Source organism: Vicugna pacos, chromosome 20 (genome assembly GCF_048564905.1).
Source record: "Vicugna pacos chromosome 20, VicPac4, whole genome shotgun sequence".
Classification (NCBI taxonomy): Eukaryota; Metazoa; Chordata; class Mammalia; order Artiodactyla; family Camelidae; genus Vicugna; species Vicugna pacos.
In genome coordinates, this window is record NC_133006.1 from 35,255,048 (window position 1) to 35,399,226 (window position 144,179).

Below are 144,179 nucleotides of genomic sequence, written 5' to 3' on the forward strand. Positions count from 1 at the left end.
AACATTTTGTTGTGCCAGAAAGTAAGACAGTGCTCAAAGAATGATGGAGACATGTCAAAAGGAGATAGAAGCCAGCTTGAAAGGGCTCCCGCAAGTCAAATCAGGGATAATTTGAACCTCAAAGTGAGGTTCAAGGTGAATGATCACAGCCGTGGATTATGCACCTCTAGAATGAAATAGGAAGCCATGAGTCCACAGAGATCTAAGTAAACAGTCAAATGAATAAATTGAAAGTTTGATAAGAAATGAGACGTTTAGATCATTTCGAACACAATTCCCCACAAAATATTTATTAATTACAAAGAGGAAGAGAGTAACTTTATAGCAGAGAAGCCTAACAGATACCACCTTTTATGAAATGATCAAAGTGAACACCATCATTAACCGGAGAGACTGACACCATGGGACCTGATCAGATGCTCTGAGAAGAACACACTTACATGCTATTCCTGCCCAAGATGCATAACTTGAATCTACTCAGGAGGAAATATCAGACAAATCCAAATTGGGGGATGCTGCGAAAATAACTGGCCTGCGATCTTCAAAAGGGTCAGGGTCGTGAAAGTCAAGGAGAGACTAGGAGCTCTTCCATGGTGAGGGGACATGACCAGTCAATGCACTGTATGATTCTGAACTGGGTTCTTTGGCTCTAAATAATATTACTGGGGCACTTCGCAAAGTTTGCCTGACATGTGAAAATTAGATGGTAGCAAGGCACCTGTCTGCCTTCCTTTCCTGATCACGATGGTCATATTTAGGTTATGCAGAAGAATATCTTTGTAGAAATTCCACACTAAAGTATTAGAAAGTGATGGGGCTATGATGTCATCAACTTATTTTCAAATAGCTCAGTAAAAAATTTTTTTTGTAGTGTATTTACAGTTTTTCTGTAACTTTGTTATTGTTTCAAAATTTTAAAAAAATACATTAATAAAAGAAGAAGTTCCAGCCCAGTGATTCTCAGAGCATGGTCCCCAGGCTAGAAGCAGCAGCACGACCTGGGAACTTGTTGGAAATGCAGAGTCTTGGGCCTCCTCTGGCTCCATCTTTTAGGTGATTCTGAAGCACTCTTCAAGTTTGAGGACCACCGTACTAGTCCATTGATTCAAAACAACATTCAAAAAGCCGTTTTTTTAGCTGAGTATAACTTGAACTCTAGAACACAAGAAAGATTGGGCTTTTTGAATTCCTCTCTTTCCATCCATGATCCTTTACAGTGCTGACAAAGTTGATACTAAGTAAAAATGGAATAATATATTTTACAACTGTTTTGAGAGAAGAAGAAAAGAACTGCTCTTTATTGAGTGTGTGTTGCATGTCAGGGTTCATGTGAGTTTTTTTTCCCATAGGGAAGAAAAATCCACAGATTTTCAGGACAGCCTCCAGAAAATTAGAAAATTAAGTTGACCAGAATCCCTCACGCTAATTTACTGAATATTCTAGGTTTTTAGACATCTATTCAACATTCATTCAAGAGATATCTACTGACCACCTACCATGTACCGCACAGTGAGCAAAGCACTGAAAGTTTCACTGTAGTAGATTTGCATACACAGTACTTGGTGGCTAGGACCCAAATCTTCATAACACATACAATCTCTTTTTCAAAAACAACTTTATTGAGATGTATTGCACATACCACATAATTCATCTACTCAAAGTGAACAATTCAGTGGTTTGTAGCATATCCAAAACTCGTGCAACCGTCACCATAATCAATTTTAGACCATTTCATCACCTCAAAAAGAAACCCTGTATTATTAGCAGTCACTCCCCATTCCCACCTCCCCTCAGCTTCTGGCAACCACTAATCTACTCTGTCTCTACGGACATTTTGGACATTTCATATAAATGGAATCACCAAATATATATGTGGTCTTTTGGGACTGGCTTCCTTCAGTTAGCATAGTGGTTTCAAGGTTCACCCATGTTGTGGGATGCCTCAGAGCGTTGGTACTTTTTGCTGCTGAATGCTGTTCCATTGTACGGACATGCTACATTTTATTTACCCATTCATCCACTGGGTGGACATTTGGATTGTTTGCACCTTTTGACTGTTACGAATAATGCTGCTGTGAATATTTGTGTACAAGTTTTTACGTGGACGTATGTTTTCATCCGTCTTGGGAATGTACCTAGGAGAAGAATTGCTGGGTCATATAACTATGTTTAACTTTTTGAGGAACCACTGTACTCTTTCACAGTGACTGCTCAGTTCTGCATCACCACCAGCAGTGTAGGAGGGTTCCCATTTCTCCACATCCTCACCAACACACTATCTGTAGGTGAAATCTTTGCATCGCAATCAAACTGTGAAAACCTTCATTCTTAGATGAAAGCTGTGGGGTGGATTATAAAGACCTGGAATCAAGTATTGAGAAACTAGCTTGTTCATAACATCAGGAAGTTTTTAAGGGGTGCCTACTAGATGTAACAGGCACTGTAATACGGAATAGGCCCTTTGAAGGTGATTCTCGTGGTTGTGTTACGTAAATGGGTCACCTATGACTCAGATTTCCCTGGCAAGCCAGGAAGTATCTTAAGATCTCTACATCTGGTTCTACCAGCAGAGAGGCGTGGCTGAGAAAACTGGTGCTTCCAATCATCCACGGTGGGCAGTAGACAGAGGCAAATAATAATAGGGTTTTTTCTAAATTTTCTATTTTTACACAAGTTTTGAAGGTTACCTTCCATTTATAGTTATTACAAAGTATTGGCTGTATCCTCCGTGTTGCACAATACATCCCTGAGCCTGCCTTATACCCAATAGCTTGTGCCTCCTGCTCTCCCACCCCTAAATTGTCCCTCCCCACCCCACTGGTAAACATTAGTTTGTTTTCTAGATCTGTAAGTCTGCTGCTTTTATGTTATATTCACTATTTTGTTATATTTTTTAGATTCCTTATGTAAGTGATATCACACAGTATTTATCTTTCTCTGACTAATTTCACTTAGCAGAACGCCCTCCAAGTCCATCTATGTTGCTGCAAATGGCAAAATTTTGTTCTTTTTTAATGGCTGAGTAGTATTCATTTGGATATATTTCCCACAGCTTCTTTATCCATTCATCTGTTGATGGACGTTTAGGTTGTTTTCATGTCTTGGCTACTGTAAATAATGCTGCTATAAACATTGGGGTGCATGTATCTTGTTTTTGTTTTTGTTTTTTTGGGTATATACCCAGGAGTGGAATTTCTGGGTCATATGGTGGTTCTATTTTTAGTTTTCTGAGAAACCTCCATACTGTTATCCATGGTGGCTACACCAATTTACATTCCCACCAACAGTGTCCTAGGGTTCCCTTTTCTCCACATCCTTGCCAACATTTGCGATTTGTAGACTTTTTTGATGATAGCCATTCTGACAGGTGTGAAGTCCTATCTCACTGTGGTTTTGAAATAGTAACAGTTTTTGGCTCCTCGGGGATTTAGACAGATGTAAGACAGCAGAGCACATTCAGGACATCTGTACTTGGCCTGGATTTCTGGTTTTGAGTTCAGATCAGCCTTTAGGCCACTAACTGGTGACCCATTAGCCAGATCTGATCCACAGAAGTGTTTTGTTTGGCCCGTGTCATGTTTCAAGCCTTCTGATTTGAATTCCCTAACAGCCCCTGGTCTGTTACAGCTCCCAGTGATCTCTGCTGTTTTACACCTAATCTAGTTCACTCTTACATTTTCGATCTGGCTCTGGGCGAACTGGATGTGTACATCCTGCTTAGGACGATGTCTTAGTCAGATGGTTAAAGCTGGGGCAATTATCAAAGCAGAGCATCACTGCCCTCATCCCAAAGCAGACAGTCACATACCTACACCGCATCACCAACAAGAAGCAGTTATTAAGCAGACAATTGTGCAACATGCTACGTGGAGAACAATAAATAGACGTGACCTGTACCTACTAGGACCTTCCAGACTAAAATAAACCACACTGACCCAGACATTCATGTGGCTAACAGAGAGTGGAAAAAGACATACAGGCCATGAAAATAAACACAATGGAGGTCAGCACTGGGCCAAACCTATGACGGCTTCTGCTTACACACGCATTCTAAACAGGGATTTCTTTACGAAAGACGCTCTTCCAAGATTATTCCCATTAAGATTTCAAAGTATTTGCTGATTATCTCTCCATAAGATGGCTTGCAAGACTTGTGACATTCCAACACTGCAGTAATGCAATGTGTTTCTTCCTTCCAGAGTGTTCTCTTGTGGCAGATGTAGCCACTAAGATGATCCACTGTGTGATTAGAAACGCAACTTGAAGCAAAATCCATGTACTCTTAGATGCTACTGGTGCCCTGACCAGTTCCCCTCATCTGCCAGTGGGCCCACCTCAGGCTGCCCCGAGTGCTGGTTACCAATGGCTCATGCCACAGCCTTCCCCAGAGAACTGCTCTTGCCTGAAGGGAGCCTCCTTGCCCAGAGATGCCCAGGACGTCGTGCTCCCCCTGGGAGGAAGGTGGTCTGCAGCTAAGGAGTGATTAACACAGGTTATTACAGTCCTGGACTCCTAAGGCGGGGGGAGGGCAATTCTGCAGTGCGGCATGCTCCAGCCTCCCGTGGGGGCAGGCTGAAGCCAGATCTCGCTGAACCGTCACCTTTGCCTGGCTTCTTCCCCTGCACCACCCTGCTTCCCTCATCCCCTAACAGATCTCACTGGAGAGCCCTCTCCCCCAAAAGTCACTTGCATCGGAAACCCCTGCTCAGGGTCTATTTCTAGGAAACCTGATGTAAGACGCCTGACCTACCCTACAACGTTATCCTTATGGAGTCAGATTTTTTAAGTGGCCATTCAAGTAAAATACGAATGGCATTCGGCATGTAATGGTTAAAAAGGAACAGCCCCGAGCTGTGGCAGCCAAGGGCACCCTCTAATAGTGTCCTTAAGGCAGTTTTGTGGAGTCTATGCTTCTGCTCAGTGGAAGAGCCATTTCAGTTCATACCTTAATCATAAAATGACTTCTCTATCAAACCAGAGTGCTTGTAACCCCTTCCTTTACTGAAGTGTGGTCAGAACCCAGAAAGAGAGAGCACAAGTGAGAAACTATAGTAGCTATAAAATTATGAAGACAAGTAATAAATCTAGATTTGCCTTATTGATGTACGATTTACCTAACAGATGCGCTCTGCTTCTTAGGGAAATGTACATTTAAGCAAAAGGCATTGCAATTTTGATGAGGGAGATGTGTTAATGTGTTACTCTAGCTTCCACAATCCACAGTATACTTCATCTTCCTAACAACCTTGTACGACTCTTTTTTCCCAGAACCTAACAAATTTGAATTGTACGTGCTTATCAGTTTCCTAGGGCTGCTGTAACACGTGACCACAAACCTGGTGGCTTAAAACAGCAGAAGTCTGTTCTGGAAGCCAGAAGTCCGAGGTCAAGTTGTTGATAGGGCTGCATTCCCCTCAGTTCTGTTGAGGTAAATCCATTCTCTGCCTCTTCCAACTTCTAGGGGCTGTTGGCATTCCTTGGCTTGTGGTGGCATCTCTCTGCTCTGTCTTCTCACGGCCTTCTCCTCCATGTGTGTCTCCTCATCTTTCTGTCTCAAATCCCCCTCTGCCTCTCTTCATAAGGACACCTGCCATTTAGGGCACACCGGGATGATCAGGGATGATCTCACTTCGAGATGCTTGAGCACATTTGCAAAGATGCTCTTTCCAAATAAGGTCACGTGCACAGGTTCATGGGTGGATATCTTTTGGATCCACCACATGGGGGACCACTTTTGGGTCGACCACAGTGTGTACATGTCTGTGCACACATAGCCACACCAAGGTAAAGAGGGACACGCACATCTGAAGCATCTGATCGGGGCAGTGCTTGCACACTTATACTCATGTTGAACACCCACAGTCCCAAATCTTTAGAGGCAGTCCGGAAGGTTCTTGATGTAATTTTGGTTCCTAGTTTTGCCAAGCACAAACTGCATCACATGTGTGATGAGGTTAGTGCGTGACATAGAAATATACACTTGGTCATTGAGTGGCCTGGCCAAACACCCAGCATCCACATATCAGTGTGATCTTGTATTTTCTGATCATGTCGATTATTCTTATTGTACTTATTAAATTTTATGGGGTGGCATAATATGCTATGGTAGAATTTGTCTAAGGATTTAGAAAGATCTTGGGCCTCTTAAGAATGCCAAAGATCAATGACCAATGGGAAGTTTTCAAATGGATAGTGGCATAAGTCACATATGAGGGGCTGGCACTGTTGGTGACATTAGGAGACATATCAGTCATTCTACAGCGTGTGCCATTCCTCTTTAAATAATTGATATCTATTTCTAAGTTAAATATTCTTGGGATAAGCTCACTGCAACTGAAGCAGAAAAATACTAAAGAAGTCTTTGAAACAGTTTTTCAGATACAGATGCTTTTTAAGATACAGATGTTCTGACAGCTTTGAAGTCTTAACAATTTAAAAAGCCTCATATATTGCTGGGCATATTTTTCCTTGCATAACTTTAAAAAGGTACTTAAGGAAAAAAACAAAAGTGCTTAAAAAATTAGTTATCAAGCATAAAATGATATAGAGCCATATTGAAAGAAGTAGGGAATTGTGAAGTAAGTCACTCTACTAAATTACTTTCTTCTTGTGTTTACTTAGATTGCAAATTAGGCCTTGCATCTATAATCTCTATGCTGTAACCTAGGTACAAAGAAACTTACGTTGAAAAATTTATTTTAATGATAACAATGGGTTAGGCTGGAGAATTACTTTTCCTGGGATATTAGAAAAATAGCCCTGGTGCTTTTAGTCTCTATTGTAGCGCTTTTCATAGTCTATCCTGAAAAATTGGTGACGTAAGTAATGTTCTTTCCCAACTTAGGGACGTTAAGTTCTGTCTGTCTGTCTCTCTCTCTCTTTTAAAATTTCCACAGGCTTCCTACCACTGTGTATTGCAGATAGTAGGTACTCAATAAGTGATGACTGAAGTGTAGCCCACGCGTCAGGAAAAACTCATCGAACTCACCGACGGTAGGCAAGTGACAGCCCTCAGTGCTGTCTGGCGCTTTGGGGAACTGTTTATCATTATCCTTTAAGGACAGATATTTTTTGTCTCTCACTCTTTTTTTCTTTTCCCTCTATTTTTGTCTTGAATTTTCCTTTTACTTGTCCCTTCGCTCCTAACTATCTGATATAGACTGAATATTTGTGTCCCCTCCCAAATTCGTGTTGAGACCTAATCCCCAATGTGATGGTACTAGAAGGTGGGGGCCTTTGGGAGGTGATTAGATCAGGAGGGTGATGCTCTCATGAATGGGACTAGGGCCCTTATTAAAAAGATCCCAGAGAGCTCCCTTGCCCCTTCTGCTCTGTGAGGACACAGGGAGAAGATGGCTGTCCATGAACCAGGAAGTAGGCTCCTGCCAGACACCAGATCTCCTGGAACCTTGATATTGGACTTCCCAGCCACCAGAACTGTGATAAATAAATGTTGGTTGTTTAAAAGGCACGCAGTCTATGACATTTTATTATAACAGCCCAAGTGGACTAAAATGGGACTATGCCTTTGGCTGTCTGCCTGCTATGGAATCCACTGAACCCATAGGCATTTCCTAGGTTGGTAGGTGGCATTGCCTGGAACTCAGGGAATTTCTGGGGCAGCCTTCCCATTCCATGATTCCAACACCTACCTAACAGCCCTGAAGAAGCTCCCTTCCTCTCTAATTCCCTGCTATTACTCCATTTTGAATGTTCTTTCTTTTTTTTTTTAAAAGGAGGTAGTGGGGATTGAACCCAGAACCTCATGTATGCTAGGCATGTGCTCAACACTGAGCTATATACCCTCTCTTCCCTTGAATGTACTTTTCATGTCACTATAAGGAAATGAGAAAAAGGGCACATAGAAATCAATAAGGAAGAACGAATGTGAAAACGAAGGGATGTCAATTCTGTGATTAGGTTACAAAAGGCTGACTTCTGGCCCGCTGCTAACGCTTTCTGAGCCTGCACACTTTGATGAAGCAAGCTGCCATGTTGGAGAGGCCTGAGTGTCAAAGAAACGAGGGTCTCTTCTGACCAATAGCCTGCAAGGAACTGAGGCCCTTAGACCAATGGTCTCCAGAAGCAGAATCCTGCCAACAACCACGTGGGTAAGCTTGGAAGCAGATAATTCCCCAGTCGAGTCTTGAGATGACCGCAGCCCCAGCTGACACCTTGAATGCCGATGAGGTTCCCGCCCCACGGAAACTGTATGATAATAAATGCTGTTATTTTAAACCCCTTAGTTTGGATGTAATTTGTTCAGCAGCAGTGGATAACTAATGCAGACCCTGAAGCTGTATAGAAGTTGGCCCACTCTGCCATCACATTTTCCAGTACCTAGAAGGATGCTGTCAAGGACATTTACTGAAACTGATGGGCCAGTGTCTGAGCTTCTTTCCTGGTACTGGAAAATCCTCGATCTTGGGCATCAGTGGCCCTTTCCTATTAGGATGGCGTGTCATTTCAAGCATAGAAAATGAATGAGGTGTGTGAAGTACTCTGTGAATGCATGAGCTGCTCGCTGCTGGAAGGGACTAGCTCCACAGACTCTAGCCACTCCACCCTGAACTGGAGGTGTCAATAACTCAGCACCTCTGTAAGCTGGGATTCTATGCTCCCTGGCAGCCCCAGGTATGAACATGCCACCTAGACTTGGCCAACTTTGAACCTCGAGTAAGAGAAGAAAAGATTAGGGGTCAGAAAAGTGACAGTCTAGGTGGTGGAGATGGCATCTGATGGTGGCTGATGTGACCAGTGGTGGGGCCCTGGCCAGTCTGTTTATGCTGCCTGACCTCTTTTGGTCTTTGCTTTTAGGCCTGGTTGTCCAACCTTCTAGTCAATTCTGAAACCAATATCTTTCCAATAAGTTCCTTCTGCTTAAGAGAGCCAGAATTGGCTTCTAATTATTTGCTACTGAGAACCTCAGATGATAGATATATGTGTATCAATATTATAGCAATATACAGGAAAGATTGAAAATATAGGTGCAACAAGATTGTGGACAAGTTCAAGGCTAATGGATTTTTACCATTTATATCTCTATGTAAATGTCTAATTTAATTTTCACAATAAAAATTTACTTTTAATTATATATTATAGTTGCCCATTATGGAAACATTTTGCAATTTTCCTTCGTGTCTTTTTGGTAACAATTTTGGCCATATGTAATTATTGCATAGCCTTTTTTCTAGTTAGAACATCATAATCATTTTTCCATGTCTTCATTGTTTAAAAATTATTTTTATTTGTTTATTTATTTATTGAAGTATAATTGATTTACAATGTTGTGCTAGTTTCTGGTATACAGCATAGTGATTCAATTATACATATATACATTCTTTTTCATTATAGGTTATTACAAGGTATTGAATGCAGTTGCCTATGCTACACATTAGGACCTTGTTTTTTTTTTTCTATCTATTTTGTATATTAACATGTTTTTAACCATGTCGTCATTTTTAAGAGGTTAGATAAAACTGATTTCAGACTGTGCCTATGTAAGAGGCCTGGAAGGAGTGGGTATGAAATTGGGCCCAATATTCACTAAGTCAAGAGGAAGGAGTGCCTTTTCCTAATTAGTTGGCCCCCTTCTTTTGGCAATTCCACTGCCCAGAGAGGATGCATTGAAATTTTTTTGAACCAACTTGCTGTATGTGCTTCTATAGTCTTGATTCCACTGAGTAGGGTATATGGTCATTTTTCCAAGTAGTCCCTTCATGTTGGGCATCTAGTTTGCTACCATATTTCATATGTTAATAATTCCAGTTGAACATTTTTTTGGCTTGAATTTCTTCTATATTTTAGATTTTTTTTCTTGGTTTTGATTTTTTGGTAGGAATTAGTAAAAAGGCATAAACACCTTTATGTCTCTTTGTAAGTATACCACATACGTGGCTTTTAAAAATGATGTTGATGTTCTCTGCTACCTTCAGTGTGAGGAAGTGTCTGTTTTACAGAGTCCTCCCCACAACTGATATCATCAATTTCTCGAGGTTGCTTGTTTGGAGAGCAAGCAGTCACTCCTATAAAAAGCTTCCAACAAAGTATCACATTTTCTCAGCCGTTTTAGGATATGTGAAGTTCTAAATGCTGTCAGAAAAAAGTACACCTTCATAAATAAAATCTTGATGACTGTTTCAAGAAAGTTTGATGAGGCATTGAGCTCATTTATTCTACCTTGGCTAGCTAACATTTAAACAGAGCTTGGCTTACATGTAACTCGTTACTGTAATATAAATGCCAGTCTTAGAACAATTTAAATACAATGACATCATGTAATTTAAAGTGCAGTGGCTTGAAAAAAGTCATCAAACAGTAGGTTAGAATTATCGGATATTTTTATTAAAGAAGGACAGGGCATCTAGTTGCTGGGTAATTGAGGGAGAAATTAGACTGATGACTATTAGTTCTGGCCAGCCGTTGAGGGCCTTCAATTAAATCACCATTTACCTACCCTCTTCAAGACAAAACTAATTCTCTAATCAGCAAAATACACCTTCCTTGTTTATTTGGCCAATTACCATCATAGTATCTTTGGAAGGAAACAAAATACCGAAATTTATACAGTGTAGTTTACAAGTGTAAAGCTCGATGTGGCCAGCTAAGGAAAGGCTAATCTAAACAAAAGGAAATGGTGAAACAAAGTAGTAATGCTAGGACGGGTCAGAGAGCAACCTCTGGCCAGTTGTGCCAAATTAGTCGACCAAGCAAAGCACTACTGGGAACTGCAAAGTAGGAAGTCCTATTTTTGACTCTGCTGACCTCAGTGAATATTTCCTTGTTTTAAAAATGGGCATAATTCTTTGTTACCTAACAAAGAGGCCTCTTATGAAAATTAATGAGTCTATAAAGTGTTTTGCCGTCTCCAGAAGCCCTTCCTAAATACACCTGGTATTCGTACAGTTCGTGTTCCTGCTCTTTGAAGAGATATCAGTCTTTATTAGTATTTCTACTAAATAAGTGACCCCTTCTGTCACTCTTAAGTTCACTAGAAGTCATCATAAAATTACTTAATAAAATGCTCCCTGTTTTAAGAGGGAGACTTTCCCTTTACAAGTGGTTATGTTAAGGTATTAAACGTTGTGAAGCGCGAAGAGCAGTTGGTTCACAAAGAGGGAAACGGCAAACAGGGACCCGTACAGGGGCACGAACTGGAGCAGAGCCCGAGCAGCCCGCGGACGCCCCCCGGACGGCTCTCTTCGGGGACCCGATTTGGGCTCCGAGAGCCCGAGCGGCTCCGCTCGTCCCGGGGCGCCCGGGGTCCGGGCACGCAGGGACCCCAGCGGGCTCGATTACTCTCGTCTGGGCGAGAAGCAGCCCCGCCGCTGCAGCGGGAACCCTACGGTGGGGAGGTGGGGCGAAGACAACAAAAAGAAGTAAAGTAGGAGGAGATTCTCCCGGGGAGGGCGGGGGGGAGCGGCGAGCTCCAGGGGAAGGCGGGGACCTCTGGAGGGGCCCCGCGCTGAGACCCCCGGCTCCCCGCCCGCGAGATGCCCGCATGCCCGCATGGAGGCGCTCAGCTCCGGGCCGCGCGCCTCCCCCACGCCGCCTCGGCCCGGCGCCCGGACCCCCGCGGGCCCGCCCCTCGCGCCGCGCTCGCGCCTCCGGCCCCGCCCCCTCGCCCAGCGCCGCCCGCGCGCAGCGTCTCGCGCCGGCCCGACCAGCCCACGGGGAAACAGCCGCGAGAGCAGCGGCTACAGCGGTCGCCACCGCGCCTTCTCCTCCCGCGCTGCCGCCTCGCCCCCGCCCTCAGCGCCTGGTTCCGGGCCCGCGCCCGCCCTCCAGCCAACGATCTCTCGGGGCCTCCCCGGGCCCGCCGCCCACTCCCCCGGCTTCGAGCCCCCCAACCGTCGCGCTCTCTCCCCCTCGGCGCGCGGCCCGCCGCCTGCTTCCGGGGCGGGCGGACTGGGCGCCTGGTGCCGGCGGCCGCAGCGACAGCGCCCCCGGGAAGCGGAGGAGGAAGGAGAAAAGAGGTGGAGGTGGCCGTAGGCTGAGTCGCGGCCGGGATGTCCGGGCAGCCGCCGCCGCCGCCGCCGCCGCCGCCGCAGCAGCAACAACAACAGCAGCAGCTGCCGCCGCCACCGCCGGCGGCTGTGGCCCCGGTGCCCGGAGTTGTACTGCCGGCGCCCCCGGCCGTCAGCGCCAGCTCCTCTCCGGCCGGCTCGCCCGGCGGCGGCGCGGGCGGCGGCGGCGCCTTGGGGGCCGCGGCGGCCGCCCTGCTCCTCCACCCGCCGCCGCCGCCACCGCCCCCGGCCACCGCGGCCCCGCCGCCGCCGCCGCCGCCCCCGCCGCCCGCCTCGGCGGCCACCCCCGCCAGCGCGCCCCCCGCGCCCCCGGGCCTCGCCGCGGGCCCCGGCCCGGCCGGAGGCGCCCCGGCCACGGCCCTGGCGGCGGGCAGCAGCGCTGCGGCGCCCTTCCCGCACGGGGACTCGGCCCTGAACGAGCAGGAGAAGGAGCTGCAGCGGCGGCTCAAGCGCCTCTACCCGGCCGTGGACGAGCAGGAGACGCCGCTGCCTCGATCCTGGAGCCCGAAGGACAAGTTCAGCTACATCGGCCTGTCTCAGAACAACCTGCGGGTGCACTACAAAGGTACTGGGCGTGTGTCCTGCGGTGGGAATGGAGCCACTGACCCGGCGGGTCCCGCCGCCACCTAGGCCGACCCTCCGCCCGCCCCCCGCCCTCCCGGGGCCCGGTGCCCTCGGCGGCCCGCTGGCTCTGCTGCTCTGAGGGTGGCACTGGGGTCACGGGAAGAGCTGCGATGGGAAAGGGGCGATTCTGGGAGGGGGAGGTGAGTATAATGCTCCTTGGTGACATGGAGCTGGTAATCCCTGGCTGTGAGCAGGACACCTTGGGGGAATCCAGGATGACAGGACATAACTCGCTTTCTGATTTCCCTTTGAGATAAATCCCGGGGCTTGGATGGAGGAATCTATATGGGCTTGGAGTTGGGTTACATTGTTCTCCAGGTGGTGGTGGGTCAGGCGGTCTTTTCTTACGTGGGGGTAAGAGAGGCACGAATCCGAGGAATAATTTCTAATTAAGGGAGAGCAGGGATATACAGGGGGAGGAGTAGCCAGAGAAGGATTTTGCCCCAAATGAGGCCAGAGATTGTCTAGGGAGACAGAAGGACTGGGGCCCCAAGTTTGCCGTCAGTGTATCTTGCTAAAAGCTGCTAGGCAGAGGTGAAACGTCAGGGGTACGTGTTTTCTTAGGCGAGCAGAAACCTACCACTGCCGATTGGAAATACCCTGTATTTATGTGTTGGCATTATATGAAGTACGTTGAAAACAAGGCTTTGTTAAATATGCTGTTTAGTATTTTAGAGAGAATTGACTTACGTTTTCCACCTAAATTTAAAAAAAGAAAACATCCTTAGACTAGTGCTTGTTCCCCTTCCTCCCTCACCTACCTCTCCTGTGTTAAAACAAAGCTTTAAGCAGATCAGTTGTATATAAAATTATAAATTACTATGGAATTTTTGAATTGTAGCCCAAGTTAATAGCATGCTTCAAGTTTACTTGTCTGGGGGAGAAAATCAATATATCGGTCTATCTGGAGACAAATCCAGATTTTTAGGCCCCAAACCTGCTGCTTTTACATTTAAAGCAGCCTCATTTTGATTGGCTTCAAAAGGAGGGTCTTAATCAGAGCCTAGTGACATGGATATAGACGGTATAAACAACCATTGTGGTGAAATTCTTAAAGTTTACAGGACTGAAATTTGAGAAGAATCTTGATAAATAAGTTACTATTTAATCAGAAAGGAGATGGCCACAGAAATCTTCCAAGTGATTTGGCTGCAAAGAATCATGGCCAAAAATAGGCCTTATTGAATATTCCTTCCTTTTATCCATAGATCCGGAGAAGTACTTTCAATTTTAAATGTTATGCTTCTTAATCTAAATGGCTGAAAATTCCAGAATATTTACCTTTTTTTTTAGGTTAGGACATTTTGTTAATACCCTATTGAAGGCTATAATTTAATTTCGTGTTTTAATTTGTGTGAATGGTGCTGTTATGAAGTGTTTACTTCTCATCTGGCTACCAGAATGCTTTTTTGTTAGACTCCACAAAACTTTAAATTTATGGTTGATGGTTAATAATTAGCTTATAAAAATCAGAAGCAGAAGATAGAGAAGATTATTGAACAAAGAATTCTAGGTTTCTGAGCCCTGCCATCATTTGTGATTTTAGGCATGTTACTAGACAGGGCCTCAGTTTCTTCTTCTGAGAGGTGAGGGAATTGAGCTGGATGGTTGGTAAGGAAATTTCCAGCTCTGAATTTCCATGTATCTAAGATTTGTGATTACAGCTTAGTTAGCACTGTAACGTGCCTTGATTAATTTTACTAACTCCTTTTACGTAAAATTGATGATTTGGGTCAGGGAAAAGTGCAGCTTATGTGAAATTGGTTGGAGTTGGAATATTTATGACACTGCTGTCTCAATTATTTTTTTTTTGTTGGCCTCTTTATTTCTTTCTGTTGTGTAATACTAAGATTCACTTTCTGGAAAGTTCACTCTTTTATAAACACGAACCATTATTTGTGGGAAAACAGATTTTGTTGTTTGTCATCCTTTTTCTTTTCTCTCCCCTTTGTCTCTCCCTCCCCCCTTGTCACAAACACAGGACCTTTTCCCCCCTTCTACTGCCTCTTCCTCTTGTCTTGTTATTTTAGAGTGTTTGTGTGTGTGTGTGTGTGTGTGTGTGTGTGTGTGTGTTGTTTTTCTGTGTGCTTTCTAAGTGGACCACACCAGAAGTACCAGGCATCTGAGCAAAGGGAAGGTGTCATAGGTAGTGGTAATTAAACTTGAAGTCAATCAAACAAAATAACATGAGAAACTACTGTTCACAAGGTATTTTTGTGTAGTATAGAATTTCGCAAGATTGATGATAATTGTTTTCCAGAATAATGAGGATGTTCCTTACCTTCAAAATAGACATTTCTTTTGCTCAGGACATACTGTTTTGAAGATGTTATTCTAAGCTGCAGTTACTCTTTTTGGAAGCAGTAGGGTTCCTTAAATGATTTGAAGGGATTAGTGTTGAACAATGCCAGACATGCAGACAAAGTTGATTGGATTGCAGAGGAATTGGGTGTGTTTATTATATGTTAAATTAAAAAAAAAATCCTTGCACTTAGCAGCCACACACCAACTGTTGAAACCCTCAAATACGGCCTCCTTTATTTTTAAAGTTCTCATCAGCTTTGAATAAATACAAATATGACAAGTTTAGACAGTTAACAATGATGACTTTATTCCAACTTAAAACATTTCAATGAACATGACAATGGATTTGATTAGTCTAAATGTTTCAGTTACAGGTTGTATTTTTATATTTGTGAAGTTCCTACTTTTTGGATACTTTGCAAGGCATTTTGTTACATACACTCAGGATTTGTTCAAGATGGTGGAATTAGCATTTTGGATGTGAGAAAGTGGGAGGGCCTGGAGGTTAGAATTTCCCAGCCACAAGTAAGCCAGGATTGGAAACTAGTTTTCACCGATTCTAAATTTAGTGTTCCTTCTATTATACCGTATTGCCTGCTTCAGTTTGTATGGGACTTAATTGTCTCAAGTAGGTAAAATCCAGTGAACACATTTATAACTTCTTGAAGAATAGTTGATGTTAAAAGTATTTCCTCTGGTGAAAAGTGCTACCTGAAGCACACTAATGCCATGGAAAAGTCCAGACACCTTGATTATACTAATTTAGGGCAGCTTAGAAGAAATGTAAGGTAAGTGAAAGTTGGGAATGATAGGAAGCCGTGAATAGTGAATTGCACCTTCTCACTGAATCATCGTTAATAGTATCTAACCAAATAAGTTGAGCTTTTAGTATGCCTAATTCCCCTCTCTCTCAGTATCACCAGTCGTTAGGCCTTTAACACGTCCTAAATTTAATTTCTGATCTAATTTCTTGCATTTCTTTATGTAGAACAAATATCTTAACAGTATTTACTTGTTTACCAATGTCTTGAGATTTATGGGTGATGATATAAAAATGTTCTTTAAAATCAAGGAATTAAAAAACTGAGCTTTTCCCAAGGATCCCTTTGCCAGAATTTAGCTTTAAAAATTCTAGTGGATAACTGCAAGAATTGAGTCTGATAATTATACTGAACAGAAAAGCATACAATGGTATTGATGATTTATTGAGCACTTGCTATAGGGCAGATATTCTGCTAGGCCATTTGTATATATGCCTTACTTTCTATTTATTTATTCTTTTATGTTTACTTTGTGCCAGGTTCTGGGGCATGTAGAGGTGAGTAAGATAATGTCTTTGAATTCAGAGCGCTCAAAGGACATGAAACAGTGTGTGTAGCAAGGGAAGTGTTATGAAGAGTTCTGTGGAAGATAGGGTTAGGGTTAGCTCCAGCTGACACTGGAAGGGTTGAAGTTGGTGGGTGGGTCAGGGACAGCTTTTTGGAGAGGATGCAGCCAGTGGTCAGTCTTAAAAGATGAGTATGATATAGGGATAGAGGAGAGGCTGGCCATTACAAGGGAAAAGTGTAAACAAATCATAGAGGAGAGAGTTATTCTTTATGTTTGTACCTACAAGCAGTATGGGGTTATTGGAATTTAAGCGTGTGGCAAGGAGCCGCTGGGAAAAGATTGTGTGAGCCCTTACAGAGTATTTTATTGAGCTTAGATCTTATTTCTGTGGGAGATGAAGAATCGTCCGAGGATTTAAATAGGAAGTGACTGGCTCATTGTCGTCTTTGTCAGAATACACAACAAATTAGAAGATGAATTCAGGGGGCACAAGACTGGAAATAGCAGACTCATTTAGAGGACTGTTGCAGACCGTGTCAGAAATAAGGACCTGAATTTGGTCAGTGGTCGGGGTGGAGAAGAGCAGACATATCTGTGACCTGTACTGAAGTAAACCTGACAGGATGTGATGGAAAGATAGAGAAATGAAGGATGATGCTGGATTTCTAGCCCTCTTAGGTTTTTGCAGTGAACCATGAATCAAATAATGATCACAAGGAAGTATTACGATATGTTTGGAGATGAGTAAAAATGGGAGTATTAGCCATGTGATCTGACCTTGTGTAAACCAGAAGACATCAAAGAAACAGCCTTAGAGAAAGAACAGATAAAGGTGTTCTGGAGTTAGGGTGGCTCTGTGTAATCACCACAGCTGGAGTTCATGACTTTTCACTTTATTCTAATGTTGAAATGACTCAGCCACAGTCTCTGGGTTCTGGCTATTTTCTTCTCTTTTCCCTTCTGAGTGGTTTATTTTTTTCCTTCCTATTTTAAATTCCCAAGAGACTTATCAGACTGGCCTCGCTACTTGCTGTCATCCTTAGTTGGGCAGAGCTTTTCATTATATGCTGCAGAGTGAATTGAGGGCCCTCTCCTAGATGCTCCCCTGTGCTGAGTCAGCTGTAGGGGTGTGAGCGTCATTAAGAAATGCAAAACGTCCTCCTGGCACAAGGATAGTCTGGGCCTCACTTCTTTCTGCAGGGACAGTGTAGGGGGCAGTTTCTCCTCAGAGAGGCTGCCACATACCATCATGGACCTGAACTTGGGAGAGAGGTCGAGGTCATGAATGATTTGGGAGTTGCCTCTAGCTAGTAGTTGAAACTCAGTGTATGAGAGAGAGTTAAGTAAACTAAGAAGATCAGTGGGCCAAAGATGGTACCTTGAGTAACACCAGCATTAGAAGACTAGTTGGAGCCCAAGAAGGAATAGACATCTGGACAGAGGGGAGTGTGGTGTCACAGAATCTGAGCAGAGCAAACGAGGAAGTGAACTTTGGTGTCAAATGCAACAGATGGGTTTAGTGAGATAGGTACAGAAAAATTTCCACTGGGTTTGGAATTGGATCGTTGTGACCTTAGGGAGAACAGTTTAAATTGAATGATGGGGGCAGAAATCAGAGTAAATAGAAGGGACTAAGCAGAAAGTATAATGAATATAAGTTATTCTTGAGAAATATAGATGAGGAAAGAGATTAGGCAGTACCTGGAGGAGAATGGAGATTTGAAGTGTAGAAGTGGATTCTTCAGAAAGGGGAGAGGATAGAAGGTGTGTCCCAGGGGAAGATGTCTGTATTTCCCCTATATGCCAAAGCTGTGTTGCTGGAAAAACCTCACGTTTTCCACAGAATTGCACACTAAAAATGACAGGGCTTATGGGAAAAATAGGGCTGGTGGAGACCCATTAAAACCTATGGAACTTTGTAACCAGAGTACTAAAGAGTAATAGCCCTAGTAAAATACAAGCCAGGTTAAATTTCCACTGCGTTTGTTTCGGTATCACAGGCTGCTGATCCTTCACAGCCTTCGGCCCTGGGATTTGGTCTTCCTGTTAGAGATGTTCCTTGTAAATTCTTGTTAGCTGTTAAATCAAAAATAAAAATCTGATTCAGGGTTTAACCCTTTTCACCACTTTTTTTAAGCAAAGAAGAAATGCTTACCTTTCGCTACCAGGATGACTAAAACCCGAAGAAAACCTGACCTGACAATTGCTGGGGAGGATACAGACAGCAGCAGGAACTCTCCTACACTACTGGTGGGAGCGCAGGATGATACACTTTGGAAGGTGGTTTGGCAGTGTCTAACAAAGCTACACTTAATTTTACCATATCATCCAGCAGTTGAGCTCCTAGGTATTTACCCAGCTGATTTGAAAATTTATGCCCATATAAAAACCTGCACATGAATGTTCATAGCAACTTTTCTCGTAATCACCAAAACCAAGAAACAACCAAGATGTCTTTCAGTAGGTGGATGGGTAAATGATGCTACATCCTTAGAGTGGAATATTACTCAGTGATGAAAAGAGCTGTCCATCCCACGAAGACACATATGGATCTTAAATGCACGTTACTAAGTGAAAGAAGCCAATCTGAAAAGATTACATACTGTATGATTTCAATTATATGACAGTTCTGGAAAAGGGAAAACTGTAGAGCTAGTAAAAAAGATGAGTGTTTGTTAGGGGTTGAGGGGAGGGAGAGAGGGTAAGTGAGGCAGAGAACGGGATTTTGTAGGTCAGTGAAAGATTCTGTATGGTACTGTAACTGGCTATGTGACATATGTGTTTATAGAACCCATAGAACTTCAGAGCATAAAGAGTGAACCTTAATGTGTGCACATTAAAAAATCACTTAGGAGGGAGGGGGAAAATCCCAGGATAGAATATAGAATGTGCCAAAACAGACTATCTTACATAGGTATGAAGCGAGAGGAGGGGAAAGGCGTTGACCTAAGTAACCTTAGAAATAAATGAAGTCTATAAAACTTAAGGTAAAAGAAACTATATAAGCACTGAATTCTTACTGATGGTAAGTTGTGTCCCATGGGGATATTGGTTGACAGTTCTGATACTACTATCCATAGGTACTGGAATTTAGCATTTAAATATGGGTGGTGGATGGTGGGAGTTAGGTTTCTCACCATTGGAGTAGAATTTTACAGATAAGCAAAGGGAGGCAGTTAGAATGATCCATGAGTTAGAGTTGGAGACAATAGTGTGCACTCATGTTTAGTTTAATATGTACGTAGATGATTACATGCAAAAGTATAGACCTGTGTATATACAGGGGTTTAGCCTACACACATATTTCCTTGCTCTTGTCGATAAGGAGGCCTAAAAGCAATGACACCCCAGTAACAACAAGCATGCCTAGTACCTAGATCTCGGATTCTAATGCCATTTGTCCGTAAAAGGAGCTAGGGCTCCTTGGAGAAATGGCTGATTCTAGGACTGGGGCAGGAAATACACAAGATGAGCTTCTAGCATCTTGTAGTGCCAGAAAGTAACAAGCAAAAACACAAAACACACAATGGAGGTATGTCAGAGTGCCAGAGGAGCCAACTGAAAAAGCTCCCAGTGGCTAAACAGGGAACAGTTTGAGCAACAAAAGAAATTAAGTAGTGTTGAATTATAACACAAAGTATAAACTAAATATGCATGAGATGCATGAGTCCATACTGATATAAACAAAGAGGCAGTATCTTAGCACTTTTGATCTGTACTGCACTTGAATTCTTCCCAGATGGTTTCACATAGTGGCAACTGTAGCAGTTCCTGAAGCCACCAGAAATCAGGTACAATAGGAATGCACTTCTGTAGGAATCCCAGCTTTTTTGACATAGGGCCTTTTGTTATATTGCTAAATTTTTCTCTTTAATTCATTAATGTACTGGGAAAAGCTGTGTTAGGACTGGAATGACTTCTTTATTATGCTGACATCATTCCTGTGTTTATCAAGTGCATGTGAGCTAATTTGTATTCAAGAAATGTGTTTTGTAGCAAAACAGACTTTATTAGAATTTAATAGTTACGAGGTAAAATAGTTTCAGGTGATATCAGAATCCAGAGTGTGGCTCCAGGAGAGATGCTGAAATTAGAGGGGAAGTCAGTGGGAAAAAAGAGGTCCAAGAATTAAAATGTAGAAATAATAAAATAATCGCAAATAAGTGTTATGTGTGTTAATGTTGTATGGAGAGGTTATAAAGAGGAGGTTAGACCAACTCAGAGCGTTTAGAGAAGGAATAGTTGAGGAAGTAAAGCTTGCACTGAGATGGAGCAGTCAGACCTGACCAGTCTGGGAGGGAAGGGGAGAGTGTCCAGGTAGAGGGAGAAGACTGGGCCAAGCCCGCCTGGCCAGGGTGGCTGGAGCAGAAAGGAGGAGGTGGAAGTGCCAGGGGAGAGCGAGATCAAACAAGGTTTTCAGGAAGTTTATCTTTTTCCAGGCTGAATGGGAGGCTTTAAAGAGAGAATATTCGTTGTATTGAGGGCTGGTGGTACAAGGAAGTCTGATTTATATTTCCAGAAATGCACTTGGCTGGATGTTGGAGAGTGGAGGGGGCTGAGGGAGGGGTTTATTCAAACCCTTTCTGTTTTGGTTATATGCAGTCAACAGATTGTTTGAATAGGAAAGCTTTGGAGTCTGAAGCAGTACATGTATTTTCTTCTTGAACCATCTAGAAAACACTTGACATTGAAGACTCTGGTTTTAGAAATTTACACTTTGGTGTAGTGTGAGGTTGTACCTTGGTCACTGCAGAATTTAAGGTGATAATCCTTAAATGTTCCTGCTGATGAACATTTTTAGAAATAGGCCCTTTGCTCTATTACTGGTCTCACCTAAAAATAATATGAGTCTTTTTAATCTTACACCTCAATTTTTTCCTGGGTCTTTACATTTTAAAGTTAATTTAAAAATGAAACAAAGCCTTTTAACATTTACAGAATTTTTCTGTTGTGTCTTAGCAGGGCATAATGAATATAACAGAACCTCGAAGATTTATGATTGTGTAGTTCTTTACAGTTATTTATGCATAATGGAAAAGTGTAGGGTACTTTAATTCAGGCATGGATTTAATGCATAATTCTACCAATTTAGGGCAAGTTATATAGCCTCTAAGAATTTCTCCATTTTAAAAAATGAGGTTACATAATATCTATTTCACAGATACTGAATGAGAAAAATCTGTACAAAAGCACCTTTGAGAGACTGTTTACCCTCAAATTGTTTTCTTCCTCTTTTCCCATTGAAGTAGCAGGAATAGGAGATGGGAGTACCTGTGAAGTGATCCCAGAATGCTCCTGGTAACTCAGTCCTTCCTATGGATTCAGAGCTCGCGTTTGGTCAGGCTTCTTGACTTTAAATCCCAGCACAAATCCTGGTTTGGGATTCTCACTCAGCAGTACGACCTGGGACGAGTTTCTTTAGCTTCCTCAACTATGAAATGATAAATAGTACTTACTTTGTAAGTTGTTTTGAATGTGAAATGAGTTAATAAATACAGTGCTTTTAGAATGGTGCCTTTCACATGGTATTAAATTTATGTCAACTGTTATCACTTATTATTATGTATACCTTGAGATTCCCTTATCCCTAAGCATTTTGGTCACTTCTCTGCCAAAAAAAACCCCAAAACCAAAAATAAAGGGTAGTTGATTTAGTACTCCAGGGTTAATCAGAGTTTTCCCTAGATTTATTTTTAAGTGTCTAAATTTTAAAAATGTGTTTAATTTACATGACCTTTTCCCAGGCAGCTCAATTATTTGAATATAAATTTACTGTAAAAAATATTTTGCTGAAACCATAATTTATTAAATGTCTGATTTTAAAAAGTAACTAGTGTATCATTCTGAAGATTTGTGGTTATTTTTTTCTGCTGCTTAGCTCAGTATAAATACTACCTACATATGTTAAAGCAGTTTTATTGGCATCTGTATATTGCTGCTTCCACTTTAATCTTCCTAGCTAGGTTTATCACCTCTCAGTGGTCACTGGGCTGAGAAGTTCTGCCTATAACACATTTACTTAGGGCATCTGTGAATGGTGATAGAAGAGTGGGTGAGTTCAGTCAGTTTCTTTTAGGCCATATGAACATGTGCTAATTTGCATCACAAGTGTAAACTTAACTTTAGTGAGAGCATAGGCATTGGTAATTTGATAAAGTGTATGGTGAGGGAGAATAGGATCTCATTGGTGTGTGATAGGTATTATATAGCTAAGATAGAAATTTTGACTTTAAAGAGGTGTTTAGTTTTGACACCATCAAGGTATATTTGAGAAGGGGAATTCTGCTACCCATGAAGATAATGTTACAGCCTGTGTGAAAGATTAAGGACATAAGCTGGTCTTGGGTGAAGCGTATCTAACACCCGAGTGATGGTCAGAGTGTTGTTTCTCATACAGCTCTCATCCAGGGCTCATGGAGCCTGTCTCGCTCACTTTCAGTACTTCCTGACATGCTGCTTCAGCTTCTGGCTTTATTCTTCTGGTGATTTTATGGGCATATTTTCTTTTGCTCACATGGTTTTGTTCATGTGCTAGCTTTCAAGGTAATTTGTGTCTTGGAATGGACAGGGGAGTTGATACCAGTGAAGATACCCTGTGGGATTAGAATTGAGGAATAGCTAATTAAAAAAGTTTAAGAGCCTTTATCTAACAGATTTCCTAAAGATGTCAGTAATGGTATGTTGTTATATTCCTTTCTTCAAAAAGAAAGAAAAGACAACTGGAGATTAGAGATGTTCCTCAGTAGGCTGTAATGGACCAAAGAAACTTTATGGATCAGCCTTTGTATAGAATTAATAAGAGTATGTCAGAGAACAGAATTGTAAATTCTTAACATAAGAGAGCTGTTTTGCCAATTTAATCTAATTGCATGAAATTCCAGTTAAAAATATAGTCCATGATGCTTCTGGTTTAAAAAGTAGGCCATTTGGCAAAAAAGTGTTTAGAAATGTTATAAATTGTGTGCAAATTTAGGTCTAATAAGATTAATCATGTTCTTCAGGAACAGCCTTTTTTCTCTTAAAAATATAGTCTACACTGAAATACTTTATTTAATTTGCATAAAGGACTGCTAGCTTCAACATATTTAGGTTCCAAAATTTCATCAAAACTAGTTAGTGTGAAGAGTTCTAAGACTAACTTGTGCTATTTTGCATGTTGGATTAATTTTGAATAAATGTTTCATTAATTCTTTAATTATTTGTGTTTATGGGAGCAGAAATGTATATATCATTCAAAAACCACATTTGTTTCTGAATTATTTGTTAAGATTTTCATGTGAATCTCTCTCTCTTTTTTTCCTTCCTGTTCCTTATGCAGGTCATGGCAAAACCCCAAAAGATGCAGCTTCAGTTCGTGCCACGCATCCAATACCAGCAGCCTGTGGGATTTATTATTTTGAAGTAAAAATTGTCAGTAAGGGGAGAGATGGGTAAGTGTAAATTTTGGTGGGAAAAATCATTTACTTACAGATAATTATTTTGTTTTGATTTATAACCATTCATGATGTAATTGGAAAATTGGAACTTTTTGGAAATTTCAGTAATTGGAGAAGTCAAATCTGAATATTCCAGTATACCAGGTTGGATCTGGTTCTGCTCAAAAGCTTGTGGAAGTTAAGCTTGAGTTGGTGAAATTACCAAGTTTTTCTGTTAAGATTTGTCATTAAAACGGAGAATTGGAATAAAACAATTAACAGATAATGACCCATTTTCCATGCTTTTCTAATGTTGCCGTTTTCACCATCATTTTTGAATTCTGCTGAGGAGCTAAATCTTCTCAAAGGTAGTTAACGAAAACCAAAAGGTGATTTGTTCATAGGTATTTTACAGGCTGGGGGCTCAGAATTTTAGACTTAGATCAGGGAAATGTATGTACACTCCCAGTTGGAGGCAATTCTCAGAGATGAGGGTGTGCTTTAGAACCTTAGAAATGAAAACTCCATGTAGATGCTGGAACCCCCTTTTATATCATTGCTTTTCAACTTGGGATTGGTGGTGTGTGTGTGTGTGTACATCAGAATCTGAAATAATCATTATGTACACACACGTCAGACTAGTAAAAATACAATACTTTGGGTCTTACCCCAAAAGTTCCTTAATCAGTATTTTCAGAGTAAGAGCTTGGGCAAGATAGGCATTGTGAGAAAGCTCCACAGGGAGTTTCAGTGCCTGTTTCTAATTGAGAACTAATTACCTAGAATCATTGGATCTATCTTATGGTAATTGCTAAATAACTTCATTTTGGTATCAGAGATCCTGTAAAGCATTTGTAGGGTCATTTGACCAGCTACCAAGATGAAGTCACTGGGCTGTGTGAGTAAGTTGACCTGTATTGAAGTGAGTCATTTCACCCCTTTTAGTGCTTCTTCTATGTTTAATTGACAAAATAAGTGTATTCAATAGATTATTCCTCTTACTTTATTTGCTGAATATTTTCAACATCAGCAATATGGAAGGTACAAAGTGAAACCTTAGATTCAGCGATAACTTTTTATTGAACTACCTTAGTTTTCCCAGGGCGATCGAGCCAAAGATAAAACCAGAGAAGCCAAGGGTAAAGTGGTTGAGAGACCCCAGACTGAAATAGACATGATTGTAACCATTTCTAACTCAACTGCTGCCTACTCAGTAAGCCAATTCTTTTTATACTTCAAATTATATCATCACCCGCACACTGCTAGAGTTGCTCAGGGTAATTCCCAGGGTTCTCTTTACCTTTCACTCTGCATGTTCTGTCTTTACATGCGCTTGACCTTATGTTTTCATGGCTGAAATACGCTGACCAGTCTCAAAGCTAAAGCTGCGTCAGGTTATTCCCTTGAGCTCTAGACCAGGATATCTAACCAAATGTTTGCATTTGAATGTCCCACAGGCATTTACATTTAGCTTGTTTAAAATCTTTTTTCTCAACCCTAGCTTACTTAATGGTTTCACTGTTGCTAGAAACTTGAGAATTTCCTGCCTTTAACTTTCGCTGTCCATTTCTACAGTTTCTGCCTTAGTCAGGTCTTGGTAACTTGTCCCCTAAATTACTGACATGGTTGGTTCATTGGTCTCCCAGTTGCTCCCTGTTTTGCTGTCAGTCCAGTCTCTAACTGTTGTCCATCTTCTTTTAATACAGAATTGAATTGTGTCTGTCCCTTTCTTGAGATCATTTGGCCATATCTATTGGATAAAATCTAAAACTTCTTAGCAGGGTCCTTAGTGATGTGACTGATGCCTTTTTCAGTCTCATCTGTTACCAGGATCCCTCATTATTTTTTTCCTTCATTTTTGAAATTGGCTATATTATACATATAATAAAACTTACTATTTTTAGTGTGCAGGCCTGTGAGTTTTGACAGATGTGTACAGTCATATAACCATCCTCACAATCAATATGTAAGACAGTTCCATCACCCCCAAAATTCCTCCATACCCCTCTTTAGACAACCCTATCCCATCTCCAGGGCCTGGCAACCACTGGTTGGTTTTCTTTCTTTATAGTTTTGCCATTTCTAGGGTGGTATATAATGGAATCATATATAGTGTGTGTGTGTGTGTGTGTGTGTGTATGTAGGTATGTATATGTATGTTATTATGTAGCCTTTTAAGTCTGGCATCTTTTGCTTAGTGTAACACATTTGAGGTTCATCCCTGTTGTTGTACGTATTGGTAGATTAGTCCTTGCTATTGCTGATTGTATGGATGAACCGACCATAGTTTGCTTATTCACTCTTCAGTTGAAGGACCTCAGGATTGTTTCCAGTTTTTGGCAATTAAGAATATAGCCACTATAAACATTTATGTACAGGGTTTTGTGTAAACATGAATTTTCATTTAACTTGGGTAAATACATAGGAATGGGATTGCTGGATCGTTTGTTAAGTGTGTTTTTAACTTTATAAGAAACCGCCACATTGTTTTGCGAAGTGGCTGTACGAGTTTGCATTCCCACCAGCAGTATATGAGGGTTCTGGCGGCTCTGCCTCCTCAGTGGAGCTTGGTATTGTCAGGGGGGTTTGTTGTTTTTTTTAAGTTGCAGCCCTTGTTGGGTATCCGGTGGTTTCTTCTTGTGGGTTTTTTTTTTTAATTGAAGTATAGTCAATTACAATGTGTCAATTTCTGGTGTACAGCACAATGTCCCAGTCATGCATATACATATATACATTCGTTTTCATGTTTTTTTTTTCCTCTTAAGGTTATTACAGGATAATGAACATAGTTCCCTGTGCTATACAAAAGAAACTTACTTTCAAAATGTATTTTTATATATAGTGGCCAACATTTGCAAATCTCAAACTCCCAAATTTATCTATTCCCACCCTCTTTCCTGGTAACCATAAGATTTGTTGTGGTTTTTATTTAATTTCCCTAATGACTAATGCTGAAGAAGCCTTAATTCTTGTTTGTCCTGTTTTGTTTTGGTTTTTTTTGAACAAACTCAATAATTGCTTTATTTTGATTTTAAAGTTGCCAGCAACTGTGAAAGTGGTTAAGAAATGACTTAATAGATATACTAAAAAATCCTGAGTTGACAGCTCCATTGAACAGAAAGTTTCTTAAGGCAGTTCTCATTTTGTTGTTCACCCTGATTAAATTTAAGGTCTTTATACCTCATCTCTTTTCTGAGCTGTGGAAGCTCTAACTGGGGCATCCTGTTAATCTCCATTTCCACTTCTCTGCCAGTTTAGGCTTGGAGAAACAAGACCAGAAAATAGAAAGTAGGATGTTAAACAGAGTTGAATCAACATAAAGGGACCCCAAAGGACAGGGATGGAACAAACTTTTCAGGTTAGGAAATGCTACCTAACCAAACTGGGGTCCACTTGCCCAGCATCCAGCAAAGCCAGTCTACTGATCTGGGGCTATGGTGAAGGAAAGTACAGTGTTTATTGCAGGGCACCAAGCAGAGAGGATGGGCAGCTCACGTACAAAAGACCCGAACTCCCTGATGGCTTTCAGCGAAGGGTTTTTAAAGGTAAAAGGGGTGAGGGTGCGCAGGGTGTGTGATTAGCATGTGGACTTTCTTTTGATTGGTTGTAGTGAGGTAACAGGGTGATGTTTTGGGACTCTTAGTCATCAACCTTCTGGTTCCGAACTGGAATCTACGTTCTTGTGGTCAGCATGTAGTCACCATCCTCCACTTTGGACAGGTGGGTCTTAGTTTCTACAGAACAACTCAAAGATATGCATCAAGTTATGTATGTCCCTTGAGGAGGAACTAGGGCTCTGTTTTGTTTTTGAACTATTCTTTAAAGCTATCATTACTTTTCTTGCTTGACTGCTTTTCCCTTGTGTCTGCATTCTCTCACTTTCTTTTTTGCATTCTTGAACTTTCCTAATTAGTAAATGCTTTAGTCTGCTCTTTGGAGCTCAGGGAAGGCCTACAGAAAGAAACGAGGGACACGGGCTTTTATATCCAATAAGGTCCCGCAAGGTCCTGCTTGGTTTTAATCCCCCCTTTTCTTTGATACTCCTCTATTCTGAGGGGAATAGGGGTGGGACAAGAAGAGGAAATAAAGTTTTGGATAGAGAGGTTAGTTCATAAACCTGGCAAGGGAACATGGCTTTAAGGAGGGGCTCAGTTTAAAGAATATTCCCAAGGACCTTTTTCTAAGCAGCCCTGGTATCTGTGGAGATGCAGTGGGTAGATGGCAGCTGTGTTATCCCGTAAGGTACTATCCATGGGTCTCCGATGGTACTTGCTGGCTCATGTTTCCAATTTTGATACAGGTTCTTCCCTTCCTCCTTATATTCACCTTCTCTAGTCCTTTTCCCTACTTGACAAACTTAACTAATTACTCTTCAGGTCCTAAAAGGTACTTTTTTGGGTGGCACTCTCTCCTCCCCAAAATAGAGTTGTGCCTTTATTATGCTTCCTTTGCCTTTTGGGCAGACTGTAATTGTGATGTCTATACTGCTTAAACTGTCTGCTTTTTGAGGGATGTAACTCTGCAGAGTCCAGGGTAATGGGCTATTTTATATTTCTGGTAACTCCAGTACTTAATTTTCAGCTGACATTCATATGAATGAACAAGTGAATGATGAGAATCAGTACCTACCTCATATATATTCTTGGAGAAAACTGTTGTGTTTCTTTGGTCAGATTTTATTTATCTCTGGTAAACTTTTTGAACACAGTTTTAGGCCCAATCCCAATGCTTTTGGAAGGCGAGAAGAAACGATTCATTTATGGAAGGAAAGCAAGTCATTTTGCTAATTTTGGCCAAATATTGTCTCCCTGGAGATGTATTGAACTGTATCAAGAGATAAAAAAATTCCTTCCTAAAATCCTAACATCGTTGTAAAGACTTGACCAGAAAGAGCAGCTGTTAATCACCTTTTGTTTGCAGTAATATATGCTCATCTGAGAGTTTATTATACCTAATTTAAAATAGAATTTTCTTTTAAGCAGTATGTTTATCTAAGATTAGGACAGGTAAATATATGATTTGGATCCAAGATGTCAGTTTTCTTAAGAGAAATTGTCATTGCATCAAGTTTTCTCATGAAATGGCAAGCGCTGGGTAAGAAACGCTTCTCAGTTTATTTGTGAAATGCACGTTTTCTAGGCCTGCCTTAGAAAATTAGGGACCATCAGTGTGATGATTGTTACTTGTATTTCTTCATTGCCTAAGAAGTAAGACTTGAAGGAAATTCCTTTTATTGAGTGAAACAAATAAATATATTTTGTTTTCTGCCTTGGATTTTCATTTATACTAAACATACTTTTTGTGTATATTCAGCAAATTAAGCTTAATTTGTTAGGACAGAATAACCTGTCTAAATTTTTGATTAATTTAAAAATCACGTTTTGCGAGCAAAAATTTTATCACTTTATCTGCGTAAAAATATTTATTTAAGGAGACATTTAAAAGATATATGTTTACTTTGTGTTCTTGCTAATCCTTGTGGACTGTCAGGACGAATTTCTTAGACTGTCTCACAAATGTACTTTCAGTTCAGGAATTTCATTCAGGTTTTAAATAATGCATACTAATAGAGGCAGTGGAGATACAGTTAATTATAAATGTGAGAGATAATTAATTTTTTATTTGGAAATTTTTAGAATTGAAATCTGTTATGTGTGTGATATTTTTAGCTCTTCAAACAAAATATCAATGCCACTCTGCCAGTGTGATTCAGGAGAAACCAGCAAGTAATCTGGTCTCTCTGTTCTGTTCCTAAATTCTGCTGATAATAGAATTCAGCCTTCAGAATGTTCCTTCTGTGCTTCCTGACTTTCTGGATTATTTCTTGGGGGAGTGAAAAAGAAATAAAGGCCTTTCTTCCCATGTAGCTTTGTAAGGCTTTTAAAGGTCTTTTCTTCTAGTTTCTGTTGGCAATAAGCAGCATATTGAAACAGATGGAAAACGTGAACAAAGACATCAAATAAGCAATGTATTTATTTATCAACAAATATATATCGAACATGTATGGTATATCAAGCATTGTTAGAAGCTGAGTATAAATAAATTATTTTATCTATCTTTGTCTTATCCATAGTTTCTACGAAGGACCTGACACTTAGTAGAAACTCAGGAAATGCATTGAGTGAACTGAATGTGGGTTCTTGTTCTCAAGGAGTATTGAACTCAGTACTTGGAGGGTACAGTGAGGCAGGGTGGGGAGCAGACATATGCAAATAACTGTAGGTTAAGACGTAATATGCCAAGTGCTTAAAGAGTATATGGGAGAACTGAGGAGGTGATGATTAATTTTAGCTGAAAGAAACAGATTTATAGAGGAAGTAGTATTTGATAGGCTTTAGGAAATGAGTGAGAATTTGAGACACTTTGTTGGGGAAAAATACTCCAGACTGATAATTGGTCTAGTCTCATGGGAGGAATGGAACTGTGCGGTGTCATTGGCTGAGGTATATGGCTCAATATTATTGGAGACTTGAGAGCTAATAGTGAAGAGTTTGCAGGAGTAACGGAATTAAAATCTGATATTAGAAAGCCTTGATAACAGTTCTAAGGGGGAATACTCTGCAGGTAGTAGGGAGCCTTCAGTCTTTTTGAGTAAGGCAGTGATATGGTATCTGTTTTAGAAAAGCAGTAGTGGGTGGGTTGGGGGAGTATACAGCGTGTGCTGGCGGAGTGAAAGATGGTTGGAGATGGGAGTTAGGCTGTGAGGCTGGGGATGCCTGGTGGTGAAGTGTGATAGAGATTTAAAAAAATGGAAATGGGGAAGAGGTAGTTTAGTTTGTTGGATACCTGTTATGTACCAGATACTGTGCTAGGAACCTAGGATTTACAAGAATGGGATGGCAGAGACAGGATCCTTGCCCTCCAGAAGTTTGTAGGTAAGAAGAGAAAGGAACATGTCAATAAATAATGAAATATAGGACAAAATAGATGTATTAATAGCTGTATGAACGAAGTAGAGAAGAAGCATGGAGGTGGGGTGACCAACTCTGTTGGAAGATGGGGTGGCAATCAGGGAAGCCTCTAGAAAGCTTGCACACAGTTATGGAAGAGAAAGGAAGTTAAATATAAGTCTCTCTTACTTCCTTGTTCTTCAACCACCCACTTACCCTCCTGGAGCTAATTTCCTAGGAATCCTCCAGAGATTCTCTATGAACAGAATTTTAAAAGATGAATAGCTGTTTGAGAAGCTGATTTAATTACTTTTGCTGAGAAATGCAGTGAAGTACCTTGGAATTAGAAAGATGGACACCAGAAACTAATACAACGTTGTAAGTCAACTATACTTCAGTTTAAAAAAAAAGTTTAAAAAAAAGATTTGAATATGGGTTCTGTCACTTACTAGTTCTGTGGCCTTATACTTTCTGACAGACTCTTTGTTTCCTTTTCTGTAAAATGGATTAGATTCAATGATTCATTTAAAGCACTCATTAGAGTGCTTGGCACACACTTGATGCTGCTGCTGGTGGAGAAGGAGCAGCCCCGAGTTCTGTGGTAGGAGTGTGTCTAGAGATGACCATGAAGGACTTCTGGTGTATTATCTTTATCTTCTAGGTTCCAGTTTTAAAAGGGAATGATAACCACTGGATTTGCATTTTAGGGGGGTTACTCTGATGGTAATGCAGAAAAGAGAGGTCTTGAGAGACACATGAGGACCAGTTGGGCAATTATGATTTTAAGTTGGCTTAATCTGTGTGGTAGAGTTAGTGAGGAAAGTAGATGGAATGGCTAGCTATTTAGGACTTTAAAGAAAAAAAAACTTGATTAAGATGGGAGGGTGAGGGTAGCTGTTGAAAGAATTAAATGAAGTTTAGGAGAAAGAAAAGCTGTAGGTGGATTTTGGAGTCAATCAGAATATAAGTTGTTGAAGCCTTGAGGATTGATGTGATCCCCCAAGTATGTGATGTAAAAAAAGAAGAGCGCCTAGGATGGACATCTGAAACACCATATTTGTAAGATATACAGGAGAGGGGAATCTAGTTGAAGATTCTGAGGAGGAGTGGTCAGGGTTAGGAGGGAGATCCTAGGTAGTATTGTGTGTTAGAAGCAAGGATGTCAATTAAAAAGGGAACTGAAGAGTCGGCTGGCTTGTCACTTTGGAGGTTGTTGTTTCCTTAAAGTTGGGACAGAAGCGGGTGCAGTGTGTCAGAGTCAGAGGGAAGGAATGGAGGTGATGGAGCCAGTGCACGGCCCAGCTGCACTGTTCTTGTGGAAAGCAGTCGTTCTCCATCCATTCAGAAAACTGTGAGGAAGAAAATTATCATCTTGTATATTGCTGTTAATAATTCAGCTTGCTTCCTTGCAGTGTTTATATATACACCTTTTTATTGCACAGCAGTACTCTCCTTACACATCTGTACATTCTGCCTTTATTATTGATTTACTTACCCGTATTTATTACTATGTATTCCTTAACATAGTTACAGGTATAAGCATTTGACTGTAAGATTAAGAGCTCTGACCATTTCTCTTCTTTTGGCTTTGTTGCTGCAGCATATAGTCTATTGTGCGCGTATTAAGGCACATCTGTAACTATTCTCCGGTTGTTATTTAAGTTGCTTCTAACTCTTTTCACTATTTCAAATAATTTTTATGCTTTAAATTTACCTTTATTTCTTTGGGAAAGATTTCTTGAAGTAGAATTATTGCACTGATAGGGAGAGTATGCATATTTTTAAGATGCATGATGCAGTGGCCAGATTACTTTCTAGAAAGATAAGTCCAGCTTCTGTTTGGGTGGGAGACACTTGGTCATATGTGTACACTGAGGAGAGGGAATCATAGGGAATCCAAAGAAAAGTTGAAGAGGCTAGTTCCTTTGCTAAGGGGGTGGAGTTGAGGGGTTAAATATAAATTAGGAATGTGGGCTGGAATACAGAATTGATTAGAACAGAAGCCTGTCTTGACAACCTTTCCACCTCCAAACTAGGTTAGACGCCTCTGTTATCTGCTTTCATAGCACCTTGCCCTCCCGCTTTATAGCATTGTGTCAGATTCATAATTATTTATGTAAGATCTGTCTTCTTTAATGTTAGAGTGCCAGCCCAGCTCCACGAGAGCACAGGCTTTCGTCTTTTTTGCAGCTTAATCTGTGTTGTCCCACACTTAGTTACTTAGTAAATATTCATCGATCAAAGAAGTAAAAATATGGTGGAACTATGAGATTTAAAATCATGAATTTGTTTTGACAGCAGTTTATATACATAACAACATTTTTCTCTCGGTACTCAGCTGGTTAGCTGGTTAGGGAGGAAAGTTGAATTGTATGATTGATGCAGGGTGGGAAGTGATAGGTCAGTTGGAAGAACAGCTGTAGCTGAGGTTACTGGTGAGGGAATGTTTAAACGGACAGTTTCAGTTCAGGCTGGGTAAGGAAGAAATGAAATCAGTAAAAAGCTGATAAAAGCAGACAAAACGGAGAATTTTGTATGTTGCTGTTTCTTGTGAGGTTTAAGAAGAGATGTGGTGGGATTTCTGAGATGGAGTTGTTGGAGATGCCAGGTAGGAGGTAGCAATGAGAGACGACTCACATGAAGAGAAGTAGAAGGGACTTTGGGTCCATTTTGTCTGCTCCTGTATCCTCAGCGCGTAGAACGCTGCCAGGCACCAAATGGGTGCCGGGTACATACGCTGACTGCAAGGAGGTAGGTGGGGACGACGTCTTTTCTTCTGCGCGTCCCCAGTTCTGCACCTTGTATGGAGTACAGGTGTTTGGTGTTTATGGAATGAACAAAATGAGTCTTGGATTTTGAATACTTTTTTATCTATGTTTTGAAACCACCAAAGAAGATTGGGAGCTGCATTTTTGGTGGTGAAGAAAATGTCATTTAACAGAATATCCAGTGAATGTGGGAAAAGTACCCTAGAGATATATAGTCATCATGTTTCTTAAATTATTCTTGAGTTGGTTATCTGTTTTCAGGGTAGTTGAAATCCCACATCACCTTTACTCCATCCGTTATTTAATACCCAGCAAATGCATATGGACTTTTTAAAGAACCTTTTTTTCCAGTTGTAAGGTAGTATATTCTTACTGCAAAAGGGAAAATCAAACAAATACTATGAAATAGAAAAAAGCATAGCTATTTTTAAAAGCGTCTGCAGTCCTGATACCCATACTAAACTACGTTGACATTTCGGGGTATATTCTCTCAGCCTTTTTTTTTTCTGTATTCAAATGAATTTTAATGTTAGTCTAAGAAAGAAGAATTGGTTTAAGGTATATTTGAATCACATAAAAGAGATTTTAGAAGTATATTATTCTCAAATGTACCACTTCTTATACTTAATATTAGCTTAATTAAAAATTCAGAGAGAAAATTCCATTTTAATAATGTTTTGAAGATGCCCATAATCTTTCAATGTAAAATTCAGGTTGTATAGCTTTGTTGTAATTAATATATTACTTGAAATCATATTTTAGTTTTTCAGAACCAGACAGACAGTTTGTAACCAATCTATTCATGTTTATCTCAGATATATTTAGTGCTTGCTGTTTGCCCACTGCTGGAAGCACTTAGGTTCCAAAATAAAGAGACATGGTCTGTTAGTCCTGGACCTTTTGATTTTTTTGTGGATGATTTGGCAGATGAGTAAGATTTTCAGGAAGAGTTGTTAAGATGTTTAAGGGGGGAGGGTATAGCTCAATGGAGAGCACATTCTTAGCGTGCAGGAGGTCATGGGTTCAATCCCCAGAGCCTCCATCAAATAAATAAATAAATAATATAATTAATTAATTAATTAACCTAGTTATCTCTCCCTCCAAAAAAAAAAAAAAAATGGAAAAAAAAAAGGTGTTTAAAATGGTTCCAGAGTAGTAACTGTGGGGATGGAAGCACAGCCCAGTGAAGAGTTGTCTTCATCCCAGTGCTGCTCTCTCTGTGACTTAGCGTGGAATCTCAGCAGTTTTCCTCCCCAGCGTTTTCTAACATAAAGAAGAGTTAATACAGTGAACACCCATCTACTGCCTTGATTTTAGAGTTAGGATTTTGCTGTATTTGCTTTATCACAAATCTGTCCATCTGAACCCATCATATTTTTTAATGCATCTCAAAGTTAAAGTTTCCAGATCAGTTTTACCTAAATTCTCTAATTTTACACTTGTATCTTTTTTCTTACTCCGGAAATCTTTGTTTCTAGTGTTACTGACACAATTTTTTATTTGCTTTGTCCTTGAACACAACTATATATTTCTCAATTAACATACTAATATTATGACTGAAAAGAATATTCACTACTGTATGATTTTTTAATGTGTTTTTATGTATTTAGTTTTATGTATTTTTATCTTTAGAATGTATCCCACTAGGGATAGGTATTCAAAATATTGTGCTTTAAAAGTCATTTGAAGTAATTCTTTTCTCTGTTTCTGCCATCAACTTGACATACCATTAGTTTCACTTACTTAAATTTATCTTCTGTTTATGGAGGTTATTTTTTTTTCTTTTTGATTTTTGTTTTCTTAAATTATGTAAAACATTTGAACATTTACATTGTTCCCAAATTAGAACTGTACAAGAGGGCACTTCACAGAAGGCTCACTTCATCCTGGTCTTCTTTCCCCATAGGTATCCATTTTTACTAGTTCTTGTTTTTTCTTTCCATTATTTCCTTTTGAAAATATAAGCAAATATGCCATAGAAAAGTTTTAACAGATCTCACGAGTAACTGGTGACACTGGTTGCTTCTCAGTGGGGGAAGTGGTTAGCTGCAGAGAGGAGTGAAAGGAAACTTAAACATTTTTGTCACTTTTGAATTTGGGGTTTTTTTTTAATGATACAGTTAGTCTATTTGGTTTTTTTTAGTGGGGGAGTTAGTGTATTTTTACATTTAGGAATTGTAATAGTACCTGTGGTCCCCTCTTTTATATTCTCTTTTATGAGCAATGATGGAATTAGCTACTAACCTCTTCTTGACCTTTCCTTCTCTCTTCCCTAGAATCTTTCCTTCTTTCTTTCTTTTTTTTTTTCTGGCATTTAAAAATTTATTATTGATTCACATGCAGTAAAATTCACTTTTGGGGGTGGTGGTGTCGGTCTGTGGGTTTTGACAGATGCATAGAATCGTAAAACAGCCACCATAATCAAGATCAAGAACAATTCCCTCACGTCCCAAAATTCCCTCGGCCCCTGACTCCTGCCAGCAACTGATCTGTTCTCTGTTTCTGTAGTTTTTCCTTTTGAAATCAGAATGTCATATGTCATATAAATGGAAATGTCATATAAACGTAACCTTTTTATTTTTCCACTTAGCACAACGCATTTGAGATTCATCTAGGTAGTCTAGTGTGTCAATAAATCATTCCATTTTTAGTAAACTCTCCCCTACTCCATTTTGTTAATACACACATACACACACATATGGCACAAACATTTGCGTACACAACTCTGTTACCTTATTGTTTAGTGTTAGTTCTAAATTCAGTATATATCACCACCAGATCTTATCCCAAAGCTTCTCTTAGAGTTTTTTGATTGTTTGAAGCTCATTCTTTTTTTTTTTTCTCCTTGGAGGGGAGGTAATTAGGTTTGCTTATTTATTTATTTTTGGAGGAGGTACTGGGGATTGAACTCCGGACCTTGGGTGTGCTAAGCATGCACTCTACCACTTGAACTGCACCCTCCCCCTTGAAACTCATTCTTTACTAAAGAGCTCAGGGAGAGCTCATGGGAATGGTATTAAATTCTCTCTGGTTCTTAACATTTGCTTCTGACCGTTATACCCATTATATCTGAAGGTTTGATTGGATGTAAAATCCCTGGTTTATATTTTCTTGAGCCCCATGGACCTGGATATGAAGTATTGTCAAAGTCTTAAACCATTTTCTTTTTTCTCTTACAGAGACTTGGAAGCCCAAAAGATTTTTCTTTACAGAACCAATATTTTAATATGTCTTGGTGGGGTTTTTTTTGCATTTTTTGTTGTTGTTGACAATTACATGATTTATTTAGTAGTAGGAACTTGGGTAAATAGATCTTTAGTGTGAGGTGTTATAATTATCTGGCTAGTAGTTAGGCTGTGTTTAATGTTTGCTACTTGTTTATATTGTCTGTAGATGTCAGAGCTTCATTTACCTCTAGTTTCCTTGTTTTTGTTTTCCCTGCTGTTTGGGGCTTCCCTAGAAGCTCCTTAAATAGTGTGTCTTTCAGCTCTCTCAGTTGTAATTTGTTTTTATACTGGAGCCTTGTTGATGTGGTGATATGGGTACTGGGAACAGAAGTGTTCTGTAACTTACGATTAAATATCAGTGGTTGAAGTGGACCAGAGTCCCTTTGAAAGAGTTCAGTCTTTTCCCCTCTCCCCTTACTTCGGTCAGGAAGGCTAGCTGTGACTGGAGTTGTCTAACTGCCCTTCCTCTAGGTCAAAAAGGCAGGTCTTAGTTAAAGAGAACAGATTGTTCTGGGTATATCTCAAAATGGTTACTTTAACTCTCCCTGAGCACAAAACTGGAAGGGATTTTTTTTTAATGATAACCTGGTAGAGTTCATGAATATATGGAGGCTTCTCTAAGACCAGAACCTAAGAGTTCTACAGCTCCAGCTGGTTTACAATCAGCCTCCAGCAATTCATCAGTTACCTTTAAAGTATTTCTCTAAACTGTCTTCAGAGGCTCCTGCTCAGCTCTCATTCTCCATATTCACTTGTCTTTTCCATTTTCCTGAAGGCATTTTGCACTGTGAACTCAGTTTTCTGATGAATCTAGGGAGAGCTGTTGCTTTACATTTGTTCATCTTCTTTTCTTGTGAGAATGGGAGTAACAGATTTCAGTCTTTTTACATATCAGAGCTGAAGCCAGAAGTCCTCTTGTTAATGTTTTAGTCAGGGTTTTATGGAGACATAATTCACATACCCTTAAAAATTCACCCTTAAAAGCATCTTTGGTAGTTTTTAGTATCTTTACAGAATTGTGTAACCTTTACCACTGTCTAATTTTAGAACATTTTCATCACCTGACAGAGAAATCCTGTTATATCTAGGACTCCTAGTCCTAGGCAACCACTTGTCTATTTTGTTTCTGTGGATTTGCCTATAATGAACATTTTATATAAGTGGCGTCATATAATATGTGACCTTTTGTTTCTGGCTTGTCTTAGTGTAATGTTTTCAAGGTTTGTTCATGCTGTAGTGTTTATCAGTGCTCCATTTCTTTTTGTTGCCAAGTAATATTCCATTGCAAAGCTATATTACATTTTGTTTATCTATTCATCGATAGGTAGAAACACTTTTTGGCTGTTATGAAAAATGCTGTTAGGAACATTTGTGTAACATTTTTGAGTGGATATGTTTTCATTTTTCCTGGATAGATACCTAGGAGTTGAATTAATGGTTTATAGGGAAACTATGATTACCATTTTGAGGAACTGCCAGACTGTTTTCCAAAGTGGGTATGCTATTTTACATTGCCACCAGCTGAGAAAGTTTTAAGTTCTCCACATCCTAGCAAAATGTCTTCTTGATTCTAGCCATCCTAGTGTGTACAAAGTAAAACCTTATAGTAGTTTTGATTTGCATTTCCTAGTGATTAATGATGTTGAGCATCTTTTCATGTGCTTATTGGTCACTTGTATATCGTCTTTGGAGAAATGTCTATTCAGATCCCTTGCCCACTTTTTGGTTAGGTTTTCTTTTCATAGTTGAGTTCTAAGAGTTGTTTATATGTTCTGGATAGAAATAACCTGTCACCTATATGATTTGCATATACTTTCTCCTATTCTTTGGGTTGTCTTTTTACCTCCTTGATGGTGTCCTTTGAAGGACAAAATTTTAAATTTTTATGAAGTCTAGTTTATCTTTTTCTTTCCTTGCTTGTGTTTTTGGTGTCATATCTAAGAAACCATTGCCTAATTGAAGGTCATGAATATTTAGTCCAATATTTTTGTCTAAGAGTTTACGGTTTTGGCCTTTCCTCTTAGCTCTTGATTCCATTTTTGAGTTAATTTTTGAATATGTTGTGAGGTATTGATTCACCTTTGTTGTTTTGCATAGATATATCCAGTTGTCCCCAAACCATTTATTGAAAAAACTATTCTTTCCCCTTTTGAATTGTCAAAATCAATTTATCATAAATGTCAGTGTTAATTTCTGTTTGGGGGATGGATTAGGTTTATTTATTTATTTAGTTATTTTAATGGAGGTAGTGGGTATTGAACCCAGGACCTTGTGCATGCCAAGCACACTCTACCACTGAGCTATATCCCCACATTAATTTCTAGATTCTAAATTTTATTGCATTAGTATATATGTCTGTGCTTAAGCCAATAATACACTCTCTTGATTACTATAACTTTATAGTGAGTTTTAAAATTGGGTTGTGTGAGTCCTCTAATTTTGTTCTTCCTTTTCAAAATTGTTTTGGCTCTTCTGGGCCCCATTGCAATATGAGTTTCAGGATCAGTTTGTCAGTTCCTGAAGAAAAATGAGTTAGACTTTTGATAGATATTGCCTTGAATCTCTAGATTAATTAGAGGAATATTGCTGTCTTAACAATATTAACTAATATTAATTCTTCCAATCCATGGACATGGTTGCCTATCCATTTACTTGGCTAGCTGTGCTTTCATTTCTTTCAATGTTTTGTAGTTTTTAGTATTCAAGTCTTGTACTGTTTTATTAAGCTTATTTATAGATTTTTTTTATTCTATTGTAAATGGAATTGTTTTCTTAAATTTCAAATTGTTCATTGCTAGTGTATAGAAATAAAATTGATTTTTTCATATTGAACTTATATCCTGCAATCTTGCTGAACTTGTATATCGATTTTAATAGTATTTTGGTAAGGATTTTTTTGAATTTTTATATACAAAATAATGTTATATGTGAATAGAGGATATTTACTCTTTCCTTAACAATCTGGTGCTTTTAATTTATTTTTCATGCTTTATTGCCCAGGCTGGAACCTCCAGTACCATGTTGAATAGAAGTAATAAAAGAGGATATCTTTTTCTTGTTCATGATTTTAAGGGAAGAGCAGTCTCTTACCATTAAATATGATGTTTATCAGGTTGGGAGATTCCCTTTTATTTCTGATTAATTGAGTATCTTTATCAGGAAAGGGTGATGGATTTTGTCTTAATTCTTTTTTTTAATGTCTGTTGAGATGATCATGTGGATTTTATCCTTTATTCTGTTTAAATATAGTGTATTACATTGATTCTGTTTCTAAACCGTCCTTTTATTCCTGGCATTAATTCCTCTTGGTCATGGTGTATAATCCTTTTTATGTGTTGCTGGGTTTGGTTTGTTAGTAATTTGTTGAGGATTTGTGCATCTGTGTTCACAAAGGATATTTTTCTGTTGTTTTCTTATGATATTTTTATCTAATTTTGGCAAGAGGGTACCACTGGCCTTGTAGAATTAGTTAGTGTTTCTAACTTTTGGGGTAAGAAGAGTCTGAGAAGGATTGGTGATCATTTTTCTTCCTATGTTTAGTAGAATTCACCAGTGAAGCCATCTCTGAACATGGGCTTTTCTTTGTGGGAAGTTTTAAGATTGCTAATCAGTTTTGATAGTTTGTGACTTTCTAGGAGTTTGTTCATTTAAAATTACATATTTGTTGCTATATAGTATTTTCTTATCATCTTTTTTTATTTCCTAATAGTCTTTTTTAGTTTGGCAGTAATATTTCTACTTTTATTCCTGATTTTTAGTAATTAGAGTCTTTTTTTTTTTCTTGCTTAGTGGAACCAATTTTTTTGTTAATTGATTCTGTTATTTTTCTGGTCTCTATTTTATTGCTGCTCTACTCTTTATGGTTTCCTTCCTGTTGCCTGTTTCAGGTTTAATAGTTTATTCTTCTAGTTTCTCAAGGTTGAGGGTTGGATTATTCATTAAAGATCTTTCTTTTTTTATTACAGGCAATTGCAGCTATAAATTTCCTTCTAAGAACTACTTTAGCTACATCTTACAAATTTTGGTCTGTTGTGTTTTCATTCTCATTCATTACTAAATATTTTAAAATTTTCTTTGCGATTTCTTTGTTGTATATTTTTTTTTAGGAGTGTGTTGTTTAGTACCCACACATTTGTGTACATTCCAAAAATCCTTCTGTTTGTGATTTCTAATTTAATTTTCTTGTGGTTGGAGAATATATTATGTATGATTTCAATTTTTTTTTTAATGTATTGAGGCTTGTTTTATGGCCTAATACATCCTGGAAGATCTGTGTGCACTTGAGCATGTGTATTCTACTGTGGTTGGCAGCAAGTTCTGTAACTGTTAGTTCTGGTTCTTTCCAGTTATATTGAAGTTTTACATTTCTATTTGATCTTCTGTTTGGTTGTTTTATCCATTATTGGAAGTAGGTATTGAAGTCTCCAACCATTACGATAAATTGTGTGTTTCTCCCTAATTCTTGAGTTTTAGCTTTAATATTTTAGGGGTCTGTTATTAGGTTTGAATTTGTGTTTAATTTTTATGTCTTCTTGATATGTTAACCATTTTATCATGATAAATATATTGTTTTATTTCTAGTAACAACTTCTGTCTTAAAGTCTGTTTTATCTGGTATTAGTTCAGCTCTCATTTGATTCCTATTTGCATGGTATTTATTTTTCTTTCCTTTTAATTTCAACCTATTTGTGTGTTCAAATCTAAAATGTCTCCACAGACAACATCTCATCGGATCTTTAGAAAAAGAAAAATCTGTTCTGTGAAACTCTACCATTTGATTGGATGAATTTACCTATTTGCATTAATTGTGATTACTGATAAGGTAGAACTTATGCCTGCCATTTTGGTCTTACGTCACTTTTTTCTTATGTTATTTTCTTTTGTTTGAAGTAGACTTTTTGGTGTACCTTTTAATTTCATTGGGGTTTCTTTTCTGTAGTTTTTGAGTTATTTTCTTAGTGGTTGCTCCAGAGGATTCCTCAGATAACATCCTAACTCAAAACAATATAATTTGGATTAATATCAACTTAATTCCAATAATATATTAAACCTAGCTCCATAATACCTGTATTTTCTCCCTTCTTTTTCTTCTTATTGACATAAAATTGTATGTTTAAATAGTTTAAGCCCAGAGAGTTATAATTATTGCTTTGTGTCATTTTAAGTTAGATAGGAGAGAGCAGAGTTACAAAAAACATATATTTATGCTGCCTTGTATATTTACCTATGCAGTCATCTTTACTGATGTCCTTTATTCCTTTGTACGTGTTTGTGTAACTGTCTAGTTTCCTCTCTTTTCCACCGTATTATTTTGTATAGTGTAGGACTGCTAGTGACAGATTCTTTGTTTTTGTTGTTTAGGAATGTCTTAATTTCTTCATTTTTGAAGTATAGTTTTACTGGATACAGGATTGTTGGTTTATAGTTTTTTCTTTCAGCAATTGCAGTATGTCATCCTACTGCCTTTGGGCTTCCATGTTTTCTGATGAGAAGTTTGTTGGTCTAATTGGGTTAATAATACAACATGATTCTGTTTAGTTTGTGACATATAAAGAGGTAAATTATGACCATAGTATCAAAACATATAGGAAGAGATAAACAGGTTTTGAAAAGTTATGTGTTGCATTGTCAGCATTTGATAAATATACTAATGCAGTCAAGGATGTAATATATTAAAGGTGCAGCTTTTAAAAACTTATGATGATACTCACTTATACAATACCAAAATATATGGCAAAAAGTAAGAAAGATCATAAAATAGAAAAATACAAAGATCACAGAAAAGGATGATGGAGAGAACAGATCAGACAAACAATATAGTAAAACTTAAATCTGTCTGTAATAGGAATTAAACCAAACTAATCCTCTTAGTCTCTGTTATTTGCTCTTTGGCACAACTGTTACTTACTTAGAAGTGCTAATAATGTATAATTTAAAATTATTTGTACTGATAAATTGATCTAAAAAATCTTCATGTCCATTTCCACTTCTAAACACATAGCATCACAATAATAAATTTCTTGTCCATGTACTCAAATAAATCTTTCCATTCCCTCACTGCTGTTGAATTTGAGCTTGTTTTTATATGTCATGCAACACCTCCAACATCTGCCAGTATCTTGGTTCACTTTTTTGTTATGAGCCGCACCCATCTACATCTGGTGTTGCAAATTTCCCGTCACATAACTCCTTCCACCACTTCACAGTAACTCACAGGCTGCAGTCCTACGTCATCCACTTCCCCAAGTAAACTTTGGGTCTTTTTCAGTGTAAAGTGCTATATTTATTGCGCTATTTGTGTATTTCTTGACAATTCAGCATGTGTAAAATCGTTTTTATTGAATTTTAGTGGTTTTATTTGGGTCTTATCTTTTTTTAAAAATATGATACTGATGAAGTTTTTGAATGTTTTGCTCTTAACCCCAGTTCCTCCATAAGCTTTGTGGTTTTTTATTGCATGATGTATAGTGCAGTGATTTTAAGAAACTCAAATGTCACATAATACCAGAACTGACTGTAATTGCTCTATCCCATATCTGTCCATTCATTGATCCATCTTTTTTTTGATGCATTTCAAAGTAAGTAGAGTTAACTTTTAACTTCTACAGCATGCATATCGTTAATTAAAATTTGATACTTGTTTATTGCTCTTTTTTTCATCATTGTAAAATTTACACGTAGTGAAATGCACTTATCTTTTAAGTGTGCCATTTGATGAGTTTTGCAGATGTTTACACACTTGGGTAGTGCAAGCTCCTGGTGAAAAGCAGAGCTATACCATCATCCTTGGAAATGTCCTTTCATACTTGTTCCCATTTAGGCCTTGTTCTCACCCTCTCAGAGGTGACTATTATTTTCACTTCGCCTGTTCCAGAACTTTTTATACAGGCACACCTCAGAGGTATTGCAGGTTCTGTTTTAGACCACCACAATGAAGCAAAGTGAGTCACATGAAATTTTTGGTTTCCCAGTGCATGTAAGTTATGTTTACATTATACTGTAGTCTATTAAGTGTGCAGTAGCATGATATCATAGTAAGTCTACTACACCTTAATTTAGAAATACTTTATTGCTTAAAAATGCTAATAATAATGAAAAAGTTTGAAATATTACAGGAATTAACAGTGTGACACAGACATGAAGTGAGCACATGCTGTTAGAGAATCAGTGCTGATAGACTTGCTCGATGCATGGTTACCACAGACCTGCAATGTGTTAAAGAAAAAAAAAAACCCAAAAAACTTCAGTATCTGTGAAACACAGTAAAATGAGGTATGCCTGTAAAAGGAATCATATAGCAATACTCTTGTAAGGCTTCCTTGATTCAGTACGACATTTTTTAGATCATCTGTGTTATGTATATCAGTAATTCATTTTCCTTTTTATTTCTGAGTAAGACATACCACAATTTGTATATCCATTTATTTGTTGATAGATACCCAGGCTATTTCAGATTGATCTCATTGTGAAGAAAGCTCTCATGAACATATGTATGAGTCTTTAGGTACACGTGTGGCTTCATTTCTCTTATGAGTGGGTTTGCTGGGTCTTGGGGTAAGTACACGTTCAGTCTTATGAGAAACTGCCTGCCATTGTTCCGAAGAGGTTGTACCATTTTACATTTCCACCAGCAGTGTATTGAAGTTCTTATTGTGCCATATCCTTGGCAGTATCAGTCTTGTCAGTCTTAGATTTTGACCATGTATGGTACTATCTCAGTGTGGTTTTAATTTGCGTTTCCCTAATGACTAATAGTGTGTAGCAGTTTCGTGTGCTTCTTGGTTATTTGCAGTATCCTATTTTGTCAAGTGTCTATTCAGATCTTTTGTCTATTTAGAAAAATTGGATTGTCTTAGGTCTTTTTAGCAGCTTTTAATTTTGCTGAAGTCTAATTTATGAGTTTATTATTTTATGGTTCTTGCTTCCTTTGTCCTAATGAATATTTGCTTGATCCCCAAGTCACTAAGATATTTTAACATGTTTTCTTTTAGAAGCTTTATAGTTTTAACTTACTGTTTAGGACTATAAGCCATGTTCAGTTGAGTTTTATATGTTGTGTGAGACAGAGATTAATGTTCCCTTTTTGCAAATGTTTGTCAGTTCTACCACTTTTTGTTAGAAAAACTTTCCTTACCCTTTTGGATTGTTTCGGCACCCCTGTAAAATATTACATGACTGTGTAAGTGTGGATCTCTTTTTGGGCTCACTCTTAATCCATTCCATTGATTTATTTGTTTATCCTTAGTGCCAGTGCCATGTACTGTCTTGATTACTCAGGTTTATAGTAAATCTTGGGGTCAGATAGTGGAGTCCTACAACTGTATTCTTTTTCAAACTTTCTTTGGATATTTTTAGATCCTGTGCATTTCTGTATAAAGGTGAGAATCATTTTGTCAGTTTTTACAGAAACCACCTAGTGTGAGTATAATTTGGATTGCATTGATTCTAGAGATCAATTTGGAGAGAATTGCAGCCCAATAATACTGAGTCTTCCAGACCATACAGATGGCATGTCTCTCCATTAATTTATGTCTTCTTTAATTCCCCTCATCAGTGTTCAGTAGTTTTCAGCAGAGAAATCTTACTGCCTTTTGCTCAATTTTCAAATATTTTGTTTTTCTGGTGCTGTTGTAGATGTAATTGTTTTTAAAATTTTACTTTCTTAGTGTTTGCTACCAGTATATACAAATAACAGTAGGTTTTTTATATAGTAACTTTGTATCCTGCAACCCTGTTAAATTCACGTATTAATTCTGATTATTTTGTGTGTTTTAAGATTTTCTTTTGTTAAAGTCATGTCATCTACAAATAAAGTAAGATTTCTTTCTTTTTCATTTATGCCTTTTATTTCTCTGTCTTGGCATATTGAAATGCCTAGGGTTTTAGTACTACGTTGAATAGAAATGATGAGAGCTGTTACTCTTACCTTGTTCTTGATCGTACAGAAATAGCTTTCAGTATTTAACTATTAAGTATGCTAGCTGTAGGTTTTTTGTAAATGTAGATTGATGAACTTCCCCTGTATTTCTAGTTGGCTTAGAGTTTTTATTGTGAATGGGTGTTGAATTTTGTCAAATGTTTTTCCTACCACTATTTAAATGATCACTTGGGTTTTCTCCTAATTTGGTAAAGTACATTGATTCGTGTTTTGAATATAAACCAATGTTGTGTTCCTGGATTAACTACTACTTGGTAGGTGTATCATCCTTTTGGTATACTACTAGAATTCCATTTTAATTTACCGACTGACTTTTTAATATCTCTTCACAGTTTTTTAGTGATTACTCTAAAGGTTTTAGTATACATCCCCTATTTTACAATTTACTGAGAATTAATGTTTTACTATTTCACATAAAACACAGAAACTTGGAATCATACAGGTTCCCCTCTTCCTGTCCTTCTTGCTGAGGTTGCCATAGATACTACATCTATATATCTTATGAACTGCACAATACATGTTATTTTTGCTTTAAGGAGTCATACATGTTTTAAGAAAATTAAGAATGAAAGTGATCTTTTATTATGTATACATGCTGGCGCCATTTTCAGTGCTTTTCATTCCTTGAAAATCCAGGTATCTATCTGATATACCTTCGTATATGATATAGATACATGGTATATCTATCTGATGCCTTTCAGTTTGCCAGATTTTCTTTAGCATTTTTCTTAGTGTAGGACTGCCGGTAATACATTCTTTTCCTTTTATCTGAGAATTTTTATTTCGCTTTCATTCTTGAAGGATATTTCCCTGAATATAACACCCTGTGTTGGCATGGATTTCCCTCCCCCTTTACTGTTCTTTGAAATATTTTGTTCCACTGTCTTATGGCCTTCATACTTTCTTGTGAGAAGTCAGTAAAAATTCAGCTTAGTGTTTCCATGGAAGTAATGTATCATTCTTTTTCTGACTGCATTTAATCCTTTCTCTTCATTTTTAGTTTCCAGCCGTGTGGCTGTGATTTGCACCTCGGTGTTCCTTTCTTTGTACTTAACCTGCTGAGGTTTGCCATGCTTTTTGACTCTGTAAATTTTTTTCTTTTACCCAATTTGGGAAACTTTTCTCTATTTTTTTTGTTCCGTTGTCTTTTTTTCTTCTTGTGGGACTTTGGTTACATGTATTTTAGACTTTTTTTGATACTGCCCCAGGGACTCACTTTTTATTCCATCAGTATTTTTTCCTCTGTTCTTCGTATTAGTTTTGTCTTCATATTTACTTACTCATTTTGCCATTTCCAGTGTGCCATTAGGTACATTAGTAAATGCTTATTTGAAATATATTTCAGCTCCAAAATTTCCATTTTAAAAAATTGTTTCTTGTTTGTAAAATTTCATTTCATTCAGTACAAGTATATTTCCATTTCCATCCTTGAGCATTGTAACAACAACTGCTTTAACTATTTTAGCTGCTAATTCCAATTACTTGATAGTCTCAGTCATTCTCTTTTGTTTGTCTTTTCTTGTGAATATGAGTCATGTTTTGCTGTGTCTTTGCATGTCAAGTAATTTTGAATTGTATTCTAGCATATTATGACTGGATTACAGATTTTTAAAATTCTTTATAGTATTTTTTTCAGCAAGTAATTTTAGAAAATGCCATCATTTTCTTTGCTACTTATTGTTTCTCTGTCTTATGCATTTCTTCTGTTTTTCACTTGTTTTTCTGCTAAACTCTATCCCAAATAGTCCTTTAGTGAACATTTGTGGATAGTAAAGCATTAGCTTTATAATGCCTTAAAATATCTTAGTTGCTCTCCTTCTTGAGTAATACTTTACCTGGGAATTAAGTTCCAGATTGGCAGTCTTTCCCTTCAGTACTCTGTGCCATTGTTTACACTCATCAGCTGTTGCTGGGGAGAAGTCAGCTGTCAGTCTAATTGTCATTCCTTCAGAGGTAATCTGCCTTTTTCTTTGGAAACTTTGAGGATATTGTTTGTATTGATAGTCTATAATGTACTTATGTGTGAATTTGTTTTTACCTTTCTCTGTATGTGATACGCACTTTCAACTTAACATATTTTTCACTTGTGGAATTAGCTAAATCATCTCAGTAAATATTTATGCTCCATTTTATTTCTTTAGGGATAGTGTATCCTTTTTTCTTTTACATAATCCTAAATGTATTTAAAAATTTTTTCTTGTCATGCTATCCGTTGATTGATGGAATCTAGAATGAATTCATGTTTGTTGGCCTCATATGTATTTCTCAAATAGATCTAGTATATATTTTAGAGTTTTGTTTTTGCAGCCTCATTTTAGTTGGAAAGTTTAACATTTGTCTTCATTTTGTTTCTCTGTCTAGCCCTGTACTTACTGTCTTTTTATTACAGTTTATAGTTGCTTTCTAACTTCTGGGCCCCCAATCTAAAACCAGTTCTGCATTAGAGTTTCCAGGTTCTGTCTTCAAGGCAATAGTGGGAGTATTGCAGATTCAGTCATGGATCCATTCAACAATGTTATCCAGACCCTAGTCAAGAGGCTGCTACTTTCCCCTTCCCCAGCTAGGCCAAAGTGTCATATAAGCTTTAGCCAAGGCAGCAGGTGGTGTCGGTGTTTTCTTATCCTCCTTCCAGGAGGGGAAGCCTATTCCAGGTGTTGGCTTTAAGCAGTGAGTGTGGCACCTGATCTGCTTGTGGAGCCATTTTGTTCTTTGTTTCCTCAGAAGGAGAAACTCTACCCAGTAGTGAGCGCTCACAGGCCCAGAGTTGTATCCCTGCTCATAGCTTTGTGTTTCTTCTCAAGATTATCTTGTGACTTACTACTTTTTTTTCAAATAAACGATTACATTGTTATATTATACTTGGACCAAAGAGGCGGAATGAGAATACCGACTTAAAAACTTTTTTTAATGACTCTTGACTAGACACACAAAATGTTGTTTCTTAATGTTTGTCGTTCTTGTGTCATATGACACATACTCTTACTAGTAATATTGCTCTTGTAAATTCCATTGCCTGTGAGTTTTATTGTGTAGTAGGACAAACACTAAGTTGTTTTTCTCTTTAAAAATTTCCTCGTAATCAAAATTCTCTATTTTTCCATATGAACTTTAAAATCACCTTTTCTAGTTGAAAAAATTTATTTGGAGTCTATCTTGAACTTCATTACATGTATATATCAATTTTAGAAAGATTGCTATTTGTATGCTGTCCAGTTATCAGGATACCTAAAAGACACATTGACTTGCTGCTTTTAGAATACCGTTTTTGAGCCTTACTTGAACTCTTTATTCCCACTTAAAAAGTTTCTGTAGTTAGTATGCTTGGTCTGTCTACACATACCACTTCATTTCTCTAGCTGCTTATTCTCTAGAAGAGAAATAAAAGTGTTTTTCTTACATTCAGTCATTTTGTCAAAATACATAATTCTAGAAGCTTTTAGTAGGTTCCATAGTTTCCTACCTACATAATCATAGCAACAACAAATTAAGATAATTTTATATCTTCTAAAATTTATACTGGTTATTTAGCTTTCTTATTAAAAACTAAAACCTTCAAAATGGTGGTGTTTAACAGTTGTATGCATCTCCGTGTTGTTGATTCTAGTGGAAATGCCTTCAGTGTTACACTGTTGAATACCTTACTTGCTATATTAGATTTGGAAAAAAAGATACCATGTTTAAATAGTGCCTTTCATTCTTATTTGAGTTTTTATTAGGAGTGGTAGCTGAAATTTGTCAAATGCCATTTTAATCTTGATACAGTCACAGTCAACTAACCTTTTAACAGATTGGATCAGTTTGCTTTTTTATTGTTTTTCTTTTTTCAACTGTTATTTATAAGTATATTTCTTTATACTTCCCTGTCTTTGAACTGTCTTTAGCAAGTTTTATTAATATTTTATAAACTTTAAAAAATGAATTGCATACCTTAATAATGACCTTTTCTTTTGTAGAGATAATTTTATTCTAGTGTTTCATAAATTAATAATTAAGAGTCCCATGTTTAGGTCCATTTTGTCAATTTGTCAAAACATTTTTGGAAAACCAATATATAGATTCTGCATGGCACACATTTTTCATGTAATTCTGTTAAGTATTTCATATATTTTTATATGAACTGGACATTTTTTTCCAATAGGTCTCCATGTTCTTGTGTGTGGAGACTAGATTTTTACTGTGTCCTTTTGGAACACATTTGTTTCTTAACATTTCTTTTTTCTTCCACAAGTTCCTCTATACTTTTTGTTAGAAGTATTAATTCTAAATATTCATATGTAGATAGGTAGATATAATCCTAAATATTTATAGATGACGATAAGTTGGAAAGATTTCTATAGTTGTTAGAGTGCAGAAGTGTTAGTAAGACTTTGGGTATATTTATGGATGATTGCTATAGGAGTTTACTGTGAACTTGGGTTTTGTTATCGCTTAATAATGCCCTCTTTGCTATTTCATGAATCCTAATAACGTTTTTGTAGCTACCCTGTGAGTTTCATTTGGGCTTGGTTCTGAAAATGTTTTGAGAGTGTTTGGTAATTTATACATATGTGACTCTAATAACCTGCTTTGCTTTCTTTTTTTTTTTTGAACAGTTACATGGGAATTGGTCTTTCTGCTCAAGGAGTGAACATGAACAGACTACCAGGTACATTGTGACTGAATGCAGTACAGTCTTATGGCCAACTCTGGCTAAAAATTTCGAGTAGTAATTTGAAATAGTTAAGTACATTAATCTTCTGTATTTTTAATCACTTATGAGTTCAAAGTGGCAGCTGAGTGGTTTTAATAAATTTCATGCTATTTAGCAAAACATAACATATATGCCATGCTTTGTTTTGTTTTGCTTGTTTTTGTTTTGTTTTTTGGTATTTTCAGCTTCCAGTACATGGTCATACCAAAGACTTCAAATATTTTAATGTGGGTTGGTTCTGTTTCTTACCCAACATATTCCTGGCTTTTAACCCATTTTTGCTTGTTTAATATTCTGGGAATGTAGACTGATACTAAAAGTAAACTAAGGACAGTGTGAATGGCAGAACTGTTTCCCCGAACTGTTAATCATATGCAAGTGATTCTTAGATTATATTTTCTGTATTTTGTTCACTAATGTTAAAAATTAACCGTGGGGAAAAGTTTTTGAAAATTGAAAGAAAAATGTCCTATTTTATATTTAACTCTGTGTGTGTGTGTGTGTGTGTGTGTGTGTGTTAAAACCAAATCAAAGCAAAATTCCTTTGGTCTGTTAGCAAAGGAAGTATGTGTGGAAAAATGTCTTGCCATGTTTTTTTTTCTTTTTTTTTCCCCTGGTAGTAGTCCTCTCTGTTTAAGACATGCTTTAGCATTCTGTGTGGCAAATTTACTTTCGTTAACGTTGTAAGCAGTATTTTAATATGGAAGTAATGTTGTGTAATTGTTGAAAATTTACATGTCCTTTTGGGAATTTTATCTTTGTACTATCTGTTGTAGTACTGTTCTTGCTTATCTTGTTATACTCTTGGTGACTAACTGTAGTATAGAGGAACCTTACTTTTCACTGTAAATATACTGGAACTTTCTCTTTAGGCTGGGATAAACATTCATATGGTTATCATGGTGATGATGGACATTCATTTTGTTCTTCTGGAACGGGACAACCTTATGGACCAACTTTTACAACTGGTGATGTCATTGGCTGTTGTGTTAACCTTATCAACAATACCTGCTTCTACACCAAGAATGGACATAGTTTAGGTACTAAGATAATGAATTGCATGTAAAATAACCAGATGTTGTGATTATTGTACTTACAGCATGGTAATCGTACTTATTGTGTGATTCTCCTTTATGAATAGATGCCCCTGGAAATGAGTACTTTGTTCCTTCTAGGTGGGAGTTGAGGAAATGGTCAATATTTAAATCTAAAGTATGATGGGCCCACATTCAACTAAAAACCCTTATTTTTTTTTTTAACAGTGAAGGCCACATTGTATCACATATTTAGGACTAACTAGAAATAATCTTCATGCTCAGATATTTATTCTAGTAATAGAAATGCTGAGTGTTTTCTACTTTGCTTTGGATAAAGTCCTTCACAGTCTGATCCAGTGCTCTAGGTAACAGGTGGTAAGAAAAAAGGGCTGTCAGTTTTTAGTAGAGTGTGGGGGTAATAACAAAGCTAGGAAAAGCTTGGTGCTCCCAACCAAATGAAGAGTGTTGACACATGGACGAATCAGGCCTATAACAGATTGATAAGGGATGGTGACTACAAGTTAGTTCTGCAAAAGGGAGCAGAATTCAAATAAGCAAGTAACAGCAAAACTTGTAAAAGACAAGTGGCAAATAAATAGATTAATAAAAACATGAGCAAATCTATTCGTTGTAAGACTGACAAGAAATAAGGCATTCTGTTTGAATAATACCCATGATACTTCAGATTTAAAATTATGTGTGGTTGTTAGGCTCCCTTTTCTTAGAAGTTTTTTGTTTTTCGTTTTTGTATTACAGAAAGTATAAAGGGTAGCAAGACTAATGCTTTAAAAATAAAAAGGTTTCACATTGTTTTACTGTTTGAAACATCCTTGATTCAGAATAGCAAATTATTTCTGATGAGGTGAAGTGAAAGAAGGCAAAAACTAAGTAACCCCAGAAGGCAAACATTTCAGGTTGCATATAAATCATATTTAAAAATTAAGCTGAAAATAGTATGCTTAGACATATAATAAATGTTCTTTAATATAACACAAAAAACTATTCTGGAATTTCATAGTATAAAATCCTAACTCTTTGGCTACATTAGTAATAGTTATTCTTTTTTTAAAGTATCTCAACGTACTCCTTATATAAAGTTGTTATTTATATTCAGTTTAAAATTTTTCCTTCTGATTTTTAATACTGATTCTAAAGTCCTGTGCTATCTGACTTAAAGGTTGTAGCAAGTGCACAGAGATTCTTAGGTTCACTTCGGAACAAGAAAATGATAAAGAATGCATGCAGATTATGTGTATCTATGATTTGATTGTTGTGGCCAGCTGGTTCCCAGGAGGATACAGCCCTTCTAGTTTATTTGTTACTATTCCAGCCCTGACTTATCAAAGCAAACTGGGATGGTCCTAGTTGGCTTGGCTGCTTAAGATAATTTAAAATCTTAAACCAGGAGAAATGACCTTTGGTTCAAAGGTGCAAAAGAAGACATTTTTAAAACCAAAATTTATCTTTTTAGTTATAAACTTTATTCCAGAGGAGAAGTGTTAGGAGATTAAATCATAGATGATGTGCTATTATTTTTTTCTTACTAGATTTTCCCAGGCATTTACATTGAAATTTTCTCTTGAGTAAGAAAGCTATTTTAAAAATGTAAGGTGTTATTTAAGAAAAGGGTACCTAATGATGGAATCACAGGCTAATATTAAGTAACTTTGAAACATTTGTCATTATTCATTCATAAATTTAATTAACGTGTATTAAGCATGTAAAGAGGCAGTAAAACAGCAGTCGGTGTGGTTCTTCAGTTGCCTGGGATTTATCCTGGTGTGGCCATATAACCTTATGCAAGTTTCTTTTCTGTGCCTCAGATCATAAAGTAGGATCACTAAAATGCTGACCTTATTAAGGTTGTTAGAGCAAACTGAAATGATGCATGTGAAATTCTTAAGTGATTGCCTAGCGCATAGTGAGTACTCACTAAATGTTGTCTACTGTTATTTGCCAGACACTGGGCCAGGTGCTGGGGATGCAGTGAGAAAACATTGGTGAACAAAAATTATTCCTCTAGAGCAGAGGTCAGCAAGCTATAGCCCATGGGCTAAATCAGTCTCCTGTCGGTTTTTTAAATAAAGTTTCATTGCAACACAGCCACACCCATTTATTTATGCACTGTATATGGCTGATTTCCTGCTACGATAGCAGAATCGGGTAGTTGAAACAGAGATCACACGGCCTGGAGAGCAGAAAGCATTACTCTCTGGCCCTCTACCGGAGCAGTGTGGAGCAGTGTGCTTACCTCTGGTCCAGATTCTAGCATCTAGAAGATACAGTATTATTCAGGTACTTTTCTCTTGTATTTCCTGAAGTGGATAATTTCTACCCAAAAGCTGATATACCTTTAATTTCTGTTTCATGAAAATTTTCAAAATTTGTATTTACTTACCGTGTAAAGAGAAATGGAAAGTTTTTGAGAAAATAATTAAAGGAGAAACATTTCAGCACGCAAGTTAACCTATTTGAAATTTTTGACTTTGTTTTGTTGATTGTCATTCATCAGTTGAAGATCACTTTTCAGAAAGCCTCTTGACAGATTGGGAAACTAGGAAGAAAACTGTCTTCTGTGTAAAATGTAAATAATTGTACAACTTGTTAAAATGGCAACTTTGTGGTCTGAATCTGTGTGTAGGTTGTGCTGCTGTAGGTGGCAGTGTTCAGAGGTGTGAGTCTGTGGAACCAGGCTGAATTTTTCATTAGAGTTTTTGGTAAAGTAAGGATTTCAGTAATTACTGACAAAAGGAAATTTTGCTAAAACAGTATAAATTTAGACCGTGTTTGTTACCAATAGATATTTTTGAGCAAAATAACTGATTAGGCTTCTGTTTTATAAAAAATGATTTTATACAGTGTATGATAGTATTTTACTTATTCTCTTGTTTTCTGTATCCTTTTTCGTTTTCTGAATTTTTTTAGAATAACTTTTCGTATTTGTTTGGCCCTCAAGTCATTTTGCGTTCCATTTATTAATGAAGCTCAAGGTAATCAGAATGTTTTAAGGAGGATGGGGAGAACTCCAGCATTGCTTTTCCTTTCGACAGGCCAACATGAATTACTAGTTTTTAAAAGTCATGAAATCAGTACTTTTTAATTACAAAGCACTATTTTTATACATTTTACACATTTGTTTAAAAGCATATATAATAGGGATTTAATAGGCAGTTTGCCTTCTGACTTACTTTCTTTAGTAAGTGGAGTCCAATAGTTGTGTTTTTCTGGTTACAGCACGATTGCAGAGCCACAGAATCCCAAGTGGGAAGAGACCTTAACGATAACTTGACAGAAGGGCCCCCATTTTTTAGATGGTGCTCAACACCATAGAGGTAGTGGTGCTGGCCTAGTTTTGTTTTAATGTGTGTTCAGACTGAAAGGATTGTGGTTAACTAAGTCACCAACACCACCCTTCTCGTTATTCTAGAGCTCAGTCTTTTTAAATATATGAATGAGGTCCTACAGAGATACTTAGTTTGTTTATTATCTTATTTTTTGCCTAAGTAATGTATCTAAATATTTGAAGGGAGATTATTACACCATCACTTGGGGACGTCAGTAGATTTATTCCAGTCTATTGCCGATATTCAAATGTATTTGGTACACAACTGTGGAAACTACTATCAAAGGACATTCCAGAGAAATTCTCGACTATATAAATCTGTGCCCTTTGAAAGAGGAATTAGTTCTTTTTTCAGAGTAGTCAAAAGTTATTTGCAAGTATACTTTTATAAGTTTTGTTTTTTTTTTTTTAAAGAAACAGGTGCTGTATTTTCTGTTTATGTTTCTTTTCTTGTTTTGGGTAACAGAAAACCTTTTCCCCTCAAAATTACTTAAAAGCTAAGTCGAAGTAAGGAAGATTAAATAATAAGGCTGGGTGAAGCAGCTTAGGTGTAGGGCAGAAATTAAATGACTGTTTTGCAACCAGTTTTCTTATGTGGTTCTTAACATAGCTCTGAAGATATATTCTGAAACCTTTTCAGAAATCCTGGAGGCAGCAGCAGCCCCCAGAGATAAGACTGGTGTGTAACTAACAAGAAAGATGAGCTTGGAAGGGGCCAGCATTCACTCAGACCTGCTAAGCATTACTGAGAAAAAAATTTGTCTTGTTATTTTATATTTAGGTTTTTAGTTTTTCCTTCTTTTGCTATTCTTTCCCTTCTTTTTTAGCTAGAAATTCAGCTTGTCAGCATATTCTGCCCTTGAAAAACAGCTTCTAATGCCACTTTTTTTTTTCTTTTTCCTTTTCAGGTATTGCTTTCACTGACTTACCGGTAAGACATAATTTCTTATAAAAGTAGTTTTACATTTTTAATTGAAAGAAGTATAAAGAAACTAGTGCTAATCATGTTTAAAACACAGTCTTACTGATAATTACTCGGTTTATATGTGGTGCCATGCACAGACTGAAGCTCCTTTCTCGAGCCACCGTTGGTGTAGTCCTTCAGAACTCAGGCTCCAAAGTGCGCTGGACACCATTGCCCAGGGGAACTGAGTTGCAGCTAAAAACTACGTTGGAAATGATCATTTAAAACACGCTTTTTAGTATCACTGGATTCATTCAAAATGTTTCTTTGATCTTGCTGGACTTTTCAGCAAGTGTCTGTACAATTCTAGTCCTTTACAAATTGAGTGTGTGCTGAGTGCCACTGTGTGGCGGGTTCTGGGCCTGGGATACAGAGGTCTCTGTCCTCTTGGAGTATTCAGGCTGAGGAAGTCAGAGAATAAACTGATCGTTAAAAATATTTTAAAAGGTTTTAAGTACTTTTTAAAGAAGGAGAAAAAACAGAGCTTGGGAATACTGAAGACAACATGGGTTGTACAAGTTGTTCCCTTTGCTCAAGGTAAGACTTGAGCAGAAACTTCTGGGGACGCGAGGGAGCTGACTAATAGATATGTAGAGCGAGAATGTTCCAGGCGGAGAGAATGATTAGGGAATGGTACTAAAGCCGGAGCTCATCTGGCGTGTTTGAAGAATAGCGTGAAGTGGGTACGGAGACATGGGAGGAGGCAGTGGGATGAGTCAGAGATGATGGAGGGGAGGACCAGTAGATTCTCTAGACCTTGGGGGCCATTGTAAGGCCTGGGCCATTCGCTCTGATAACCTGTAGGGGGAGTAGAGGTGGAAGCATGCTGCCCTGTGAGGGGCTGTTGCAGAAATTCAGGCAAGAAATGATGGTGACTTGGCATAACTAGGAGTGTAAGGCGTGGTTTGATTCCAGATGCCTTAGTTACCAAATCTAAGACGCTTGTCAGTTGTAATATGCGTCGTATCTGCCCTAAGGTGGGAGGGGAAACCAACAAACTAATAAACTTGTGAGACAGTGCTCTCTTGTCATTTAGAATGTATATTTTACATTCACTGAATGATCTCTTCAGGTATTTAAATGTGTATTTTTAGTCAGCATCACTTCCTACACACCTAAAAATGATGCAGTAAGCAATATAAATTAAGGTACTCCCCAGACTTCGTCACGTTCAGAATCCAACCTTTTATGGCACTTGCGTAGATTTAAGTCCCTGGTTGTCTGCGTGATACTGTCTTCTCTGCCTTCAAGAACATTTCTTCAGAGTTCTCCACTATGTCTCTGACATTTGCTTTCAAGCTCCTGATCACATGGTGCCAGTTTTTACACCCTCACTTTCTTCATACGACCAGAAGGTATTAAAAGGTTTCCCGACCCAACCAGGACTCTGACATTCCTTTCTCAGTGGGTCGATAGTGGCTTGTTGACTAAAGTGTCTTAGGAGTTGCACTCATCCAGCCGTTTGAGGGAGAAAAATCAAGACCCAGAGTTTCGGTGAACTCGTTCCTCAGCAGGTTCCCACCAGTGCAGACGGCGACCGCTGCTGCATCATGACAGCTGCCCCACCGGCGGCCGTGCGGTGCCACTGACTGTAGATGATTCCAGCCTCAAGTATAGACCCCCAATCTGTAGATTATTAATCTCCCTGAAGCAAATGCTAGAAAAAAACAGAAGAAATCAAAGTTATAATAGAACGAAACAACTTTGCTAAGCTAGAGAAAGTTTGGAGTCTACAGATCAAAATTGCTCATCAAGAAGCATTATTTGATGAGCAGTGATGGAGAACACATGTTTATCTTTTAGAAAAAATACATAATCTTAGGATTTTGTCTGTATTTATACTAAAGCAGGTTTCAGATGAAGAGTTAAATGAGTGATAAATACTAAATAAATAAACAAGATGTTTTAAAAATCTGAGAGCCAAGAGAATTTTCTGATGGATTGCATGTGAAAATGTGAGAGAGGAGATTTGACTTCAAGATTGTTGGCCTGAAGAAAGAGTGGAGATGCCATTTACTGATACGGAGAAGGCTGTATTTTAGGTGGAGGAGGTTTTGAGGAGGGAATCAGGGTTCAATTTTGGGTAAGTTAAATGGACTTGTCAGGCATGCAGTCCAGGCTATACAAGCCTGGAATTAAAAAAGACTGATCTGTTCTGAAGATGAAAATTTGGGAGCCATTGGCATTTCGATGTTTAAATTTAAAGTCATGAGACTGGATGAGATCAACAAGGGAGCATGTGTAGGCTGAGGAATGGAGCAAGGGCTGAGTCCTGGGGCGTACCGCAGTGGGGAGAAGGAACCAGCAGAGTGAAATTGAGGAGTAACAAGCAGTCGGTGAGGTAGGAGAAAGACTGAGAACTGGGTGTCTTCAAAGCCAAGTGAAGAAAATATATCCAGAAGGAAGGAGAAATCAACTGTGTCCAGTGCCACTATAATACATCACATAAGACCAGGATTGAGGTTCGACTAGTGGATTTCGCAGAGTGGCAGTCACTGGTGACCTTGCCAAGAGAGTTTTAGCAGAGTGATGGAGAAGTCCTGATTGGAAAGGTTTTAAGAAAGAGTAGGAATATAGAGTATGGACAGTGTTGGAGGATTCTGATCACAGTGGGAAGTAAAGAAATGGGATGTGGTGGCTGTAGGAGACGTTTTGTAGATTTAGCAGGGTGTTTGCTGATGAGAAGGACTCAGCAGCAGGAAGAACAGTTAGTGTTGTATACAGAAAGGAAAAGTAACAGCGACCATGTCCTTGAGCGGACAAGGGAAGTGACAGCGAGTAAGTGGGAAGAGGGGCTTCAGAGAAGAGCATCTGTGGTGGGGGTGGGGGGCTGTAGGTGCAGATGCTGGTAGGTGGGTTCGTGTGGCTCAGAACTGTTGTAGAGGTTTTGCTAAGACCCTGCGTTTCATTTGGAGTTGGTTAGAGTAGCTGGTTCGGGTGTTTTTCCTTCCCCCTCTTTTTGTGGCACTAAGCAAGTAAAACCAGCTTGCCGGAGTTAGGAGGGTTTGTTCCTCATTGTTGGTGGTGGACATTTGGAAAGGGCTCAGCTAGTTGTAGACGTAGTGACTGCTTTTGTGTTGCCTTTGCATTGCTTTCTGTCCCACTTTAGAATCACCAGTTATGTTTTTTGCCTCGTCTGTAATTAACCAAGGATGATATTCAGCTCTGTCGCAGTGGGTAAAGTGGTGGTTTATGGTGGTGGTTGTAAGCTTTCTTTTAATGTAGTGGTTCTGAGAGCTCTTTCTTTTTATGACTGTGAGATCTTCTGGGACTTGCACATGCAACATATCATTCTTCTTAAAAAGGAAGGAAAAAGTTAGTCTTCTCTTAAAGGTACAACCAGACAAGTATTTATGTTTTGTACCTGAGATCTCTCACTAGCAAGTCATAGCACTCAGTCCTGGTGGAGAACAGAGTTATAAAAACACAGTTCAGCTATCATGGGGCGTAGGGTGTTTTACATCTCTGAAAACCTTAGATGCTTTTCAGAGTAATCTTTCTTCCCCAGCTCACCTCACCAGTTTGAGAAACATCCATCTATAAACTAATTCAGTTTGGAATTAGAGAAATTCCTTTTGTTCTGGAAGCTATTCACGTTTAAAATGAGGCCACTTTCCAGTTCCCGTAGGCTCATTTGAAATCTGCTTTTTATAGATACATTTACTTTCATTTTCATTAGGAAAAAATCTTTTAAATATAAAAGAACAAAACTCTGATATTGAGAATATGACTTTTACTGTGTATACTGGCTTTTAAATAGTACTTTTAGTAACTTCATCTTCCATGGGATAATAGAAATGAGACCTACGTATTTTTCTATTCTCTTGATAGAGACTTTATTTTCACTTTTGTCTAATTCTACATAGGCAAGAGTGATTTTTTTTTTAATTTAGAAACAGTTTCTGAGAAGACATTGTTTTACATAAATCCACAGTGTGGATACATGCTGTAGCATGGATGAACCTTGAGAACATTATACTAAACGAAAGAAGCCAGTCACGAAAGACCACGTTTCATTATTCTGTTGATCTGAAGTATCCAGAATAGGCAAATCAGTAGAGTCAAAAAGTAGGTTAGTGGTTGTCAGGGGTTAGGGGATGTGGGTCATAGGGAGTGACTGCTACTGAGTATGGGGTTATTTCTTGGAGTGATGAGAATGTAAAAGTAGACAGTGGTGATGGCTGCACAGCTCGGTGACTGTACTAAAAACCATTGCATTGTTATTTTATTCTGTCTTTAGATATCTATAATCTAGCAAGGTAAAAAAGTCTGTTGTATTTTTTAAAAATTATAGTTTAGCCAGTTACAAGCTATGTCCTCAATAATCTCTTCCCTTCAGATTCTTCAGTTTTAAGGTTGAGTAAGTGGTATAAAAGTTACAGGTATTTTCATTGAGCCCAAGCTAACTTTGTCATTTTTAGTTCTTTACCACTTTCTGATTACAGGAACTTCATAGATAGTGTTATATATTCAAATAATAAAAGAAATGTTTATACATACAGTAATGTAAACAAGAGAAATTCCTTATAATCCCAGGTTCTTTAGACAGAATGATTGTGTTGAGGGTCTGTCCTTCTAGGCCTGTTTGAACTTACATTAGCCAGTGCGTCCATTATATCTGCATACAAATCTTTTACTCTTCTTTTTGCTTGTCTTTATAATATCTTACTGTATGATGTACTACCACAATTCTAAGATACATATTTTTCATATTTTAATGTTCATGAAATAGGATGCAATTTAGAATCTGTGGCCTGTCAGAGTTTAATGACTAGTGTTTTTTTCTTAGACATGATGTTGGTTAAGTCCTGTAGTTACTGGAGTCTGAGGTTCAGTGACATGTGGTATATAATGTCACCTATGACTGGACCTTTTTAGTTTTTTATTTGCTGTTACAACTAATGCTACAGGACATATATCTTTGCACATGTTTGTTTTTCTGTGAGATTAAATTCTTACAAGTGAAATTGCTTTGTCAGCTTTATATTGGCTCACGTTTCTGTATACAGTGGCTGAGGGGGCTTATTTTCTCAGTCTTCATCCACACTGGGTATGTCTCAGTCTTTTAAATCTTATGTGCAAAAAAATCTTATTTTAATTTGCTTTTTTAAAAATTGGGTTTGTGTCTCTTCATATTTTTATTGTCATTTTATATTTCTTCTTAAAATTGCCCATGTATTGCCAGTTTAAAAATTTTGAACTAGTAATCTTTGTCCTCCAGTATTGTGAGAATATTTTTTGTATTTGGAATATTGATCTTTTATTATATATGTGGCAGGTTCTTTTCTATAAAGTCCATTTGTCTTGACATAAGAGTGTTTGGCTTTATATATTATTGTTTTAAAGTATGTCATAATTTTGTAATGGGCTTTAATGGAAAGAGTCCTATGCTTGGAGTAGGGAACCATGAACAAGCTGCGTGCTTTTGGATAAATCCTTAAGCTCTTGAGGTCTCGGTTTTCTCACTGGTGAACTGAGAAGGTTGTAATAAGCATCTCACTTGTCTTAGCTTAAAATTCTGTTAACTTGCTAGTTTTGTTGATTATGAAAAATCAGTACATTTGTGTACATTGCAGTATCATTTATTTCCCTAATCCAGTGTGACTATATTTCTCAGTATTTTGGAACAGTGCATGCCTTCTGTTTTTGATTTGGTTGCTTGGTCGGTCAGTTAATTTAAAAAACACTGTCTTAGCTTTTTGCAGTAAAATCTAAGCATCTTATATTTATACACAGATTATCCTCTTAATCTTTACCTGAATTTGTACTGAGAATACTTGTGATAACCATTAAAACAAATAAGGCATAAATACAGAGAATGAAGATGAAGTAGGACTTGGAGTAATAGAAAGAAAAATTGAACTTAGATTTGGTATCAGATAAACCTGTGTTCCAATTCCACGTCTGCCATACTGTAGAATGACCACAAACAAGTTAATTTACTCCTAGTCCTCAATTTCTGTATCTTTGTAATGCAAATAATAATAATGACTTAACAGAATTATAATGATTGCACCCTGTCATTTAGTAGACATTCAGTAACTTATTCCCCCCTTTAGATTAATAGCTAGTGATAGAGCCAAAAGAAGGACTCCTGTCTTTTTTGAACACATACTTGAAGCTACTAAACTTGATTGTTTAGCCTTGAAATCTTGGAGTGTATCTTGGGGTAAATGCATTTCTTATGAATTTGAATGTTTAAATCCATCCTTTCCCTTTCTTGAAATAAGTGGATTTGAGTCTTTTATTTTTATATGAAGGACCTCTACCCCCAATGGTACTGTTTTGCTTATAATTCTTATCACCATCCCTTTATAAAGGCATAGCAGATGTACAGATATGTGAAATTAGTAAACTTAAAATAGTGCGTGCCCTGTTAGGATGTACTTCTGTGGTAACTAGCTTTCACATGCAGTTTCTAGAAATGCATCACATAGATCATCTATAAAAGGGTAAACCTGGATTATATGTTTATACTTGAACCTCTGTAATTACTATATGACATATTCTTAAGAGCAAGAATGTTGTCTTCATTTATTAGAAGTATAATGCCATATGGTCTCTGAATAAGTAAGTGGCTTAGGCAGCTACATATTTTTCTTGATGATTAGATTACAGGAAGTGATATTTTTCAGCCAGCATATAATGTGTGTTAGATCATTTGCTTTAGTCTTCTTCTTCTAGTTTTTGACTGAGATTTTTAAATATTCATCAAGTAAATTTGTAGTTCTGTTATTTTGAAGATAGCATTTGAAAGAATTGAATGAGTTTTTAACATAAAAAGGATAGATGTTCAGTGAAATGTGTTCTCTTACAGCCAAATTTATATCCTACTGTGGGGCTCCAGACACCAGGAGAAGTTGTCGATGCTAATTTTGGGCAACATCCTTTCGTGTTTGATATAGAAGATTACATGCGAGAGTGGAGAACCAAAATACAGGCACAGATAGACCGGTTTCCTATTGGAGACCGCGAAGGAGAGTGGCAGACCATGATACAAAAGTGAGTGAAGAAATGTGAATTGGCATATTCACAAGTACCGTTTTTATAAAACGTTTCTCCTTTAGGTATGAAAGACTGTTCATTGAAGCTTTTTAATCTATTAATGTATATCCTAGTAATTTTAGTGTAGTAGTAATGTTTGATTGGCTGACACACATGCATAATTGTATTTTAGTCTGACTTATTAGTATTTTGCTGGAGGAAATAAAGTGACACTAGATCTCTTAGGTTAGGCTTATTCATTTGCTATCCTGAGAAACAGGATTTAATGATTTAATGATTTCCATGGGTTGCATGGTGCAACTATTAATAGTGCCAATGCAAAAGTAATTTCAGAAAGCTAATTTAGATTGTGTAATTCAGCAGTATGGTTTTTGGACATGAAGTTGGCTGTGCTGTTCAGCAGTAATTTAAATATTCATGAGGAAAAAGAACTGTTGCTCAGTAAGAATAAGCATCAGAATAATGGTGTAGTTTACATTCTGGGAGAGAGACTTGATAGGTGCATTTCACGTTTCGGGATTTGGCTAAATTTTTCCCGTCAGCGGGTTGCTCTGCAAGAGTGAGACCAGTTATTTTTGTTTACTAGGACCCCTTCTTTGACCAAAAGCCTCCAGCTTAAGGAATTTTTAAAACTCCGTTTACGTGTTGTGTGTGCTATTGCTAGACATTTAAGAGGAGGTGAAGGGAATCTGGAGTGTGGATTCCTCGGTGCCGGTTAAACACTCAGGAGCCAGTAAAGACAGTGGTAGAGGAGGGCAGCAGCAGGGCAAAAGTGGGTGTCGGTCAAAGTGCCATGAAACGAATACCCTTTATCACAACGCGTTCTTTACGGAAAATTTTCACCGTGTTTTATTAGGGAGCTTTTTATGAAAAAGTAGAATTTCGTTATGGTTGTCAGCAAGAAAATATAACTCCTATGACAGTCAACGTTTTAGACTATGCCTTTGCTTAGAAGGCTAGAGATAACCCCTGAATGTCAGTAGTACTGAATGGTAGCTCTTAAAACTCAAAATAGTAGAGACTTTAAATAAATACCATTGAGTTTAAATAGTCATTGTCACTATTGTAATCTAACGCAAAAAAATAGCAAAGCTTAAAGATACCGTCAGTCTGAAACAGTTCATCTTAACTGTCTGTATAATTGCTTTGAACCGTCTTAAATTTATAAATCTAATAAACCTTTGCATATTTTTTGGAAGAGATGATGATTCTGAAAATAAGCTGCCTCCCTAGGGCTGTTAGCGTCTGGTATGACAGAGGTCGACACTAGCGTCTTGCTCGGCAGGGCTGAAAGAACACTGGAGCCAACTCAGAATCCCATGGTCGCCAGGAGGTGGGGCTGAGATACGCTGCGCTCTGAGGGTCACGCCCCTTGGTGCTTTGCGAGCCTTACCACTGAGCGTCGTGGCCGCAGAGACCTAGAGGGGGCGTTACTTATCTTAATCCTGCAGCCAGGGTTCAGTGAGGGCACCCAGGCCTGCCCCATGCTTCATAAAATGACATTGACTGTGACCTCCTGGGAAGTCCATTTTAAAAGGTTCTCCCCTACCCTCTTAAATTAATTTGAACAGTTAGATGAAATAAAATGAAAAATCTGTTTCTTAGAGCTCTCCCCCGACCCCCCTCAGTCCCCTTTTCCTGAGCCACTGCTTCCTGTCGTTCTCTAATGGGCCCTTAGTAGTTAGTGCCAGGTGGAGGCAGGTTAGTGTTGAGTATTTACATATCGAATACATGAGTTAATACTGCTTAGTCAACAGTTTTCCTAGCATTTTGTGCTTAGATGTAAGCGTCATACTTGTAAATACACTTAGTGGCTTTTTGAAAAATAAAGTTGCTCTCTGAAAGTGTGTCGCTTACACATAAATCATATTTGAGTAATTCATCTCCTGTGCACGACCATACTGACTGATTTGACTAAGAAGGCTGCTCCTCATTGATGAGTGTTATCCCCCTCATAGACTTTGTTCTGGAAGAGTCTCTCTCTTGGTTCGCCTTAGTATTTTTTGTGTTCACATCTTGAGATTCCATCGTATATAACTGGTGGATAAAGAAAGTGGTTCAGCTCCTGAACACAAAGAGTTAATTAATCTATTGTTTTATTTTACAAAATGCCAACACGTTACTGGGATAAATCATATGATAAAGGTAAAACAGAAATGATGGTTAATATGATTGAATAGGGATGGGAAGGAGAGGGCCTGGGGATTCTGAAATGCTAAGAGTCAAAGTCATTTCATGTCCCTGATTCTCTTGTAGTATTTATTTTTAGGGAGAGTAGTCTCAACATAGCATTTGCAGTTATCTTTTTGGACATACCACGTGAATAAAACAAAATGCTTTTTTGAACTTACTTTAAAGTTGAGCATGAAAGCCTTAATTGTTTCAAGGGAATAAGCTGGTTTTGTAACACCAGAGTAGACCTTGTTTATATAAATTACAGTATGAAGGTTGTATTCTCTTGACTAAAAGATGTGTGTTTCTTCTTTTAATTTTAAGAATGGTTTCATCTTACTTAGTCCACCACGGCTACTGTGCTACGGCAGAGGCCTTTGCCAGATCTACAGACCAGACCGTTCTAGAAGAATTAGCTTCCATTAAGAATAGACAAAGTAAGGACCTTGTGGTGCATGGCTAATACTTGTTTGCAGATTGTAGATTTGGTTACATTGATTTTTAGAAATTTTATTTTTTTAATTAAATTTTTCCAAATATATTAATATAAAATTGATGCCTCTGAGATTTATTTTTATAATATGTTTGAAGATCAGCTTTAAAAAAATTCACAGGATTGTATTAACATTCTGGATATAGAAAGATATAATTTTGGAGAAATTTTTGTAAGAAATGTTTACCATTTTTTTCTTAAAAAATGTTTCACGCTTTCAGAAAGTAGACATTTAATAAGAAGTGTTTTTTTAACTGGTGAAGTAGTCCCATGGTTAGATGTTAGTGGAGATAATGTGTGAAATAAATTTAAATAGCTTTTCATTAAAATTGCTATCTAAATCTAAGACAGTATTGATCTTAAGTACTTATTGCTTAGGTCCTGGCGCTTTCGGCCAGAGCTGTGGGGCCTGCTTTAACAAGGGCAAGTCAGCGTAACTGTTCCACAGCTAGCCATCCTGAAACTGGTATGCTCAGTCCGTCAGGGAGGGTGTGACTTGATGAGAATTTAGAGATAAAAACAAGACATTATGGGTGAAAACAGAATGTTTACAGGTCACACTGCTGTAATAGCACTGACCACATTGTGCTGTATGTGGCTAATCGTGTGCGTGTCCGTCTGTAAGCCTGGCAGACAGATGATCACGTCCCCTTGTAGCCTTGTCACCTGACACTCAGGGCAGGCTCACTGGGTGGCTGTTGAATTCAGGTCTTACTCAAAGGCTATCATTCTTTTAGTACCAGGTTCAAAAGGTTATAATATTTGATAAGACATTTTGAATATTAATTCTTAAATGTTTCCTATGGCCTTTTTTTAAAAAAACCACTTGAGGTGTGACTGACACAGTAAAAGCTGTACATATTTGGTATATACAGCTTGATGAGTTTGGAGATAAGTGTCTGTCCATGAAACCATCACCACAGTGTATGCTGTAACAAACCCATCCTTTTTAAATCATAATATTTAATGCATCAATATTGCTTAACAGCTATTTTTCCTATATTACTTATATGTTAGTTTGATTTTTTTTTGTAGTTTATGAAAGTACTTGTTTTTCTAATTTTTTAATTTGTCTGAAAATTTTCCTTGTAATGGAAACTGTAAGTTAAAGAAAGAAATAGAAATTAATCACAATAATTAGAGACTTTGTACTAACTTTTTTTTTTGATGGTCCACCAAGTTTCTATTTCTACTCTTAAAAAATTGATCTTTTGCTTTCTTTTTCTAAATAGGAATTCAGAAATTGGTTTTAGCAGGAAGAATGGGAGAAGCCATTGAAACAACACAACAGTTATACCCAAGTTTACTTGAAAGAAATCCCAATCTCCTTTTCACATTAAAGTGAGTTTAATAAATGGTATATTGATTATATGTATATTATATAACCAAAATTATTTTCATGTTTTTATAGTTTTAATTTTTGTTTTACCTTGTTTCAAATATTTAGATGTGATTTTATAGTGTAGCACATTTAAGTGACACGTTATCCAATACGCTTTTGTGTTGAGGACTGTAAGCAGAAGGCACTTTTTCATTTTGTGTTTGCCCTTCTGTCACTCTGTTCCTGTGTTTAAAAATGTTATTTAGAAGGTGGGTATCTATTTTTCCTCCTGTAAATTGCCTTATAGTAAGTCTGTGGCATTTTTTAAAAATCACAGTAAAAATAAACATAAAATTTGCCATTTTTACATGTACAGTTTTGTTAAGTACATTCACATTGTTCTTTAGCCACTACCAGCCATCCATTTCCAGAACTTTTCTCATTATCCCAAACTGAAACTTGGTGCCCGTTCAACACCAACTCCCCGTTTCTCTCTGCCCCTCAGCTCCTGGCAACTACTGCGTTACTTTCTGTTCCTATAAATTTGAATTTGACTACTCTAGGTACCTCATATAAATGGAATCATAGAATATTTGTCCTTTGTAACTACCTTATTTCACTTAGCATAATGTCCTCAGAGTTCCTTCATGTTGTAGCAGGTGTCAGAATCTCCTTCCTTTTATAGGGTGAATAATAATTCTGTTATACGTATATAGCACATTGTATTTACTCTATTCATCTTTCAGTGGACATTGTGTGGCCCCCACTCTTGGTGGTTGTGGGTAACGCTGCAGTGGGCACGGGCATACAAGTAGTTCTTCTGGGTCTGCACTCAGAAGTGGAATTATTGACCATGTGGTAATTCTGTTTAATTTTTTGTAAATTAGTCCTCACAATTCCACAGCCCAGCACTATTTTACATTCCTACCAACAGGGTACAAGAGTTCCAGTTCCTCCATATCCTTGCCAACACTTATTATTTTGTTTCTTTTGTTTGTGTTGTTTTTTAAATAATAGCCATCCTAATTGGCACTTTTTATTGGTTGTATGAATCTTTGTTATTTTAAAATCAGGTGTAATTAAGCGTAAGATTTCAACCCTTTGAGAACCAGAAACTCTTTCTAAGCCAAATGTCGGAATTGTTTTGATTTAGAATAAAAGTTTAAATATGGCCTGTTTTGGTTAAGAGGCTGCAGATTAGGGACGAAGTTGCAAACTAGGGATGAAGGAAAGCGGGGCGTTAGGCTTTTACTTTGTTTGCAGATAGCTGTGTACATAGAAGTACATCATATTCTTACATACTATTTGATTTGCTTCCAAGTGTAAATATTATTTTTTAAATGTGAATATTGTTTTGATTAAATCATTTTAACTAAAAAAATGAGGTCCATTTTGGTTTGTTATAGCTACGGATAGATTTTCATTTTCTTACTAAATCTTGATTAGAGGAGGTACACCATCTTTTGCATTATACTCTCGTTTTTCTGGAAAATTTTAAATGTATTCTAAGCAGTACAGGATATGAAACCATATTTAGTATTTCTAGCATACTATCTAAAGGCCATACTGTACAAGTTCTTAGAATATGTTTTTTTAGAAATCTGTTGCTGTTAAGTAAATAAACGGGTGTTTGAAGATTATCTAAGTAAATTTTTCTTTTCTTCTTTTAGAGTACGTCAGTTTATAGAAATGGTGAATGGTACAGATAGTGAAGTACGATGTTTGGGAGGCCGAAGTCCAAAATCTCAAGACAGTTATCCTGTTAGTCCTCGACCCTTTAGTAGTCCAAGCATGAGCCCCAGCCACGGAATGAACATCCACAATTTAGCATCAGGCAAAGGAAGCACTGCACACTTTTCTGGTGAGACTCGGGCTTGTGACATTATCTTTAAATGTTTACCCTTCATGGCTTTGAACCAAATAAAAACTTGAAAAAGATCTAGATACTTCTGCTAGCTGTTTTGCACGTGTGTATACTGGATCTCGGGATGTTTGGGAAGAAGACTTGTGGGCAGGTCAGATTTGTGTTTTCAGTATCAGGAAGTAACTTAAAGATGAGCTGTTTCTTCTAGGAACAGGTTATTGACAGATCTCCATAAACAAAGGTCAGCGTTCGAGTTGTCTCTGGAAATTAAATCAGAGATATTTGGTAATGAGACAGTAATTGTGTGATTTGATAAAAGTACAAATGTGAAGGCGGTGACGTGGCTGTGGGTCTGAAGCCACCCGTCACCGCGCCCAGCGGCGAGCTCTCTCACTCTCTCCCAGCCCGAGCCATTGGCAGGAGTCGTGGCTGCCTGTTCATTCCCTCCTCCCCCTTTCTGGACTCACTAGTTTTTCTCTAAGGCTTTTGATGTTCTCTTATTTAAAACTCTCTCCTTTCTTGGCTTTTATGACATCACTTCTACAGGTTTATTTCTGACACTTCTCAGTCTTTTTTTCTTTGCTTGTCTCTTTAATTCTGTTTTTCCCAAGGTATTATCTTCCCTCTGTACATTTAATTCTCTAAGCAGAAGTCAGATGCTGTTTCCTTTCCTTTCACAGAGTAATACTTCACTTTTTCTCAGCCAGCATAGACTTCTCTATGGTGCTGCCTCTCAGCTTATTTATATCACCATCCTATATAATGAGTGTGACTCTCATGTTTGTGTCCTTAGCCACACCCCCTCTGACAGCGAACAGCACTTCAGGCTCAAAGGCACAAAGCCTTAGCCTTGATGCATTCGTGTGTAAAATGGGGCTATGATAACTCTGGGCTTCACGGTGAGGGGTTGTGAGGATTAAAGGAGACCCATAATTAAGCCTTCAGTAAATATAGGAGATGCTAATTACAGCTCACAATGAAGTATCCTGTGTTCTTTCAAAGAAGTTATCCATTTGTTTTCTATTAAAGTAGTCCGTTGACTTTCCTATATTATAAAAATTTTAAATACTTAATCAGCATATGGTACATTTGTTACAACCTTACTGTGTTTATTTCTATTTTTATGAAGTATCTCTTCTTTTTTCCCCAGGTTTTGAAAGTTGTAGTAATGGTGTAATATCAAATAAAGCACATCAGTCATATTGCCATAGTAAACACCAGTCATCCAGTTTGAATGTACCAGAACTGAACAGTATAAACATGTCAAGATCACAGCAAGTCAATAACTTCACCAGGTAAGGGATTTCTGTAGCCTTTGCATTACTGTAAGCAGCCTTAATTACAGGCATCATCATTTCTGACAATTCGGAAAAATTGAGTTGGATGGCCCGTGGGAGGCACCCGAGAGCTCCCAAACCCCGGAGACTGAACGGGTGGGGAGTACGTCCCCCAGAGCTGTCCACTCCCCTGGTGTGCACGCAGGCTCCTCCTCCTGTCCTTCCTCTTCCCTCTAGTGGGGTGACGGGGACACATCCCGGGCTGTGCGGTGTCATCTTCCTGCCCCAGCAGACCCGTACAGATGGCCACATCATTGCCATTTGTTACCTTTCCAGGTTAAGTCACTAGAGTATATTTCACGTCTGCGGTTAACATGATACGTTTACAACTTTTTTTTCTGTGTGGGCTTATTTTGGTGTAAATGTGTAGTGTTTCCTGAGATCCAAATAACTAACTTTGCAGAAATCTTTGTTGAAGAGAGCCTGTTTTTAAGTACCTTGTGCCTAGCAGATGTTTGAGTCATTTAGTAAGCATATAACATGAGGATAGTATTGAGGACCTGTTGGATGTCAAACACTCCGCTAGGCATGGTCTCCACTCGAAGAGCTTTGAGAGAAGAGATGTCTCTGTCAGCATACTATGACATCCTCAGGCTTACTATTCATGAAACCTAAAGGTTCATGAAATGTGATCATTTGAATTGAATGCTGGCGTGTGAGAGCAAGCTGTTACGAACTCAGCCTGCCCAGATCATCCAACATCTGGATCTCAGTTCGGTTCAGGACTAGTGGAATGATCATTTTCTTTTTCACTGAAACAGTGGATAGATTTTATCTATTTGATGTTAATTTGGTCTTGGAACATGAATTGGTCACACTGCATTGTGGTGAAATGTTCATCAGTGCAAAATCCTCTCACTGAAGGAGAAGGAACCTCATTTATACCATGCATCTTCATGGAAATATTCTGGAGAAAGGAATATGTGTAAAAATCTGTATTTGCAAATTTGGAGATTAATCAGAATTTCCAAGGTATCTGTCACAAATGACAAAAATTTACTGAAGTAATGGTGTTGTGTGATACAAGTGATAGTGAAGTCCCCAAAAATGGCAGGAGAAGAACAGTAGGAAAAGGTACTGTCTTTTGCTGAGGGCAGGGGAAGCGGCATACTAGAAGACATAAAATTAGAATATCATAGTAAAAACTTTGCAGGAAATTTAAAAGATTAAACCTTTAATATTTCATCGTACCTTACAGTGTTAGTTCTGGACCACTGATACAGGGTCCTGCCATAGTTTGAGGATAGGATTGCAGTCACTTCGTGAGTTTTTCTCTTGAATACTGTCCTCAGGCAGGAAGTTGCTAAAGAAACCAGTTGTCACCTGAGTTGTGGGAAGCAAGCTTAGCGGAAGGGGTGATGACACAGCACCCTCTTTGTGTTCAGTACAGAGGAGGAGAAAGTGAGCTTTTAAACTACTTTAAACTGTTGAACAGTAATAGTTATTTTATAGTTGGTAATGGCTTTCCTTACAACCACATTGTGAAGTAGGCAAAGATTGTATTAACTGTGAAAACCATTTTACAGATGTAGAGCTGAGTACCAGAGAAGTAAATGACTTTTTTTTTTAAGGTCGACAATCAGTGACTAGCAAGTTGCAGAACTGAGGCTCCTTCCCAGGACGCCTGATTCCAGACTTGTGCTTCTTCCGTCATACCCCGATCTACAACACTCTTCTCCCTCCCTCCCATCCTACCTTCTGTTCAGGCTGTAAAAGTCAAGTTCAGTTGTTACCTCTTCCAGGATATTTTCCTTGATTTATATCCCTACCAGACGTTGTGTCACTCGTGATGATGTAGTACTGATTCTCTGTAATAGGCTCACTTTATTAGCTTTTTATGGTTCTTCATTCCTGGAGGGCAGGGCTGTTTCATTACATCCTTAGTGTCTAACATGGAACATGGCTCAAAGCCTCTTAAATGTGTGTTGAATGAAAGTATCCCTCTCAAACATTATATTAAATTGTCAAAAACATATTTTATTAATAAGATCACTGAAAGCTACGATCTTAAGGATAGCACTTTAAAAGTTTTCCTTATCAATTCTCAAATTTCATCAAGATACCAAACAGGCTTCTCTGACTGATGAAGATGCCCGACGGTCATTGCCCCCTTCTTCCCAGATCTGTGTCTTTTTACCCATAGAAGCTTGTGTGCGCCGCGCACCCACGCACACACACTTAAACTCACACATCACCCACACTGGTAACCAGTGGTTACTTTGGCTGGCATTATGCACACAGTGCTTTTTGCTTATCTGCAGTCAGTGATTTCTTTTTCTACAAATGAATATACACTGCTTCTTTAATGAGAAAGGGTCATTTTTATTTAAATATTTCCTGAATTTTCATTAAGTGTTTCCTTCTAGGCTGTATAATCATTACCTAGATCTTCAGAGGAGAAATCTTGAAAGTTAGATATTCATTATTGCTTGGGTTGTGGATGGACTTGAAGGGCGTACACTGACAACTTTAGCATGTTAGTGGTTCAGTCAGTGTGAGATGAGTGAAAATTGGAAATGCCCAAAGTATCTCCAAAACAGCACCTTAAAAATTAGGATTCAGCAATATTTTAGAATCTTGAGCTGTAAGAAAGCCTGTGCGAGAAGAATCGTGCTGGGTGCTGGAAAGGTATGAGGGGATGAGACTGCGTGGTTTTTCAGGTTATTGTCTACCTTTGAGAGAGAGTATATCTTTAAGTAGTGAGGACAAATGCCAAAATGTCAAGACTAGTAGAGAAAAAGTAGTCTAGAAGCGAGCTGAGTATGAGGGCGGGGGAAGAAATGAAGTGGGCGGGCTCCAGAAGAAGTCTGTTTTGAGAGGGAGGCTTTTTCCCTTACATGGTGGCATTGAATGCTGGGGTGAGAACGGGCAGTTCTGGGGCAGGAGTTGATTAACAAAGAATGAAGTGCAGATCTGAATTTGAAAAACAGTGGAAAGTATGTGTTGAAATACAATTTCTCCCTATTGATAAAAAAAATCACAAAACCACTGCATTTTAGTACATAAGCTTTTTCCTCCCTTATCTCTAGGAGTATAAATTTGTTGAAAGTCAGCTACATGTTTGACTTTGAATATATTCACAATTTTAACTAAATACCTTTTTTACAGATTGCTGTTGCCTTATGAAGTCAGTTGATAAGTAGGCTATGTAGTTGAGTAGTCATTTATTTTAAACTGAGCTGCAAGTATGCTATTTCTAAAATTAGGTTTGTTTTTTCATTTTCAGTAATGATGTAGACATGGAAACAGATCACTACTCCAATGGAGTTGGAGAAACTTCATCCAATGGTTTCCTAAATGGTAGCTCTAAACATGACCACGAAATGGAAGATTGTGACACCGAAATGGGTCTGCAGTGATATTTCTTACATTTTTAATAAAAATGATGACTACAAGGTTATGTTTTTACTTGTACTGATTCACAGCTGATGTGCATAAATCAAATTTAAAGATGTATGTGCCATTGGATTTGATAGCAATACGTATTACTTCCCTTAAACTTCCCTGTGAGAGTGGGCTGCTGGAGAGAGCAACCTTTCAGTGTCTGCTGCAGTCTCTCCGCGGAGCCGTCTGCTTCTGCACCCGTAGCGCTGTCGTGAAGCAGCGGCGCTAGCTTGGCGGTGTGAAGCGCCCTTTCAGTATAGCCCATAAAGGCCAGATGGGTAGAGGTGATTTTATAAATTCTAACCAAAGTTTCTTAAAGTCGTTTAATGTTAATTTATGTGACTCTGCGTAGTTCGGTGTCTGGCAGATAGGAGGTGCTTAAGTACGGACCCCCCACCACCCCACCCAGTTACGTGGCCGAAAGAGAAATCAGTGTGTGCGATTTTGCTTTGCTGGCAACTTGTGTGGTAAATTGTACCATGAAGTTAAACCATCAGCAAACTTCCCCGTTAATTGGAGAGTGAAAATTATTGAAGCTTGTAAATTATTTGTCCGAATTCTAAGATATTAGATTTCTTGGTATTTTGAGGTTAAAAGATACTTATTCAAATTGTTAGGAAAGAAAGTGGTTTATAAGTGCAAAGTTGCTCTGCTGTTACACACAGCCACCTTGCTGTGGAGGATTATGTGTTTCAGTGTATGATTCACTCTTTCAGGCAAGGAGTATGATTGCAAAGGCAGCGTGGTTCTGCTCTATTAGACATCAGTAAGCAACCAACATTGAAAGAGTAATCTGAGCATAGTGATTAAGAGCAGGAGGTTTAGAGCCAGATTACCTGGATTTGAATTCTGCAACTGCCACTTATTAGCTGTGTAACCTTGGATGAATTACTTCAGAGCTCTCTTCCTCAGTTTCTCCATCTGTAAAATGGGTGTAATAATAACTGCCTCATAGCTATTCTGTGAAAAGCCAGTAGCACAGAGTACTTAGTAAATGTTAACTATTATCATTAGTGATTTATATGTTGTTATTAGTGATTTATACTGTTATATTATTAATCAGTGATTACTATCAATCAAGATATACACTAAAAATTTTTTCTGAAAGTAGTATTTTTCTAAAAGTAGTGTAATTAACCCTTTTGATTAGTGTAATATGGTGTCTTCTGTGTTTTTATCAGAGTCATTTAGTCTCTTCTATCTCTGTTCTGTGTCAGTTATAAGTAGCCTGAGAAGCAGTTACTTTTTTTTTTTAATGTTGCTTTAGGTTTAGAAAATTGTGCTTAACTTTTCATAAAATTTTCCCTGAAGCATTGTACATCCTAACGCTGAAAGAGTGTCACCTGACTTTCAACTGCAAGGTAGATACTGGATCTTAGACTCTTGAGGCCTAAACAAAGTATACCTTTTAGCTGCAAAGTTCCATATTAAATTAAAAATAAATCTGAACATATAGGTAAAATATTAGGAAGTAGTTACTAAATGAGACGTCCAAAATGTTGTGAGCAATTTATGTTGATTTCTTCATTGTCCACTCAGTACAGTAGTAAAATACCTGTTTGTCTTGCTTACAGAAGTTGATTCAAGTCAGTTAAGACGCCAGTTGTGTGGAGGAAGTCAAGCCGCCATAGAAAGAATGATTCACTTTGGAAGAGAACTGCAGGCAATGAGTGAACAGCTGAGGAGAGAATGCGGCAAGAACACAGCAAACAAAAAGATGCTGAAGGTAAATTTGTTTTCTCTTGAAAAGGTATAAATTCGTCAGAGGAACTAAAACGTAGTTTTGTAAAACACGGAGCAGCACTGGAATTCTAGTTGGGATCCTTGGATGGGAACTCCTCCCTGGCTTCCTGCCCAGGTGAGAGTGGAAGCGTCTGGCAGGGTTGGGCAGCTCTGCTTCGCCAGAGAGCACACTGGACTCCGAGTGAAAAATGTGGGTTAAACCTCAGTTCTGCCACTTACCAATCTGTGTGCCTTGGTCAGCTTGCTTTCTTCGTTTTATCTTCTCAGCTGTAAAACTGGCAAAGTTACTAGGATAAATGTGAGTGTGCTGATTATAAATTTGAGGGTTTTTTATTTTAGTAAGCATTATTCAGAGTTGCAGCACATTGGATGTATAATATGTGGCCTTTACTTTGATGGTGATTAGTGAAGGTTGGGTCGTCTTTCACTGAGTAGGTAAAATACGTTTTCTAGTCTCTTCTGGATTGCTGCCTGTGCTGGTCAGTGAGGTAGGTAAAACAAACAGTTCAGTGAGTTAGCCACAGTTCTGTGTCTCAGCTGAAGACTTGAGTTTTCCCCTCCCTTAAATCAGCACTGCAGCTGGTTGTAGAGATGACATTTTCCATAATCACAGAAGTCCCACCAGTGCTGTAAGCCTGTGAAGCTCTAACCTAGCCATTGTTTTTGTTGCTGTTCTGTTTTGTTTGTCCTGCATTAGGTTAGGCTCAGAGATGATTCGTTAGGAAGATTTTCTCCTGAGTGTTTTGAGGGAAGTCCAAAACAAAATCAAAGCGGAGATGCACGTAGTGGCCCAGGACACATAGTGGCCCAGGATCGATGCTTGGATACAGAAGGAGAAGGCAGGACTCCTGCGCTCCCTTCCTGACCTGGACAGAGAGAGGGCCAGTGAGCAACACCTAGTAGCACTAAATATGGCATAAATTCAGAAAAAATGAAACAGCTACCTGCACCACGGCCTCAGCCCAGTGCCTCTGGGCAGAGGGGGCCTGTCTAGTCTAGGATGGGTTAAGGGGCCACTTATACACACCTCAAGATAAAGGCACGCATAACTTGATTCTTCCAGATTGGGAATTTTCATTGTTATGCATCCTTGTAGACTCGTTTCTGGTATCAAGAGTGCTAAGAAGTTTAATTCTCAGGCTCTTATTACTGTTTCAGCTATCGAAAGCCATTCATTTGGGAAACTTCTTTGCTAAGTACTGAGGTGGTTTTAGGGCAGTGGTTGGCAACTTTTTTGGTATCTAAACACTGTAAAAACTATTGAAGATTCCCAAAGGGCTTTTGTTTGTATGAGTTACATTTATTGATTTTACTCTACTAGAAAGAATACTAAAATTATTAATTTTTAAAATAACAAAAGTCATTACATAGTTATTTTCATAAAAATATTTTATATTCCTAAAATAAACAAAAAAAGAGTAGCATTGCTTTACATTTTTGTGAATATCTTTCATGCTAGGTTTAACAGAAGATAAGGGGGAGGGTATAGCTCAAGTGGTAGAGCGCATGCTTAGCATGCGTGCAGGAAGGAGGTCCTGAGTTCAATCCCTAGTACCTCCTTTAAAAGTAAATAAACCTAATTACCTCCCCCTCCTGCCAAAAAAAAAAAAAGAAAGTAATGCAATAATAAATAAATAAAATATTTTAAAAATCCCAGAAGATAAGCTGGATTCTCATACCTACTTCTGCATTCAGTCTGTTGTGGTATCATACACCATGTGGCCTCTGGAAAACCCCACGGAATAGTAGTGAGAGAATGAGAGTAAGAAAAGAGTAATATGCTAGTAATACGATGAAGATAGTTTTGACCTCCCAAGAGCCCCTGAAAGGGTCTTGGACCCAGCTGTCCCTGGACCATACTTTGAGAACTGATGTTTTAGGGGATATTTGGGAGTATGAAATGCTTTTAAGAATTCATAGATTTTTTTTTTATACTAGGTCGTCTGACTCTGTTTTCTTGTTAAAACTTTATGCTAATTGAGTATGATTTTATATAGTGCCTTTGAAATTTTAAGATTTCACTCCATTGCTTATTCTGTCTTTGATTCTAATTTGCTTGAAGCACAGGAGGTGGCATTACATGGCCTATTAAAGATATTCCTTGATTATATATTGAATTAAGTGAAGATGTAACTGTTCATCTAACAAATGTGGACGGCTTTGATTTTGCACCTCCGACTTCTAAGCAAATGCCAGCTCCTTTCAGAGATTGTCCTAACATTCTGAGCGGCTTCCCTCCCACTCGTCAAACTTACCTTGATCCAGGTAGAGATGAAAGGAGTAATGGAACAGCCGCTAAGCACCCAGAGAACAGCGCTGGAGGGGCTGAGGGTAACACACAGAGAACACGTTTCTTTACCATGGTTGAGAAGGCTTAGAAATTACCGCTTATTCTTTTATTCTTCTACTTCAGGTCACGAGTGACTGAAGTGGGTTTTATCATCTTTAATTTTTTTGAACTTGCACAGACTTCTGAATCATATATACGTACGTAGAGAGAGAAGGGTTTGGCTCAGGGTGAAGATGAGATTTACCAAGGTTGCCCTGAGGTACACGTGTCTGCTGCAGCCATGGTTCTCTTGACTGCTTTCTGGTTTTCTCAGTCTCCCTTTCCTCTCTTCCTGTTCTTGGTTTCTGTTGCTTTCTGCCTGAGTCTGCCAGGGGCTCCCAAGAGGAGCGCCTGGGTGGTGCGCGGGGCGGCTCCTAGTCTGGTGGTAGAAGCAGAAGGGGGGGGTCACGGAGACGCACCCTGCCTAGAAACTGCTACAGATTTTAAGCCAAATGTAAGCACAGTTTGAGAGTCCTCCCTAAATGCCACGTTTCCCTCAGAAATTATTCCCACTGAGGTAATGTTTTTTCTAAAATGAAAAGCAACCCATAATCCATGCTGTTTCACAGGCATTTTCAGTTTTGTGCCTTAAATCCCATGGGCGTGTATTTCATCTGATTAGTAATTGTAGTTACCCTATTTTGTATTGTTCTTATTTATTGTCATAAAAGTTTATTTCCATTTTCTATGTGTTATTGACAATGTAAATGGCTACATGATATTCTGATGTGTTGCTTTATCCATGTATTTAAGCATTGCTCTATTTTTAGAGTTTTTATTTGCCTTTTTTCAAATGCTTTAGTGAACACCTTTATACTTGTACCTTTATGTTTCTTCTTTAAAATTACTTTATTGGAATAAAGTCCCAGAAATAGGATGACTGAGTCAAAGGAGACAATTTTGTGGCTGTTGCTACATATGGCTGTATTGTTTTCCAGAAACCTCCACCAGCTCACCGGCAGGAATAAAGGGATGTGCCAGTGGGACTCCTACCTTAACTCTCCGTCACTGGGTTTAACGTGTATCTCAGAACTGCTTCTTCGCATGCCTTTGGTTACTGTCACCAGTTAGCTTTACAGCGGGATTTAAAATATCAGTGTTGCTTTGTTAATTTCATTCCTCTTCTGAAAGAAAAAGTTCTAGGGAACTTGATGATGTAAACCTTTTTTTAAAGGTTTTGTTAGTTTTCTTGCTTACAGCTTCACTCAACTTGCAAGCTTTGCTTCATAGTGTTCTGTGATCCATCTAAAATCAAGTCTAATCCATGTGACTCCTTCATTTAAAATTCTGTTTCCTTGTTGGAAAACATTCAAGCTTTTAGGGTGTTTCGGGATCTAGCCCCTTACCCGTGGTTTCACCCGTGCCTTTTCTCCTTCCTCCCAGCCTCAGTTTCCCTGTAGCCTGAGCCGACTTCTGTGACAGCTTCTGTGACATGGTTCTCTGTGTGAATAAGCGATACATAGTACATCACTCATTTACATGTCTGCCTTCTGCACAAGACTGAGTCCTTGGGACAGTGACAGGGTCCTGGTGATCCCCATCTGTCCTCAGTGTCTGGCAGCTGTGTCCAGTAATGTTTATTCAATTGTACTGAAAAGGTGAGGGCAAAATTTTAGACTTGTTTTCCTCATTAGATTTGGCACTTACTGAAGGCAGTACAGTGCTACTAGCTGTGTGGTCGTCACCTCGCCGCCTCGGTTTGCTTCTAAGATGTGCGTAATAGTTCCCACCTCGTAGGGTTATTGTGAAGATTAAACGAGCTGTGATCCACGTGAGCGCTTGAACCACGGCCTCACACAGTGTTAGTGCACAGGAAAGTACTAACGGACCTTTTTCTATGAATTTTGCTTTAAATACTAGAAGGTATAAACAGAATGGTCTTGATTTGAGATTTGGGACCGCAGCATCTCACCTTTTTGGTAGCAAGTCAGGTTGGAGAACCAAGAGGACAGTTTTGTGCTTGAAGTTTTATGTAGCAGTTATTCCTTGGACAAATCCTTTCGTCTTAAATCTTTATCTGCTCTATAGGGATATACCTTATTAGATGGTTGTGAGGTGAATTAAAATTAAATAATGATTGATTGGAGTTAGCTTTACAGGCTAGGATATTAATACTTTCTCTGTCAGTAAGTTTGGATTGGAGGGAACCAGAAATAGAACCTAATAGCTCTGTGGGAAGCAGTGTCTTAAACACCACTAAGCAGCAGGGCTCGCCATCAGCAGGCGTGTGAAGCTTTTCCCCCTTGAAGCCAGCAATCATGCATGGCTGCAGGTGGTTCAGAGTGGTACAGTAAATAATTTTTATCTCGAAAGAACTTGCAGTCATAACTGGGGCAGGAAGTCTTTTGGGAGTGAGGTTCTCCACAGGGTAAGACTGGTGGGCCGCACGCGCCCCCAGGGTGGCCTCCGACGGCGCAGCAGTGCCTGCGGGCAGTTCTTCTCTGGTCACCACAGCAGGGAGGCCGGTTCAGGTGACGGGGCGAGAACAGAGCTGAGCACGAGCCTTCCCCCCACTAGTGGGATGACTAGAGGGGTGCGAGCAGCTTTCCCTGGGAGAGTGTATTCTGTAGAAATGTGACTCTTCACAGTTCAGCGACCAGCATTTTTTAAGTGATGTATCACTGCATTCGCTGGGTCGGTTCCGCAGCACGTGTGCAGGTGTCCTCTGCACATATGCCTTCTGATCTGGGAGGGTGTCCTGCGTTTGTCTAACTGTACGAACATCTGCATCATAACGTTACTCTGGAGCAGGGCGTTGATCATTTATTGAAGGATTGGCGTGAACTGACATTGTTAGTTTCATTTAGCTCAGTTAGTCCCCATGGGGCTCTGAAATAGAACCTCTTAGGATCCTCATCACACAAATGATGAAACTGATACTTAGGAAGGTTGTTTTTGCCAAACGCCACACTGGTGATGCAGCTTAACTTGAGGCCAGTGTCTGAAACCACTGTAGTTACACGTCCCCCACAGAAGGAAGACAGAAGACAGAGCCGCCATTTGAAAAGAAGACTGTGTGTCAGTGATCATTTGGGCAGGTCCCATCCCTGTCAGTGGTAATAAATTGTAAAGCATCAGAATGTTCTTTCTCTTTACCTTAACCTGTATTAGCCCATTCCACAGGAATTTGTTTTTTCCATTTTTATCTATTTCTGTTCTGTATGTGTTGTGGGAGTAAGGGGAAGATGATAGAAAAGGGCTGTTTACAAGAAAAATGAAAACAATTTGGGCTTTACTGCATAATCCAGTTGTTAAAAAATACATAGCCTCATAGTTATAGGGGTAAATGGGTTTAAGTGTTTGTCTAGTGCTTTAAAGCCATATTTTACCTGTGTCTCAGCGTGAAACCATGGTGAGCACAGTCACTGAACTATTTTAATTAAAAACCAAATTGCTGTTTTCAACAGGACGCATTCAGTTTACTAGCTTATTCAGATCCTTGGAACAGCCCAGTTGGAAATCAGCTTGACCCAATTCAGAGAGAACCTGTGTGCTCAGCTCTTAACAGTGCAATATTAGGTAAGTGAAGCCAGAAAGCAAAACTTCAACTAGTCTCTTAAGTATTTGAGAGACGCTATTTATGCTGGTATTTCTATTTTGGTAAAATGGTAAGGGAGATCTTTTCAACATTTTAAAAATTAAAATTACCTTATAGTATAGAAAACTTCCTCCAGTATCTAAATGGATTCAAATGGACTAAAAACAGTACATTGGGGTGCATCCTGTGATGTCCAGAAAACAGAAGTGTTTGTATGAATGTGCAGAGGCGTTTCCGGCCTGAGCACCCACGTCACTGCTCCCACCATGCTTACGACACAGGCACAGGATTCCAGCCCTTGGAGACACATATTTGCACTGAAGTCCAGTGCAAATGTTTAACTTCATGCTGTTACCAAATGAAAAAGGGGGAGGGCAGAACAGCAATGAACAGTGAGACTTAGCCGAGGGGAGCGTGAAGTGAGAAAGTGGGATTTGCTGTTCCTGATCAGTTGCCATTCCTGTGAGCAGCGCACTGCAGTGAATGTGGTATTTATGTACTGAACAGATCCTTTTTATAGGAATTCTGTAACTGCACATTTTGTGCATTTATATGTAAACTATACAGTTGATTGTTTACAGAAAACTGTGTTTTAATATCTGGGCAGTTATTTTCAATGGTAATTTAGATAAGAGTGATTTTTCACCTTTTCAGAATGTAATTTCCCAAGAAAAATGGGGACTACCAGTTTAGAAACCTGTTCCATGCTGCTTGGCCCTGTTGGGTTTGGGGGCTTTGAGCGCATGTTTCAGACTGTCTTAGATGAGAGCAGTGGCCTGGAGTGTTTAAACAGGGACACTTGTCACAAGGGCCAGGGCTCATATGGCCGGAATGTAAAGGAAGTAATTTAAAGTATTCACATTTGGGCCTTAATCTGCTTTTTTGCCCATACAAAGGTGATTATGAATTCACTATGTGTTAAGGTCTACTACTGAAGTTTTGGAATAGTTTTCTTAAATTTAGAATTTGTATACAATAAATAATGTGAATTTTCTTTGGTTAATGTGTTGTATTTTCTTTGGTTATATGATTTGTTTAGCTCTGTTGGTAAGAGTACTTAGTACCAATGCTGGGACTGTGGGGCAAATTATGATTTTACTAAAATTGTCTTTTCGAAATGACTACATTATTGGTAGTCATGAAGCCCTGACTGCTTTATATCTAGGTAACACTCAGACTTGGAAATAACTTCTGAAGAAAAGTGACCAGTTTTTCTGTGACAGTTAAAAATCGTGGGTTCTCCAAGGGAATTAACATTTTAAATTGTAAACGTCTTAGGACCATTATCCAGGATGTATATATACATTCTTACATATTATGTCATATATTGTGTAGTTCAGCTATAAATAGTGCATAAACTTATTAGAGATTTATAATTCCTGCAAAAGTAATGACAAAACTATTAAATTGCCGTGGGTCTATGTATGCACATAGCTTCATCTATAGTGCATAAAGTTACATTAATTGTATGTAATCCCTGCAAGTGCAATTATGCCAAAAAAAACCTGAGAGATGCGTAAAACCAGATGCCTCCCTTGGCCAAAATAAAACTGCAATGAAGTGCTTACCGCTGAGCAAGGTTTCTTCCCTGGGAACCTTTAAGAGGTGTTTTTGAAAGGATGTTTCCTTTTCATTGTTTATTGTTACGTTAATTTTGTGTAAAAATTAAATTGTTCTTGATTCTGGCTTAGGCAGAATTCGTTTTATAAAGTCAGTCCTACTTAGAGTTGACAAAAATATATCACCATCAAAACTGAGCTAAATGGCACGTTGCCAGAGAACAGCCAGTACTTTAATCATCTTAACCCCTTGACCACTCTTCACCAACCTGTGTATCTTTTCTTGCATATTTTTATCCTAATATCCTCAATCCTGTTTTATTTTCTCTTGTGCCTGTAAGTCCTGAACCTGCTTCCTTTCTATTTTTGCTTCAACCCTTCTGGAATTTTTCCTTTATTTTTCCCATCACCACACTGCAACTTCGGAACCAACCACACACAAGGAACCTCACCAGCCACGTATCCCTGTTCTTGCCTTGCCGTCAGCTGTGCGTATGGACTGATAAGTCATTTTACTAATTGGGATCTGCATACAATTAAAATTTGGACATCTCCACACAAGGAGAAATTACCAGCTTCTATGGGTTTGGCCACTTTTATCATTCGGTCAGCTTTTCATCTCTGTCAAAGAACAAATTTTGGTAACTACTACATTTATGCTATAGCTGTCTGACAAATTTCTGCTATGTAGGACCCTGAAAACTTTATCGGTGACTTTTAAAATGTTTGTCCTATCGATTGTAAATTAACCCCTCAAATTATAGGGTGGTTTTGCTGTCATCGCTCAAGGTCGCCATCACCATGTGCTCCCTTACCAGCCCAGGTAACGGAGGATTAGGCAACCTCTGTTGGGTCCTGTCCCCGGAAGGGGAGGAATCCATCAGTGACCTTCTACTGAAAGCCTGGTGCCTTTTTCTCTGGTAACGTCAGCTGACCTTGGCGAGGTAGACGAGAAATACTAAATATTCCTTACTCCCCATTGCAGACATTGATTAAAAATTACATCTTCCCCCTCATAGTTAATATGGAAGTTTTTGAGTGTCTAACACTTTGGAAGTCTAATTCTACAAGAATTTTTTTATACTTGAACACCCAGTGACCATAGTACCTTGTCAGAGTAGATGTCCAAGGCACTAATCATTTGCTAAAAAAAACCATTTTTGCTAGTTAATTAAGAGCAGGATAGGTATTAATAATTTTGTAAGTGACATAGTATTTACCCGATTGAGAGATGTTTTTTAAAATGTCTTGCTAATTGCTATTTCCATTTTTAATAATCTTTCCTCAGAAACCCACAATCTGCCAAAGCAACCTCCACTTGCCCTGGCCATGGGACAGGCCACGCAGTGTCTAGGACTGATGGCTCGATCAGGAATTGGATCCTGTGCTTTTGCCACAGTGGAAGACTACCTACATTAGCTATGCATTTAAGGAGCTCACACTTATATTGTGGCATATAGTCAACATGGAAGTAGACCAGCTCTGCTGATTTGAAATTTAGATTTTTTTAATTATGTACTGGGGACAGGTTTTTGTCGCTTTACATTGCTTCCTAGTTTACAGCATGATGCAAATGATTTTCTAACTTAGTGTTAGGAGAAATTATTTTCCATCTTTAACCTCTTAGTTGTCTAAGAGTTAAATATTACTGAATTTCAGGCATCAAATTAATCATCACAAATCCTTTGAAACAATTACCTAAAAGAAACCAAAAAATCCTGCCTTCTTTGTTGGGGGGAGAGAGGGGGGAAGGAAACGGAACAAGTTGTGTTTGTGTTAGCATGTGGGTGATGTAAACTACAAAGTGGGAGATGTTCTGACCCCCGCTCCCAAATAAGCATTCAATCAGTGTAACTTGCAAAACGCATAAACATCCGACGGTTTGAATTTTTAGTGTTGATGGAAGAAATCATTTTTAATGTGTACTGTAAAACTTGAAATACTCAGGAGCTGAGTGAATATGTTTGTTGCTACTTACAATCCCGACCTGTTAGTCCCAGTAGTTTTGTTTTAACATGGTCTTTTCAACTTTGTTTCCTGTTTAACTACAGATGACTTCTGTTGTAGACTCACAAGTTTAACTGTTGTATTATAACAGTATTACATGTCAACAGTGTGGTTATGACCTTTATTTATATAAAAACCAAATATTTAGTCAATTTACCGTGTCTTAATTTAATCTTTGTACACCTTCCATTTTTAAGTGCTTAAATGAGTACTATATTGCAATAAAAATGTAGTGATATAATTAACCAGCCATTAAAAATTTACTTCTACAGATACCAGAGTGTCAATGGTTTATACATTAGGTACTTGCATACTTTTTGTAATATAAAATGAGAACAGTTAAAATGAATGGTTGCTACTGTAACTCTGAGTCCTGCAGCCTAAAACCACCTTCAGTTTATGGGCTTCCCTTGGATCAGGATCAAGCCTGATACTGTGGGTGATACAGAAAGCAAGCAGGAAATTAACCTTTAATCTTACTTCCATAATCACCGTATGGCATGTGACTTGCAGTTTTAAAGCAAACCCTCAAACTGGTTAAAAGTAAATGCAAACAAGCTGCTCAACACGAGAACCATATCCTTTGCTTTGCAAAGGTGTTCACTGGCTGTATTTTGTACACTGAGGCTTGAACCTTCTTAAAAAGAACAATTATTTATCTACACTTAGATACTGTATTCTTCCACAGAGTCTGAAATTCTTACCAACAGCACCAAAGTGTCCAAGTGATCAAAGCATCTGAGAGCTGCAGGCAAGACGTCCTGCAGCGCCAGCTGCGGGGGGGGGGGGCAGCGGAGGCGCCCTGCCTGTGTGGGTGCTGCTTGTCTCAATTAATGGACAAACAAGTCCTTTTAAACTGCTTTTTCTTCCAGGACCCTCAAAGACTACAGGCACGATTACACTCCCAGTGTGACCGGGCGCTTCCTCAAAGAGACTGACGGTTTCTGTAACGACCCTTTAAAATGACTTATAAATGATTTATTAATTTTTTTTAGAAAAATGAAATCCTTTAAACTAAATAACTAAGTTCTGTACATACAAAGTACTCGTTCTTCATTTAGCTTTGATTTACTTCTTAGAAGCTTTCATCTTTCTGACCATCCAACGTCTTTTAAACCTCTTGGCATTTTGCTTTTTCTGAGATCCTAGAAACAGAAGGTTTTGTGCAGTTAATAATAAAGAGAAATACACAAAAACAATTCACAAATGTTCTAAAAGAAACATGAATGTAAATATTAAAACTAGACACATCATATGCACATACATACTACACTGGCCTCGCCTTCAGAAGCAATTTCCAAATAATTAATGGAAGCCATTATATGGAAAAAATGAATACTTCATGAGAATTTATTACCTCTTTAAAAATGAACATTATTCAATGTATAAAACTATCACATTCAAGAGACCAAAGCTGGATCTTACCCCAGGCATGGTTCAAAAACTGGGCTGCAGCCTTTTTCACCGGTAACCTTTTGTTCTCAAGAGACAGGAACTTGTTTACTAGGAAAGATAATTATTTATCACTTTTTTGTTTAATTTGCAGTTAAAAGAGGAGAAAAATAGTCCATAGGAAAATTACCAGTAGTTCTGTTGGTTCCTGGACCATACAAACAATTCTGTATGAAGGCTTTGGCTGCTTGTTGCCTTGAGTCTCTCAAATCTTGGTCTTTAAGCCTTAGAGCCAAGTAGCTTTTATTCTGGCTGGTGAGCAATTCAAAAGGTCAAAATGAGGCCATGCTTAATTTCAAAATAAAGTATTTTTGTTAGTTGACTCAAATAGTGGGGAAAACCCCCATACACTGTCTGTATACGCACAGGTAAGACAACGAATACAACTAAATCACATGGCTACTTTACAACTAGTGTTTACATTTTAGTAGAGCAAAGAAATGTTTCATTTTTATATAAATATCAAAATTTTTCCAGAGGATCCAGCCTGAAACTGCTGCTAATTAAACCAATACTCTCCCTCCCAAGGTGGGAGTCACCTTTACATCCTACACACAAAATAGATGACTCTTCTTACCCAACAGTCTGTACTTTCTGCACTTTAGCTTTCTTGGAGTCACTTCCTTTCTCAAAGTCTTCATTTTTCTTCTGCAAATTAACTAAAAAAATAAGTTATATTTCTAAGTAGCATTTGTGTAAAAATAAATCGGGAACATACACTAGAGTTCACTTTAAATATCCACTACACATTGATTTGTTTGTGATTTTTATTTGTAAGAAACAGAAGAGGCCCAAGCTAAATTTGGCCAGGCCTATTCCCATGCTGTCTTTCTAAGGGTCAGTAACATGTGACTGCAGATAATCTGCAAACACGCCTGACACTTAATGTGAAGTTACTTTAATTAGAATAGTTCGTACCTTCTTTCAACTTTCCGGGTGATTTCTTTAGACTAAGGGAAAACAAGAAAAAAGCTGATTGGGATGGCACATAGCAAAGATTACTCAACTTGTTATAAAATTTTATCTGGTTTACAAATAAGACACCCCCATTTTATTACCACCATTCTCAATTTCTACTTAGGATCTTTAATCAGTTTTGGAAAAAAAAGACACACAAGTGAACAATTCCCAAGTCAACAAACTAAATACTAGGATGGGAGTATCTTCTCAGAATTTAAAATCTAGGAGTATATTAGCAGGCTTCCAAAGAAGGAGGTCGTTGTAGTTAACAGAGGTAATGTGAAATTTAAGAATTATAATAATACAGTATTTGAAATATGAAGTGAAAGGTGGTAGGCCTGCCTCATCTTATTTAGAGAGATCTCAAAGGATTAATTCAGTTTAGACACAAGAAATAGGGAGGGAGACAAGCACTAGACAGGCCTAGTGGAGAGAAAGGTAAACTGGCAAAACACAATGAGGTCTACACAGCACATGCACAGTGGGAAAGCTAGAGGTGGAGGAGGTAATGGGGTGGAGGGAGGCAGAGAAGGGAGAGGTGACATTTGAGATTGGTTTTGAAAGATGAAAGGGACTCTGCCACCATGATGTATTCAGAATCTGAATAACTGGAAAAGTTCTTTTATTGAAAATTTGAGAACTACAGTCCTAGGTAAAAAATACAGGGCTAAACTTCTGAACTGAAAGCAGTAAGAGGTGACAAGGGGAAAGATGAAAAAAACAGCAAATATTTAAAAGACTAAATTTAGTACAGTTTGATTCCATGGCATAAATGAGGAAGAGGTGGGCAGCATTCAGCTTTAAACATTTAATGGATATTAAAGCTGTTAAATGAAATGGGAACAAGGAGGAAAGATGGGCTGGTGGCAGGTAAAGCAAGTATGGGACAGGCTGAGTTTTAGGAGCCTGTGCCTGCTATATCACTAAAGGATAAATTTCAAGACAGTTTTATTCACACCCTCTATCCTGTCCGGAGTACAGAGACAGTGGGCCAGGTTCATCCAGTTTACTGAATGAACGCTCTGCGATCAGCAACTCAGAAGCTAGAGTTACCTATGCGAACGAACAACAAAAATTTAAAAATGGCAAAAGGCTGCTAAGACGTGGAATATTTTCCTCCACCTTGCCCACTAAATTCCAACATCTACTGTGTAACCTTTTAATTTCAATTTGGTTTCAAATAAACATGTGTACCAGTATGTAATTCAAAGATTGTGCATAAACAAGTAATACAGCAAGATCCATTACTTACTTAGTTTGTGAAGCTGTAGTTAACTTCTCTAGAATAGTATCTGGAAGGAGTTTCCTTTTCTTAAAGACATATTCGAAAATCAATAAAAAGTGAGGTACGTGAAATTATACCCTGGATTGCTTCTGAAACTATCTTAAGGACAGCCCTACCTCTCGGCAAGGAAATGAATTGGGCTGAACACTTCACTATCTCTAAGCTGTGGGAAGACTGGGACCAGGAAACTCAGAACCTAGTCCCCATTCTTCGGAAGACTTGAAGACTGCCCACTGTATTCCAATCTTCACGTCACGGTTATACATTAAAAGCACTTAAAATCACGTCCATCCAAGATCAATTCTGTGGCAAATCTGCTAAACATCAGAGAGCAAACCATTCAACCTCTACGTTTCTAATGCCCTGAGTTTACAAAGCCCTTCACTGAATCCTCACAGAGACCCAGTTTCAGACAAAATACCTCCGCTGAGCGTCGGAGGTGGGACTGACCCTACAATTTCAAGGTCACATCGCTTCCCACTCGCATTTTCAATCGGTGAAACGCAAAGAACACAGGCATCTAGTTTTCACTGTTGTCGGAAGAAAACACTAGCGACTGTTCCCCACCCCATATCCTACCGGCTCTGAATTCTACCCCGAGCCAAGCTGTGAAACGCCTCCCTCCCCTCTAACCTTTTGTTCGATGAACAGCTCCTCACGTCGCTTCCTCTTCTCCTTCAGAAGCGTTTTATCCCTGGGAGAAAGGGTGACAAGTCAGCGCGGCCAGGGACGAGCCGGACGGGAAGGGGTCGCCGCCCGGCCGCGGGCTCCGAACCTGCGCACGGTGTCCCGAACTCGCCGCTCCTCTTCTTTCGCTTCCGCCTGGGCGCTGGCGAAAGTCAGCTCCTCCGGGGCCTCGTCGTCCTCATCGTCTCCTTCCTCGTCTTCCTCCAGCGGCTCGGCGGCCGCGCCGCTGCTGGGCTGCCCGAGCAACAGGCCGTGCTCCGCCGCCTCCTCAGAGGCGGGCTGGCCCTCGTCCACCATCGCAGACGCCGACGCCGGGGCACGAGACGCGCGCGGCCGGAGCTGCACCATGACCCAAGCTGCGTCGTACCGCCTGACCTCTGACCCGGAAGCTGTGTCCAAGCAGAGCGTGACGTAAAGAGCAGGCGACGCGGGTTCTATTGCCCTCTGCAGTTTCGGAGGCCCTGCTGAGCTACGCAAAGGCGCATGCGCAGAGCGGGCAGGGCGTGGCCTAAGGAAAGTCGGAGGCGTTCCCTCCCACCCGGCTCCGAGGCTGCGCGTGGGAGGCGTCGCGGCTGTCTCGCGGTCCACACCTGCCGGGACGGGAGCGGGTAGTTTTGGGTCTTGTTTCTAGGCGGGATGAGATCTATCCTGCTGCCTCTTCGGGAGGGATGCTGAGAGCAGGGTTGACTGGGTCCCCACGCTCCTCGAAGGGGGCTGGCGCGGGTCACGCCGTCCGGTGCCCAGGAACCGCTGACCGCAGGCCCCAGACGCCGACTTTTTAGGTCCGGGATCTGCTTGGTCGATCCAGTTGATCAGTATTTGTAGATTCGGCTTCCTTCACTCCGCACTCCCCAAAGAAGTGCAGTTTCAAAAGGAAGAAGTGGGCTACGGCAGCAGGACCCCGTGCCTTTCAGTGCTTTTGTCCCCGACGGAAACCAGGTCGACAGACACAGACTTAACCAATCTTCGGCCCCAAACGTGTGCTTGGCGGCCTGGGCCGGTCTCCCGGAGCGCCAGCCCTCGGCCGCTGCCCGGCCGTGCTTCTGTTCCGCGTTCTCCCCGCCGCCTCTCCCTCACGGTTAGTTTACTACTGTCTGACTCCCCGGTTACAGCGTGAGCTCCCGCCCCGCCTGGCTCCCTGCTGTAACCCGGACCCACCGGGCTTGCACGGTGGCTGCCCACCGCTCATCCCGAAACCGGCAAGAGAATGGCCTCACCGTTACGTAGTGAACGCAACCCTAGTATTGTGTATATCTATCCCCCGCCCCCGAAGCCCCCCAGTACATGTATTTCATTTCCTAGCATACGTGGCTCATCGTGATCTTTGTGTTTATCTTCTCCCACCCATTATACAGCAGCAAATGATTCATCACTCTCTGAACAAACCAAGCTATTTCCTACTTGCCTTGCATTTGTGCATGCAGTTCCGACTACTGATACACACTCCCCTACCTGGAACTCCTATTTATACTTCAAAACCTCCCACCCAGGATGACTTTCTCTTAAAGCTTTTCAAGCCCCTCAGCATCTACCCCATCCCCACTCTGCCCATTTCTAATCGCATTCTCCTCTGAATCTTGCACACATTTCTGTTACTGTAGTTTCCACACTATAATAGTGACAGTTGTCCCAACCAAGTCCCTGTGAATTCCTCGAGGATAAGGTCCATACAATACTAATCATTGTATTTCTAACATCCATCATATGGTAGGTGTTCAGTAAATACTAAATTGAACAATCCTACTTCACATAAATTTTGTAGTATTTTCAGTTCTCTTTTCATCATCTCTGATTTAGAAGCAATTTCTAATTTAAAAACAACAAAACCAAAACATGAACAAAAATGGCAAAACAGAAACAAAGCTGCTGGTACCAACAGCCTACCAGGAAAGCAGCTGCAAAGAACAGTTCCAAAATATCTGGGCCTTGGTCAGATAGAAATTACAAATTAAAAATATAATCAGACTCCCTGAGACAGTCTGCTGACTTCCATCACTGATAACACTAGGAAAATGTATAGAGTTCACTTTGAGAAGACCAACAACAAACCTATTAGAAGTGAATGATAGTATTGTATGTACACAAACTCCGTTATAAGTATTACAAGTCCCCTCAGTGTACATGCTTTGATCGCCCATGTAAGGTATGAATGGAGCCCTCAGGGTGCCTGGCTGGTACTTCAGACCCCCTGCAGGTCATGGACATCCCTCTTGCCCATGCAAAGGATCCTTGGGGTTTGTTAAAAGGCATGACTTGCAAATCAGCGCAAAGTTTTACGTCACAGTGTCTTGTCATCTATTTCTACAAAAGCCCAGGGTGCGATACGAAATGCAGTTTTCTAAGGGGCAGAGGTATTGTGGCCCAGCTGCGTCAGCACCCAGGGAGCCCACCTGATCCAAGGGACCTAGTTATGAACGACCTTCCTTCACTGTTTACTAAAGGCCACTCCTCCTGTCAGGCCTCTGATGCTCGCCAGACAGCAGGCACCCTTGGGTGCTACACTGGGTGGAGGGACTTGAGGAGAGAACTGTATTCTTCCTACTTCACTCCAAGGCACTATGACACACATTTTTAAAGTCCCATGGGAAAAACTTTGACATCTCATTGTCTGGGGAAGGCGTGTGTTTATGATATTGAGAAATGTGCTTCTGTGCTTATGATATTGAGAATCTGCCAACCATCACCACTCCCCTCCGCTCCGGGCTGCTGAGGCCATTGCTAAATCTTAGGCAGCTGTGTTTGTCCTTGTGGTCATGTATTTGCATCACTCTCTTTTCTCATCCTGATTTTCTACCTTGTTGCTAATTTTCTCTTCCTTCCTTGCATAAGTTCTTGCTGTAAGCTACTCCCCTCTGGAACTTGAGGTGAGGCACCCAAACAAGATAAACCCTGAAAAGACAAAGCCCCCAACAAAGACATCTCTTGGGGTAACATCTTTATACCATAAATTACCTCCTGCGGAGAGTGATTCTATCTGTCCACCAAACCTTGTGCAAAAATTAGAAATACTGGGGTTTTACCCCTCTCCTTAAATCATTGCCCAAATAGCGAAAATACAATCAGGATAATTACTTTTTTCAGACAATCTAATCACAAAATTTTTTCTCTCCAAAAACCAAACACATCAGAGGTATCTTATGTTTAGGTTCAAACCACATAACATGAATTGACTTTACAGTTCTGTGACTTCTCCTTCTAGACATGTTTACTACTGTCACTTCCAATCCCTCATCGCTTATCAGCAGTTTGGATTCCAGCCAGGGAATCAGAAGATATTTTTAGACCTTCCAGTGTTCAGCTCACCATCCACAAGACTGTTTCTCCTGTTTGTGGCCTGCTGCTTAGCTGTGCTGTGATTTCTTCCTTCCCCAGGACAATTAAGAAGCGGTTTCAGTTTCATGAGGAGCAAGGGCTTCAGGAAGAGTCGTCCCACAGGGCCCCTGGAAATGGAACCTGAAATAGCAGGACAACACAGAAGAGTTAGGAGCAAAACGAATATTCTGCTTCCAGCAAGTCAGCTCTCTTAGTTACACGCAGAGGAAAATCCAGATTCTCACAAAAAAGTCCTTATACATTTTGGTACCCAGTTCTTGGATCTAGTTTCTGACAACTCCAAACGCAGACACTTCAGTGTGGGCTGGTCCCCGTCACCAAGGGAATCTGGGAAAGCAACTGCCTAGAATTTAGGTGCTATAAAGAACTTCATTTTAAGGAGGAAGGGGGGGCACGATTGTGAAGCATACTTGATGACTGCTTTGCCAAACTCATAACTGAAATTCTTAGACTTACAAATCTACATACTATATTAAAGCAGCATTCACAGGTACTCAGGACAAGAGAGAAAGAACCTCCTGCACCAGGCAGACCACAGGGCTTTAACTGAATGTAAGGCCTCTCGAACCATCCATTGGAATTCACGAAAGTAAGAAAAAAGAGAAAGAGCGAAGAAAGAGGAGGGAGAAAAAAAGAAGAAAAACCAATGATTTCTGCTTCCTTGAAGGGAAAACACTTAGGACAGGGGAAAAGCCCAACTAATTTTAATGTAGTTTTTTAATTGAAGCAGAGTTGATTTACAATGTTGTGTTAGTTTCTGGTGTACAGCACAGTGATTCAGTTATGTATTTTTTCTTTTTCATTATGGGTGATTACAAGTTATTGAATACAGTTCCCTGTGCTACATAGTGGGACCTTGTTATTTCTAGTGTATTATGAATAAGAAAACTGAACACAATTAAAAATGAAAAAACATTCGGTCACATTATTTACTCTTGATAAAGCACAAATCATGACAGCCTAAGCCCTGAAATACTCTGTGCTCTCAGTGGAGCGCCATGAACGGACATTCCTGACCAAATGGCATCTCTGATCCTTTTCTTACATGGGCATTTCAGCATATAATGTAGAAGGAGGGCTGAAATCTGAGCAGCAATGCTGTAACGAAATTCCTTTCATGCCCGCGTTTATGTGACCCAGTTTCTCAGTACTTCCATCTTTAAATATCAAGAACTAAGAACTACAATTGATACTGAAAAGGTGAAATTTAGCTTGGCCAGTAAAAATCCGCCCTGCCATCTCTCAGAGTGGAGTTAGAGACACAGATGCAGCCAGCTGCAAAGCTAATAAGAAACAAGACTTTTTTTTTCCCCCAAGACAAGCTGCAAAGTATCGTAACAACTTCCTTCTTTGGGTGACCACTGCTTTTTTACTTACTGAGGAATTCTGTTCTGTGTGAAATCACACACTATCAGGTACTTCACTGTTTGAAGTGACTGCGGTAAAGAATGAAACATCCCCTGGGCCTGGAGGGCTTTAGTCACTTTGCCACCAAGAAGCAGCCTTCCTTCCAGCCCAGGTGCAAAGCTCCAGGTAAGGAGTTTCTGGGCCCAGTGTCCCACATCTACCTTCTAGCTGTAGTTTCCAAAGACACAGGACCCTGCAACCACTTGCCCACCAGACCAGATCCAACCCCCTCCACACACACACAGCCCTGCTGGTTGCTGAGTGAGTCTATTAAACGCTTCATTTAAATTTCACCTAAACTTAACCTTCCTTCCAAGTCCCATAACAGCTCCATCTTTTCCTTTGTTTGGGGCCACTCCCTGCGGTTCCACTAGGATAGGTGCGGCTCCTCACTGCGGTAAGTCAGGAAGTCTGATCTTCTCGGAATACAGGTTTGTTTTGGGTGATCCTAGGCAGATTGGGTGACAACGCCACGAACTCTGTCTCCTTCTAATAGTAAGTAATATTCAGCCATGGATACATGGATTCAAAAAACTCATATCCCATGCAGCTGTTAAGAGATGTACTTCCTGTCAAGTTTGACTTTTATGGAATTATTAATCAAAATGTATCCGCTGCTAGGTGCTACAGATTACTGCAGTGATAATTCCATCTAGAAGAATTTTTCAATGCAACAATGTTTAAGTTTTAAGGAAACTGAAAATAAATAATTCATATATTTTGCCATAGAGGTATAATAGGAGAGTCAACCGAAGACTTTCAAGCATAAGAATGTATGCGTATAAATTTCTGTGGTGGCAGCAGAATGGGGACACAAGTTCAAAGAGAAAAAGAAAAAACTGTGAGGGTTCTAACTGTTGAAAGGGGCTTGTATATTTATTTTGTAAACGGGTCGCGGTGGGGACCGCGTAGCTGTGACCTTCAGATTTGACGGGATACGTCTCAACCAGGATAATGGCATTCTCGCGTTTAAATGTCCAATACACTTGGAATCAGAGCTTTCTCAATGATTTTGATAGATTTTAGATGTCGAGTTTAAAAATATAAAAGGGGGACATGAAGCAAAGTGCTGGCTGCCTCTGTCCTGGGAGCAGGTGTCTGTGCCCCTCCCTCCTCGCGGTGCAGGACAGCCGAGAGCACTGTGTTTCTTCCAGAATACGTTCATGCCGCTTTCACTGGTTAATGGAATTACCCAATTTAATTAAAAACTAGGTAATAAAACTACAAAAATATAGCTATTAAAAGAGGGTTACTTCTAGGAAAATGAGCTGAGTGCTTTGGAAGGACATAGCAGGTTATTAAAAATAACTGTTAAAACTAGGTGTAGGTGGAAAAGACGGGGGGGGGGGCCGCTTCAGGAGTTTCTTTTCATATGTTCTTTCTCCATTTAAAAAAAGACCAAAAACGGAAAAATATCAAAACCAGAAGTGTGTTTCCCAAGGTTTCCTGATGATAAGAATCACTTGGGTCACTTGTTAACTATACGAAAAAACAGTCCTCTTGCCCTGGAAATTCTGATTCAGGAAGTCCAGACAGGTGCCCTGGGATCTGATTTTCTTGGTTGACTGTTTTGTTTTATATTTTATAAAATAAGGGCTGGGGTGATTCTTGTCTTCAGGGAAATTTGGGGAACGTAGGGAGGATTATAAGTATGATTTATGCAAGAAAGGTGAGCCCTGATCAGCAGATTTCTATGCAGAGAAAAGGCCTTTAGTGCTATAAAAAAAAAAAAGCAAAAAAGCAAATGAATACATGTTTATGCCTTAAATGAAAATGAAATATTGAAGACATATGTCTTTTTTTTTTTTTAAATTCCTGCTTTAAATGGCTTTTTTGGTTAACAGGCACTAGGTCCCTTTGCCTGGACTCACAGGGCCCCTATGCCCACCCTGATAACCCAGCAGGCAGAGCACCGGACTCCCTACCAAATGGGGCCAACTGGGAATCAAAGAAGGAACCCCATCACACTCTTGACAAGTAAACACATAAATAAAACAATCTGTAAAACCACTTTCTAGCTAAGAATTCCTTACACTTCCAAACTCCACCTGCAGTGAGCTCTCTTTGGGGGCACCTCCCCCACATAAACACGTCACTTCCCTTACTGACCACCTCTTCTGGGACCACTCCCCCTCCCGCCCTCCCTCCCCTCACCTCCTGGCTGTCCCTTCAGACCTCAGGGCTGCCTTTGCTCCAGGTGGCCCTGGTGCCTGGAGAGCTCTTATTAGCCCAGATACACTCTTTAGTTAACTCCGTCAGCTCCTCCAAGTCTTCTCAAATCTCTTCTTAGTGAGGCTCAACCCAACTCCCCACTAAGTCCTGCAACCCGTCTGCACCGCCAACTCTATCTTCGCTTTTTCCCACGGCCTGAATCCCACTTCTCACGCGCCACGGAGTTTATTAGAATGATTAATTGTTTACTGTTTGCCCCCACCGCTAGAATGCCATCTTTACATGGTAGATTTTTGTTTTATTTACTAATACATCCTATCCTGAGCACCGAGAACAGTGGTACATGGTAGGTACTAAGAAACATTTGTGGACTTCAACTAAATTCCACAGCTCAGAGAAATTCAAAGATGAACAGCCTGGTGGTCACAGGGCCTGGAAGGCCTGCATATCGGCCTCTCAAGGAGCACAAATCCCGTTTCTGCCTGAACAAATGCACAGATCCTCACATGCCAACGACCCCTGGGGCTGAGTAGCAGTCAGAACCTTGAAGCCTAAATCCAAAAATTCCTAGTATAACGGTTTTTCAGAAATCATCCAAGACAACCAGCAGGGGTGGGGAAAATGACAATAAACAAAACCGGAACCAGTTAACGCCTGAAAATACTAATACTTCAATGGGAGGCAAATTTTATGACTTGGTCTCTAAATGAGAACTGGGGCAAAGAATCCAGACAACTTGTGCAAGATCGAAGGGGTCTTGTGAGATCCAGGTTTAAAATGGAGGCCGCATTCCTGCTACCAATTTAGGTAATAGAGAAAATCAGGTTAAAAGGAAATGCTCATTCCAATTTTCAATTTTCTTATTAAACCAGAGCAGGGCTTGGCAATTTTTTTTTTTCTGTAAAGGTCTAGAGAGTAAATATTTTGGTCTTTGCAGACCAGTCTCTGCTGCAGCTCCTCACTTCTGCTGTTTAAGTGCAGAAGCAGCCACAGACAAGACAGGAACACATGGCCATGGCTGGGTTCCAATAAAACTTTATTTACAAAATCAGATGGTGGGGGAACTTGGCCTACAGGCAGTAGTCTGCTGACTCCTGACCTAGACCAAAGTTCAGCCAACATCTGTTACGTACGAGATGTGAGAAACCTGCTGCTGTTAAGCTGCGTATTTAGACAAGCACCCCGCCCCCATCACTCTAGGCTCGGTTCCCCACCTGGAAAACTGAGCAGGACGAGAAGATGATCGACCCCCGTCTCCTCTAAACGTCAGCTGTGACGACTCCTTAGATAAAAGCATCCCAGCTTCACTGGGCAGTTACACAAAGCTGGGAGGATTCCCAGACTTAGTGGTACAGAGAGCCCCAGCTCCCAGAGAAGCCCGCCAACACACGGCCTCAGGGTTCCTGTGTTCTGCGCTGTTCCGTGGGTAGCTTGTCCCATCTGATTGAAGTCTTTAACTAGCTAGTGGCCTGCTTGTCTGAACAGAGACACCGCGGGTTTTCAGGGTGTGAAGCTGAAGACTCCTGGCTGAAGAAGGGCAGCCGCTGAGGCACGTCTGTGGCTTTAGGAGGCCCAGCTCACGCAGTAATACCATTAGATGCCAAGAGTCTCTTCTTCACTTGCAAGGAAAACCGCCCAGCTCAGTTTCCTTTCACATGAAGATATCCAGTCCCTGCTGGTCTGTCCTGGGCGTGAGAGGTAGAGGCCAACTTGTATCTTGGGTTGTGGAAACACTCAAGGTTTATTTTCTTCTTTTTCCCTATCTGCATCTTCTTGCTTTTCTATATGATGATTTGTTTTAATTCTGTACACTTGCTAGAGAGGAGCTGGAGATCAAATGACTGAAAAGAAGCCACATGAGAAGGAGAATGGGACTGGGGTGGAGCTCATTTCCAGCTTCAGGACATCTGCCCCGTCCCACCCTGGGGCACTCTGGTGCTCCTTCAAGTGGACGAGGGGCTTGGGTTACCTGGTGACATTCCTTTTGATGATGCTGCTAGTCCAGGTGCTAATGTACATGCCACAATGTATCTTAGTGGGTAAGTTAGAAGACAATAATTTTTTTTAATAGAACAACTTTACTGAGATATAATTTACATACAATCCATTCATTTAAAAGGTATTCTTTCTCTTACTGATTTGTTTTCGTACCACTTTCAAAAATTAGTTGACTAAAAACAGAAAGTTTATTTTCTAGACTTTCAGTTCTATTCCACTAATCTCTGTATGTCTGTCCTTAGGCCGGTATCAGTCTGTCTTAATAACAGAAACTCTGTACTAAGTTCTGAAACTGGGCAGTGTGAGTTCTCCATTCTTCTTTCTGTTTTGGCTATTCCGGGCCCCTGGCATTTCCATATGAATTTTTAGGATCACCCTGTCAATTTCAGCAGAGAAGCCAGCTGCAGCTCTGACGGAGACCAGGTGAATCTGTCAGCCAACCTGAGGAGTGCTGCCATTTTAATAACATTAAGTCGTCCGATCCACAAACATGGGTGTCCTTGTGTATCCTGAGGTCATCTGTTTTGTTCAGCAACATTCTGTTGCTTTCAGAGTGTAAGTCTTACTTTAGAAAGCAGTTTTTAAAAACACGTCTCCCGTGGTCCCACCACTTAAAACACATTTGAAGAACTAACGTCTGAGGACATAGGCTGTAGTGGATCAAAAAGACCTGGAGACGTCCAAGATGAAAGCCAGCCCACCCCCGGACGAGGATCACATGAAAGTGCATTTCCACACAGTCTGGGACACAATTTTTTCCTCGTGAGGACTTAGAGCGTCAGTTCCCTTCCTGGCTGCACATGAGAATTACTGAGGAAGCTTATAAATCATGAGGCCCGGGCCCCGCCTCACCCCAATTACACTGGAATCTCCTGGGTGGTACAAGTCAGCAGAATTTTTAAAATGTGTATGTGGCTGAGGTAAAATGACAAGAAGTTTCAGGGAAGTTTTATATTTTAGTTATTCATATTTATTTATTAGTTAGTTATAGTCTGCCTGATTCTGGAAAGGAATGAAGCAGACTGATAAGAATATACAAACTACATTAAAAGTGAAGACAGAAAAGCAGGGGTGAAAAAAAAGAAAGCAAAACAAAGGTGAAGATGTAAAATGGAACCTCAGAATGAGACTGCAAACGGACACCACGATGACCTACGCTCTCCGCACAAACTTGGGAAATGAGCTCAGGATCACAGCACGGCCAAGGGTACGGATATCCTGGGTCACGAGAGCAAAGAGCCCCACGGTGAGAACAGTGGGCGAGGAAGTGCCGCATGGGTACCTCTGCACCGATGAGCTGAGTACTTGGCTGACCTGCGACTAAATGCATTACTACATCTAGCTTACAAATACAACGAAAGCCAAGTCCAAAGAATCAAAGACGAACTTTCAAAATACAAAAAACAAAAGCCCTACAGCCAACTCCCCGTAAAAAGTCACAGCTACCTTAGTCTACAGTTAATATTTTGTTTTCTTCCATCAAAACAACTACAGGCCCAGTAAGAAAACACCGACTCTGTTTTTGAATTAGAACAGTGGGTAAATCTGTTTGGGTGGCCGTCTCCAAACCCGCTCAGTTCCGTCCATCTCCCACCTCAGGAGTTCCTGTACCTGAATCTGTTGGTGGCCGGGGTGGTTTCCATGTTAAACTCGGCCACGGGCACGCCCCGGGCAGACACCTGGGGGGCGAACAGGGCGGCGGGATAGACCACAGAGGAAGTTCCCACCTACAAAGCAAACAGACGGAATGGACAAGTGACCACACTATGCAGGAGAAACAGTTTTTCAGAAGACCTTACATGAACTCAGGCCTGTTTGTGGTTGCAGATGTGAGGAAAGCTAAGCTGGGTGGGATAGATGGAGAATGTCCGAGGGACAGAGGGGAAGGTAGGAGGTGTCCTTTTGGCTGATCCCTGGAATTCGGAGAGAGTATGTGATTTGAAAAGGGGAGGTGGTGGGGAGGGTACAGCTCAGTGGTACAGCGGGTGCTCAGCATGCACAAAGTCCTGGGTTCAGCCTCCAGTACCACCATGAAATACTTACATACATACATGCATGCATGCATACATATATGCATACCAACTTAATTATATCCCCCACAAAAAATTTAAAAATTAAAAAAAAAAGAGAGAAGGGGAGCTGAGCATCTGGAGAGAGGGCAAAGAAATGACTCGATCGTCACCCAAAGGGGGTGAGTTTTATTTTTGTTTCTGCTCTTTGAAGTCATGCAAATAACCCACGTTCCTTTTAAGTTAGAAAAGTCAAAGAAAAAACCATATACATGTCATTTATAATCCTACTTCCCCAAGATTTCACTGTGCACATTTTGATGAATATGCTTTCAGGTTTTTCTCTATGAATATATATTTATAAACATTCTTTACAAGAACGGGGAGACCAGAACAAGTTTTACAAGCCAGCTTTCCTCGCTTAACCATCTATCAAGTGCACAGAGACCAGACTCAACACTGGGGTGCACTCGAGAAATACGGGCTGAATGAACACGCATCCACGAGACAGTGCCTCTGCTTTTAAAGATGTGTGAAGGAAAACCTGAAAGCGTGCCCTTTGTCCCACTGACTCCACTTCTAGGAAACCCGTCCTAAGGAAATAACCTGAAGAGTTATGTCTAAGGACACTCATCAGGGCATTGTCTAAAATATATCAGAATCTGAAACAGCCTGAATGTCCAACAGTGGAGGATTGGTTAACTATATCATTTTATATCCATGCAGCCGTTAAAAGACACCGTGGATTTGGATATACTGACAAGAAATATGCCGAGTGAACTGCTATGTGAATGAAGTAGTCTTAAAACAGAACATACAGCGTGAACCAGTTTTTGAAAGTGAATATGTGCACATGTGCATGAGAAAAGGTCTAGACCGGGGTGGGCAAGCTTTGTGTAAAGGGCCAGATAGTAAATGTTTAGGTTGTAGGCCATACAGTGTCTGTCACAAATAGTCAACTCTGCCATTGTAGTGTGATCACAGCCACAGGGCCAATAAAACTGTATTCACCAGATAATGTAAATTATCACAGTTTATCGCCACTGGTCTGGAAGAAAATACACCAAAATGCTAAGAGTGACTATTTCTGGAAGGTGTAATTATTGGTGATATCAAATTTCCTCTTTATAAATTCATACTTTTTTGTATTTTCTCAAATATAATAAGTATGTATTACTTTCAAAATCAAAACCAGTAACACATTCTTTTCATTAACTTTTTTCCAGAGGGAAAGGCTTTGAGAAGCCTAAAGCATGGTTTTACATAGTTTCATATTTTAAGGACATACCTTTTTTTCTTTATTTTTTATTTTTTTCACTTTTTTTAACATTTTTTATTTATTTATAATCATTTTACACTGTTGTGTCAAATTCCAGTGTTCAGCACAATTTTTCAGTCATTCATGGACATATACACACTCATTGTCACATTTTTTTCTCTGTGATTTATCATAACATTTTGTGTATATTTCCCTGTGCTGTACAGTGTAATCTTGTTTATCTATTCTACAATTTTGAAATCCCAGTCTATCCCTTCCCACCCTCCACCCCCCTGGTAACCACAAGTCTGTATTCTCTGTCTATGAGTCTATTTCTGTCCTGTATTTATGCTTTTTTTTTCACTTTTTTAAAATTTAAGTATAGTCAGTTATAATGTGTCAATTTCTGGTGTACAGCACAACGTCTCAGTCATGCATATACATGCATATATTTGTTTTCATATTCTTTTCCATTAAAGGTTATTACAAGATATTGAATATAGTTCCCTGTGCTATACAGAAGAAATTTGTTTTTTCTTTAAGATCATATCTTATTCACTGTTTCTTAATTTTTCTGTAAGGCATTACCATACCTCTTCACACACACCTTAAGAGAAGGAAAGAAGGAAGGGAGGGAAGGAGGGTAAGAAGGAAGAAGGAGGAGGGAGGGAGGGAGGAAACAAGAAAAGCCACCCCAGGCCTGGTGTTTCAGAGCATCCTGGGGACCAGGATGGTAGGAAGGGCGTGACCTACCACTAGACACAAGTCACAAAGGGCCAGCTCTCTGTCAACCTCCTCCAGGATGGCAGGGTCTAGGTTTTCTCCAAACCACACGACGTGAGGTCGCAGCAGGCCCCCGCATCCTGCCTCTTCACACCTGTAAGAGTGTCATCCTCATCCTGACCCCAGGACCTGCTCCACCAGAGGGTCAGCCCAGGTGGACCAGGGGAACGCCAGGGCCACCTCAAACCCGGTCTGTCCAGATAGGTCACTCTGAGCCGTCATCCCCCCACCCCTCCCTCCCAGCCCACAGGAGCTTGTCCTGAAGATGAAGTACTAATTTTACTCATTTATAAAGTACTTATTTCGTCCAGATGCACTGGGCTGACCTGTTGGTGAATGAACTTCAGCCAACCTTGACATTGTCTTTCTAAATAGCTTCCTCTTTCCCAGTTACCTTATCACACGCATCGGCAAGACTGTGCTCACGGTCACCCAGGCCCAGGAGGAGTACTGGACTCAGACTTGCCTCCAACACGCCAACAACCCACTAATTTCATCAGTGACCTCCTTTCCTTTTCTCTCCGATTCACCTCTCTCTTGCCCATTTATAGCCAAATTCTCCAGTGTCAGTTACTAAAAATCTCTCATCTTTTGCTCGCTACTACCACTAGGTCATCTTGTATATACCTTCTAAAATCATCTCCCCAAATATCACTGTCATCATATTAATCTCCTAAAGATTTTTTTAGATTGAAACTTTAGCATTTACTAATGAGGGAAGAGGGTATAGCTTGCTTAGCATGCACAAGGTCCTGGGTTCAGTCCCCAGTACCTCCACTAAATAAATAAATAAGTAAACAAACAAACAAACAAACCCATCTCCCCTCCAAAAATTTAGTAATGAAAACCCTTATTAAAAAAAGTTCCTGTGGTTAAGTAAACCAGTGAAATAACCACTTTTTAGAGAGTAACAATGTAATTCCGCATAGTCAATGCTCTGAGAAGTCCTGCAGTAAAGCAAACATACTTTAACTTTGTTTAATCTGGTGTTCCCGTATTTATTTGAGCACATGACATCTTTTTCCCAAGTAATCCCTATCAACATCACATGGGTCTAATGCTAAATGAAACACTTTTGGAAGTACTGTTTTAATATCTAGTTTTGACAAATGGACATAAAAATCTTTCCAAGGTTTCTTGTTAAATCTACAAAAATTCTGTTTGGTCCTATAACTTCACCTTCGCAAGTCCTCTCACTGCCTGCATGGCCTGGGTGATAGGACTGACGAGGATGAGGAGGAGGAAGAGGGCAGCAGTTAGGACGCCGGGCTCTACGCTTCACAGACACCAGGTTAGGTTAGCATCTGCAGCGTGAATCTTTCCAGACCCCAAAGATCCCGCCTTAACGCACAGCAAAAAGGGATGGGACAGAAGCGGTTCTCTCAAGCCTGGTTTGGTTCCTCCTTCGTCCTTTTTCCCTTGGCCTCACAGGTCAGGGCTGGTTTCTGCCTTTGCATGTTTAAGAGGCATCTCACCAAATGAACTTAGATTTCTGGCTCCTAATTTTCTTTTTCTGCAATCTGGAACACCGATACGGATCAAAGCTTTTTTACCCACCGGGGAAGTTCCTCAACTGGGATTCTGGCATCCTGAGTTTCAGGGTCTGGAGCACTGAGGAAAATGATATTAGAAGAGAAAGAACGTCACTGGTGTAATCGAAGAACAAAGAAATACGATAACCCAGTAAGACTACATGCCTCGCAGTCTATGGTACAAAATTTCTATTAAAACACACTGACTTAGAAGGGCACTCGGAGGACGGACACCAAACAATCAATCACCAGCGGGTCTGCCTCCAGAGAGGGAATCTGTGTGTGGGGAGGGGGTGGGGCAGCTGGTGTGCCAAGGGGGAGTTTCACAACTTACACTGTACATGTCGTCATAATTTGAATGATCTGCGGTGACAATAGATTACTAGATTACTTGTAATAATTTATACTGACTTAAAATGGCCAGGTAGAATTTTTCTCAATGCTCTGAGTCTACTCTTAATTTTTTTCTCTAATTATAATAGTTAATGTTCATCATAAAAATGTTGGAAAGTTCAGAACGATACAAAGAAGACATCAAGATCACCTATAACACTACCACTCCTGCTAATGTTCTATTGTATTTTCTTCTAGACTTCTGTCTATACATAGATACATCAACATGTGTGTGTGTGTGTGTGTGTAAACACAAACTTGGGATCATACTGTATAGAGTTGGATTCCGTGGTACTCACTTAACATTGCAAATTATGAGCAAAATATTTCTTTTATCATCTAGCTGTACTGTATCTAGTCTTATTTCTCATAATTATGGGAATCTTCACGTTCAGCTTCTCCACATTCATATCCAACTTAAAAGAGACGACGACATAGGCTTATTCTGTAGTGTGGTCTACTTACCCTTTTCCTGATAAAGCCGGACAAATTGGACTCTTGTAATTCTCGGCCACAACTCCACAAGAGGTACATCGAGTTTTAAATAAACTACCTGAAAAACACACGTTAAAGAAGAGCAGAATTTAATACAATCAAGAGCAATCATCTCCATGTCTAAAAGAGTACAAAATAATTTAGTTTTTATGTGTTCACTTCAGCAAATGGGCCCACCCAGCTATCAGGGGAAATGTAAAGGCATGCAGTGCTATTGAACCAGCCAAGAACATCTGCCCTCCTGGGCTCCGCAATTAGGCAGGAAGAGAGGAGGATGAAATAATTCCCTACATGACTAAGGAGCTCTCTAATTACCGATGTTCAGGTGGAACTGAAATGGCCACTAGGGCAGAAAAAGCCAATCTAAGCCCAAGGGCAGGATCTACTAAGTATATGATGGATCAAGGGTCAATAGCTTGGGATGTATTTTTACAAAATCTTAATTCTGACTTAATAAAGCTTACATCTTTTCTACAAAAGCAGTTCAATAAATAATCAACTAATAAGTGACAAAAAAAATTGTAAAAACTAGCAATGACTCTAGTTGAGCTTAACCAATACGTGGTGACCTCAGTTCACTAAATATTCACCAGGTGTCCAGGGTTGAGTACATCACTCGCTGCACTGGACACACGTTGCTCCGTCCTGTCCCACATGCCTTCTGTGGGGACCATCTCCATCCCTCCTCTATCCCACGCCAAGCTGATGGAGCTGTCGATCACATCCCCAGACACCAGCTTGGGCACAAGGTCCAGACTGGTCCAGCTGTAGCCCCTACCCACCCTGGCAGTAGCGTCTGATCAGAAGGGAGATATGTGACCCAAGCAAGGCCATCCAGAGACTTATTTTCTGAGGAGACAGCTAAACCAGAGGGAGCCTGGGCCGCCAGATGCCACCTTTGCTGGCGCTGGTGTGCGGCGGCAGGTCTACTGCTGAGAGGTTAACTCAGAGGAAACAGAGTGCAGGAAGGAAAAGGCAAGAGGCAGAGAGAGGAAGAAAGGGACCCTGCCAATGCCATCTGCTCCAGTTTTGTGAGCCGATATGCCTATTTTGTTAGGTTTATACGCCGTCTTTCCCCACATTAGCATCTCTGGAATCCAGACGTGTCCTCCAACTCTTCCTGGGCGACAGGAACACTTGCACCTACACAGACTTGTCGAGGAGGGTGATGAGGATGGGGACGTGCGGTGACTTGGTGGATATCCTCAGTGGCCTGGTGGACAGAGGCAATGTCCAGGGGAGATTTCAGCCAGTAAACCCCTGAAGGGCCATTTGAGGAAGGAAATGAATCCTGGTTGTTGACTGGAACCCTCCCAGCCCAATAGAAAATGTGCAGAATGAGTGTCAGCAGCAGCTGGGAAGAGGGCCCGGCGGTCACAGGGGGGCCTGCGGTCAGGACACTCCTTCCCGATGCCCAGGATGGCACGGCCCATGGTGCTGTGTGGGGCGCACAGTCACTGATGCCTCCGAGTCCCTCAGAAGTCCTCCTGAAGAGCTGAACAGTGAGGAAGGCCTAAACCACTTTATTTCACCCATATTTTGTTTTTTATATGCACAAGAGTGGCATCGTTTCTAAAATCTGTGTCTAAGTAAGCTGTAACAAGCCAATTCTGTGAGCACAAAGTAACAATTCTAAGGGATAATAAGATGTCATCGTTTAGGCGCAGATTGGCTTTCACACTGAAAATGTGCTGCATCTTAAAACTGATGACATCTTCAGTTTGATGAAAAGAGGGGCTTTCTTTTAGTTTTATTTAAATTAGAAGAGAGTTCTCACTACTTGCAACCCAAGATAAGTCTCAAATAATGTGCATATATTACCGTGCTTAACCCTTTAAACAACTCAGCAAGATAGGTTTATCATTTCATACACTTTATACATGGCAAGTGACACGGCTGTCATTCTGACACTGCAGAGACAGGAAGCACCACGTGGAAAGCAGCCCAGACCCAGAAGAAGAAGGTGCCAGAAAGACACAGGGTTAGTAGTTGCTGGGACACAAAACAGAGACAGGACCCAAGTGACAGCCCTCAGCTTCCATCAGCAGGCTGGTCACAAGCCTGGACAAAAACGGGCAACATCACTGCACACACACAAAACAAGCAACATTCCCCACTGGGTCTCTGCTTCTGGAAATTCCACGATTTGAAATGCATTCCTTGGGGCTGAACTTTTGTAGGCTCTTAAATGCCCTTGGGAAGAAATCCCTTCGCGCCCATTTATGCTCTTGTAGGAATGAACTTATGAGATTTAGGAGGGAAAGCCAAAGAGGGGAGAGGATTAAGAGGATAAGACAGAAGAGGAGGGTGTCGTCAAGGGCAGAGAAGGGAAGCCCCGAGATGTCACAGACCCAGCGGGCTCGCCGCAGCGAAGGTCACTGAGCTGGCAGCTCCCTCAAGCCTCCAGGGCTGAGCAGAAGCCCAGGCTCAGCAGAGAATGACAGTCGGGGACACAGGGAGAGTAAATGGATTCCCCAGGGATGCCAAGTCTTCCCAGGCTAAATCCTGCTAAAGTCACAGCTGTTCAATGGCCCAAACCTCCCGCTTCCCCTGGGCCCTGCAGGGAGGGGAGCACGTGGCAGTGCAGACCTGGTTCCTCCAGTGTAACCTGTGGTCCAGACATCTGGGTCTTGTCAAGATGCAGCTCTGACTCCATGAGTCCAGCTGGGACATGTGTTTTCAGGTCTGGGTCCTCCCTGCCCCCCCACCTGCCTCCACCAAGGGAAACCGAGGGCCCCTTACCATGGATTTCCAGAAGGTTCTTGGTGCCAGCCTTGCGGTGCAGCTCATCAATGTTCTGAGTGATGACCACGACCCGCCGGCCCTGCCCGCGCAGCCGGGCCTCACATTCGGCGATGGCGAGGTGGCCAGTGTTGGGCTCCTTGCTCAGCACCACCTCCCGCCGGTAGTGGTAGAACTCCCACACCTGGGACGGGTTTCGGGCAAAGGCCTGAGGGGTGGCCAGGTCCTGGGGGTGAGAGAGGAGGCGGGGGTCAGGGAGCTCTGATGCTCAGGAAGCCCAGTGGCAGGGGTGTGGAACCTGGAGGTGACAGCCAAACGCGGAGGCCCCCTGTGCTCTAGGCAGGCAGCTCTGGGAGGTGCCAGCGAGAACACGTCCCCTGTGGGTTCACGCAGTGTGGCCAACACGGGACTGGGGCCTGGACAGCAGCCTGTGTCCCAATCCTGGGACTTAAAGGCACCTGGGAGAAATCGGTTTTAATTTTCCCAGTGACAAGGCGGGGAGACTGCAGCCTGTCCCGTCCTCCACTCAGGCAAGTCACAGACATGAAATAGAGTAATACGTGGGGAGGTAACTGAGGCTGGAATCTGCTTTTCCATGGAGCTCCACGCATGAAGTCAATCTCCCTTATCCAGGACAAAAAGGAAGACGCAAAATGCCCAACTCAGGTACCATGGCCACAGCTGAAAAATTCAGTTTCCACAACTGTAATTATAGCTACACACACACACACAACTACACGTATAAAAAACAGAATATATATTATAGTAACAGAACATATATATTTTAAGTACAAGACCTTTTCCGGGAGAGAGAGCTCATCTATGGCGAAAGCACAGGGTGGCTGGTGAAGGGAGCCTTTAGCAAAGACCTAAATAATCCAGACGCTGATTGCGCTGGGGGTGGTAGTATGCATTTTATTTTACTATAAAGGTTACCCTTCGACCTGGTAGTAATGTCAGCCTTCAACTGGGAAGTGGATCACCTGTGTACGTCAGCCCTTCCTCCCTCCCTTCCCACCCTTCGCTCAGAACCCAAGTGGCCTGAAGCGTACCTTAAAATTGGTTAATTTTATTGCATGTATATTATACCCCAATAAAAACTGAATTTAAAAAACTCCACGCCCCCAGAGAACTTACATCCTGACAGTCTTCGTGTAAAGTTTTGAGCATCAAGGCCTAAGCCTTTAGCAATTCAACACTGGTTTTCATATGAAAAGTTCATAGATTAAAACTGTGTAATTCTTAATTTCAGTATCTATAGAAAAGCAATGAATTATGTAAAGCAAGGTTTTCCTGATCCCACTTAACTACTGGAAGAAATCTGTCACCTGAATAAGCGCAATCTATACATACCTGCAAAGACAGGACAGAGGCTGTGTTGCTTACATCTGAGATCTTAATCGGGTGGACTCTGTGTTGGTGCCAAAGAGAACCGGACCAAGGGGTCATCATAAATTGCAAAACGTTCCCCTTGGGGTTCAGGCTTAGGTATGGACTCTGAGTCAGACTCTGTTACGGCTTCATTCAGAAGAGCCTCTTAACCTTCTGGACGCACGACTAACCTGAGCTTGCCATCTCCGCCAGTAACCCCCTGCTCCTCTGAAAGTCGGAATCCCACTCTCAGCACTCACACCGGCTCCTGAAACGATGGCTATGTGCTTGGCTTTTGCAAAAATCTTCCGAAAGTCTGCCATATCTAAAGAGAGAATAAAACCTGGACCAATCCAGTGCACCGTTTGGATGTTTACACCCCGAATCAACTGCCTGAATTTTGAAACTTGATCTTCTGTGAAATTATGCTTTAAGTTACCCAAATAAAAATCATACCCGCACCATGAAGACGCTACCCATGCAGCCTGGTGTGTGAGTGTACAGTGTCTTAAGAAAGAAGGAGGGGCTTGGGGCACACAGCGCTGGCTTTGAGTCCCATTCTGCCTCCCACCCCACCTCCCACAAGTGATATTTTATGCAAATGATGGACCCCCTGCCCTCCTGGATTTCCCTGGCTGTGTAAGGTACTCAGTGCCTTCCCTGGAGCAGAGCTGCTATAAGGATTAAAAAAGGCTAATGGAGGAGCACGTATCTTCCTTCTTAAAAGTAAAAACAAGCTTGTGTGTGTGTGAGGGCTGACGTGAAGCCCACTGGACCCGAGAGTCTTCCCTTCCTCCCCAAATTCACTTCGCTTTGAGGATCTTGTTAATTGCAGCTTCCTTCAGCATCACTACCAAGGTGAGGCTGAGGGTCCCTTCCCTGTGAGCAAATGTGCTGTCCCCATCTGGACACATGATCTTCTCTGCTACGGCTCAAGAGCTGGACTTTTCAACAAGGTGTCCCCAGAGACTTCGGGTAACAGAAGGGAACTGAACACAGAGAGTAACATGATAGCAGACACTCGTGGTCATGGCCTGTGGCTTGCCCTCCAGGACTGACAGCCTCATCCTGCACCTCCAGGCATCCTCCCACCTGATCTCAGACCCACAGGGGCAGCAGCCTTCCTTTAGTGATGCTCACTACACCCCTCACACACACCACAAGGTGGACTTTGCCTCAGAAGCAAACATTCTCATCCCAGGATAAGGATGAGGAGCCAGACTTAGACCTGCCATTGTTTCTCCTGGGCAGCAGAGGTTAGATGAGGGCACAGCACACAGCAGAGATTAGGTGACAGCACCCCCTCTCTCCCAGGCACTGCGCTCTGTAAATGCTGGGACCCCGGCAGGCCAGGCCTAAGCGGTTTGGAGCCAAGCATAAGCTGTGGGAGAAGAGACCCCCTCTTCTGCCTCCATCTCTCTTCTGCCCCGACCCGGAGGAGTGAGTGTGGGCCAGCACTGCCTGTGGCCAGCCTGGGCCACTGGAGCAGGGTCTGCCCGGGGAACAGACATCTTCTAGGACTAACACACTGAAGGTTTGAGCAAAAGTGGAAGCAAGTTCCTTGGCTGATGGACCAGGCTTTCTGGTCTCCCCAGGAGGCAATGGCAACCAAGGCTAATTAACCCTTGGACTCAATGAGCATCCCTGAGACATGGAACCAGTGATGGAGGAAAGGACGGAAGAGAATGGGATGGGGGCTCAGAGACAAGAACTGAACATTAAAGGCAATGTGACTCCACTTTGTACACCACAAGGGGAAGGTGGATCTTACTGGTTTCTCATACTTGACAGCGCCCTGTAGGCAGGGATGGGACTTCCTCACCCTCGTTAAACCCAGAGCTGCTTTTATGGCCAGCCCAGGACAGAGAATCTCAAAAAAGAGTCAACCTCTCCTCCCCTTCCCTTCCTCTCTGACTACTGGCAAGAATAAACAAAGAATAAAAGCAGACCCTCAGACACAAAGAAGCAGAGCTCCAGCCCCCTCCCCCCAGCCTTCCTGGAGCTCTGGGACCGTGTTTTCAGCAACATCAACTCAAAGGAATGAAGGTGGTTCAGGCACACCGTTCTCTTCGGCTGCAACCAGCTCAACTATCTGCCAGCCACGCCAGCACTCTGCCTAAATGCGCATCCCTGTCAGAGAGAGACTGTGTGAAGGTCCTCTAAAGCTGTCCAACCAGGAAGAATTCAGAAAAAGAAACCCAGTCTGTGTGGATTAGCATTTGGAATCTGATCTTATCTCCTGGAAGAACAAGCTGCTTAAGAAGAAAATGTACCTGCACTTTTCTAGGAACTACGTCTATGACTCCTCGCTTCACACCCTTCCAACGTCCTTAAGGACTTCAAAGCTCATCCATGAAACTTTCCCCAGCCCTAAAGGTCTTTTTCCACCTCAAACGTAAACCCTGTCATCCTACCAACTAACCGGTTCCTGGGTCAGAGTTAACGTGTAGGTTTTCATCAGGCAGAGATACAAATCATTTCTGCCCAGTTAGAAAATTTAACCCCATGTTATCCCATAAGAAAATCACTAGCTTTCTTGCCCTGCAGAGAGGTGAGGGGTTTAAAATATAAATCACGTGCAAAAAGCTTAAATGCAAACATTCTGGAAGAAGTGACAGAATGTCTTAAATGGAGTGAACATGGCTATTGAGAGAGAATTTTGACGCTGTCCTGGAAAGGACTTCCCTAAGGAGAAGAGGACAGACCAACTTTCTCTAACATCCTGCCCCGCACGCACTTCAAGACAGACGGTCCCTCTCAAAGTGCAGGGACTTTCAGGCACTTCAGCTTTCACTGGAGATGAGATGGCAGGCTACTAGAAAGACCTACCTGAGCTTGGACGAGCCATTGTTAGGCAAATCTTGGTGTGTTTGGAGGCTGGAGACTTCAACCCACAATACAGCTGGGAAAATAATCTGCTTGGGACAATCCGGAAAGGTGGCATCAGGTTTTCTGTGTCGCACTAATTCTTGAGATGGGCTTTAGAAAAATCACACAGAGAAACAATCAGAAAATGCTAGTTTTTCTACAAATATACATATACACATATATATACACACATGTACACACAGAGATATATATTACACACACACATATGTGTACACACACACAAATGTAAGAATGTCTTTAACAAAAATCTTTAGTAATAATCTTCACGGTGTTCATCCTCTAAATAAGCTGTTTTGATTTGTGTGCTCCTCGGCACCCAGAGCAGTGGTTCAGAGTGGTCCCCAGGCCAGCAGAAGCAGCAGCCTCTGAGATCTTGTTAGAAATGCAAAGCCATGGGCTCCATCCCAGACCCACTGAATCAGAAACTTTGTCGGGGGTGGGGGTGGGGCACATCTGTCTCCAGGTGATTCTAACAAATGCCCAAGTTTGAGAACCACTGCCTTGGAGGCTTGGGAAAGAGTCAGATCTGAGAATTCATTTGAAAAACAGGTTCTAGTGCTTTTAAAAAGGTATGAAAACCACTGGCCTCTCAACTTTCAGTCAAAATACTACTTCTGTGTGACTGTAAGTTCTGAGAATTGAACTAGGCAGGGAAGATATGTACTATGACAACAAATAGGATCAAGGTGACATCATGTCAAAGAAACATGTGAGTCTCAAAGCACATTGTAAATCTTTGTCTGTCCCTGAGGAATTTTATAAAAGACAGACAGACACAGAGAAAGGCATAATTTGGATCCATGACATTAAAAGGGTAACTGACTTCTATCTAGTAAGTCAAATCAGGGGGAGAACTCAGAATTAAAGGTCTGCATATACAAGAAAAAGAGAAAAATAACATATTTCCCAAAACTTTACAATCCCTTTGGAGGAAAACCTATCAAAATTACAAATGCATTTCCCCTTTGATTTAGCAATCCCAAGTCTGGACATTTTTACAACCGTGAGACTTGCACACATCCAAAATGACACATCTCCAGAGTTGTTCTTTAGACCACTGTGATTAACAGCAAGAGACCAGAAACAACCTACACGTCCATCCAAAGGGGATAAATTCAATAAACAATAGCACACTCACACCATACAACATGGCTGCTATAAAAAAAGATTCTACTTATATGACATTCTGGAATAGGCATAACTGTGGGGACAGAAAACATATCAGTGGTTGCCAGAGCAGGGAGGAGTGAACACACACAGGGGTAGGGGGACCTGGGGAAGTGACGGGATTGTCCCACATCTTGATTGTGCTGGTGGTTACACGACAGTGTTGTCACAACCCACAGACCTCTACACTAAAAAACCGTTCATTTTACTGCTTTTATATAATTTATTATATAAGTTATAAAATAGTTTAAAAATAATGGGCATAGAGTTTCAGTTTTACAAGATAAAAAGAGTTCTGGAGATTAGATGCACAACAATGTGAATGTACTTAACACAACAGAACTGTGCCCTTAATGATAGTTAAGATGGTAAATTTTATGTTATATGTATTTTACTACAATTAAAAAAACAAGGGGGGAGGGTATGGCTCAGTGGTAGAATGCATGCTTAGCATGCAGGAGTTCCTGGGTTCAATCTCTAGTACCTCCATTAAAATAAATCAATCAATAAAGAAAACTAATTACCTATCCTCCCCGAAAAGAAAAATTTTTAAAAAAATTTTTAACATTTAAAAAAAATCAACTCAAATGAACAAAGCCTAATTCAAAGTCTAATTAAATGTAATTTGCTGGTTCACAGTATTTATAAGCAGACAGCTGGTTGGCTTCAGAAGTGAATGTTGGTCTATCAGCTGAGCAGAGGATACTCAGGTTAAAAATAAATGTCTAGCAGGGAGGGTATAGCTCAGTTGTAAAGTGCATGCCCAGCATGCATGAGGTCCTGGGTTCAATCCCCAATATCTTCAATAAAAATAAATAAACCTAATTACCTCCCCCCAAAAAACAAAGGAAAACATGTCCAGAAGATGAGGCTCAAAAATCCGAGTTCCAAATCAGATTGTTTAATTCCATAAATCTTTCCAATGTTCAGATTTCACAGGTTTAAGAAAAAAAATAATAAAGATGTTCCCTCTTATCTGATAGAGGTTCCCTAGAATGGGGCAAAGTCAGGTGCAAATAGCGTTTTGTAAGAGAAAGGGAGGGGGGATATACGTTATACCATAGTACTTATTTGCATTTGCATTTTTTAAAAACGGAGGAATTCCCAAGATATTAGTAACAAGAACTGGAGTGAGAAACAGGACGTATGGAGACAAGAGTGAAAGCAAGGGTTATGGATACACGTGTTCACATGCTATTTGCATTATCAGGGCTCTCCAGGGAAAGCCCACGGACATGCCTGCAGTCGGGAAAGTTGCAAGGAGAGAAGTTCACAGTGAGGAGCTGCAGGCATCTCAACTGTTAAAAAGGGTTTATTATAGGATGTGGGCTTGTGCTGGGTTAGGTCAGGGAGGGTTCACGGAAGGAGGCTTTCATCTGGATTGGATGCTGTCAGAAAACAGGATCCTTTGCTTGTATATTTCAGTGAATGAGATGTAGGAGGAAGGAGTGAAGTGAGGCTTGAGCCAGGATTGGTCAAGAGGCAGCACGCCCTCCTATTAGCCAGGATAGGAGGATGTTTTGTCATTTACGTGGTTAAGACAAAGCTCTTATTTATGTCTGCGTTCAGACCTAATTATGTAGTTGTCTTATTTTTGTCCTGCCTCCCTGTGATCATGGGGTAGGTAGCCTTGTTGGTGTTCTGTGAAATTATTTATATTCAACAGGCCTATCAAATAACACCAGGCCATAAGACGGAAGCAAACCAAATGCCTATCAACTTACAAATGGATAAACAAATTGTGGCTCATCCATACAATGAAATACTATTCAGCCTTAAAAAGAAGAAAACCGGTCGTACCTGCAGCAACATGGATGCATTTTCAAAGTCTTACACGATAGTAACATCACAGTGGAAAAAACCTGGCAGGTACTTAATCAAGTGACCAAAGTTAACACCACCAGTAGTAAGACATACTGACTTCATCTACCTCCTGGTATGATGCAATGAGAAGAACAAAACATCACCTGGGTGGTATTTTCCCCCCGAAATGCATTAGGTCAGACAAACCCCAATTGAGGGGGCATTCTGCAGCCAAAGTGGCCACCAGTCCTCTTCAAAAACGTTCCTAAGGTTATGAAAGATACACTTGTTCCCATTTGCAGACTAAGGAGACACGACAACTAAATGCAGTGCGGGACCCTGCGCTGGATTCGAGACACCAAAACGGACCTTAGCAGCAGAATTTGAATGAAGTTAGCCAGTTAGCTAAGGGTATGGTATCAATGTAAGTGTGCTAGTTTAGATGATCGTACCCTAGTCAGGTAAGACAGTAACCTTAGGGGAAATGGCGCTGGTACATAGTATATGGGAACTCTGTGTACTGTGTTTGCAACATTTCTCTAAACTTAAAATTATCGCAAGTATAAAGCTGCTTTCTTTTGGAAAAAAGAAAAGCATTATGCTAAGCGAAGGAAGCCGGACCCAAAAGGCTACTTACTATATAAGACCATTTACACATTCCGAAAGGGCACAACAGAAATCACCTCCGTAGTTTCCAGGGACTGCGGTGGTGGGGGTGGGGGCAGGAGGGGCCAGGGAAAATTGTCTTCATTTTGTGGTGGTTTTCAAAACTCACAGACTTTATAACAAAAAGGGTGAATTTTATAGTGTATAAGTTACATTTCAATGAACTTCATTTAAAAATAAGAAGCAAGCGTGTCAACAAATTTTCCTTGCAACTGGTCTCTAATATAATCAAGAGGAGTGGCCTCCCCTTCCTCTCATATCTCACACCTACAGGCCGACTGCTCACAAATCCTCACGGCTGCAGCGTTCAACTACATTCCCGAAGCCGGCCGCGCCCCCGGCCTAGGCCACCCGCATCTGCCACTCAGGCTACTGCAGTGCCCGGGGTGACTCGCCTCAAAGGGGACGCCCTGCTCCGAGCCCCCGGGGCGCCCCTTCCAGCGGCCTACCAGGCTCACCGGCTCCGGCCTGACTTTCCAACTTCGTTTCCTGCAGCTGCCCCCGCGCTGTGCGGGGAAGACACCTGGCCTCCGGCTTCCGCCAACGGAAGCCTCGGGGGGTCCTCCCCCTCGCACTCCCACCCCGCGCGCCCTCTTCCCCGCCTCACGCCCCCTCCACCTCACGCCCCCTCCCCACATCGCGCTCCCCTCCCCGTCGCACCCCCTCCCCACCACGCACCCCTCCCCCTCGCGCCCTCTTCCCCACCTCACGCCCCCTCCCCACATCGCGCTCCCCTCCCCCTCGTACTCCCTCCCCACCTCGCCACCGTCGCGGACCCGGAAAGCGGGGACACGGACGTGCCGCGCACGCGCGCCGCGGCCGGGCTGGCTGGCTCCGCCCCCACCTCCCAGAGCCCCTGATCACCCTCGGCGGGTGTAGGCGTGCTCATCTCCCCTCCAGGGAGCCCGGGAAGGCCGTGGAGACCCGGGTCTGGGCCCGGCGCAGACACACCTGCAGGAGGCCCGAACGGCGGCGGCGGCGGCGGCGGCGGCGGGACGAGCAGGCCAGGGGCGGAGCGGTTCGGCCCACCTGCCCGGGCTGCAGTAGCCCCTGCTGGAGACCCAGACCTGGCCGGGCTCCTGAGCCCTAGACCCCGTTCCCTGGGCCTGTGGATCATCCAACAAGATTGTTTCTTTGCTTGTCTTTCTTGAGTAGGACGGCTGGGCGGCGAAAGGGGACAGGATCCTGCTTCGTCTTTGTGCACTTCCCAGACTTCTCGTGAATGACGATCTGCCAAATTATTGATGGTTGTTGTTGTTGCGTCCAATAGGGATAAAATTAACGTGTAAGAAAGCCCATTCTTTCGTGTTAAATACTTGGGGTTGGAGGAGGGGAGGAGGGGAACTTTTTCTTAAATAATTACTGCTACTTTAAAATTTCTTGATCATTGAAATTCTAACGTGCTTTGAGAAGCTGTACAAGTATAGGCAGAGTTGTTTTCCTGTTTACATTTTTTGAGTTTGTTTTGGGGGGGAATTGATAGGCTTCTAATTACTGTTTACTTCGTTGTTACATTACAGTAAAAAGTTTTAAAACCACACACACAAAACTCCTAAGGTGGGAGAATTCCCCGTGCATGGGAGTGGGGTGCAGATGGTAAGCAGTCAAAGTAAGGACACGTACACGTGACAGTAAGCACCATCTCTTTCAAGTGTCGCCTTAAATTGGCCTCTTTTGGTCTAGAAATGCTTCACATTCCAGTAGCACAACTACACATTTTCCAAAACCCTCAGATGGTTGACAAGGTATCCATCCACTTGCCTGTCCATCTTTTCTTCCACATGCTCCACTAGGGTTTCCAGAGAGACCCGTACACGCTCCAAACGTGTTGGCATTTAAACACAGCTTTGCTTTCCACCTTCTTGGTCAAAAGAGGCCGGTGGCAATGAGGAGACCCCGGACTGTCTGGCACATAAAGACAGCTTTGGATCACAATTGTTACAGAACAGCCACAGGGAAAGAAGTGGAAGGCAAATTTACAAGTGTCCACCTACTCTGATGTCTTTGCCCTTTGGCAAAAACTTTGTGGTGGAAAAGGGCTCTCCTCCTTCACTTAAATTTCACGGAGCATCAGGATGGCACGTAAGTGGTTCATTTCCACGATGGCGACTGACTCTCACACTTCTCTTATGCTATCTGTATATTATTACAGGAGAGATTTTTTATAGTGCTTTATAGGTCCTAAGTGCTTTCAAATCATTAATAAGTTATTCGTCCCTGAATTTTCAGATCAATGGTAACATCTTCCATTTTAAGTGCAGCCACCTGGACATAGAGGTTAAGTGACTGACCCAAGGTCAAGGGGTGAGGCACTGTCACACCTGGGATTGTATAATTCAATAGAAAAAGAAGAATCCAACACCACATCATTCATTGGAAGAAGGCTGCGCTTGACCCAGGCCACTTTAAAAGTCAAAGGAAGAGAAAGATGAATTGCATGCTGAGCTGGTTTGCTTCAAAGCTTGCTTTGGGGAGTACAGACCAGGGAAGGGTCAATTATCTTGCTGTGACAGGACGTCTAAATCAATCCAGTTCAGCGCCTTAACCACAGACACTAAAACTGTCACTTGAGATGTCTCTCTGTGTTTTTATACATTCACACTCATGTTCTAAAAATGACCTTCTGAGAGATTAATGGAAGAGATGATTTAGACCCAGGGTCACTAAAATTGATATTAAAAAGAAGGAATTTTAGCTTAATGTAGGAAGTCATTTCTTAAACACGATTGATAGCTAATATTCTCTTACTCTTTTCTTAATAGTAGGGTCAGTTTAAAATATATTTGGCAAAAAGTGCTATACTTTTTTTGGTAGGACTCTCCAACAAGGAAACGTTAAAAGCACTGAAAGGGATCCGTGGGCGTTGCCAAGCAAAATCAATGGTTGCTGTCTTGGGCTTTAGTCAGAAGGGTGCCTGTCCTCCAATTTCCCTTCCTACGTTCCTCAGAGAGCCTGCAGAAAAGCTCTAGAAGAGAATTCAAACTCGGTTTCCTTGGCCTTCTAAAGATCCCTATAATTAAGCAATAATGATTTAATGAGAGAATCTAAGAAAATGAATCATTCTTCAGTCTCAGTAGAAAAAGCTTCAGCCTAAACTGACTTCTCTGTTCACTCTTGGATTCTCTCCTCTTGGCGCCAATGAATTTTCCAAGCTCTGCACTGTCAGCTGTTTATTTGTGTGGTGGCAGGAAGCAGTATTTCTAGAGAAGGCAAGTATATGGTTGTTTGACCCAGAGCAGGGGTGACTGGAGGACATAGATGTCTCTGTCTCAACTTGGAGACTGTGTTTCAAGAGGACCAGGAGCTCCTAGAAGTAAAAGAAAGACACAGAGATGATCCAAAGGGTTAAAAAAAAAAAGTTGTTAGCTTATTTAACTTGGAGAAAGGAAGCTTGAGAATAGTTCTGATTATTTTAAATACCAACTTTAATCAAGAAATGTCTGAGAGCCCACCATGCCCAGGGTCGGTGCTTCCCAGGAGGAATCACGGCCTGGGGAACAATGCCTCACTGTTCTGTCTCTGCTGAGAACAGGACAAAGGAAACGGATCTACATGGCAGAAGAAGCATTTCAAATGAGCTGTAATGGAGAATTTTCGACATCACATAATGAGAGCCCTTTAAATACGGGGCTGGCTTGCCAGGGGAATGGAGGACCCCGAAGGTTGCCTGGAGCAGGCTTGCCCAAATCAGCTTTGGCTGGTTTGAGATCTGTAGTTTGCAGCAATCAATTGTCCAGGTAAGTCTGAGCTTGGAATAGGATGATGTTGTTTTCTCTGTGTTATTTTGAACCTTAAAGTTTATAAATACTACTGAGAAATTTCTCAGAAGTGTTAAAAACAGCTTACTTGGAGAAAAGAGAAGTGGGCATCTGAACTCTACATGAAGGATGTCACAGTGGAAAACACCGAGAGGTTTAAATAAACATTTTCAAATGTCATGAAAAAAGGTACTCAAACATTAAAGGAAAATAGCAGCCTGAGGACAATACTGAGACTGTGACAAATGACAAACTGTTTGCTATCTGGTTATTCATTGAAATTGGTTAGGAAAACATTAATACCCCAGTAGATAACTGGTTAAAAAAGCCAATTCATAAAAAAGATTTATATCTGGCCAACAAATGAATGAAAAAATTTTTGAGCTAATTATTTATAAGGCAAAAATAAATTCAAACTATGTACTATAATTTCTTTCCTAAAAAATTCAACTAAAATTTTTCAATAATACTTTCTATTGCTGAATGAAGATACAGAGAAAGGAGCCTATTTGAACATCAGTGTGACTCTCTTATAGGTAAAACTCCTTAAAAACATTTTTAGTGATTCCATTTTTATTTTTGGAAATCAATCCTTAAAAACATTTAAATCCCAAAATAGCTTTGCTCAGAGATGTTCATTGCATTATCCACAGTCACAAATAGAAAAAAAGTTCACCACTACTCACAACCACAAAAAATTGGAAGTAACCCAAAAATCCAATGGTAGGTGAATGTTTCATAAATTATAATATAGCAACTGGACAATTAAAATTATTTTTAAGTAGCATTATAACATGGAAAAGATCATGTTCAATATTAAGTGAAAAAAATAGTAAATGCCTAGTTCTGCCACTTACTAACTCTGTGGCTAATCAGAGACTCAGTTTCTCATCTGTAAAAGGGGAAGTAACAACAGTATCTCTTCCATCCGGCTGTTTCGGCCATTAAGTGGAATTATGTACATAAAAGTGTCTAGCAAATAGTAAGTGCCAAATAAATGAGTTCCTATTTTTTGAACATGAGATGTGTTTAAGATCATCATCACAAGTTTGCAATCCAAAAACTAACCTTACAGTAAACCTTGGAAAGAAGGTCTCTGTCTCTGTGAATATTCAACTATGGATCAAGTGGTTCCATTTTTATTTTCTCTACTTTTTACTTTTTTTTGTATATTCTGAGTTTTTCCTCATGGATATCTCTACTACTTTTATAATGGATGGAAAAATCAAATTAAAAAAATTTTAGTTTAATGGAATATCACTCAGCCATAGAAAAGAATGAAATATTGCCATTTGCAGCAACATAGATGGACCTAGAGATTATCATACTAAGTACTGTAAGTCAGAGAAAGACAACTATTATATGATGTCATTTATATGTGGAATCTAAAAAATAATACAAATGAATCTATACACAAAACTGAAACATTCACAGATATAGAAAACAAACTTATGGTTACCAAAGGGAAAAGGGAGGTAGGGAGGAATAGATTAGGAATATGGGATTAACAGATACAAACTCCTCTACATAAAATAGATAAGCAATAAGGATTTACTGTGTAGTAACTGTATTTAATTGAACTATATTTACATAATGGAAAACAATCTAAAAATACGTCTATGTAACTGAATCAGTTTGCTGTACGCCTGAAACTACCACAGTACTATAAATCAACTATACTTCAATGGATCTATCAATCTAGTTTAGTTTACAATACTTTCCAAAGAGAAATAGAGCAAGTCACCAAAGTTCAGATAGAAATTTCAAACGTTATTTGACAGTAAAGTCAGTGACTTTCCTGGACCAGAAAATGGATGAATGGTGATTGAGGACCAAGGGGGTCGCCCTCTCCCCGCCCCCATCCCACTCCTCACCCTCCCCATTTTGTTCTCCAGGCCACAGCTGAGCCTGAAAGGGGCTTTTCCGGGCGTTTATAACGCCGTCTGCCCAGCCCCTCTTCTTATGCTTCTTGCATCCTTTTCTCCAGCAAGCAGAGAACTGAAAAGACAGATTTTCCATAAAAAGCCAAGCTTTTATAGAACCAAAAGCCTGATTCATCTTGCTTGACTTAATGAATGCCCAAATGGATTTTTATTTTTTAAGTCTCAAAAAAACCTGGTCCCTGTCCTTGAGTCAACAGTTAATGGGTTTAAAAAAAAAAAAAGCTTTTGTATTTATTTTTGAAATTAATAAAATAAAGGAAAAAAACCTACCAGCAATTTTTTTCCCTAGGGAAACTGAGGTCTACAAATTGGGTGGATAACAGTGCATGTTTCATTCTTTGGCACATACACCAACATGTGTGACACACGGGTCTGCTGGGGGAAAGGATATGGGGGCTGGTCATTGCAGAAAGACACGATTATCCCTGAATTCTAATGTTCCAGTATTCATTTCAAGGACAACTGTGAATAGGGCTTAGGAGAAATATCCTCAAATAACCTCCCGTGAATTTATTCGCATCTCATAACCAGAAAACATGCAGAACCCTCCCTACCGGGTGCTTCCTTCCTCTCCTGTTTTTTTAAAAGTCCTTTGATTAACAGCCTTGTCCTACTCTCCCCACCTTCTGCTGCCGGCCCCCCTCCCATCCCTGGGCCTGCAAAGAAAGCATCTCTTCATGAGAAGTGCAGCTGTGTGGCTCCCATCCTGCTCCTGACAGGCAGGAAGGTGGAACTTGAGCCCTGAATGAGATGCGCCAGGCTCCCTCCACCCCAGCCCCCAGCTCTTCAGGGCTCCTCTGTGCTGCTGACTCTGAACTTGGGCTTTACCAAGAAAAGGCTCCAGGGCCATAGGCAGGCCGGCCTTCATGCCCCGAGCTTAACAGAAGTGCTGTCTTATTTTGGCCAGGGCTTCCTTGGGCTGCTTGTTAGCTACAGAAGAAAACTAAGAGGAAAGAATGCTTGAGTCTTTGCTGTGAACATGGATAATAGATCATGCTGAGATTTTAAAAATAAATGAATGTGTCCCCACTCCAGGCACAAAATGTTAGGCAGGAGTCTGGAGTTTTATTCTTTGGAGAAGTTGAAAGGAAAAGGCTTTGCCTTAGAATAGAATTTTTCAGCCTTGGCACCACTGACATTTTGGACCAGATAAATCTTTGTGGTGGGAAACTTTCCTGGGCATTGCAGGACGTTTAACAGCATCCCTGGCCTCTCCCCACCCCTGGAGTTGCAACAACCAAAAATGTCTCGAGACATTGCCAACACTATCCCCTGGGTACCGCCAGCTTACCAGATAAAGTAGGGGATGCCCAGTTAAATAGGAATTTCAGATAAACAACAAATAATTTGTTCGTATAAGTATGTTCCAAATATTGCATTATTTGTCTGAAATTCCCATTTAACTGGGCACCCTGTATATTTATTTGTAAATCTGGCAACCCTACCTGGGGAACAAAATTGCTCCCAGTTGAAAAGCACTGCCTTGAAGATACCAGAAACTGGGTGGATAGTCTTGAGGCTTATGGTTGTCATCAGGGGACTGACATTACCTGGTCAATCTGAGAGCATGGAAAGGGAAGAGTTTGACCCCCGACCCCCTTCCTCTGATTCCTACCCACAACCACCAGTCTTCCAGAGCCGACCACTACAGAAGGATTCTTTTCTGAAGAGACTGAACAGAGCCACCAAAACCACTTCCCCTTACTGATATCTGGGGTTCTGCAAAGGATGGACAGACACTCTGGCTGATCATCCTAGTATGAGTCCTGGCCCTCAGTAAGCCTCACTCATTGTATGCCTCTTTCCCACCAGCTTTTTTTTTTTTTTCTGACACTTCTCTCTTAGATAAGAACGGGCAACCAGTGATTTAGGAGGAAAACTACCAACCAGTGATTTCAGAGGACAGAAAGAAACTATAGCCAGCCTGCCATTCTCCGCTTCTTTCCTTCGTCAGAAACCTAAATGTATTCAAGGTGGTAACATGCCCAGTTCTGGATGATGAATCATTCCTGGTCCAAGCCAGTTATGAGACTCCCAGTTTAGGGAAGTCTATCGGGGGGCTTCTGGAAAAGTTTTTGCTTTGCTGATAAAGCATCAGAAACGGCTGGCACTACCTCTTCTCTCTTTTTTTCTTGCTGTGAATACAGCTGTGATACTTGGAGTTGTGGCAACAACCTTATGGTCATGAGGGAAAGGCCAAAAGAACTATAGAGATACCAGCCCTAACCAATGCTCAGCCTAACTCTGTATTTCTTGTTACAGGCAGATCTGAGACATTGTGGGTTCAGTTCCAAACCACTACAATAAAGCAAATATCACAATAAAGCAAGTCACACACATTTTTTGGTTTCCCAGTGCATGGAACAGTTACGTTTGCTCTATACTGTAGTCAGCTAAGTTTGCAAGAGCATTATGTCTAAAAAAAAACAATATACAAGTGACTCCTAGATAGAGTCTCTCTCATCTACTACTATGAGAGCTAAGCTCTGGGACCTGTCAGTTTTGCAGGTCTCCCTGGGGGTTCACTGCAGTCTGTGGAGACAGCAGTGGGATCTTTATTTGCCTTCTCAAAACCCAACAAAGATCTGGCCCTCAATTTACTCAAAGCATCTTTCTGCCTGGGGGAAAGCAGAATTTGTTACGGAAATAATAGAAAGATGATACTGTGTTTCTGACATGCCAAATAGGATTATGCAGCAAGATTCCAGCCCTGGGAGGCAGCCTAGGGTCTCAAGGGGTGGTTTTCTAAATTCCTTTATCCACTACCCTCTCCCCTCACCCTGTGTCTTTTCCCTGCTAAAGTCCTAGCGCTTCCATGGCTCCTGAGGCATGTTGGCACTCACAGTCCAATTGTGCATCAAAGGATGCTATCAAGAGAAGGAAAAGACAACACACAGAACGGGAGAAAATGTTCGCATATCATATAACTGATAAGGCAGTGCTATCAGAATACTGTATATAAGCAACTTTTACAACACAAAAGCAAAAGATAAAAACAAAACCTCCAAACAACTCAGTTCAAAAATAGGCAAAAGACATGAATAGACATTTCTCCAGAGAAGACATAGACATGACTCAACATCACTAGCCATTAGGGAAACACAAATCAAAACTACAAGGAGACACTGCACCCATTAGGGTGACTATTATCAAAAAGCAAAATAACAAATGTTGGTGTGAATGTGGAGAAATTGGAACCTCCATACGGTGCTAGTGGGAGTGTGAAATGGTGCAGCCACTGTGGAAGACAATTTGGCAGGTGCTCAAAGAGCTTAACAAAGAAGAGCCACGGGATTCAGCAATTCCGCCTTTGGGTGGAATTTGAAAGCAGGGACTCAGCTATCTGCACACCAATGCGCATTGTAGTATTATTCACAATGTCCAAAAGGTGGAAACAATCCAAGTATTCATCGACAGGTGAATGGATAAACATGTGGTATATACCCATCATGGAATATCATTCAGCCATAATAAGGAAATTCTGGCACAGGCTGCAGCGTGGAGGAGCCTTGAAGACATTGCGCTAAGTCAAATAAGCCAGACACAAAGGGCAAATACTCTATAAATCCACTTCCAGGAAGCATCTAGAATAGATGAATTCATAGAGACAGAAAGTAGGATAGAGGCTATCAGGCGCTGAGGGGCGGAGTGATTAGCAGTGGGTGTGGAGTTTGTGTGGGTGATGAAAATTTCTGGAGATGGATAATGGTGATGGTTTCACGACGGAGTGAATTACGTAATGCCCCAGAATTATACACTTAAAAGTGGTTAAAAGGGTACATTTTATGTTATGTATATTATATATATCTTGTTCTTATCTTTTGCCTCCCACTCCAGACCTACTGAAATGAAACTCTGGGGATGGGGCACAGCAACCTTTTTTTAAGCAAGTCCTCCAAGTGATTCTGATGCACAGCAAGCTGAGAATCTCTCAATAAAGTCTGTAAAGTCAGGAAACATACTTGTCTCCCCACTACTGTCCCTAGCAAAGAGGGGGTGGGGGATGGTCCTGAGGGCAGCGGGTGGTGCCTGGCATGGATTAACGAGCAGTGAATGTTTGTTGAATAAAGAAGTGACGTGACTAGCCCAAGGTCACAGAGCCAGGAGGTGACAGTTTATCGCTGAGTTGCCTCTTTTGGCCTGGGCTGCCTGGTTTGTGGTAAGAATGTCCTAATCCAGCCAATGAGCGTTTGTTGAGGAATTACTAGCTACTCAACATTTTTTCAAAATTTGCTTGTATTGTTTGTTTTCTGAGGGGGAGGAAATTAGGTTTCTTCATCGATTTCTGCTTGGAGGAGGTACCGGGGATTGAATCCGGGACCTCCTGGGCGCTGAGCATGCGCTCTACCACTTGAGCTAGACACCCCCACCCCCACCCCCACCCCCAACTTTGACCAAATGTTCTAGCTTTGATAATAATTTGTAGGGTATCAATGGATAGCTTTTCAGGATAATCAGAAGCACCTGGAGTCCAGAAAGAACTAGGGACAGTTGGACTTCGTTAAACACCAGGGGGAGCTTTGCGGAGAAGACGGGAGCCGACCGCGCTGTAGGGCCAGCCATCCCAGCATAAGGCACTCACTATTTTGAAGAATAAATTTGTTCAAAGTTGTCCACAGACTGAATTTCTAAATAGATAAACCCCTTTTCCCTCACTAGGTTTTATTACCTGGATATTTTCATTACCCCAGCATGATGAAATCACTTAAGGTAGCGACAAGTCTTTAAAGAACGCAATTGTGTAATTTCCGGAAATAATAAAATGGCGTTAATCACAAAACGAATGCATGGTAGCTAGGGCAGTTGTGTTTTGCACAATAGTTTTAAGTTCTAAAAGGGAAAAGGTGAAAGATTAACTAAACAAAGCACATTGTTCTCCCAGAACTTTGAATGGTTGTGTGGAGTTCAAGAATTTCTATTTCAAGAATTATTAGAACAGCAATGCTCTTCTGATAAAGCTTGGAGAGTATTTAAAACCTATTCTACAAAATATTTTCAGGAGATGATTCCATGTTTGAAGAGCCTGAAATAGGTGGGGCATATTTTAGTGAAAATTGAAAGCATAACCCACAGCCATTGAATTGATTACCTGGCTGGGTATTTTTCCTATTGCTAAGAATCACTATTATCAGATGAATTGTTTCCCTGACCCCGAGAAGGAATGGAGAGAAGTGGGGAATAGGCAGTGTTAATGGCTTTTAAAAAATGAATTTTAATCTCTGAAGTTGGTTCATATCACACAGATATTTTCATAATCTACTACATGTTTGAGAAATGTTTTATTTTTCACCAACAGCCAAATAGGTTTATCAGTGTCACTGCCTTCATACCACTTTACCCAGCACCCCGGACCCTAGAATGACAGTGACAAACTTGGCCCCTCAGAGACAACTGAGCAGGGACTGAGCAGTGGAGACCAAACCCACAGCCAATGATCTTGCTTAATTATTCCTCAACTTTGCTTTACATCCACTGTCGGCAGCCAGAAGGGCCAAGGGTGCTTTCATAGCTCTGACCTTCAAGGGCTCCCCATTTCTCATGAGATGCCGCTCAAACTCCTTATATGGGCATCCATGGCCTTTCCCCACCTGACCCTCACCTCCTTCCAGCCTCTTCTCCCGCCCAGCCCAGCCCATGCGAGCAGGGCGCAGCCGGCAGCTCACTGCTCCGCTGGGCATCCTGGCCCCGCTGCCTTTGCCATTCTCCACCTGCATGTTGCAGGATCCTTTACCATCAAATATCATCCCCTTCATGAAACTTCGGGGAACAGAACCCCTGTCTCCTACCATGCTCTTGCTACTGAACCTGGTTCACTCTGCCCGATGCGCAGTGAGCAAAGGTTTGCAGCAAAGAGAGGGTTTATTCACAAGGCAGCCTACCTGGGAAATGAAAGAACAAATCTCAGGTCCACCTCCCCACAGGCAAGGGGCTGGGGCATTTGTGGGATAAAGAAAGAAGCCAGGTGGTTTGAGGCTTGGGGAGCGTGAGGAAAGGTGATTGGAGAAAGGTTCAGTAATTCCACACAGGTGTGACAACTATGCACCTTCAAATGATGCAAGCCCTTAGCATGATCTGCGGGTGGAGTTTTTGGCCCTCTGATGTCAAAAGGTCACAGAGTGGACACTCGGGCATGCCCAGTTGGAGGATGGTGGTCACATCCAGTCTCAATTGGCTCAGCTGAGCTAGACACAGCGGACTCCAAGTTCCTGGAGACCATCTCAGGCAAATATCTTATTGTTTTGGCGTGGCAATGTGCCTCTTAGAGGTCATGTAAGTCTTTTGTAGCAGCAATTAATCAACCTTGACCAGTGAAGACAAGTTACAGGTGAAATGGATTTAACTAATTGTTACCCACAGTTTCACCCTCAGATAGTTTAGCTTCTAAGTCCTAGAACAGCCATGTCATCAGTGAGAGAATATTCCCTGGGCCTGTGGACAGGGCAAGAGCCCAAACAGAGGGAGATCATATTAAAATCCCCTTCACCCTTCCATCCATCCATCCACCCATTTAGCAAAGTGTCTATGATGTACAAGATAATGCTGTAGGTATGGGAGATACAGCAGACCTCTATTTCCATTCTGGGATTGAGAAGAGTGAGTGGGGGGAAATAGATAATACACAAAACAAACAAATTTTGAAAAGATAATTTTTAAGAGTAGAGATGAAGAAAATAAAACAGTATTGGCAGGGGGCTGCTTTGTGGAGAGGCTTGTGAGCTGAAAGGTCTGAATAATGAGTCAGCAGATGGAGATCTGGGCCAAGAAAGTTCTGGAATGGATTCTAGAATTTTTGTAGAAGGCTCAGTCAGAACATCTACACATGCCTTCTCCTTTGGCCGAATTCCCAAGTACACAGCTGAGGGGAAGTCATGCTAACTCCGAGAGGCAAAAAGATGCTTTCTACACTCAAAACCCCTCCCACACTTGGGTAGGAGCCTTAAACACCTGCCTCCCCAGGGTCTCCCGGCCACACGGATGTCACTCCCAAGTTATAGACCCATGTTTGCTGTAAGTGTGCAAAGGAGACCAGTAACGAGGCTTCTCTCTTCCTGAGCTGTCACAGCATGTTCAGTAATTGTCTTATTTCATCTTGAGAATGAACAACCAGACCAGACTTGTTTAATCCCCGTCTTGTGCCGGCCACAGAGTGAAGTGTGGGAATTTCAAGTCAGGCCGGTCTGGCTCATTATCCGATTCTGGGACATTCTAATGTGTGACCCCTAACAAGTTCCTCCATCTCTTTGAACCTTGGTCTCCTTGTCCCCTAGAGACATAATATCCAGCTCACAGGTTGTCAGAAAGAGGAAATGCGTAAAACGTTGAGGAAAGCACCTGGCGCATAGCGAGCGTCTGATGAATGTGTTTATTTGCACCGGCTCAGGGATCTGAGGCACGAAAAGCCCGCCGCTGCCCTCATGGCGGCGCACGCCTGTGCGGAGCGGACGGGACTTCTTCCCAGCCCTCCCTGTTAGCCCTGGGAAGACAAACACTGCTGCCTTCATGTGACAATCCCTGTCCTCCCCACAAAAGCGCTGGATCTGATTCCCTTCTGGACCAATAGAGAACAGTCAGTTATTGTGGGAAACAGTCAGGCTCTGCCGGTTACCCATCTTCACCTAAAACAATAACAATCATTGGAAACTGGTTGAGTTAATGTTTTCAGCCCTTTTCTAGACAGAATAAATTATTCCCCCAAATCGATCAGTGGTTATGTCAAAATGCCAAATTAAGGACCACCAGGGACTCCTCTGTGGCCATTTATTGGGATCAGAAAGTACTCTTTGATGGACTTCGTTTAGAAAAAATTCCCTACTTACCTGTCATGTTTTCCTGACACAGAGAAACGAAAATCTCCAGCCCTGGGGACATCCTGATCAAGGAAGGTGGCTTAGGGAGACCTGGGGCCTCCCTCAACTCTTTCAGATCTACGCCTAAGTCAGTTCTCTCTAAACATTTCAGTTAATCATGATTTTAGTGTATTCTAACATCATTGGAAGCAGAACATTTCTTACCAGGCTCCTCTGGCTGCTGTGCCCCTAGCTAGGTTTCCAGTGAGGATGAAACTCCTTCATGATGGCTCCATCGTTAGTCCCCCTCTCTCCGACACTTTCTAGTCTTCCTTCTTTAACACCTTTCTCCATAGGTCAGGAGCACGAAGAAGTGTCTCCCTCCACCCAGACACCCCTCCAGCTAGAGCACTGTATCTCTTCTTACAGCCAAACTTCTCAAAGGAAGCCCCCAATTGTGTCTCCACTTACTCACCTCCCACCCACTCATCGAGCCCTTAGGACCTGATTCTGTCCCCACTACTCACGGAAAGCTCTGCTGAAGGTCACCAGTGTCTTCTGGTTGCCATCTCCAGTGGGATTTCCTCAGCCCTTCTTTCTTGCCCTCCGTAGCACGTGACAGCATTGACTGCTGCAGTTGTGAGTGTCTTCCTCCCCTTGTCTCCAAGATCCAAGACCCTCTTGGTTTTCCTTCTACCTGTAGGAACGCTTCTCAGCTGGCTTTGCTGTTTTCGCCTCTGCTTAGCCTTTGATGATGCCATTTCTGGCCACCGCCTCTCCTGGTTGTCTTGAAGCCTGCCAAGCGCATGCCTCCAGCCTGGGTCTCTGCCTCATTCTCTAGGACCTAGAGTAAGCCATGCGTCTTCCTCGCCCTAACTTGCTCATCTGTAAAATGGTGAGCTGGATGATGTCTAAGACACAACCGTCAATGTTTTAAGGCTTTACTGTGGTGTTTGAGCAAGCCATAGCCCAATTTTTATGGGTGCACAGCTTCCTATTGGTGGGAAAACTCTAACCTTTGGAAAATTACCAGCGCTCTGCCCTGCTAAGGTTTCTGGCTTATTTTGGAGACGTGTTTCTACGGCTGGGTAAGCAGGGTTGAAGTGTGTGCACATGTGCGATGCATTCACACGTGCGATGCATTCACACGTGCCTGTTGATACATATTAATACCTCTTGGGGGAAATCAGAATTAAAGCCCTGGTGTGTCTATTATCCAACAGAAGTGTACACAGGTCTGCTCTGATTTGGGGGGGCCTGATTTGTATCAACCTGCATTGGCATTTTAGCTTTCCTAGCACAGGAGCGTTTTTATATTTATTTTATTTTCTTTATTTTAAAAATTATTTATTTGGGGGGAGAGGTAGTTAGATTTATTTGTTTATTTATTTATTGGTGGAGGTACTGGGGATTGAACCCAGGACCATGGCTAAATAGGCATTCTACCACTGAGCTATAGTGTCCCCCTTATATTTATTTTATTCGATAAAACTGTAATTCAGACTAGTGGGCAGAGCCTTTTAGGAACCTCTGAGTGATCCAACACATCGGTAAATTACATAGTTGAAATAAATACGCCCTTTTGGGTGAGACGTCATTCTGCCTCTTGTTTCCAGGACTGAATTAGCTGGAATTATAGCATAAAACTCTTCACATCTAAGATTCCTTTCTATCTGGTAAGCATACTAATACTCAATGCATGACCTTTGCAGATTTTGAGAAGGCAAGTCGCTGAGAAGACAAAGGACTGGCCTGACGTGGCGGCCCGGGCAAGCGCTGAGTCGCCTGTCAATCTGGTTTTGAGACACGCCCTTGGAAATTAGTTCTCACCCCTTCTCCCTCCCTCTTGCCTCCTAGACTTTATTTCTATCTGTGACCTTTCCGCCTGCTAGGCCAGGCTCCAAAATTCCCAGATATTGGTTTCTTTTAAAAATAGAACAGAGTTGGTATGTGAGGCAGGACAGTGCAGTGGGTAAGCCCACAGGGCTGAGCCCAGATGTGGCGGGTTCCAAGCCTGGCTCCAGAGCTTACTGGCTCTGTGACTTTAGCTACACATTTTCTTTTGCCCCAACGTGTGTGTTTGTGTGTGTGTGTGAGATGTAGGCTTCAAACTCTAAGCTCTATTAAACTGCATGTTCACAAGTCAGGGACTGGTTAAAGGTTTGTCACTCTGGGTTCCAAATCTTTCCTCCTGTGTCACCAGCACCCCCCATCCCCGAGGGATGCACCACAACCACGTGCCCACTCTATTCCAGGACCCACCTTCTGCCCTGAAACGCACTTCCTATCCCACCTGGTGACTGAGCTGGAAAACCAGAGCAGCCTGGGATGGCCACTTACCTGCCTCTTTCTCTGAGCCCCACACGGACCCCTTTGGGTTCATAAAAGGATAAGACATTCCAAACCCCAAAATGTACCCCAACCCCAAAACAGATTTCAAAAGACTATTGCTCCAAATCTCCGTTCCCCAACATCTATTAACTCTTAAAAACGATATCACTCCTTTCAAATGTCTTATCCTCAGCTCATTCATTTATTCAACCAACTAACCACCCAGCCAACCAGTCAACCAACCAACAAATCAGTTTGCCCGACTCCACATGCTCATGCTCCACATACTCGCTGATTTTAAGTGATATTTTAGCAGTGAGCTCTGGTATGGAGGAGCACAGTGGAGGGATGTCTAATCCAGCTGAGAGGTCCATGGGCAGAGTAGTAGGGGAGAATGCTGTCATGGAAGGCTTTCCCAAAGAGGTGGCTGAGAGGTTAAGTGGCAGTTAGCCACTTGGGGGGGCTGGGGTAGACAAGGCAGACCGTCTAGGTAAAAGACAAAACAACTAGACTGGGAAGGAGGCATGGCTTCTTCCTGGAGCCACAGAGCCTAAGTTCAGACCGTGGTTCCTCTAATTCCTTGCCATGTAACCTTGAGAGGAGTAAACAGAACACTGGCTCTCTAAAGCTCCCAGTCCTAATAACAATATCCTGTGACTTTGTTATCTTACATGGGAAAAAGGACTTTGCAGATGTGATTAAGTTAAGGATCTTGAGACAGGGAGATGATCCTGGATTATCCAAGTAAGCCCAGTGTAATCACAAGGGTCCTTATAAGGGGAGGCAGGAAATCAGAGAGAAGAGAACGAAATGTGATGATGGACACATAGGTCAAGTGATACAGCCACGTGACAAGGAGCGAAGGCAGTATCTAAAAGGTGGAGGAGGCAAGATAATGCAGAGTCTTCAGAAGAAAACACAGTGCTGCAGACGTCTTGATTCGGAAACTGACATTGGACTTCTGTCCACTGGAAGTGTACGAAAATAAATCTGTGTTGTTTTAAACTACTGGGTGTGTGGCAATGTATTACGGCAGCAATAGGAAACTGACACAGAGACAAGTTAGTTACTATCCCAGTGCCTGATTACCTCCTCACCTATACAACGGGGCTATAATAGCGTTCCCCAAGAGGCACAGTAAATAACACAATAGAAAGTGCTTAAAATGTGCCTTGCATATGGAATAAGGAGCTACAGGAGTATTTTAAGCAAGAAAAAGACCTAAGCAGATATGCATTTTAGGCAGATGCAATGGAGATATGGAAAGAACAGGTTCCTGGAGTAGGAGAGGGAGGCTGGTGGCTGGAAAGCCAGTTAGGAGGCTATGGCCGTAACTCCAGGCAGTGGCAATGGGGGTGAGATCTGCGGCAACCTTTCCTGACCCCTCTGTCTTGTTACCCCATTTAATTTAATTTTAAAATGCCCTTAAATTTTCTTGTCACCACTGTTGGTTGCCAACCCAGAATTTGCTCCCCTCTTTTTCCTTCCTAAAAAGAACCCTAATTTTGGTCAGATAGCACCTTCCCACACAGCCCCTTGGGGCAGAGACTCCATCCTATTTGATCTAAAGGTAATCTCATCCCCACTGCTAGTTTTGGTTCTGGAATAGGTAGGCGACACAGTTACAGCTAATGAGACTTGAGAGGAAGTCTCGGGGGTGGTTCGAGTGAAAGGTCCCTCTCTCCTCGCAGAGTCAAAGGAATAGAAGACCACTCTTCTCCCTCTAGCTTTGGTAATACCTGAATGTGATGTCTGGCGTGGCTGCAGCCATCTTGTTCCTAGCTTTAGGATAAAGCAAAACAAGATGGCAGAGCGGAAAGATGGAAGGAATCTGGGTTGTTGATGACGTTTTTGAACCATTGTTTATAAATCCCTGAAGTCTTTTCCACAAGGGGAACTAAACTGATTTCTTTTAGCCAACAGACAAAAGCAGTTCAGCACACAACCTGAGATGACTTTGTTTATGTATTTAGTATTGTCTCACCCGGTCAGATTGCAAGCTTCTTGACTCCGAGGTCCTAATGCTTGTAATCCTCCCTCCTCCACTACTTCAGTTGTGCTTCGCACCTCACAGGTGTCCAATAAATATGTTTTATTTGACTTTTCAGGCAGACCTGGTAACTGTTGGAATATGGGATGTTGGGGGAAATGGAAGAGTCTAAGATGACTTCCTGGTTTAGGGTCCAAGTGACCAGGTTAATAGGCAGGCCATTCATACCGCAATGCCCGAAGTGGAACCTCCCAGCCTTATGACACCGCTGGGAATTTTAAAGTGACTGTTTTGGCCACTCTCTCCACCACATCTCTGGTTACTACCATGGACCCTTTGTGAAAACAGTAAGGGAAAACATGTGGGACCCTGAGGACCAAGACTAAGAAACTTGGGTTGAGCCATTTACAGTTCCTCACTCCACCCTTTCCCACACCCCGGTGTATTTGGGACTCACTCATTTTTCTGTATGGGTTTTGTCCCAACTTGCCGTTTTGTATAATCGTTCTCCACTTCAGAGACATTCTTGTCAAAACTTATCAGGATTCTTATCTTCCAGGTGCCTTGGGAGATGAAGCTGAGTGACAGGTTTAACAGGGGTAAGAAAACCCCCTCTTGCATCATTTAAGTAAAATCCATCTCCATCACTAAAAAAAGGATACAATATAAAAACTCCCCTTCCAACCTGCCCCCTCCCATCTGCACCCAGATGTTTTAAAGCAGTTGTCACTTAAGCTTTGTGATTCTGGAAAGACATTTTCTGAGATTCAGCCAAGTGTTGGGAGCGTCTTAGAGTCTGGCCCCGAGAATTCCCTCTAATGTGGGTGTTTCGTATTCAGGCACGGAAGCTTCCTTCTTCTCTCCATGTTTTCCTGATTATCAGGAGAAAGCCCTTCCTCTCCTCCTTCCTTGGTAACAGACTGAGCTCTCCAGGCACCCCCCACCCTCTCCTTCCCTCCTTCCTTCCCGAAATCCTTGCCACTCACTCCCTGTCACCTCTGCCGGCAGAGACAGCCCCAGGACTCGTAAACACAGCCAGTTTGGAAATGGATTTGTCTCTGTTGCTGTTTTCCTCTTGAATTAAATTAAAAAAAAAAAAGTGAGAGATGCCAAGGGTTAAAAGACAGGCCCAGAGGAGAAAAACAGCCCTCTGATGCTGCTTCAACTCGTCCTTGATAAGGTGGGGGTGGGGGGAGGCGTCAGGAAAGAACTCTCCTTTGTTAGGGAGGAGAGGAGGGAAGGCTCTGCTGACTGAACCCCCGGGGCCGTCTTGGGAAAAGAAACACAGAAGGCAGCGATGCCCCCTTTATTACACGGTCTACTTAAACCAGTTGTGTTTTTGGAGGAAGCCCGAGCCAGGGCACGCTGGCGGGGTTAGAGAAGCAGGAGGAGGTGTCTGAGGATCCGGGAGTGGGCGGGGGTCAGGACAAGAAGGGCCGGTCACGGTCACGCCGGATGGGATGCTCCCCACTTGCTCCCCCCCGGCTCCCCTTCTCAGCCCTTCTCCACCCTGAGCATGGTAGTGTCCATGGGCAGCTTCCCCAAGGTCCCTCTGTCCTGGGGCTTCCTGGATTTTCTGCAAATGTGGGGCACCTGCAGGAGATGATGGGGGGGGGGGAGGACCGTCTCATTGGTGGCCACAGCCCCTCTCCCAGCTGCAGCTGTCCCTGCGTTCTGGTGACATGGTCCCTCGGTCAGCCCCACAGCCCTAGAGGTGGTAACAACTTCTGGCATTTGTTGCGCCTGGGGGCCTGATCACCCCTTGTTGCTTCCTGTAATCCCGCCTACCCTTCTGTAAATAGTCCCTTCATTAAATTCTTTTCAGTTCAACATGTTGGAGCCTGCCATCTGTTTCCTGCCAGGCCCTGGCTGATACTGTCAGTAAACCTTCTTTTCCTTTAGGCTTAAAATAAGTTGGTGTTGCCTGTCTACCCTGAGTTAGTAGCAAACACCTGTAGCCGCTGACTGCTTGTGGGCTCAGCTTTAGAGCCCTATCAGGGTCCTAACTGTTGGCTCTGTCTTTCCCACACTTTCTGTTTGGGTCATTATCTGTTTATTCCTTTGCTTCCTAGCCTGAGTTCCTGATTTGTAGTGAAGTAGAAATAGCAGAATTGTAGACAGCTCTGGGATGGTATGGTATAGAGGTGTAACTTGGGACAATGACTCAGCCTCCTTGTGCCTCCGTTTTCCTCATCCCTAAAAGCATTGCCTTATACATTTTTCATGAGATTAACTAAATTTTAGTGTCTAAGGCACTTAGGATAGTGCATGGCACATAGTAAGTGCTCAGTAAATGGTAGCTATTGTTTTATCACCTTATTAGAGAAAGGATTTTACTTGGAATTAAATGACAAGACTTGAATTCCAGTTCTGTCACTGAATAACTGGGTGACTTGGAAACGATCATTGAGGCTCTTCAAGTCAAAATTTCTACATTCTTAGCATGGGATTCATAACTGTTGCCTCCCTCGGGGGTTGCTAGACCAAAACATGATAATCTGTGGGAAAGGTTTTTTGTAAATTTGAAAACACTGTACAAATATGAGCTAGTCTGACCACACAGTGGTGGAAAATTCCTTTCTGTCACATGTGGGTCTTTGCTCTGGCTCATGAGTTACCGTCTTTCTAGGAGGGTTTCCCAAAAGAGAAATGAGCTTTTGTTCCCCCTCTGATAGTTGTGGGGGATATAGTTTTATCCAAGAAAAAGAAGAGAAAGGCAGGGTGATGGTTATGGAGGGAGCCTGTGAAGGGTTTGTGTGTGTGTGTGTGTGTATGAATACTTTTTCAGCTTTCTGGAGGTGTAATGTTCTTGAAGAGCCTGAGGCCAGCACTCCTTGGACTGAGGGTGTGCCTGGAAACCTGGGTAACTAGGAAGGACAAGGCCCAGAAAAGGCCTGGAATATTTGGCCATCAGGAGAGAGAAAGAGAGCACAGCCTGGCTGGAATGGAGGGGCTACAGAAACCACTGCTGGTTATACCAAAGGGCCCACCTCAGTGGGACCCGGAGACCCCTGGGAGCCCAAGGCTGTCACATGATAATTGTGCTTATATTTTTGGCTACATGGGCCTGTCTATGCTATAAGCAGATAGGTTAGGGGTTCCCCAGAGAAAGAGAACCAGGAATGGCTACCTTGACATAAGAGAAGCCATTTTTGATCTAAGCCATTTTGTGACCTAAGCCTGGCCACATGCTTGCCCTTGAATAGGTCCCAGTAATGAACAATCTTAAGGAAAAAAGAGGCATATGGGAACAGGGAAAAGGCAGTCAGACAATAGTGCAGAGATAAAGCAGAGTCCTGGTTCCTCCTCAGGGGATACACCTAATGACGTGTCTTTGAGGGACACATTCTGCAGGAACCACAGCCCCCGCTCAGGTGGAGGAGAAAATGATGATGTTGACCCTCCTGACTTCAACCAACTAAAGCTTGGACTCTGTCGGCCTTTGCCCCAATTCTGTGCTGAATTCTCCCCTGCTCCATCCCCTTAATGAATATACATGTGCCCTTAGCTAAAAACGTCCCCATTTTGCTGTTCCAGGAGACACTGCTTTGGGAGAGGTCCTCGGTGATCTCCGTACTTGCTGCAGGTAATAATAACTCCTTCCTTCGCTTGCTCTTTGGCTTGACTGCAGAGCTGAACCTAGTTTTCAGGTGACAAGACCAGCCAGTGTTTGGATGCTGCCTGTGGGATGCATCCTCCTCCCTCCTCCCCAGAGCGGCCCTCTCCTTGTCCACGGGCGTTTCTGGTAAAAAAAAAAAAAAAAAAAAAGTGCAGAATGATGGTTGCCGTTACTTTGTTTCAGGTAAATCCCCCCAACTCTGGACCCTGACCATCCCCATGTAATATGTGCAGGGCTCCCAGTTTAGGTGGTTTCTGGAATATCCTGCTGGCTCAACGTTGCCAGAGCCCGTGTGACTCCCCTGTGATCCTGCAGCTCCTTACAGCCCTGCCCGAGGCCCAGCAGACTCCCAGGGCTCACAGCCGGCCTGACGCAAATGCTCCCCTGGCAGTGACCCAGAGGCTATTTCCGAGGCTCTCCCAGCACCTGTCTCCTAAGGACTACTGTGCCAGCCTTTGAGGGACCCAAATTTCTCCATCTCCAGGCTCTCCTTCCCTTGCCCATTGTCCTCTTTTTCCAGCAAACACACTCTTCTGTGACTTTCACTTGGCTGCCCTGCAGTGGTGGCCACCCTGCTTTATCTCTGGACTATTGTTTGACTGCCTTGTCTCTGTCTCTGCTTGGGTATTTTTAGACATTGACAGACTGACCCACTCCCCCTTCCCAGAGGGCTTGTGTTTGTTCTATTCAGTTGGCAGAGACACCTGCAGGCACTGCCTGTCCCGTCTGCCTTGCCTGTCGCTTATCCCTGGGGGGTCCACACTGGGATTCGCTGCTCTCAGGCTGGAAGACTCAGAGTGCTAGCGCCGGCCGCCCTCCCCACACCGGCAGCCAGACAGACTGACGTGGGACCCGGCATCGCAAAGGAAGCTTGGCTCTCACCTTGCCCAACCCACATCTCTCAGAACAGAAAAGGACCATCAGAGGCCTGGAATCATGGATTGAAACATCAAATCAGGGCACCCAGTTGACAAGGCTCTCAATATACTGATCAGGATTTCCCACCGAAGACTCCCCTAAAAACCTGATTTCCACTTTCATTTAGAAACAATTATGCTGAATCCTGTCCTTCAGCTGCAGGAGAATGAGCGGCACAAGAGGGTGGTCATGTCCCAGGTCTCGGGGGAATCCCTGGGATGCGCCCCACCCAGTGAGGGTTCCTTGGTTTCCACAGGAAAGAATTCAAGAGTGAACCATAGTAAAATGAAAGCATTTTTTAGAGAGTTAAACATGCCATAGGCAGAACGCGGCTAGTCTCAGAAGGGGGAGGCCCGAGGAGGTGTTGGGGGTGCTTAGGTTTTATGGGCTGGGTTAATTTCATGCGCTAACAAGTGGGAGGGTTTTTCTCACTATTTGGGGGAAGGAACAGGATTTCCAGGAATTGGGCCACAATCCACTTTTTGGCCTTTTATGATCAGCCTCGGAACTGTCATGGCACCTGCGGTGTGTCATTTAGCGTGCTAATGTGTTACAATGAGCGTGTAATGAGGCTCAAGGTCTCCTGGAAGTCTAATCTTCCACCATCTTGAGCCTAGTTGGTTCCAACCAGTTTTTGTCATATCCTCAATGGCTGTGTCAACCTTGTCATGGTTGTGCCCTGCCCGCTTCCCTCCTGTCTCGCTTCGAGCCTGCTTGGGCCCCACTGATGAGATATTTGAGGGACGGAACTGTTCTTTCTGTCCACTTCGACAAGTTCTCTTACCCAGTTCTGCCTGTACCGAAAAATTTTAGTCATTTTTTGGTTTGCAGATTCCAATATACAGTATGAGGTTTCTGAAAAAGCCTAATCTTAATCAAAATTCTTCAGCCTTCGAGAGTGCATTTATTATCAGGTGAAAAGTCTCCTGTTATTCTTAAGGAAAAAAAAAATCAAAGATCCCAAAAAACAACTTTGGTTCCATTTTTTTTTTTTTAAACAGGTGGCACCACTCAGCATCCCTTAGCTGAAACAGAAATGCAGTAATAGGAAGCTATATGCAAATATTTGCATTTAAATACAATTTTAGTAGAAAATCGTCCAAGCTTTTCCCAGGCAAAGTATGAGAACTAGAGAAGCAAAACAATGGTATTTAATGCATTTTGAATCTTGTTACAGGGATTTATATGCTAATGCGGTACATTATCTAGATCTTTGGGAGGCAAATCTCAAAAACCCTCATCAGCCACTGTGCTTTCAGTTTCAGGAAACCCTGAATGACATGCTTGGCTGGAGACAGGGAATTTTTTGACAGTGTTCTTCTCACCATGTGATATGATGATCATTTTAATGAACTCCATGTCCTTGAGTCATATCTTAATGAGAATTTGCTGGCTGAATAGGAAAAAGGAAGCTACATCTCGGAGCTGGACAAAAGTACTTAAAGAATTTCATTATTAAAACATCCATCTTCCAAAGTAGAAAGAGGGTGCATGAATTCTTCCTGTCATTATTGGGTTGGAACACCAGAGTCTCATGAATATTTCTTTGAAATGGCTCATGATAGAACATTTCAGATAATCATATAATGAAATTCCACTTATCCATCCCCCAGTTTTAACAATTACCAACATTTTGTCAAACGTATTTCATCTACCCTCCCTGGGATTGTTTTTTAAATTGAAAAAAAAAACCTTTTTGGAGTAGTTTAAAGCAAACTCTAGATCAGATAAATGCTTGTATGATGGTTAATTTTACATGGCAATTTGGCTGGGCCACTATGTTAGTCTTCTCAGGCTGCCATAAGAAAATATCTTAGTGGCTTAAGTAACAAATGTTTGTTTTTCACAGCTGTGGAGGGTGAATCCAAGATTAAGGTGGGAATCTGCCAGCAGACTGCCTTTGGACTTGAATTGATGGTCTTCTCCTTCCAGCCTGCCAGCCAACTCTGCAGATTTTGGACTTACCATCCTGCAAGATTATATGAGTCACTTTCTCTAAATAAACCTCTCTCTTTCTCTCTTAAAATAAACCACTCAGCATGGCAGGGATTTGGTGCCCTAAGAACCTTCAAAGGAGATCACTGATTTGTTTTTAAATTATTGTTGTATGAGCTCTTGGATTTTTACGTATTTGATGCATTTCAATCTGTTATGATTATTACCTTCTTTTGGTCTTCAAATTGACCCAGTTATGGCCAGAGAGAGTTCCTTCTAGTAAGTTTCAATATTCTTTTGCCATGGCCCCAGGGGTCTTCGATCGTGGTTTTGATGTCAGGTGTAACAGCATGCCCCAGCCTCATCTTGAAAAATTCCTGCCTCATGTCTTGAAGCAGCTGTTTCTCCAAGGAGCCCTGGTTTCTCTTAGGGAGAAATGGTTTGCAGAAGAAACCACATGTGGTGCAGAGAGTTGCTCATTGCCACTGAATTGTCATTGTTTCCATGTCTGATGAATAACATTAAGTTGAAAATACTTTCAATAATGAATGAAACTGTAACAATTTTTTAAGTTCCTCAGACTCTTTAAGAGACTTTTTAATTAAAAGAAAAAATAATAATTGAGAAAACTTGAGTATCACTAGAAAATAATTATTAGTGGAAAATCAAACTATCAACTTGGATAGCTAAAGGTTTTAAAAAATGATGCCACAAATATTGAATTAATATTGATTGTATTTCTTTTCATGTTATTTAATTCTTTCTAGTAATAGTGGCTCATTCAATATATAAAATATTATTCAACTATATCATTATATAATATTGTAATTAATATGATATTAATTACATCAATATAATTATGTAATATTTACTATGTAATATATTTAACAATAATTATATATTATCGATTATTATAATATTAATTATAAAATTATGTAATATAATTATTATGTAATATAATTATAATTATATAATTATTATATAGTTAATTTTATATTATTATGTAATAATTCAACATTATACAATGACTTAATCATACAATATTATTGTCTGATTAGTAAAACCCAACAGAGACAGCTAACTACATGAATGACACTCATCAGTCAGGTTGGAGTTCTTTGTTGAGCCCTATGTTCCGATTCGGGACTCAGGAGATGTGCTCAGCTCTGGTGGAGAACGGTGCATTAAATGGTCAGCTGGATTATTTCACCAGTAGGCTTTGTTCCAGTTCCTCCTCACGCGTTAACCTGATGGGCATTTGCCTTCCCCTGTGGATCACTTTACAGGGAAGGGAGAGCAATAGACATGAATATTTCAATTTGCTAGGAGGTTGCATGTCTTATGGCAATATTCTATATAGGTGTTTTGATTTACACATCTGTTTTCCGTGACTTTGGTCAATGTGACTCAATCCCTGAATTTGATTGGATGAACTGAAAAAACTGAATTGCTGAACATTCTCAAACTCTGGAAGCCCTGCCTGCAAAGCCAGCCTACCTCTCTCTTTGATGCAGTAACTTATTTTTGTCCTCTTGGGAAGGGAACCTTTCACCATCAAGAACAATGAATGGAGCGTTAGCTTATTTTCTTTTATTTTAATCACTTTAACCTGTCCTCCCCAACCCCCAACTCATAGGGCTCAATGTACATTCTGTGACCCTCATTCTTCAACCTCATGCCTCCATGGTTCTGCCTCAGAGACTCGGCCCTGCTGCTTCATCAGCCTGGAGCCATCTACCACCTCAACACACACAAACATAATTACCTTCTATTCATTTTTAAGATCTCAGCTCAATTATCACCTTCTCAGGGAAAGCTTCTCCAGCCCTCAGCCTAGGTGACGTCCTTCTGTTATGTGCTCTTGTGGTTCGCAGCGCCTTTCCTTCCTAACACCTGTCACAGTTTGTAATTAAACATTTATTCGTGTAATAATTAGATTGGGGTTGAGAGATAAGGACCATCTCTGCTGCGCTTACCTTTGCATCTTCTGGGTCCATCCCAGGACCCAGCACAACGGTAGGTGCCAATCACCAACACCAGTAACTAAATCTAGTTAGGGTCTAGTAGTTAAAGGTCAAAGATACTGCTAAACACCCTATTCTGCACAGGAAGGCCACCACAACAAATGTGCATAGTGCTGAGTGGCTGAGTTGGACCCAGCCAAAGCAATTAGCCAGAACACAATGCTGCACTTCAGTAAGTGCCAAAGTGAGGGCTACAACCATTTTCACTTCTAAAAATCCAAATTATTTTTCAAGATTCATCTCACATCTTCTCGCATCCTTGAAGCTATCTCCAGGTGCCCCCATCAGCCTTACGACAGCCCATTGTTTAAGAGCATGGACCACAAAGTCAGGCACACCTCGGTTCACATCCCTGCTGCACACTGATTGTCTGGGTGCCTTCGGGTGAGTGTTCTTGCCTAAGCTTCTTTCTCATCTGTAAAACAGAGGTGATAACATCCCTGCTACACAGTGTTGAGGTGGTGAATGTACATGCAGATCACAGTACCTGGCATCTAGTGCACGTCCAAGAATAGGGGAGAGTCCTATCCATTGTATTCCCACAATGGTTTTGATTGTAAGCTGCCCAGTAACTTGGCTAATATCACCTTGTACTAGATATGTCTATCTTTACTCTGTACCAGGTATTGCTCAGAGTGCTTAACATGTTTCAATTCATTTAATTCTCAGAACAGTGATTATGGACTGAACATTTGTGTCCACCACAAACTCAGACGTTGAAGTGCTAACCCCCAAGGTGATGGTATTAGGAGATAGAGCCATGGGGAGGTAGTTAGGTTTAGAGACATCATGAGGGTGGGTGCAGCCGCCTCCATAGGATCTCACCAGGTGCCAAATCTGCCGGCACCTTGATCCTGGACTTCCCACCGCCAGAACAGCAAGAAGCAAGTGTTTATTGTTTAAGCCACCCAGTCTATGTTAAAGTAGCCTGAGCTAAGAGTACAACCGTCTGAAACAGGGACGATTTTTACATCCTTTTAACAAATATGGAAACTGAGAGAGATTGCGTGTTCCACCCATGGGCACACAGCTAGTAACGCCGAGGGGTACAGGATTAGTATGCATTGAGTCATCCCTATTAATCAGGTACTTTGCTAAGGACTGGGGACGTACAATCAAACAAACTTCTTCAAGTTCTCTTCACTTTCTAGTCAGGAAGACAAGCAAAGAAGTCATTGATTACACGAACGTGTGATGAATCCAAAGACGCATCCCCCAGGGAGTGATGAGGTGATGGAGGAGGGGTTTAGGTCGAGGGGGGGTGGGTTAGGAGATTTCGATCCCGACTTTGAAGCCCTGCTTGAATTCTTTCTAGTGTTTTGAACTTGAGAAACCACTTAACCTCTCTAAACCTCGGTTTCCCCCTTTGAGGAAAAGGGAGAGCACTAACTGTCGACTTACTGTGATGATGAAATAATCCGTTTACGTGGAAGGATTCCCCAAGATGAAAAAGTGAGAGCCCTGTGGCCTCGTGTATCTGGGAAGGCTTCATGGAGGAGGAGATGTGTGTGCTCCATTTGGAGAGGATGGGTGGATGCTTCAAGCTGTGATAACAGCACCTGGGTAGGTAATTGTGATTCATCAGGGTTCAATTGCTAAAGTGACCCTGATTGAATTTACCTCCTGGACACTGTCTGATGTGGCCCCTTCGTGAGCTCACAGGTGGGCAAACCTCTACCACTCAGCGCATCCTAATTTTGCTCCAGGTCCCACTTCCTCTATCCTGCAGCAGAAGTAAGCCGGGTGAACATCCCAAAGGATTGGATGATGAGGAAGGTGGCAGCACTCAGATCTGGCTCCGGGGCTGACTAGCTGTGTGACCTGGGGAAATGGTTCAATGTCTCAATAGTTCAATGTCTCTGAACTTTGTTTTCTTATCTGTGCTCTGGGGACAATGTTACCTATTTTGAATATTTGTTTGAAGACTGGAGATAATGTATGTATAAGACCTTATACAAAGCTTAATATGTAGCTGTTATTCCATAAAGTGATCATTATAAAGTGATAATCATTACTGAAGATTTGGGAAGGTTTTGTGCTCCTGAGCAGGGAGTGAGCTATTTAACATTATTCTAAGCTGCTGGACTGTTAAAAAAAAAAAAGAATCACAGTTAAGGTTTTCTCTCAATAGCAACCTTACATGAAAAAAAAATACTGAAATGCAACAAGCACAACAGAAAAATGCACACATCATAAGTACATATCTTGTTAAGCTTTTACAAAATGAACACACCTGTATAACCAATCCTCAGATTGAGATAGAACAAGACCAGCACATGAGAAGCCCCCTGTGCCCCCTGCCAGGCAGTCCCCACCACCGGCACGTTATTCTCATTTCTGTCACCATAAATTAGATTTGCCCATTTCTGAACTTTTGCGTCTGACTTCTTTTCACACCACATCATGTCCCTGAGGCTTGCCTATATTGCTCCTTGTAATTGGGAGTTGGTTCATTCTTGTTGCTATGTAGCATTCCATTGTGTGAATGTACTGAAATTTATTTATCCAGTTTAATCACAAACTCTTAAAAACAATTTTTAGTTAACTGGCTATTTGGCCTTTATGAACTTGTACACACAAAAATGTTCATTTCTTTCGCTGGAACCTTGTTGATCTTGGCAAGAAATTGGTTACAGAACCTAGGGGGCGCTGGCGAGCCCATTTGCTCACAGAGAGCTGGAGAGAGAATCACAGACTTCTCACTGTGAAGGAAAACAGCTCTACACTGAATGAAGTTGGTAGGGGATAGCCCGATGGGCATTGCAGTGTCCTTTGAAAAACTTCTCTTTCCAACTACAGATATTGGTTTCTGCCTGTCTTCCATATCAGGGAGAAGGAATTTTCCAAACTTAGAAACTTCTTTTTCAATCTTCAAAGATGCCCACTTTTTGGTGGCACTATGGCTATGTTGAAAACGTTTGCTTATTTGCGTAAGTTCTTGGGAGTGACATTGCTCTTATACTGGGGGATCCTTAGCTTCTCTCTGTGTTTTGTTTGTTCATTTTATTGAAAGCCCCAGGATAGTATCAGGTCAGAGGCTCGCCAGCCCAGCTGTGGATTATTTGAGCCCAGCAGCTGGAATTACTTTTCAGATATTTTGGCAACAAGGAAATCCCAAATGTATTTTGCCCCAAGCACTTTTCACTTAAAAAAAAATTGTAGTTT

At 40.9% G+C, this 144,179-nt stretch overlaps 3 protein-coding genes across 7 annotated transcripts; 1 reads left to right on the forward strand and 2 right to left on the reverse strand.

Moving 5' to 3' along the window:
* The first annotated feature begins 11,675 nt into the window (after positions 1-11,675).
* RANBP9 (RAN binding protein 9) lies at positions 11,676-84,582 on the forward strand. The gene is made up of 14 exons (XM_006198627.3): positions 11,676-12,591; positions 23,602-23,713; positions 50,114-50,166; positions 51,084-51,251; positions 55,500-55,522; positions 62,373-62,557; positions 65,057-65,169; positions 66,458-66,566; positions 68,217-68,407; positions 69,561-69,705; positions 72,974-73,095; positions 74,706-74,857; positions 80,611-80,722; positions 83,589-84,582. Exons 1-14 carry the CDS (start codon positions 12,009-12,011, stop codon positions 83,717-83,719), a joined length of 2,199 nt encoding a protein of 732 aa, XP_006198689.2. The 5' UTR covers positions 11,676-12,008; the 3' UTR covers positions 83,720-84,582.
* A 681-nt stretch (positions 84,583-85,263) lies between these two features.
* NOL7 (nucleolar protein 7) lies at positions 85,264-89,087 on the reverse strand. Its single transcript, XM_006198628.4, has 8 exons — positions 88,780-89,087; positions 88,638-88,698; positions 87,972-88,030; positions 86,678-86,709; positions 86,337-86,418; positions 85,890-86,011; positions 85,733-85,810; positions 85,264-85,452 (listed from the first exon to the last, which is right to left on the reverse strand). Exons 1-8 carry the CDS (start codon positions 89,037-89,039, stop codon positions 85,376-85,378), a joined length of 771 nt encoding a protein of 256 aa, XP_006198690.2. The 5' UTR covers positions 89,040-89,087; the 3' UTR covers positions 85,264-85,375.
* A 2,524-nt stretch (positions 89,088-91,611) lies between these two features.
* SIRT5 (sirtuin 5) lies at positions 91,612-116,014 on the reverse strand. Of its 5 annotated transcripts, none has more exons than XM_072945656.1 (9): positions 115,661-116,014; positions 111,014-111,163; positions 108,376-108,509; positions 106,814-107,039; positions 104,042-104,129; positions 103,209-103,262; positions 101,622-101,745; positions 99,213-99,328; positions 91,612-92,144 (listed from the first exon to the last, which is right to left on the reverse strand). In XM_072945656.1, the coding sequence occupies exons 2-9, from the start codon at positions 111,126-111,128 to the stop codon at positions 92,069-92,071; spliced, it is 933 nt and encodes a 310-aa protein (XP_072801757.1). In that variant the 5' UTR covers positions 111,129-111,163; positions 115,661-116,014; the 3' UTR covers positions 91,612-92,068. The 5 variants fall into 5 exon arrangements, with proteins under 5 accessions (XP_072801757.1, XP_072801755.1, XP_072801756.1 ...); XM_072945654.1 differs by lacking the exon at positions 115,661-116,014 and adding an exon at positions 115,468-115,622; XM_072945655.1 differs by lacking the exon at positions 115,661-116,014 and adding an exon at positions 115,159-115,244.
* Positions 116,015-144,179: the final 28,165 nt, after the last annotated feature.

What these genes read in the sequence shown, in the direction of transcription:
- RANBP9 (XM_006198627.3), top strand. Translation starts at nt 12,009, where the DNA reads ATGTCCGGGCAGCCGCCGCCGCCGCCGCCGCCGCCGCCGCAGCAGCAA. An exon ending in GTCAGTAAGGGGAGAGATGG is followed by an intron (nt 23,714 to 50,113) that starts GTAAGTGTAAAT and finishes TTTTTTGAACAG; the next exon opens with TTACATGGGAATTGGTCTTT. An exon ending in AATCTCCTTTTCACATTAAA is followed by an intron (nt 66,567 to 68,216) that starts GTGAGTTTAATA and finishes TTCTTCTTTTAG; the next exon opens with AGTACGTCAGTTTATAGAAA.
- SIRT5 (XM_072945656.1), bottom strand. Translation starts at nt 111,128, where the DNA reads ATGCCACCTTTCCGGATTGTCCCAAGCAGATTATTTTCCCAGCTGTAT. An exon ending in CCGGCTTTATCAGGAAAAGG is followed by an intron (nt 103,263 to 104,041) that starts GTAAGTAGACCA and finishes CATTTTCCTCAG; the next exon opens with TGCTCCAGACCCTGAAACTC. An exon ending in CCAGTTGAGGAACTTCCCCG is followed by an intron (nt 101,746 to 103,208) that starts GTGGGTAAAAAA and finishes ACACTCTTACAG; the next exon opens with GTGTGAAGAGGCAGGATGCG.
- NOL7 (XM_006198628.4), bottom strand. Translation starts at nt 89,039, where the DNA reads ATGGTGCAGCTCCGGCCGCGCGCGTCTCGTGCCCCGGCGTCGGCGTCT. An exon ending in ACTACAGCTTCACAAACTAA is followed by an intron (nt 86,710 to 87,971) that starts GTAAGTAATGGA and finishes GTTTTCCCTTAG; the next exon opens with TCTAAAGAAATCACCCGGAA. An exon ending in AGGAACCAACAGAACTACTG is followed by an intron (nt 85,811 to 85,889) that starts GTAATTTTCCTA and finishes TATCTTTCCTAG; the next exon opens with TAAACAAGTTCCTGTCTCTT.